General features: G+C 43.3%; 5 protein-coding genes, 1 long non-coding RNA gene and 1 other non-coding gene across 10 annotated transcripts; 4 read left to right on the forward strand and 3 right to left on the reverse strand.

Moving 5' to 3' along the window:
- Nucleotides 1–3717: 3717 nt before the first annotated feature.
- LOC113025462 (uncharacterized) lies at nt 3718–4772 on the forward strand. Its single transcript, XR_003272800.1, has 2 exons — nt 3718–3862; nt 4158–4772. It is a non-coding gene; the product is annotated as an uncharacterized LOC113025462 (long non-coding RNA).
- An 11186-nt stretch (nt 4773–15958) lies between these two features.
- hsd11b2 (hydroxysteroid (11-beta) dehydrogenase 2) lies at nt 15959–34047 on the forward strand. Its single transcript, XM_026176024.1, has 5 exons — nt 15959–16490; nt 25488–25700; nt 28627–28812; nt 29905–30042; nt 32512–34047. The coding sequence occupies exons 1-5, from the start codon at nt 16211–16213 to the stop codon at nt 32913–32915; spliced, it is 1221 nt and encodes a 406-aa protein (XP_026031809.1). The 5' UTR covers nt 15959–16210; the 3' UTR covers nt 32916–34047.
- Nucleotides 34048–39720: 5673 nt separating this feature from the next.
- Nucleotides 39721–39792, reverse strand: trnaq-cug (transfer RNA glutamine (anticodon CUG)). The gene has a single exon. It is a non-coding gene; the product is annotated as a tRNA-Gln (tRNA).
- Nucleotides 39793–42960: 3168 nt separating this feature from the next.
- Nucleotides 42961–48542, reverse strand: LOC113026849 (calcium and integrin-binding family member 2-like). Of its 2 annotated transcripts, XM_026176058.1 has the most exons (6): nt 48214–48542; nt 47911–47945; nt 46432–46543; nt 46160–46307; nt 45366–45561; nt 42961–43656 (listed from the first exon to the last, which is right to left on the reverse strand). In XM_026176058.1, exons 1-6 carry the CDS (start codon nt 48262–48264, stop codon nt 43635–43637), a joined length of 564 nt encoding a protein of 187 aa, XP_026031843.1. In that variant the 5' UTR covers nt 48265–48542; the 3' UTR covers nt 42961–43634. The 2 variants fall into 2 exon arrangements, with proteins under 2 accessions (XP_026031843.1, XP_026031832.1); XM_026176047.1 differs by lacking the exon at nt 42961–43656 and having other exon boundaries at nt 44012–45561.
- Nucleotides 48543–49482: 940 nt separating this feature from the next.
- On the forward strand, nt 49483–58191 carry LOC113026841 (isocitrate dehydrogenase [NAD] subunit alpha, mitochondrial-like). Its single transcript, XM_026176036.1, has 11 exons — nt 49483–49647; nt 50777–50842; nt 51022–51105; nt 51695–51809; nt 51904–52091; nt 54533–54666; nt 55337–55439; nt 55733–55797; nt 55882–55966; nt 56743–56895; nt 57741–58191. The coding sequence occupies exons 1-11, from the start codon at nt 49621–49623 to the stop codon at nt 57822–57824; spliced, it is 1104 nt and encodes a 367-aa protein (XP_026031821.1). The 5' UTR covers nt 49483–49620; the 3' UTR covers nt 57825–58191.
- A 2020-nt stretch (nt 58192–60211) lies between these two features.
- LOC113026857 (ras-related protein Rab-8B) lies at nt 60212–74793 on the forward strand. The gene is made up of 8 exons (XM_026176072.1): nt 60212–60542; nt 69898–69958; nt 70094–70154; nt 70701–70778; nt 72169–72258; nt 72535–72600; nt 72685–72735; nt 72956–74793. The coding sequence occupies exons 1-8, from the start codon at nt 60419–60421 to the stop codon at nt 73043–73045; spliced, it is 621 nt and encodes a 206-aa protein (XP_026031857.1). The 5' UTR covers nt 60212–60418; the 3' UTR covers nt 73046–74793.
- Nucleotides 74794–76894: 2101 nt separating this feature from the next.
- Nucleotides 76895–121224, reverse strand: plekhg4 (pleckstrin homology domain containing, family G (with RhoGef domain) member 4). Of its 3 annotated transcripts, none has more exons than XM_026176094.1 (24): nt 121090–121224; nt 100686–100883; nt 96168–99039; nt 93896–94063; nt 93589–93712; nt 93419–93512; nt 92148–92234; nt 91947–92063; nt 91297–91395; nt 90300–90587; nt 89263–89385; nt 88914–89105; nt 80783–81672; nt 80445–80694; nt 80221–80310; nt 79905–80129; nt 79010–79180; nt 78746–78926; nt 78556–78672; nt 78328–78469; nt 78156–78256; nt 77878–78032; nt 77671–77729; nt 76895–77164 (listed from the first exon to the last, which is right to left on the reverse strand). In XM_026176094.1, the coding sequence occupies exons 1-23, from the start codon at nt 121090–121092 to the stop codon at nt 77682–77684; spliced, it is 6735 nt and encodes a 2244-aa protein (XP_026031879.1). In that variant the 5' UTR covers nt 121093–121224; the 3' UTR covers nt 76895–77164; nt 77671–77681. The 3 variants fall into 3 exon arrangements, with proteins under 3 accessions (XP_026031879.1, XP_026031888.1, XP_026031870.1); XM_026176103.1 differs by having other exon boundaries at nt 77671–77733; XM_026176085.1 differs by having other exon boundaries at nt 76895–77729.
- Between the last annotated feature and the right edge of the window lie 5080 nt (nt 121225–126304).

Below are 126304 nucleotides of genomic sequence, written 5' to 3' on the forward strand. Positions count from 1 at the left end.
AATTCTTGGTCTTTAGATTCTTTGGGATGTGTTGTTATTTAAGATGCTGGTATCAGTAAAACAGTGTGTGGTGAAGAAATAAATATCATCTTCAATTTGAGCCAGTGAGTAAAATGCTTTATGATGTCCAGCATCTCTCTTTGGTCTCAGGGTCCCATTTCAGCATTAGATCGTTCCTCTAATCTCCCAAGCATTTGTTTTATCACCCTGTTTAATCAAGATCTAATCTTCTGGAAGAGTCTGGAGCTCTGAAACTCTCCGATCGACGTACACCATAACAGCCAGCCGCGCCTAGGCCTGTATTTAGGCAGTTGTCCAAAATTAAATTGGATTCTAGGAACTGCTGACCGGCTGAAGACCTGAAGTTTTTTGTTTTTGGCAGCCTGGTCTTGGCCAGAAAATGGCAGGCTGTACTGGGTTTCTTTTATTCACAGAGAGTTCGAGGCATGTTTGGCACAACAAGCTACAATCAGACCCAGCTCGACCAGGCGGAGGAAAGCCGTTTTTTCTGGAAGTCTACTGTGGAACAAGTGCACTGTGGGACAGACAGAACTTTATTGCATAAGAGAAGATTTTTATCTAATTACACTCCAAGAACAATTTTTGTAGCCCCATGCTGCTCAGGCGAACTTTAGGTTAACCTTCAACTGGGAATCTCAAAGGAAACAAAGAACCAAAACTGGATGGGAACCCTATGAATATGAAGCAACTGATCAGGAGATTATTTCCATTTGATGAATGTTTAAATGTCTGGACCCAGACCCAGCCTCACTCTGTGGGGCTGTGTATTCACATCATGCGGTACCTAAAGAGCTTCATGGCTTTGACATCATCGTCACCAAAGTGATGAAGGCAGGTGCCGGTCATTTCAACACACTTATCAAGTGCTAACAACACAAAACAGAAACACACAAGTGGTAGTTACAGGCCAACTAGTGGATGTAGTGCAGCTTTCAATAGTTAAACACTGAGATATATCTGTTTGATAGAGCACAAAGCTAAAAACACTCCAAATTACTTAAAAGTTCACATGAATTTGTCTCTCGTGCAGCAGCAACAAGCCCCATGGATGATCTTCCTACAATGATACAACAATAAGACACAGCAGGTACGTCTCAGGTGAAATTATGAATTGTACCATTATCCCTGAAACTAAAGCTGCAGAGGGGGATCTTAGCAGAACAGGGAGCAGCTCACTGACAGAATTATGGAATAAAACCACCCAATTCATCAGATTTTTTTCAAATGAATATGACTCCATGATTTGCTTTTTTGTTGTTGTTTTAAATTATTTGTTTGGGAGTGTGAACATATTGTACCAGCTGCTTCACTTTAGCTGTCTCTAGACTTCAGTCTCTCAGCTAGGTGTGCCTGACCAGCACTGAAGTTGGTCTAATGGGGGCGTGTGGTATTTCAAAGCAATGAAACGGTGCACAACAGCGCAGCTTTGACTCCTGCATAATCTACAAAGGAATCTGTGTGTGTTTAAAATAAAAACAAACCAAAGTGTCCTCAAACAAATAAAACTCAACTAAAATTAACTCAAAGATAATCAAACTTGTCATGCTTGACTGTCTCCAACTGTGTCAAAGGCAACAAGCAATAGGTGGCTGAAGGTGAGGCTTGCAACAAACTTGCACAAAGGCAAATAGAGAGATAGCCGAATATGTTTTGGGTTTTTAAAAATGTTAGCAGTTAGCTCGCAAGCTTTCTGACTTAACTTGATTGATTTTTGCAGGAAATTCGAGAGTTAAAAACAGAAATAAGGAGCTTTTTTAATATTGTAAAATATATGGATGAAAATAAGAAAGCAGAATAAAATAACAGGATAAAAACAAAGTTTAATTGTGGTCAGACGTTTACATTCATTCATCATGACCATGAATGTCAATATTTTTAAAGATTTTAATGTGTTCTTTGAACTGTTGTATTTCCATAAATATGTACAATAAATTTGTACATTTACTTAATCTTTTAGTTAATGGTGCTAAATATTCCACATTGTCTATTAACTTGACAAGTCCAGTGTTTATTAACTTCTCGTTAATAAGCAACTGAAAATACCAAGATTACCAGTTCCAACAATTACACATAAGTACAAATTATTTTGATGTGTCACTAGTTCGCCAAGGTCAAACTGTCACCATTAGATGTAAGACAATTTGTTAGCATGTTCGAGAACAACTCAGGAACCACCAAGGCTCAAGTCTGCTATGAACGTGAACCCGCTAGTTTTATATCTCCATGGACTGAGAAGGTGCCAGCCAAGGAAGAAACCCCCTGTTTAAAAGTCAACACTTTCAAGCATGACTGAAATTTGCAGCTGTCCACATGGACAAGTCAAATGCTTTCTTGAGACAAGTTTGATTGTCATGTGAGACAAAGACTGAGCTGTCTGGCCACAATGATAAGAGGTTTGTTTGGAGGAGTAAAGATACCGTATCAGTTGTCAAGCATGATGGTGGTAGAGTCATGCTCTGGGGTTGTTTTGCTGCCAGAGGTGCTGGTACATTGTACAAAGTGGATGGAATAATGAGATCACCTCCTAATTCTTCCATTTCACTTCAGATCAACAGCTAGGTGGTTGAAATTTGGACACAGTTGGGAGTTTCAGCAATAAATCCAAAAACGTTCCCAAAGCTCTGTCCTCAGTTTGTCTTCCCGTTCTTAAGGATGTTTTCTTGACAGCCACGTTTCCACTGAGACCCTTTATGATGGCACTTCAGTGGATGGATCGACTGAAGGGCTAGATATACAGTTGCAGTCAGAAGTTCACATACACTCATCATCAGCGTGAATGTTATGACAGTTTGGGGGTTTACGTGGTTTCTTTGAACTGGTTTTTGGTTTTTCTTGGTGGAGTGATTGTACAGATGTACAATATGATTTTACATCATACTGCATAATGACTTTAAAAAACAAACTTCACAGAAAAAGTATGAAAATATCAACTTTAAGGTGTATAAACACTCTCACCGTGGACACTGGTATATATTATACAATTGTGGGAAAAAGAAAGTACACCCTCGTTTTTATTGTAAGGTTTTATATACCAGGATGTAACTAAGGACCTGGCCACCTCAAAGTCACTGAGTCCACCTTGAACTTCAGCTGTCCGACAGCTAAAGCTGGGACCAAACTGGGTCATGCCATAGGGCAATGACCCCAGGCACAGCATAAAATCTCCAACGGAATGGCAGAAAAAGAAGAGAATCAATGTGCTGCAATTACTAGGGGTGCAACGATACACAAAATTCACGGTTCGGTTCGGTTCGATACTTTGGTGTCACGGTTCGATATTTTTTCGATACAATAAAAAGTTCATGCCTTTTTAATTTGTCATTTATTAAAATTATAAATATATATTTTAACTCAAAAGTACAGTTTTAAAATTTAATGTTGCTGAAACAACAAAGTAATAAAAAAATAAATCTATCTGATCGAGAAATCGCTCATCTTTGGAAAAGAGAGTTTATTACAGAGAAATGTCTCTTTCCAAAATAAAAGCTATTCTATACGCTTCTTCTGGGCTATATTCTCAGCAGCATATTAAACATATCAGGTCCCCATAAGGAGAATCATGTGCTAACGGCTGTCTAAATGACTCGGGTAAAGTTTGTAGCATGCGTGCTTGTTGTTTTTGTCTGCTTCCACTTGTCTTTGCACTAGGATGATGTTGGAGTAAATGTGCAGTCATATTCGTTGTGTTCCTGTAACCCAGTGTTAATTTGGTTATCTAGTGGGAGGGGCTATGAGCTCACGTGGCTTGTAGCTGTGCCAGAGAGCAAGCTGGGGTGAGCTAGCGGGGAATATCGCCTTCTGCAGTAGCCTTGAAAAGGACTATTGTTCGTTCTCCTGCCAGGTAAAAATCTGTTTCGTATGTATATTATACTATTCCATGTGTTATCATGTGTTTGCTATGATGTGATGTGTAGTAATGGTTATTAAGGTGCTAATCGCTAATCGAGGCTAAGCTAGCAAGCTCGACAATTAGCCGCCATGCTAAGCGGACGTTGGTAGCCAAGTTCGTATGTCACTAAGGGGCTATGAGCTCACGTGGCTTGTAGCTGTGCCAGAGAGCAAGCTGGGGTGAGCTAGCGGGGATTATCGCCTTCTGCAGTAGCCTTGAAAAGGACTATTGTTCGTTCTCCTGCCAGACGTTTCGCTGCTGTGCTGCCTCGCTGCTGTGCTGCCTTACTACTGTGCTGCCTTACTGGTGCCATTAAAGGACAAGCGGCCGCCATCCCTTCATCCATCCGGACCTTGATTATTTGGACCGAAGTACTCACACACACGCCCGCACTCAGTGCCATACACTCTCTTTATTTTGCTGGCCAGCTAATATCATTTGTTTTTTTTTGTTTTGTTTTCATTCACAAAGACTATCCAAAGACATTTTGGTTATTGTCGAATAGACACTCTTTGATTACGGACTGAGGAGGTTGTGGTGTTACAACCCCAGGACTGAGAAAAAGGACTCTTTACATAATATATTCACTTGTCTCCTGGTTAGGAAAAGTGACTATTGATGGAAATATTTTTCTTCTTCTTGTCTTTGTTTACATTGTATCCCAGAGAAGTTTTAAGTTGTTCAGGTTGAAACATTTGCACTTAAAGTCGGTTAAGTTTCCTTTGATATATCAGTGTCAAGCTGATGTTTAAGAGGGTATGTTAAGGACAGATGTGCTCCAGTCCATCAATCCTTTAAAGTGCTGGACACCGATGGTAAATTGCCATCAGACCCTAAATAAATTGTCCTCTGCTGTTATCCATATTGCTTCACTCATTCTGTGAGTATACGTATTGGTTACATTCCCACTAGTGCTGTCAGCGTTAATCTCATTAAAATGACTTTAACGCCATTAAACGGCAAATCTCCGTTAATGAGCTACTGCGGATCGTCCCGTGCGTGGGGCTGGACGGCGTCAACACGTTAACAAGCTAACGGCGCTAATGCACTAGTTCCCACCCATGTAATTGAGCATTGCGTGGCACATCCGACATACTGTTTTACTTTAGTCCATGACGCGCTTACCTTCAGGGTCATACGTCACATGAAGACCAAAATAGTTCCAAACGCCAGATCTGAATGAGGGTTGGGGAGGTTCAATTTGCCATGTTGCAACGAGCTTAGCTTCTGTCTCGCTAGCTTGCGTTGCGCTCAGTGGATCTGCGCTCGACAGTGCAGCCTAGGCGGAGTAGTCGAACGCAGATCCACTGAGCTCTCAACACAGACAGCATCGTCAGAAGAAAAGTTGATAAAATAAATTAAAAATGTTGTATTGTTCGATACATATGCGCACCGAACCGAAAGCACTGTATCGAACGGTTCAATATCGATACAAGTATTGTTGCACCCCTAGCAATTACCCAGTCAAAGTCCAGACTGCAACTTGATTGAAATGCTTTGCCAGGACCTTCAGAGAGTTGTGCATAAACAAAATAATAATAATAATAATAATGGATACTTTATTGATCCCCATGGGGAAATTACTTGTTTTTCTCTGCATTTGACCCATTCACTCAGTGAAGCAGTGGGCAGCCCACTAAGCAGGCGCCCGGGGAGCAGTGTGTAGGGACGGTACCTTGCTCAGGGGTACCTCAGGGTAGCCGTTAAGTGGATTCGAACCGCCGACCTTCCGATCATGGGGCGACCACTTTACCTACTGAGCTATCCCTGCAAACCTGCAAACCTCAATGAACCCAAGCCTGCTGTAAAGAAGAGTGGACTAAAATTCCTCCACAACAAGAGGAGACAGATAAAGTCACAGAGAAAAGCATTACTTGAGAGTTATTGCTACTGAAGTCGGTTACAGTGCAAAAATTTTGATCATGGGTTATCATTAGTTTCACAAACTCTAATAAGGACTAGATTATTTTCTAGTAATTGACAGAGGGTGAACTCTCTTTTCACTATGATGTTTGCCTCTTTCGGTTCTGTTTTGGACAGCTGGAAGCTCAGTGGTGCAGCGCTGAGAATTTAACATTACAGTTACTCAACTCCTCATTGCAGCGACAGGCTTTCATTATATTTGGGGTTTAAAACCTCGTGTGTGTTGAGTTTTACAGCACACCATATATGATTTAACATGACATGATCTATGGGTAGAGTTTGAGCTCAACATGAAGCATTTGAGAGGACGACTTAAAAAGATTTTGACTCAGTGTGAATTCAACCAACAAGCCTTGGTAATATTAGTGCCTTGCTTTGTGCACAGTAACCTTCCCCTGACCCAAAAGCCCTTTGAATCAGTGTTGATGTCTCAAGAAAGAGGTTGGTTCAGAATGTCCAGATTATACGAATACTTTTCAGGGAAAGATTATGATTTCCAGGATTCGTGGCTTGGAGGCGTTGTGTTTTTGTAGGAACAGCACAGTCAGTGGGGGTTTGGAGCCACTGCTGAAGAACAACATGCAGCGGAACTAAAGCTGAATGAATCTGATTCATTTGGGAACAATAAACAATTGAGAGTGCTCTGATGATGGAGAGGTTATCAGGACTCAGCTGAGCGAGAAGAGAACAGCACGTGAAGACAAAGTGTTCTGACAGAGAAAAAAAGAAAATGGGGCTTCCCTTTTGTCAAGCATGTCAGTCACACACAGGGAAACAACTGTTATTCTCATTAATCCCAAAGATATTTAGGTTTTTAAGAGAGTAATGACCAGCAAATATCAGCCCAGCTTTAAATATTATCTGTTTATAACAGTGAATGCTATAATTACAATATTAAAATAATAAAAACCAAACCAAACAATAAGAACTGGAGAATATTTCAGGAAAGAGTGAAAGTGGGGTTTTTTCTAATGTCACCTGGATGCTGACTCTTCGTTAAAGTGGAACATCATGGGAGTTCTGGCTGTTCCACCTTCAGTTACCAATTTACTTGCCGTCCCTGAACAGAGCTGACGGGCCCCTGAGGACATCAGATAAAAGTGACTTCAAGATCGCACGTGACATGATAGATGATAGTGGCCTCTGGAAGGAATGTTTTACTGGAGGTCGGTCATAAAAAATTACTCCTAGGAGAGATTTTGGATCTCAGTGACATCTGGGCCGAGTACACACTGAGGGCTGAGACTTTAGCTTAGATTATGTGCATCTGCGCATTTACCGACTATGTAACCTGTGACACTGATTGTAATTGCACTTTATATTTCCAAATTTGTAACGCACTGGGGTTTGCTACGGCTTGTGAAGGTTATATTGTCAGTTTGAATATAAAACCTTGTCTTGTCCTGATGTGTGATTCCAGACGTGAGCTGGACCTGAGGTGGGAAGTAACAAACACTTCTTTACTGTAGTTAAGTACAATTTTCAGGTATCTGTACTTTACTTGAGTAAGTTTTTTTCTGACTACTTTTTACTTTTACTCCCTACATGTTTAAACAAACATCTGTACTTTTCATCTGTACTTTTAAACTGATTTCATTCTAAACAGAAATACATGTCTGCCAGTGCTGTTCATTTATTAATTATGACGTGTGATTCTTTTCCCCACACTGAACTGTTATAACCAGGTTAGTTTTCCCCACCTGCTGAATCCACTTTAACCCCTGGATGTAATTTTTCTTCACATTCTAGCTGAGTATAATAAAAATGTAAAAAAGTTAGACTAACGTTTTTATTCCTGTCTACTGATAATATTTTATCATTGTGTTAACACAGCCCAAGGTTCAGTTAGCTTTGCACAAAAACAGAAACGTCCTCCAAACAGCTACTATTTACTTTCTTACTTTGAGTACATTTCAGGGCCTGTACTTTTTTACTTTTACTTGAGTAAAGACGTTGAATCAGTACTTCAACTTTTACTGGAGTAGTTTTGAACAGTAGAATTTGTACTTCTACTTGAGTATACAGGGAGTGCAGAATTATTAGGCAAATGAGTATTTTGTCCACATCATCCTCTTCATGCATGTTGTCTTACTCCAAGCTGTATAGGCTCGAAAGCCTACTACCAATTAAGCATATTAGGTGATGTGCATCTCTGTAATGAGAAGGGGTGTGGTCTGATGACATCAACACCCTATATCAGGTGTGCATAATTATTAGGCAACGTCCTTTCCTTTGGCAAAATGGGTCAAAAGAAGGACTTGACAGGCTCAGAAAAGTCAAAAACAGTGAGATATCTTGCAGAGGGATGCAGCAGTCTCAAAATTGCAAAGCTTCTGAAGCGTGATCATCAAACAATCAAGCGTTTCATTCAAAATAGTCAACAGGGTCGCAAGAAGCGTGTGGAAAAACCAAGGCACAAAATAACTGCCCATGAACTGAGAAAAGTCAAGCGTGCAGCTGCCAAGATGCCACTTGCCACCAGTTTGGCCATATTTCAGAGCTGCAACATCACTGGAGTGCCCAAAAGCACAAGGTGTGCAATACTCAGAGACATGGCCAAGGTAAGAAAGGCTGAAAGACGACCACCACTGAACAAGACACACAAGCTGAAACGTCAAGACTGGGCCAAGAAATATCTCAAGACTGGTTTTTCTAAGGTTTTATGGACTGATGAAATGAGAGTGAGTCTTGATGGGCCAGATGGATGGGCCCGTGGCTGGATTGGTAAAGGGCAGAGAGCTCCAGTCCGACTCAGACGCCAGCAAGGTGGAGGTGGAGTACTGGTTTGGGCTGGTATCATCAAAGATGAGCTTGTGGGGCCTTTTCGGGTTGAGGATGGAGTCAAGCTCAACTCCCAGTCCTACTGCCAGTTTCTGGAAGACACCTTCTTCAAGCAGTGGTACAGGAAGAAGTCTGCATCCTTCAAGAAAAACATGATTTTCATGCAGGACAATGCTCCATCACACGCGTCCAAGTACTCCACAGCGTGGCTGGCAAGAAAGGGTATAAAAGAAGAAAAACTAATGACATGGCCACCTTGTTCACCTGATCTGAACCCCATTGAGAACCTGTGGTCCATCATCAAATGTGAGATTTACAAGGAGGGAAAACAGTACACCTCCCTGAACAGTGTCTGGGAGGCTGTGGTTGCTGCTGCATGCAATGTTGATGGTGAACAGATCAAAACACTGACAGGATCCATGGATGGCAGGCTTTTGAGTGTCCTTGCAAAGAAAGGTGGCTATATTGGTCGCTGATTGGTTTTTGTTTTGTTTTTGAATGTCAGAAATGTATATTTGTGAATGTGGAGATGTTATATTGGTGTCACTGGTAAAAATAAATAATTGAAATGGGTATATATTTGTTTTTTGTTAAGTTGCCTAATAATCATGCACAGTAATAGTCACCTGCACACACAGATATCCCCCTAAAATAGCTAAAACTACAAACAAACTAAAAACTACTTCCACAAACATTCAGCTTTGATATTAATGAGTTTTTTGGGTTCATTGAGAACATGGTTGTTGTTCAATAATAAAATTATTCCTCAAAAATACAACTTGCCTAATAATTCTGCACTCCCTGTAGAATGTCTGTACTTTTTGCCAACTCTGCCAAAAAGGCAGTAAAAGAGCTGATGATCCTCTCAAATGTGCATCCTTAGCCAACATAAAGGACAAGTTAGCCACCTTAATGTGATAAAAGAAAGACTGTGCTGACCGGTCACTTGTGTGCTTCACTCTGATGCAGCTTCACTCCAGTACATCTGCCTACAGCAGGATACCTTCACTGTTTTCACTATTTATCTTGAAAACTGTTTAGATTCCTACTCACAACTGCTGCTCAGCAGATATCGACCCACATCATGGATCAATTCGCCAGATCAGGAACATGCAGCTGTGAATGCAGAGAAGAATCAGTACAAACGGGGGAGAGAAAAAGACACAAAGTTAAAAGTCACAGATTCTGCTAATTTTTTTCTTGGCCTCTACTAGAGTAACCTTGCTTGGTTCCCAGTTCAGGATAACCTTTATAATATATTTTATAGCCTCTCAGTTTATTCTGTCTTGTGGCCTCCTGCTTGGGACGTGCTCAGGATGCCTGTCTCACCTAAAACTTGGACTAAAATCTGTGACATGTCTGTTTCCATCTAATATATAAGTTAGTTGCAAGCATTAAGAAACATAATCACAGAGAAAATTGTTAAGTTTAGTTCTTTAATGCTCACCACTACCCACACAGTGGATATTCATCAGCAATAAGTCACTGTGGTGTCTGGGCAGCTGTCAGTGCTTTAGAGATTACATTTCTAATTCAGTAGATCGTCTTCTCTAGTAGAGCTCTGTTGCAGTGTGGTGGTAGATATACCACCACACTGTTGTTTTGAGCCTGAACATGAGGCTTCGTGGCCAGAAAGACACCAGACTGATCCTTTAAAGCTGCAGTGAGGTAGTGCGATCAGTTTAAGTAGTGGCTCGACCCCTGCAAGAACGTGTTATCCTCCAAACTGAAGTTTAGTCTGACTTAACTGATCACTGTCAAACATCCCGTGAGATTTTTCAAAGATCGTCAAGTTTTTTTGTTTGTTTGGTGTTTTCCTTTGGTAAAGTACAGTACATATCACTCTTTGGGTTTCAGTTCTGACATCAATTTAGCTTTTAATTTACATTTATAAACAGTGACCAGCACCTGGAAAATAAAGTCTTTTAATAGATAGCTTTAAAATGTTACTGGAAGCCCATAAAAAAGCGTCCATCAGCAGACCATCGGATTGGTTCCAGCACTGCCCCTAATTAGGAGCTGGGTCCTACCCAAGAGTTTGTGCTCGCCCTAGCATGTCCAGGCTCCAGTTTTTGCAAAGCTTCTTGTGACAATTTTAACTGTTGATGGTGCCTTACACAACACAAAGTAAATAGAACTAAACAGATAGGAGGAACAAACTGCAGCTTCACCAAGGTGACCCGACATCCTCTTATCTGTCGGTCAAGTTCCTGCAGTGCCTCTCCTGTCTTTAATCTTGCAGGTTGCAGGACATCCAGTTGAAACCGGCGGTCACGGTGTGAGTGGAAAAGCTGATCTGCAACACGTGGAGAAAGGCTCCTCGGCCCCTCCGGGGTGTGATACGTGTCAAACAGCACTGAGATTAAGGGAAGGGGGTTAGAGCTGCAGTGTGACCGTGCAGCTCAGCAGGCATGTTCGCAGCGGCGGGTAATCGTGTCAGACAGGTGACAAGACTTGCTGTGAACTGTTGACCTGAACCCGATGCTGCTCACGCCAAAGTCACAGAGGAGAAGGAGAAAAGAAGCAGGAACAGGGTTATTAGTGCTGAGACAATGGGCCTCGCTCTCAAACAGTGTGTACGACTGCTTTTCCTTACCTCAATCTGTTGCAGTACGCTGCAACCAAAGTTAGAGCTACCTTAGCAGCTTCCATATTTGTACCCAGAATGATTCATGTTTGGATATTTTACAAAATGGTAACATTTATGTTACAGTTTTTCAAAGCAACAATAAAAAATGCTTGTGAGTTTAAGTAAACAGCAATGAAGAAAGGTTTCATGCATTTACCACAGTGATCATAGCTCACATTTAAATGTTTGTCATATAAAATTAATATTCAGAGAACAATCAATTCTTGTTGGATTTTATCGCTTCCCCTCTGGTTTCAGAGAAACATCCCACATCTGGGTGTTTTTTTCTGTTCTCGTGGGGAGTTTCTCAACTCATGCTGACACATTAGGTGCTTTTTGTCCTCCAACCTCCTTCCTTCTTTTTCGTTGGTCTCTAATTCTCTTTTTGATGTCAAACCTTCTTTTGTTGATCTGAGCCACAGTCCCAGGGGGCAGGCAGCCTTCACCACCTTGATTATTCCAGCTTTAGCACTGGACTACTTCTGGCTTCAGCTTTTGTTTGACACTGATTTTTCAGACTTTTTCAGAACACATCAAATACATCACAGCTGTCACAGTGATGCACACACTAAGGTAAATGAATTTACTCAAACAGAGAAATGAGCTTGGACTGACTGCTAACGCTGGACACATACAACCAACAAATACATTTTCGATTAAAAATCATACTCAGTGTGTACCTTTAATTAATCTCGCTTAATCTACAGTTTTGTGTGTGAACAAGGTAAGAATATTTCACATCAGTGTCTCTGAACTAACCTTTTGTGCTTAAAGGTCCACAGGGACCTTTGCCCTATGTCCAGGGAAGACATAAGGAACACTGGAAAGATTTATTTACATTTTGGCTGAGGTGTAGTCATGTTTGAGAAGAATGCAGCTCATGAAGAGCAGTTTGCTCAATCCTCCTAATCCTGAATGTCCTCTCAGCCTGTCACAGTACTTTGTTTAGTCCCTGATTAATTTGGCCCACAGCAATTGAACTCTGAAGGTTTTAATACCAAAAGCAAACAAAAGCAACTCTCAAAACATTAGCTGTCCCCAATACAGAGTACAGCATGTTAATACTTGCTGAGATTTGAAAGCTCCAAAAAGTCCAAAGTGCAGCGTTCAGTGGAACAGCAACGGGTCTGCTTTGTGGTCTCAGTTCACCGTTACCCGCCTGTGCACAGATCAAAAGTCTACTGACTGCCTCTGAAGTCATCTGATACACCAGTCTTGAATGAAGTCTTGGTTTTCAAGTATATAAGCACTTAAAAAGAGAACAGCAGACTAATCCTGAGTCACCCTCTCTGCGCGCAGGACTTGATGAGATGCTGGAAAGCTTCCTCTGAGAGTCTGCTCAGGGTCCACATGATTCATCATCTCTTTCGTGCACATCGACGGTTTGCTCTGTTACTTCACAGTAAGGAGTTCCTGGGTTCAAAGCTGAGCTGTGTAAAGTTTTCATGACCTCCATCTGTGTAAGATGTTATCAAAAACATGCTAAATGCCCTTGACGTTTTGAGCTGCCCCCCTACAGATGCCAACCTACGCTTCCATCCATCTTTGTTCTTAACTGCTTGTTCCATTTGGGGGAGGATGGAGAGATCCCAGCATGTCCGACATTGAGTGGGACTATGATGGTTTGGCTTTGACCATAGGACAAATGTGTTTTATCTGAGTACCACTTCTCTTCTCTCAGGTGTTGTGTCAGTTAGCCGTCTTCAGGTTTTTTCTTTTTGAGCTGTTAACTTTTGTAAATTAGAGCCAAATGAAATGTGGGACATAGGATAGAATCCAATACAGTCCTGCATGAAGTGGAAAAGCTAACGATCCTAACTTAGAGTTGCAGGGGGGCTGAAAGCTAATCCAGCTGTAATAGGATGAGATGTGGGCTGCACCTGTCCACCATGGGGCCAACGCAAAGTCAGACACACTCACTCTGACATCACAGGCTCAGGGAGGAATACGAACTTCACACAGAGATGGAAATGCTGACCGAGGGGCTTCTAGCTGTCAGGCGACTGCACTGAAAAACTGAAACTCTTTAGAAACAGCCTGGATGTTATCAGAAGGTTTCTCGTAAACATGATGTGCAGATGCAGGTCTGTTCCCTGCAGCACTTTTATGGTGAGAAACATGAAAGACCACCTAAGGCCAGCAGCACCTGCTGTTTGTGGAGAAAGTAAATTTACTGTTGACTTTTCCATAAATTCTTGGAAGCAGCAGCTCACCTGAGATGACGCGTGCCATCGTGCTGTCTTTAAAACGTTTACAGGTCCAACAGGTTCTGGAAGAATACAATAATAAGCTTTATTTATAAAGATCACAAAGTGATTTACAGCATGTCCAGATAAAACAAATCAGCACAATAAAACCTGATAAAAATCAAACTTCTAAAGGCGTGGAAAACAAATAACCAAATTTCCCATCATCCTGTTCTCATATCAAATTCGTCTTCCTGAATTCTAGCTAATATTGTGATAAATAACCAAAACAAAACAAGTCTGATCGTAGAAATGTTACACAAGAATTTAAAAAGTGGCTACTCAGCATGTTAGATGTGAACACACGTGGGTTCAGAGAAGACCTAAACCGCTTTGATCAGATTAAAAGAAAAAACAAAAACAAACCTAGAGCTCCGAGACCAGCCCCGTCTCGTACAAATAACAAACCAAATTATTTGATGTCTTTCAGCAACACATTTATTCCTGTGTGTGCATGTTCAGTCCTTGAATGAGGTCCCTTGGCTGCAGCCCTGACACTGATGTGTAATTTACAGTTGTAGAAATAATGGATGAATTCATGTCAGCGTCCATCAGAGTACTTTCTTGGAAATGTATCACTTCTTTTTCAGAAATCATGAGCACAGTTGTCTGGAAATTAGTGTTACCCAATGCAATATACAAATGAAATCAATGACAGCATAAAAAGGGAAGCTTGATGGAAAAGAGAACAAAGTTAGTGTGAGCCGAAATAGTAAATTATGTAGAATTTGGCTCTTTGGAGCCAAAACAGAAGGAAATAAAAGAAAAGCTTCAGCATGCACTCTTTAGTGATGTTAGCTAAACAGCAAAAATTGCAACTTGTACTTTCCAGTTCTTATTCTATAAGTAATTTGGCCTCACTGGCCAGATTTAAACTGTGAGAATTTAGACTTTAGAGTAAACCCTGAAAAGACGTCATCAAATCCAGCTTGTCACTTCTTTTAATGTTCAAGCCTCTCGCCCCTGCAGTCAAAGCTCATCCCAGCTGTGTGTGGACTTGTTCTCCGAGTGTGCGATGGGATTTTCTGGCTTCTCCTGCTGTCAAAAACATACCAGGTTAACGCTCCTGTCAAAGTGGCGTCCTCACTCTGAGCCATCCTCAGATCAGCGGCTCTGAGTGCTTCTGCATTTTTTCAAATGATATAGGTTAAAGGCTTGGTTGGAGTTAGACAAAGGACAAAATACACTTTATTTTCTTTCAGCTCATCATTAAGAGCCAAACGTCAAACAAATGCAACGGCGCAAGAGTTAAGGGGTCGGCATTTGGCTGTTGCTCAACAGCTGTTAATCAGAGAACAGCCCAGCTCCTCTCTTTGTCCCTGGCTGGGAGTGTCAAGCACCAAATTGAAATGAGTCGAGAAAGTTGTTTCTGAGCCAAGTTTCAGTCAGAAGAAAGCCCAACAGTTCCAAGTCTCCTTTGTCTGGTCAATCTCAGCCGGCGCAACTGGAGCAGGTCGCGTTAACTGTTCGATGAGCAAACGTCGACCCATAAAAAGGAATATCCTGCATCCATTACTCAAAGGTATATAGGCATCATTACAGTGCAAATACAAATACAGCGATGCAAAGAACTTAAAGGAGACGAGAGAGGTGCAGGGGGGTGCTGGTGCTTGTTTGAAGGTTTTGATTTTTAAAAAAGAAAATGTGTTTTTTGCATGATGTGCGGCAGTGTGACAAAGTAACTCCAACTGGAGCTTTTGTGTTGACCTTTAAGAGTGCAGTGCAGTCGTTATTGATGTCACTAAATTCGATTCATCAATACACTAATCGGTAATCTGTCTCAGTCTTCTGATGAGCTCCATGTGGCGCTGTAATGACCTCATACAAATTTCAACATAAAGTTCAAGCACAAAAGTTCATTCTTAAACCACTGAGCCCAACATAAGGTCTGCTTACTGGTTTTTCCTGAACACCGGGCGCTCAGAGCTCTGGAATTGGGATTTTATTTGTTTGTCTTTTTTTTAAACAGTGAATGAGATTTTAATGCGAGCTGTCAGTCGAACAAAGGACTCAGTCTGTCCGCTGAGTGAAAACCTTGTATCTCCACTTCTGGCAGCTTTCCTGCTTTCAGATCAGCTGCTGCACAAGTCAAGGTCACATTCTGACCTGTGAAACTCATAAAAACATTATCAGTAGAAACAGAGAAGTCATATAAGACATGACGTTTCCCGCGCCGTGTGTGTGTGTGTCAGGTTTGTGCTTTGTTTTTATTTTTATTTTTTTATTGCATAAAAACTTTGATAAATGATCAGGTAATTCACACTCATGATTGTTCTTGAGCCAAACTTGCTCTCTCAGTGTGTGTGTGTGTGTGTGTGTGTGTGTGTGTGTGTGTGTGTGTGTGTGTGTGTGTGTGTGTGTGTGTGTGTGTGTGTGTGTGCACGCGCGTGTGTGGGCTGCAGATTAGATGCAGGGCTACAGCCTTTAGTCCCTCCTCCTTCCCCTGCAGATCTCTATATATACAGTGAGTGAGAGAAGCAGCCGAAGAGCTCTGTACCGGCTGCTCGTCAGAACACAGAGTGTGAGAGGGAGTGTGTACAGCAGAGAGGGAGAGCAACAAATAGACACACACTCAGACTGAGTTACTATCTGACAGAGGGGACAGCACGCTCTTGTTTCTTTAAACTTCAAACTTGCAGCTGCAGGAAAGAAGGACAGACAGGTAAAAATTAGGCAGACAGGTAGAACAGGTGAAAAAGCCACTCATACTCTCCTTCAGTGATGGAAGACTACACTCTCCCCTTCTGGATTTACCTGGCCATTGTGACTGTGTTCATCGGCGGAGCCATGAAGAAGATCTTGGCGTCCCACCTGAACACCACCTCCACCGTGGTGGCCTGGCTGGGGGCCACCGTGCTGGTGGAGAGGCTGTGGGCGTTCTGCCTACCGGCCATGCTGCTCCCGGTGCTATTTGGCATCACCTTCTGCATCTACTATGCAACCAAGACCAGCCAGCCACGAGCCATGCTGCCTGCCCACGGCAAAGCCGTAATCATCACAGGTAAGAGGAGGCACTGCCCACTCATTCGGGTGTTTTATCGACACTAGAAATCAGACGTTTGTGTATTTATTCTGGGTTGGGTCTTATTTTCACAACAGCGTGTGTATGCAGTCTTTTTAGTTGTTGTCAGTTGTGCACTTTAGGTGAAATCCTCCTAATTTCTCCTCAATGATAAGGGTTTCTGTCAGATTTAGGATCCTGGGTGTCGGGAAGATGGGGAACTGGTTGCTCCAAAAGCATGAAAACCAACAATCTTTGCTTGAAAACAAGCAAACTTTGTAAATTTCTGAAAAGTGCATCATCAGATTTTGCTCAAACTTGTTTTGAGTTTATCAACGTATCTATCAGCAGGAGCATGTAATTTAAGATATGCTTATTTTACCCCGAGAAAAATCTGTCCTGAAATTACAGTACATCGGTGTTCTCTGTCTAAAATAAACCTCAAGCTGGCAGGAATCCCAAAGCTTATAAAGATCCCTGATCCTGTAATTTGCAGTTAGAATTTCATGCAAGCATGCAAAAGCAGAGCAGAAAAATATTAAATGCAGCCTTAAAACTTAATATTATACTGTTTTCAACAGAGCCTCTGAGGGGAAGGGTAGAGGCGAGCAGGCTTTCAGAGGTGAAAAGGAGAAGTTTTGTAATCTTTAGTGTGACTGTAAATGATCACAGACGTGGTGAGGTCCCGGTGTACTGAGCCCTCTTTAAAAACCATTCGAATCACCGCTCGGATCAAGGAGGTGATCTGATCCCAAAGGAAAACAGTGTGTGTTGGCTCTCTGTTTGTGTGTGTGACAGGGAATAAACTTTATGCACAATGGGCGCCTGCAGGGAGGGGGGGGGGGAGTGTGGTGGTCAAATGGGATTTCCCTTCACAATAAAAGTCAGCGTATAAGGGAAACGTCAGCGGTGTGTTTGCTGATCACAGATGACTGTTTTTGCTGCGCTCTCTGTTATTTGAGCACTGTGGAGTGAGTCTAATAGAAGACTTATATTCATGGGTTTGTGTGTGTGTGTGTGTGTGTGTGTGTGTGTGTGTGTGTGTGTGTGTGTGTGTGTGTGTGTGTGTGTGTGTGTGTGTGTGTGTGTGTGTGTGTGTGGGCTGACCTCCGTCTCCATGCAGCCTTAATCACACTTTTGTTGCCTGACATCCAGCTGGCCCAGGCCTCTTTGTGTCATAGTTAACGAGATAATCAGATCTACAGATTAATGCGTCACTTTAATCACACCACGCTTTGCTTTTGTGTAACTGTACTCTCCTGTAATCTCCGTAGAAGCACACATATAGTGGAAACTTTCCCAAACTGCTCCTCAGGTAACCCTGAAAGGTAGGAAACAGCCATTACTGTGGAGACAGAAAGACGCTCAGCCGTTGTGTTAAATTACCTGTTGCTTCCCTGTAAATGTCAAACACAGATCACATTAAAAAATATAATGAAATCTGCCTTGATCTACTGAGAGGGTGTTCATTGTTATTCATTAGTCCTTACCTGTTGTTTTCTTAATTTATTACTTGTTTAGTTCTCCTAGCTTCACATTTGGAGAAGTTAAGCTCAGAAAATAGGCGCGAAGTTTCTTAATTTGGAGCCCAAGTTCTATCGACCAATCACATCCGAGCAGATAAAAAGTGCGTGTGGAGAAAAAACAAGAGGTCACATTTGCAATTTCATAACAGTGACAATGGTAAGTCTCGATAGCAGCCAGTGACATTCACTGCCATCCATCTAATTTCTTTCTAAATAATTATAGGGTGTGTTTATTTTTTATAGCTCACTTGATTAGATTCTATCAAGGCATAAAGTTAAAGGTGTGGTTCCGGCGATGTCTCTTCTAAGTGCCTGCTGAGCTTTCTTAATATTTGACTGACTGTGTTGGAGCCTATGGAGAATTTTAATGCAGTTATCCCCTGGCTTACATAATAACCTGACACTCCAGCCTCTGGCAGTCACTTTTGGCTGCAAACACTTAAGCTTCAAAACCAGACTTCACAGTGGCTACGGTCACTTTTTACAAACAGCTACTGTAATGATAATTTCCCATGACACACAGTTTCTGAGATTTTTTGACATATAAAAAACAGGCTATTACCAACGCACATATTTCCTGTAAGGCAGCACGGTGGTTAGCACTGTTGCCGCACAGCAAGAAGGTCCTGAGTTCAATTCCACCATCAGGCCGGGGTCTTTCTGTGTGGACTTTGCATGTGTTTGTGTGGGTTCCCTCCGGGTACTCCGGCTTCCTCCCACCGTCCAAAGACATGCAGCTTGTGGGGATAGGTTAATTGGATAATTGCCACTAGGTGTGAATGTCAGTGCGAATGGTTGTCTGTCCCTGTGTGTTGGCCCTGCGACAGACTGGCGACCTGTCCAGGGTGTACCCCGCCTCTCGCCCTATGACAGCTGGGATAGGCTCCAGCGCCCCCCGCGACCCTGAAAAGGATAAGCGGAAGCGAATGGATGGATGGATGTTTCCTGTAAGCTGCGCACGATCAAAAACCCAAATACTGGAGCAATTACATAAATACACACAGGTAAAATGCGTCTTGGGAGGTTTTCTGTGTATTTTTCAAACAAATAAAAGTTATGTTAATTATTATCATCCCAAACAAAGTGAAATGTCATTCAGCTGCACAGGATTGGCCCGTATTTCCTGTTATATTTTCTTGCTTTGTGGGGATGTCAGTTTGTTTGCAAACACCTTTACACTTTGAACAAAGGTGTGGTCCAGATCTCTGCCACTCACCTCCCACACAGGAAGGAGTGCTCCTTTGAACGGGAGGAAAAAAATCTAGGTTAAACAAATAAAGCCGTTCACGTTCACGCATTAAACTGCACCGGCACCAGTGAGTATAACACATCACACAGCATCCATCAAGCAGCAGACCTTTAGAAAAACAGATGTTAGCCATAAACTGGTCTCGGTGTCAGTCAGTCCACCTCTCTCGTTAAGAGTGAAATGTCTGGATGAACTGGCACAACGTTTGTGTCCAGTATTACTTACCCTACAGGCACAAATGATGGTAGGATACTGGAGGAGCAGAAGTCTGCATGAACAAACTCAAATGAGACGACACCTTTAGGGTGAAAGGATGATGGGGTATTAAACAGCAATAGCAGGAGCAATGAGATGAACTAAAACAATACTCTGACTACTCACCAAAAGACTACCTCTAATAGCAATGAAACAGCCAAAACTCTTAAACCAATTAGTTGGTCTGTGGATTTAATAGATCAATGAATAAAATATTACGTGTTCCTCTAACAGCTAAAAAGTCAGATTCTCACGTCTGTACTAGTCTGATTGTACACATCCGCCATGGCACAGATTCAAAGTAATCCCAAACCAGAACAAACATATCCTGCAGACTAAGCGGTCTGACACCGGAGCTGTAGGGCTTCAGGAGATGGTCTGTTGACATGGCAAGACATAAATCCCTAAGACACACACGAGCATGCATGAAGATCACCACAGCACACATGGCCTTTACAAGATACAGCCTCACATCTTTGCACACCAACCACGTTATCCTACTATCAAGTACTTCACGCAGATACGGTGCGGAGCTTTATTTGAGATCTGATTACAGCCTGAAAGCTCTCTCACTTACGTGGCCCTTTGAACATTGGCTTCAACCCAGTAGAAGGGGAAATATCTACGAGGAGATTTAAAGCTGGTCCAGATCCCAGATCTCAACCAACAGATCGTTCTTAATTGGCTCTGCCGAAAACTGTTAGGGTCAACGTTTGGTCATTTTGGAAATAAGAGCAGAGGGTGGAACAAAAGGCTGCAGTAAACCTCTTAGAAAGCAAGTTGATTTGTTCTAAACAGAGCCACATTCTTCAAAGGATGAGGGCTGAAGTCACAGGGCTCGGTGACTGGGCAGCGCTGCAGGTTGATGTCCTGCCAACGTGTTAAGGAAACCTCTCAGAGCCTTTAGACTCTTTCAGAGGGAGGGAAGGGAGTCATGGTCAGAACTGCTGATGACGGACACCTTAAGATGGTAAGTTGATGAGAATCTAAGGTTTTCTAAAACGCCTGCAGTAGTCTCCTGCAGGAGATGGCCTAGACCAGGGGTGGGCAATTCCAGGCGTCGAGGGCCGGTACCCGGCAGGTTTTAGATCTCACCTTGGGTCAACACACCTGAATCACATGATTAATTCGTTACCAGGCCTCTAGAGAACTTCAGGACATGTTGAGGAGCTAATTTAGCCATTTAAATCAGCTGTGTTGGTTCAAGGACACATCTAAAATCTGCAGGGACAGCGGCCCTCGTGGCCTGGAGTTGCCCACCCCTGGCCTAGACAAATCCCAGTCCTCTACTAAGTCCAAAGCACCATCTTGCCAGAAGCCCACCAAAATGTAATGGTTTCTTTCATTGCTCGGGCTTCGTCTCTCCAAGTCTGATGAAATTTGATCCTGTTGACAGACAAACACAGCTAAAAACAAACTTGGTTCTGTTAGACACATTTGTATCAGAAGCATGAATGTCTAAACTACACATTTCATCAAACCACTTTCTCCACGTTGAAACAGCTGCGTTCAGTAACTAACAATCAAAATATTTCTGTAGCAAAACCTACATTACATCTATAATCCCTTAACTGTGAGTAATCAGATTTTCTTCCTTCTACTTATTCGATCTTTGCTCTTTTGTATGCCCGTCTTCTTTCATCATTTTATTCATGTTTTTCTCTCTCGTTCTCTGTATTTACTCAATTGTGCTCCATTTTCCTTCATTGTTTTCCATTTCTACATTTTACTTCCTTGTTTCATAGTGCTGTTTCCCTTTTTTGGAATATTTTTCACTTTCCTTTCCCATTTGACTCGTGCACTTTCTTATGCTTCCACCCCTCGTTTCTCCTCCCTCATCTCAGTCACTCGGTTCAACAGAAAGTTCATCAGAGTTCACCTTTTCATAAACGCAGACTTAGAGTTCACCTCATGTCGTAGTCAAGAGTTTTAAAAGTTTTAAAAACTGTTTGCAGCTGCATCCGGGGTGAAGTCTTGTGTAATACGCCTCTGCTTATTAACAGTCTAGAAACCGAGGCTTTGTTATTCAAAGGTTTGATTCTGCAAGCTTTGCAGTCTTGACCTCTGCTTAAAGTTGGACAATTGCATTGATGAAGCAATGGCAACCTTCATCATGTCCTCACGTCGAGTTCACGCACAGAAAATTTTTCTTTCACGCAGTCAGGCAAATAATAGCAGGATATTAGAAAACATTGCTCAATGTTTGCACCAAAAGCATTTTGTTCATAAAAACACCACAGAAGGCAAGGAGTGAAAAAACCGTGTTCACTGATTCCACATCAACAGGAACAGTAAGTGAAACGTGGAGTCTCATTGTCAGCTTGGTCAGCAGAAACCTGTGATCCAACCAAAATGTCTTCAAACCCAGAAAGCTAAATCATAGATTTAAACTGTAGTGCAGTTTCCAGACAAATTCAATTTCTCAAGCTGAATCTTGATAAGATGACATGGAATATTTTCATTTGTAAACATGCAACCCTAGAATTTCATCTTGGATCCTTAAAACCTCTCTGTGAATCATAACAGAAGTATGCTTTAGACCTTTTAGTCCAAAAAGTCTAAAAGAAGATTGGAAACCACTGCATTCTCCCAAATGGTCCATAGAACTTCATAAAATACCCTTAAACATCTCTACAACCTCTGCGGAGACACCAATCATATTTCTCGTTTGCTCGTCCTAGAAGCTCCTGTGAGTTTCTTGAACTCTCGTGGTTACATTCCTGGGTTATTCCCTGTGTTAACGATGAAGTTCTCTGAACACAGATATTAGGTGTGAATGTGATATTACGACAGTTCTGATCACTTCCAGGTGTATCTCACAGCTGATTTATAGACCCCCATGACCTTCCAAGTCCAGCAAAAGGGAGAAATAGAAATCCTCAGACACATTTCTTTCACACCTCTTTAAACTTTTTCATGAAGCTCTAAACACTAAGCGATGGCTCACATTTCGTAGTTCAGCACAAACATTGGCTGTCACCCTTTTTCACTAACAGTGTTGTAACATCACAATCCTGACTTTTTCATCCCACATCTGTAACTTTTTGGGGTCATTTTTTAACCTCGTTTGATTGATGGCAGTCTTTGTATCCTATAACGTTTTCTGTCTGCAGGGTGTTATATTAACCAAAGGAGATTCCCCAGTACAGGAAAAATTGCCTTGGTAATCAAAGAAAAACGTTTTTCTTTCCCTTTTCCCCTTGATTAAAAGGGGAAAACAGTTGGAGGGTTTTTGGGGGGGTTTGTTTCTTTTTACAAAGACATATTATTACTTCTCTCCAAACCACAGGGTTAAGTTTAGGATTGCGAGCTGGTGTTGGGGTCTTCACTGATGATCACTTAGACCTCAGACTTCATGAGTGATTCGTGGTATTTTTGTCTTTTTCTTGGGAAGAACATTTGCCACACACTGTGCAAGTTTAATATCAACAAATTAAAATTTTAGTGGTTTTATGTGAGTTAGCTCTCCTGTCGGTGGCAGTTTCTGCATGTGCGGATGGAGCTGATGAATGCAGTTATTTAGGTCTCTACAAAGTGTCTTTTCGACCTTATTCATATTTGTTCTTCTCTGTCTCTGCACACATTGTTTTCTTAACCTCAGGAGCCTCTCAGAGCCTCAGCCATAAATTGCAGCGCTGCTCCCCTTTAGACCTGGAGCCTCTTTTCTGCAATACCGCAGTCACATATTCACCTCAAAACCTCTGACCACAAACACAAACATTTTTTTATTCCTACGTATTCGTTTTTGCCCTGATCATATCTCAAACGGTGTCACTACCTTGACGTACGAATCATGACAAAGCAAACCAAACAAACCATCTCAAATACGTTTTCCACCACAGCATGGTGCAACAAACAACAGGACTTACTGTTTCTGTAAATGTGGTTTCTCCTGTCGCTGTCCTTTAGCCATCAACCAAGAATCTGCAGCTCCCGGGGAACCTGAAGATGAATAGGATCATACGACGATTTGAGCGGACATATCAAATTAATTGTGTTATGTAAGGGGAAGGGGATCAGGGTCAGACAAACTTGTTTGTTCTTTGACGTGGCTAACACAGAAAGTGTTAAGCTGGGCTCAGCTTTTTCAGCACTGTGATGACGTGGTGAATTTTTCATTAGTCAGGCTTCCGCGTCTGCAGTCACACACTCGGTATACCGAGGATAGACCAGCGCATTAACAGGCGTGCTTTTCTTCTCTGCTCTTTGAGATGAAAATGCTCTTTAGGGGGGAAAACAAATTGGATGAATTCAGAATTTCACCAAAAAACAACAAAGATGAAGTACTTTAAATCTGCACACAGTATAGTTCCTTTTGAGACCCTCGGCTGTGTGTGGTGGCCCTTTGACTCAAGACTCAAGAGCTGGTCTCCTGGCCTTATGTCAATTTTGTTTGAGTCTGAGAGCTAAAAGACATCACAGCATGAAACCGGCTCCCCCTCCCCACATTCCCCTCTGTTATCAGATATCAAGCTGCTCACAATAACAAAGCACAGCTCAAAATATCCTGGCAGTTGAACAGCAAGTGGAACTCAGCAGAAAGCGTTTGCAGCTATGAATCAGGTGTTTCTGCAGCGTGGAGCAGAGCTGAGGTATTTATTTCACTCTCACTCAGCGGCTTTTTTCTCAGGACGTGACTCTGGAAATCCTCCAAGGACACGGATAGAAACAACTTGCCAACGCCTCGACACTCTCGCCAGCAGAGCTCTTTCAGACACCCGCTGCACAAAAGAACAAACAGAACAGCGAGTACCGCTGTGGATCAGGTTGTAGGACCAGGACTTCTGGGAAACTGGGCGAGCTGCGGGGTACGTGACACATCCCCACGGTGGCTGTTTCTGAGGGACACTGCAGTCCTGCTGGAGGAACATATGTGGGTGTGTGAACACAACGGCTCTGCGGTTGGTTCCTCATAAAGTTTGAGGAAAAATAACAGCTCGCTCCACTGATCAGGGAATGAAGGAATTCAGGAATCTGTTAATTATTATTGACTAATTACTTAGTTTAAAAATGCAGTGAAACAGTTCCAAGAGCGTCTGAGATCGCATGCCTCTGCCAAGGCTGAAAACTCCTTTCACACCATGCATGTGTTAATGCCTAATCTTAGCCCAGATAACAGTAAGATTATTGTGTAATGATTAAAACTTTCCAGTTGTGCTGTAAAACATGTCCATATTATTTTCAGAAACAAACAAAAAACAAAACAAGCATTGGTGAAGGTAAAGAAAAAGGTTCACGCATTAACAAAGAACTTTGTGTTTGAGTCGATCTTTTGTCAGATTCTGTTCGAAATGAAAACTCTGCATTTGTGAGCTACACCTGAAGGACTGGATGGAGGAAGTGCAGGGTGCAATGCTCAATGCTGTGACACCAGAAACCAGGTTCACACCCAGACTCTTGCCTGTGGCTGAGCCAACAAAAGCTCTTTTGTGCAGGTTTAGGGACTTTTCAGGACCTGAACCAGGATCTGAGCAGAACCAGGAAGCCGTCATAATGCTGCAGGTGTACAGGTGGAGCCTGGAGTCAGGAACAGACTGTCAGACACAAGATATGAAAACTTATCCCTAACCTGGCGGCGGTGTCTCACACGTGTTTCTCTGTAAGCGTCTGAGTGGTCATTTTGCCTGTTTTGTAATGTTTTGTGTTTCCAACAAGAACAGTTAACAGATGAAGGTTCTGGTTCGGGGGCCATGAGCTGCGTGACTAGAGTCCCAGATTTGATATTGTGCTAGAACACTGTGTGATATTTTGCTGAAAGTATCATGTATTTATAACATAGGTATATATGATTTATATAAAGCAACTTTTTGGAGTCAAAGTCACATAAACCAAAACCAGTGTTTGCTTTCTTTTTTTCTTCAGAGGCAAAGACAAGTGCATCTCGTTTTCTTTTTCGTTGGCTCTGCAGCTTGACGTTAACAGTAAAGAGACATGAACTTGAAAAAAATGCTCGCTCTGTCCCTGCAGGCTGCGACTCTGGCTTTGGGAATGCAACGGCTAAACATCTGGACTCCCTGGGCTTTGAAGTGTTCGCCACAGTGTTGGATCTGAATGGAGACGGAGCCAAGGAGCTGCAGAGGACCTGCTCACACCGCCTCACCCTCCTCCAGGTGGACATCACCCAGCCACAACAAGTGCAACAGGCCTTGCTGGACACCAAAGCCAAACTGGGGCTCAAAGGTAAAGACGAACTGCTTTTTCTGAGTCTGTTCATACCAGACAAACCAGCTAGGATTAGGCTTAATGGATTTAATGGAGCTACCGCCACATTTATCAAGTGTTTCAGGGTCACAAGTTAGGATGATCGCGTGTTCTTATGACTGCGGTTTGAGATGTAACATTTAAATCTCAGCACGAGTTTGACATCTGAAATGGCTCGTGTAGTCTTCTCCAAACTGTACTCTGTTTTAGAAGTAGATCCAAAGAAAACAGGAATGATGCCAAGTTTTACTTTTAATATATTTTATATGGTTCAAAGTATGTTTGACAAAGGACAGATTATTTATTGAACTTAAAAGCTGAAATAAAACTTTTGAACCCCATAAAAAGAACAAATCTCTGCAGTCCAGATGTCGATAGAGCATAAAAAATAATCTCTGAATATCTTTCTGGATTTCGTTTGAAATGTTCTGACGAAATCGTCAGCAGCTTCAAGTACATCTTCACCTGTTGACCTGTTATCATCAAAAGTCTTGGGTATTAAAAAAATACAAAGAACTAAACTTCAAAGCGGCTCCATCAACATTAGCAACACTAAATTAGTGACATCTTGACTGCAGGGAGCTGAGTGATTATGAATGAAGTCACCGGGCAGTTAAGGGTTAAACAAAACTGGAACAGGAAGGAGTTCAGAAAAACAACAGCAATCTGCAGGGAACAGGTGTATGTGGGGTTTACCGCAGCGAGGTGGCCTGTCAGTTAACTTGTGACTTGACACGCCGGTGTGATAAAGTTTAATCACCTGCTGAGCTTCTGGTGAACTTCACAAGATCAAGGTTCGAAGGGAGAGAGATTTATGAGCACCGGTAAATGCTGGACTGCTCCTTTAAATGGTCGGCTGATTCTGCACAGCGTGCTGGTTCAGAGCGTGCAGCGATGCACAGGAATGTGTGGTGGAGTTTGTCCAACAGCCTTCTAGGAAATCACAGTGGCAGAGGAGGCGCTCAGGCAGCAAAACCACTGCAAATGGCTCGGACTGCTTTGCGAGTGGAGGACTGTTCGAGAGGTGTAGTGCAGGTGTCTCATATTTCACACACAGATATCAGAGTGTTGATTCAGTCTGTGATTGGCTCAGCCCTGCAGCACCCACTGGCTTTGTAATTAGACATCTTAGACCGCTGGCTTCATGTCCCAGTCATTTAAGGATACACACAGTGTGTGTGCGTGTGTGGATGTAATAAAATATCTGGAAGGAAAGGTCACTTAAACACACGCTGGAACTGCGCGTGTGGTTTATGTCCTTGCATGAGTGTGCACTTTTTTACTCGTGTTGTTGGGACATGGATTTGGCCACAGTCACACTGTAAGGATTCGCCTCCCTGCGAGACATAAATCATGAAACTGTTGTGTGGTTTGCTTGGAGATTTCTAAGAGCGGATTCAGAAAAAGATTCAGAAAGAATCCCCTCTTGCTTTATTTTAATTGAAGATCAATCGAGTTGTAGTTTTTCCATAAAATTTCCCAGCTATGAGAAAATAAAAACATACTTTTAGAAAATCCTGCAAATCTATTAAATGTCTCATTTAGAAACGAATTCTTTGTTCTGGCACCAAACGCCCATCTGCTGCATTCTGTTTGCTTGAATTGCCATTAAGATGTCCTGAAGCTCATTGGACAAAGTTTAGAAGGCTACACACCTGATTATGCAATAAAACATTGATAAGCAGAGATTATGGTGAGGATAAAACACTCTATTTAAAGCCTCAAGTGTTCCCAGAAGCCAAAGAAAAGAAAGCTGGAGTGCCTCTTCATAGATCTGGCTATCAGACAAAACTAGTGATTGAGCAAGATAGTCCTTGACCAGGGAGGGAACCCAAAGATCACTCCAAGAGAGGGCTCTGTGGGGATGTCTGCCTTACATAAGGACTCTTAGAGTGGTAATAAGTGTTCATTAATAACCACAAAGACACATTAAGGTTGCCTTTCACAATAAAATTCTTTACTGCAGCTTATTTCAAGCAGCTTCGGTTTTACAATTTTAGTTTTATCCGAAGGTCACCTCCAGTTCCAGTTCACAGAACATGAACTGCTGCCTTCTGGTTTGGAAACTTTATGTTTGACCTTTTTACCGCTGACCCAGAGTCAAAGTTTGGCCTGTTGTTTGCCTGCTTATCATTCATCAGCTCAGACCTAAACAAAGTTCCCACAGCGGCCCCCGAAACAAACACTGTGATTCTGGGACAGCCGCTTCAGATGAGGACGAGTGAGGCTTATTTACACCAGCAGAGCGAGAGAGAGAGTTGTTGGTGTACTACAGCTGAATGTGTTGGCAGTCTGAGGGTCTGCGGAACAAATGTTACATAAAAGTTCTGAGAAAACACACCAGGCCTCCACATGTTCGCTGTGAATCCAAGAGATCAATCAAAAGTACTCAGACTCTCACCACAGAGGAAACATGGTCCATCATTAGAAAAGTAATGACTTATTTATTCAAATATACCCAAATTCTTCAAAAGTAAGGTACAGAAGATGATTTAAATTTTAAAGTTCTGTCAGTCAGCTCGATAATTAAAACTAAAACAATTAGAATGGTTCACATTATTTCACAGTATTTGTGCGCAAATATGTGTGTAAAATACAAAATAGCATCAAATACTTGGAGTGCAATTACCTTAAGTTTCACTTAAGTAGCAAGAAATAATACTAAAGTCAAACTCTTTATTCATTTGAATACCAAAGGTCAGCATCTACTAAAAAAGATTTTTCACAATCAAATCCGAAACGCTGAAATTAATTAAATGTATCCTGTCATGTCAGTAACTATTAAATTCGCCTTTTTGTTGTCCTCTGGCACACAAGCCATCTGTTTTACCATTAGTGCTTTCATGTGTCTGTGTCAACACACCACATTTCCTAACCTCTGCCGTGCGTTGGTTTGTCTTTGCAGGTCTGTGGGCTTTGGTGAATAACGCCGGCGTGTGTGTGAACTTCGGAGAAGTCGAGCTGTCGCTGATGTCCAACTACCGTGGGTGCATGGAGGTCAATTTCTTCGGCACGCTGAGCATCACCAAGGCCTTCTTGCCGCTGCTGCGACAGACCAAGGGACGCATTGTGACCATCTCCAGTCCCGCCGGTGTGTGTCTGAGACGTTCACACACACACACATACAAAGATGCTGTGATAAATCTTACGTGAGTGCTCCAAAGTGAGTGAGCCACACTTAAACTGTTGCCTTCAAACAGCCAAAGCAAACAAACAGCGCTGCTGCCGGCCGTTTGTCCAACTCGACTCTGTCATCATGCCAAAACACCACAGTGCAACCAAATCAATCAGAAAGGTTCATCCCCAGGTGCAGTTAATGAGCTCAGCAGCTTCCACTGACATCTGCTGTTGGTTAGACTGTAAGACAGAGTTTAACATTTTCTCTGTATGTGGTGAGGTGGAAAGGGAACAGTTCATGCTCTGGGCCCTAAAAACACTAAACACATCTGCAGAAGATATATATCGTCCTCTTTCTTAGACTCACATTGTTACATCTAACACAGAAATGAATAACCAGGATATCCAAGAGTGGACTTAATGAGACTAATATATGCTGTTATAACAAAGCTAATTTGGCTACTGTGCATACGGAAGAAATGTTATAGTTAATTTTGACCATAATGTACAAATTTATTTAAGAATTTCTTCCCTGATCAGCTTTTTGCATTTTGTTGATTCAGTTTAATAAAAATTCCACTAGTTACATTTTCTTAGTTTAGTTTTTTATGTCAAATTTTTAGTCCAGTTGGATCCAGCAAAGTGAACTGATGTGGTTCTTTGACCACAACTCAGAAGCAAGACCCACTTTTTTCATTTTTTCATCTGGTAGATCTGTAACTTGAATCACAAGTTACTTTGATGGTTTGTTTATTATGTCTTATGATCACTGTTGTGAGAAAGGCTGGAGGGTTTTCTGAATTAGTACCTGAGTAAGTGCAGGCGTTGCGCACCAGTGGATGAATACTCTGACAAATTAACCTGCGTAAGTTAGTTCAAGTGAAGGTTTAAAAAACAGGAAGGAAAGAAAGCACTTTAGGGCTCATTTGGTCTGGTTCTGTGGGTGAAGGCAGCTGCACAGCAGCAGAACAAACAAAGAAGAAAATGACCAATTCTTTTGTAGAGTATTTAGCCTTAATCTTACTACATGAAAGAGGTCATGCTGACGCTTTACCCGTGCTTCTAGGTGACCAGCCATTTCCCTGCCTGGCAGCATATGGAGCATCTAAAGCAGCTCTGAACCTCATCACTGAGACTCTGAGACATGAGCTGGAGCCCTGGGGAGTCCAAGTGTCCACCATCCTGCCATCCTCATACAGGACAGGTACCAGTACCAAACAGTACCCTGGACACCTCAACTCACCACAGTTTACAGAGGAATGAGCAGAGATTTGAGGTCAAACAGAGTAGTTGGGTCATTGGCTGCATTCAGTCAATTAAAAACCTGCATGAATGATTTATGTCATGCTGGTATTCGGACCTACTAAGGCACAATAGTCAACGGAAACAAATTGTTATTTTTATATGAAATGTGATAAGATGTAGGAGTTCCACAAGGCTCAATCAACGGTCATCCAATATTTTCATTTTCCAGTTAGAAGCTTTAATCAAACGAAATAAATCTGTTGTTACTGCATTATAAAACTAGACACGGGAAACTAAAAGAAACTTTATTTGACACTTTTTTAAGTTAAACTGTAGTATTTTTAATAGCTTCGTTTAATGGTACCAACCAGAGAATTAGATTTATTCACTGTTTTCAAAACCAACTCGTACTATTCACATCACTTCATATTCTTATCAAATAATTTTCTGTAATATTGACAGACCAAGAAATCTGTAAAAAACTAAAGTAAAAAATTTTTAAAAACTGTTCCACATTCTGGTTCAAAAAGTAGAAGTGATGAGTGGAATATGAAAACATTTGTTTGGCTGCCAAACCTTCCAGAGAAGATGACAAGTTGTGACGAAGGGCTCGCTAAGCGCTGAGGTGAGATGTAGAAATAAGCTTAAGATTTTTATTAATTCGGATCCATCGGGAATAAACTGCACTCCTCATCCTGCAGGAGTTGTACACTGTGGTTTGGCCTCATGTCAAACACAATGACAGCCCTCCTGCTGAGGAAAGTACGCTCGTGATGAGAAACACATGTGTGATGGACCATCTGTTTTCACACACGCACACACTCAGCGCTGACTTGGGATTTCGAAACTCTTCGGGGATGGATGGATATGATTAGAGGGAGGGAGGGAGCATGCCTCAGTAATTCACTTTGTCCTGCAGTTGCTGTGCTCAGGAGACAGATCAACATAACAACTCAACAACCTGATTATGTTGAAATGTAGAGACAATATCTAACTCACAATCACGGGCCAGTGATGGAGTAAGTACTTGCATAATTTACTTTAGGAAAATTAGCAGTAACGCATTAAAGTACTGACAATAAAAAGTCCCTGAAGTATTAAAAGTTCTGACTGTGCAATAGAGTATATTATACTATCAGTGCATTATTCTCTTCTGACTCAGAGTCTGTTGTAACCTGAGATGCAAAATTGCAGAAACTGGGAGAAAATAAACACCTGAGCATCAACCAATAGACGCATTGCTCCATGCAATTAAATTACGCTTTCTAATCTTTAGCAGTCTTAATGACTTTGTAAAGGGATCTAATTCAATGTTATGTCAAAGCTATTTATCATTTTTTCATAAACATTTAAAAAGCATGAAATATCTAATTTTCTTCCTATGCTTCTATAAGAAATTGACAAATCTTAAATAAATTGTTTGGCAGTAACAAAAAGCAAGTTGCAACTTGTGCATAATCATCAGCATAGAAAGTGCATTTTGGAAAATAAAAATTAAATACTTAAATGCTGCTAGTAGGACTGTTAATATTGATCTAAACCACACAAACGCTGATTATTTTTTTCATTATTTATATGATTTGAAAAACAGTGTGATTATCTGTCTCAAAGGCCTTTACAAACCAGTGAAGACTGCAGTAAAAGAAAGTTAGTCTCCTCCAGGAAAACCCCTCGTTAATAGCTTACCAGTGTTTGCCAGGCAGTGATGGGATCAGCTTTAACCCTAAACTCTAAATTACTTTTGTACACTTTATTATCACACATTAGAGTGAAATGTGTTTCTTATTGGTCTGAAGGTAAAAGAAAATCTTTAAACAGTGAAAAAAGCTTTTAAAAGTCCACTTGCACTCAGCTGTAATAAAAACAGGTTGTAATGTTTACCACTGCAGTGTGACCAAAACTATTCTAGTCCTCCTGGGTCCTCACAAAAACAATAAAAGCAAACAGCAGCTTCAAACAGGAAAACGTAGGACAGCAAAAGAACCACAGAGAGGAGTTCCCGTCACGCCGGCTGTGGTGATGACAGGGATGTAAACCCCGAGCTGGCTCACTTTCCATCTGTTTACTCTTTAATCCTGAAGAAACAGGTTTGCATTTAAGCTTCTTATCCCACTCTTCAACTTGAACTTTCCAAGACCTGCTGACACCATGTTCAACAGTTAAACAGCCAGTCCGCAGCTGAGTCAAGGCTCACACTGAGGCAGTGAAGTGTCAAAAGCTGCTGATTCTGTGCAGGCAGCTACAGCCGTCCCTTTTGTTGAAATTAAACCTGCATGTGAAGCAGAGATGCTGATTCTAAACCTAAAAAACTACACACCGAAGGCCTAAAATGGATTTTCACTTTAAATGTCGAAGTTAAAAAGCAAGCAATATTGGGGTTTGGTGTCATTGATGTTGCTATGGTAACACTGCCCTCTTCTGTCTGCAGCTCAGTCCAGTAACTCCGCCTACTGGGAGAAACAGCACAAGCATCTGCTGCAGAATCTGTCCCCGGCGTTGCTTGAGGACTACGGTGAGGAGTACGTGACCGAGACCAAGGATCTGTTCCAGACCTTTGCCAAACACACCACCACCAACCTCCAGCCTGTTGTTGACACCATCGTGCAGGCGCTGCTGGCTCCGCAGCCTCAGCCGCGTTACTTTGCAGGCTCTGGCTTGAGCCTCATGTACTTCCTCCACACCTACTTTCCTTACAGCATGAGCAACAACTTTCTGAAGAAAAGGTTTTTGAAGAAGAATGTGATCCCGCGCGCTCTGAGGAAGCAGTCAGCCTTTGATCTGAACCTCAGCCTTCATAACAACAACAATGAGGAGAAGCTACAGCAGATGTGAGACAGTCAACACAGAGGGTATTATCCTGCAGATAGAGGACCACTTCTGTAACACACTCATAGAGCTGTCGTTTTATGTTTTTTAAAAATGTTGAAGGGAACATTGAGATGCACCAAAATGGTTTCTGTTTGTCTCTGTAATGTCTGGCCTGCATGGGGAGGTCAGGGGGTGGGGTTCGGCAGATGCAACCACAGGCCGATCACGGGACACCTTCACCTCTGCCAGCTGTACTGTATAAACACCGGAAGGATCACACTGATGTCATGTGCCTTTATCACATAGAAAGCAGCTTTGCAGGTGGAAGCAAACACTACAGCAGCTCATTAAACCAACACCAGCACAGCCATACAAAAATATCGTTTGCAGAAAGATATCAATTTTTATCACCTACATCATATTAAATTATTTAGCTTCATAATCATAATAAAAAGTTAATTTTCTATCAACCCATCAACAGTCAGTGTGATTCTTAGATTGAGACTAAGCTAGATGACATAAAATCTACTGACTCAGCACGACTCGTCCCGTGTTGAATCAAATTATATGCCTGATTCAAAGACTGCAGATTATTATAAATTCTCTAAAACCCCAGCAACAACAGTTTTCTTGCTGTCTAAAGGAGCTTTTACTGACTATCGCTCTGGAGTTTAACAAATCAAACACTGGTCTGGTCCATCTCCGGATGTCAGGTCTGGCCCCACACTGATTCGACTGATGCTGCTACCTGAACCTGATGTTCAGCCAAAATTAACGCACAAAAAAAGAGCCAAATCTGACATTTGTGTCCGGGCCAGAGCAACATCACAGCTGAGTCAAGCCACCTGTGAGCATCTTAAAGCAGCAAGTTACAAAGTCAAAGTTAAAAATCTAAGGGAAGCCTCAGATCTGTAACTCAAATCTCGTCCGGCCAGCTCCACGTTTATATTCAGTACAGAAACTGGTAGAATGAGAACACACCTGCTGAATACTGTGTCTTTGCTCAACAGAGTCAACTGACAACAAGTCAGAGGCCCTTATTAGAAGCAGATTTCATTATTTGCAGGCCCTCATTTATGGTTCCTGATGTTCCATCGTCTCTAAGTCGCCTCTGTCAGTGCGCCCCAGGGTGGCTGTGGTTATAATGTAGCTTGCCATCACCAGTGTGCGAATGTGTGTGTGAATGGGTGGATGACTGGATATGTAAAGCGCTTTGGGGTCCTTAGGGACTAGTAAGGCGCTATATAAATACAGGCCATTTACCATTTACCATCTAAGTCATAAACACTTTTTAGTGAGGCACAAAGAACTGCGTCACAGTAAATTCATTACATACATGAATCGTTAGTCATGGCACAGTCAGGAATCATTTGGGATTTTTGCATTAAATAACAGCGTGTAGAAATACTGAATGAAACTTTTGTCTAATTTTTGCTAAAATCTTTGGCCTTCTGTGAAAAAACAAAAGAAAAAAGGAGTAAAAAGGGAACAAACAGTGAAATGAGCTGCTGCAGTGCTGCGTCCATCCACCTGCATCAGAGAGAAACATATTCTTCTTCAGGTATTTAAAGACTTTACTTACACTTGTGATCTCTGGGGTCCGGGTATTTTCTGCAGGAAGCAAATTGAGGCAAAATAATTTCAAAACAAAATCACGCTTTCAGTTTGACGTATTTTGGTTTCATTTTATATGCAAAACCAAAACACAGTGACTTTATTATCTGATTTTGGCTTGAGAAGTTTGCTCATCAACGCCAAACATGGTTATCAGACTTCCTGTTTGCATTTCGCCTTCGAAATAAAACCACAACTAACTCTGGTGATGAATGTAGATAGTTGAGCTTAAACTTAATTTTGATCTTTTTAGCCTCTGAAATCCAGATGATCCAGCTACATTTTGGTTCTTGACAGTGAGCCACAGACACGTTTCTGTTATTCTCATGGAAACTAGAAAGAAACATGCTGTTTTCTCGCAGGACAGCCTGCTGGTTTCTCTCACTAAATGCTGACTTCATCTTCAGGATCTTTGTTTCTTCACCCTGTGTCGTCATTGTCTCTTTGATTAAATGTATAAACATGGATCAATAAATCATGTAGCAGTTTTTTTCTGCTGTTGTAAATGCAACAATTCAAACCTCAAAACTTTATACAACACATGTACAGAGCAGATATGGTATTATATGCTGGGGTGTTGCTATGAGTCATGCAGACACTACATAGCTAAAAAACAAACTTTTGTGCACATGTTCAGGGTGTTGTGTTTCTGTGGTTGGAAACAGCCTGTCTCTCATCAGACTCACCTCCAAAAACATCCCCGAGTTTTTTCATTTTGTGTTTTTTGTTCTGTCTATTTGTGTGTTTGTTTTGTTTCTCAGCCCGTTTCGAATCAAACTATTTATGGCATCTTTTCTTTTATCACCATTCAAATTGTGACTTTGTTTCTTTTTATAAAAAAAATTTAAGAAAACTAAAAAAAAAAAAAAACATGATGTAAAACGTTCACTTGGTTGATTCTGTAATAGAAATAAAGTTGGCTTTTCAGACTTCTACCTTTGCGGCGATTTGTGAATTTGTGTAGAAATATGAAGATATCCCCTCTAGAACAGTACACAGTGGTCCCTCCCTATATCACGACGGTGCAATTTTCTCTGTTTTTTTGGTTAGGTTTGGGAGTTGTTGTTTTTTTTACAGCGCATTGTGCTCTGCGTCCTGACTGGCTGTAGACCATTTTCAATCAATCTCGTGGCGTGTCTCCTATACAGTACAGAATGCGTTCAGCTTGTCAAATTTACATAAATCTTTGCTAGCAGAAGACAACAAACACAACGGTGTCGACGTCAAAGGATTATAAGGCACATTAAGCGAAACAAAACTGTCAGATAATTCAAACTTAATTTCCTCTACTTCCATACCATTAATAATAATGGATTGGATTTATATAGCGCGTTTCAAGGCACCCAAAGTGCTTTACAATGCCACTATTCATTCACTCTCACATTCACACACTGGTGGAGGCAGCTACAGTTGTAGCCACAGCTGCCCTGGGGCAGACTGACAGAAGCGAGGCTGCCATATCGCACCATCGGCCAACACCAGTAGGCGGTAGGGTGAAGTGTCTTGCCCAAGGACACAACGACCAGGACAGAGAGCTCGGGGATCGAACCGGCGATCTTCCAGGTACAGATACGCTTCCCAACCCCCTGAGCCACGGTCGCCCCATTGATTCATTAATGTTGAATTCTCTTGCAGCTGATCTATTCCCATGTTCTGGACCTGAAAACAGGGTTTTTCTACGAAGGTTTGATCTTTGAGAGTTTAAACAAGAAAGAAAAGTGTGGAAATGTCGATGCCTGTCTAAGAAAAGTGTATAAAGTGTGTAGAGAGGGGTTTTACAGCCTTAAAACATCTATAATAATTGTAAAAAAAATAAAGTTCCCTACTTCACCTATCGCGGGTTATTTTTAGAACGTAACACTCGCGATAAACGAGGGACCGCTGTATATAAAAAGTGCAACTTAGAGTGACTTGTTGTGGTTTTCACTCTGTACACTACCACAGTAGACCTGACTGAAGTGCAGACTTATAGCTTCAACTCAAGAGTTTGACAAAAGTATTGCATGAACTGTTGTCTCTCATTTTAAAGCCTCAAAATTAATTGGACAACTGGCTGACAGGCAGGTTCATGGCCAGGTGAGGTCTGTTCACTCATTATTTCATGACAAATTAAGGAGATAAATTTCTAGAGTTTATTTCAAGTTGAACTTCATATCAGTGATGCACGTGTAGGAGGCCATCATTAGGCTGACAAACCTAAATAAAGCTATCAGAGAGATAGCAAAAAAATGTAGGAGTGTTCAAATCAACAGTCTGATACATTCCTAAAAAGAAGGAGTGCAGGAAACTCAACAACACCAAAAGTCCTCAGATGTACATGGGGATGTACAATAGCTGATAATGGGCCCAAGACATTTCTTATGAGACTAACAGTCTTAGTCGCTAAAAATGATAATGTCAAGTTTGTCATGGTTTAGTTTGAGAAAGTTCAAAGACATCCAGCAATTAATATTGTTAAGAAAATCTGAACCTTTCTGCAATGTGCTATCAGCACATGGTTTTAGACAGAGGTAGAACTGTGTATCATCTGCATAAGAGTGATAGGAAATTTGGTGTTTCTGAAAAATAGAGCCTAATGGGAGCATGTATAAGGAGAATAAGACGGGGCCCAGAATAGAGCCCTGAGGTATTCCACAAGTAAGTGTAGCAGGGGAAGAGTTTTGTTGCCCTGCATCAAGGAGTTCTGCTCTCTAAGTAAGAGGCAAACCATTTTAGAGCAGAACCTTGGATGCCGACGCACGTCTTCAAACGGTTTCATAGGATTGTGTGATCAACAGTGCTGCACTCAGGTCTAAAAGAATTAAAACAGTACTTTTCCAGAGTCAGCAGGGTAAAGGTCCTTTCGCACATAAAAATTAGATGTAAAGGATTTGTAAACAGCTGAATTCTGTCATTATTAACATTTTACACAACCTCCTAATTTTTTTTCATCCATGGTGAAAGATCTACCGTGACATCAAACGAACCCTGGTACGTGTTTGACGGCGCTGACAGTAATATTTGTCTAACTTTTCTGCGCCGTGTTAACACCTCAGCCCAGTCCAACACATCGGTGATGATCCAAATCCAGGTTTTTTGCAAAGAATCACTGCTGCAGATTTATGATCTGCTGGAAGCACCGAAGCCAGCAGAGCCCAGACTGTAAGAGCAGCACACATGTTCAAACACGTGAAGTGAGAATGAGCAATGTCTAGATTTTTGGTTTCTTGTAAACGACAGAAGAAGAAGGAGTCGGGCTCAGGTTTGTGAGTCTCAAAGCTTTGTCCCTCGAAGCTGTAGCCACATTTCACTTTGTACTTCTGATATTCATCCCTTACGTTACATTTTTTTTAGCTTTTACACTGCACACATTAAACCGTCTCCTTTTGCATACCAGGGAAACCATATGCTCTGCACTGTGCACTCTTTTTATTTATTTTTGCCAAACGGCTCTTTTGTAAGCTCATTATGACCTCCTCAGTCTGACCTGCAGCTCTATTAAATAGGCCTTTCTCTCCTCTAGGCTGATAAGGTGATTTCGCTTCAGCTCTTAGACTGCTGACAGACTGCTGAGAGCGGACGGTTTGTCCAGTTAGAACTGATTTCCTGCTGATAAATCCAGAGCATGAACTCCTGCATAAATCACCGATGAGGTAACATCAAGGTCGTGTTCAGGTCAGGTTGACCTTGTCCATCCATTCTGCCAGGACTGCAACCCTCTGTGTCATTCCTGCTTTGTTTCCACTAATGAAGGCGATTTAATGAGGACATTAGGCGTTTTAATGAGGAACTAAGACTTTAAATCTATGATCTGATAAACAGAGAGGATCACCCACAGTCTGGCTCAATCTGGACCTCCAAACGTCTGACTGGTGGCCCGAATCCTCACCACTATACAAAGTGAGGGGTCATGTTCAGTTTAAGGGGCAAATAAGGAGACAGCAGCTTGAGACATCACTGCTTCTCATTTACAATGTTTAAAATAATGAGCCGTTAACCATGAGAGACATGTGGAACATCAAACATCCCTGCTTTGTTTCTGTGCACATTCTCTTACATTTGTCTTTGTGCATGACTATGAAATGTATGTGATTACTCAAGCTAATCACCTGATCTTAAAAGTTAAAGAAGTGAAGTACTGTGTAAAACTCTTGAGCCACACTTCACTTCTTTATCTTTTGCTTCCAAGGAGCCAGACCCGTCAACAGTTTGGACACACCTTCTCATTTTGTTTATTTTTGTGTTTATTTTTATTGCTTTCTACATTGTAGATACATACTGATGATATCAAATATATGAAGCAAGAATTATGTAGCAAAGAAAAAACTGATAAATAACTCTAAATAAGTCTTTTAGATTCCTGAACCACCCTTAGCTTTGTTGACAGCGCTGCAAACCCTTGGCCTTTTCTCAATGAGCTCCATGATGTAGTCACCTGAAATGGTTCTCACTTCACAGACGCCTTATCACCCACTCACATCCTGGGCCTTTTGACCTCAGTAAATCACACGGCAGGGTGGGACTAGGTTTCACAATGGGTTCACCCGAAACCTTGTCTGATTGTGACCGACACCCATTTTCACACCTTGGCTTGGGTGATTAGGCAGAGGAACAGTGGGGGTCCATGATCCTCTTGGAGACACTCCCATAGGGCTTAAAATCTGGGACTCTCCACCAATTGCTTTTAGGACTGAAGGAGCTTCTCAGATGATCCACCATGCAACATCATCTGGAAAAACCTGACAGAAAACAACTTCTTTTTTTTTAACCATTTTTCAGTGTTTGGGACAAGGACTCCAAACACAGTGCCAGTGCAGTAAAAGCATTCTTGGATATAAAAACAGACAATGGAACATTATCAGTCATGGATTAGCCTCCCCAGAACCTGAAGCTCAACATTATCAAAGCAGTGCGGGATTCAACAAGCCTGTAAATCTATTCCTGAATAAGATTTTTTTTAAATGCTTAACAGAGTTAAGGTTGTGTTGAAGAATAAAGATGGTCATAGAAACCGGACTGCTGCATTTACATTTATATTTGCTCTTTTCAATAAACCACTGCATGTATTTCTTGTATTTCATATCAAAAAGTAAAGATATGAGGTATGAATGTCACCTGGTCCTATGACACTTGCGCACAGGGCTGCGCTTCTACTAACTGCTGTGACTTTATTCAGTCAATTTTATTTTTTATACTTGATGGATTTATTCCTGTGTATCAGGAGAAAAATGAGGGCAGGTTCCACCGAGATTTGAACTCGGATCGCTGGATTCAGAGTCCAGAGTGCTAACCATTACACCATGGAACCACGTGCTTACATCGTCGGAAATTTCATTATTTAAAAGTCGAACAGACATGACCTCCCCGATATGATTTATGTAAGCTGTTGGGAGGATTTTTTTCGCTGTACAACGATCCGTTTATTTACATACGAATCGTCTATAGATTTCATGTTAAAACCTCAAATCTAGCATCGCCTCTGACGTCACATCCCCCGGATTTTGGACGTAAAGGTTGTATATACAACTGTGAAACGTATTAGTTCCCGGGTCCATCAGCACGGTGGATAAAATCTGACAAAACAAACGAACGAACATGGTTTTGCGACCACACCGGTCACTAATAGTTCGGTCAGTGCTTATTTAATCGTTTTACTGTTTCAGTACAGAAACGTTTGTCAGTAAATCCACCACTCGCCACCAGGTGTCAGTGTAACACAGCAGAACAACTACCTGCAAACAATAAACGGCACAACACAGCCAGCACGGTGTGGAAGGTATCTGTTAGTCATCATTTTTCTTCTTCTTTATATTATTATGTTGTTGATCCGTGGAGTATTTTATTTTATTGCAAATTATTTTTGTCACTTTCTGAGGATGAATTCAACTCCATGTGTTCACTGCTGATTGCACACACGTGATTGCTAAAAACTAGAAGCACTGCTGGATGAATTGTTCTGTGGATGAATTGTGAGTTGGATGTGAAGCGCAGCTCCTGCTAAAATTCTACTGACCTCAGATCAACACTGGTCTCATGTTTCTGTCAGTGAAAACAGGTCGATGTTGTTGCTATCTGCTGATCATCAGCTGCTGTTTCATCCTGCCAACACGTCGATGCTCCTCAGCTTCAGTTACACAACAATCTAATATCACACACTCTCCTCTGTGGTTATTTAAAGTCTGGCAGCGTGTAGTCTGCAGACTTTACCTGCTTCACCTCCAGCATAGACACCACATGGACAACAAAAGCACCTTACTGGTGATAATCCATGTGTATGCGTCCTGTTAGTTTTGAGGTATACTTACAGACTCGGTTTGATTTCAGATGAGTACAGTGATTAGAACTGCGACCTCAGAGCAAGATGGTTCTTTGCTCTCAGGTCCTGGTACCTGCTCTCCGTCTGTTCTCCCACAGTCCTGGCACACCTTCACGGGTTTTTCAAAAGGGAAAAAAAAAATCACACTGATAACAAAGAAGTCTTAAGTTGTCTGACCTTGGTGTGAATTTGCTGAGACGTCCACTCCTTTGTGATTGTGTTAATGCACAACGGCAAAATGTCAAAACCTCTGCTTTTATAGAGTTGCTCTAATTTATAGATGATCAGCTAAGTGCATTTGATTAGCAGCATCTTAATTCCAATGGAAGCAGTATGTTTGCTTAGTTTTACACATGACTGCATAGAGTCCTGTTAAAACGTGCCTTTTCACAGGACTGTACTATAAAATAGAAATAAATTCATGTTGTCTCAGCAGGTTGTATTGAAAAACATGATGACAATTTACCCACAAAAATGTTCCTTTGATTTTTTAATGTTTTGTTTTTTAAGTGTTTGAGTTCAAATTAGTTGTTAGTCTGAGGGCATCGGTCAACGATTCAAATTAGAGTGCTACTAAAGTGCTACTACTGCAGCTCCACCTGCTGACACACTAACATTACTGACTTCCTGTTTATTGTTGTTGTGACTCTTCTGACTCAGTATGCTAACCTCATGTTTCTCCACCATCACTGCAGAGAGAGAAACCTCGTTTGGCAAAAATCGACATTTAATCTTTTTGTTATTCTGGTTGAGATTAGCATATGCTGCATAGATCATTACAGACTGGTGGCCTTGCGGGGTGCTCATCCTGCCCTGCGTGCAGTGTGCTGTACCTGTAAATGTCAGGTGTGTCCTGGTGGAGGTTGTGTAATCCAGCAGATGAAGGCTGCTGTGCTGCAGCAGCAGGAACGCCGTGTCTTCACCACAGTTGGCTGCTCATGATAATCAGGACGGATGTGCCTCTGCAGCCTGAACTGAACAGCAGCTGCAGGAGGAGGCGCTTCAGCTTATTCACACCACCCAGAGTTCAAACTCACAGCCAGCTGACTGTACTGTGAAGGAGAGGTGAACTCATCTTGTACCTTCTAGTTTCCCAGTAATTCCAGGCCTCTTAGTACAGACGGATGTCTGAAGCTCCGTCTTTACACATCTATTTCTTATTCCTTGAATCACTACAGCCGACTCTGACCCCACAGTTTACAGGAGACCACTAGCAGCTACGCTAACTGATCTGTAGACTGGATCACGTCTCTAGAGGTTAGAACAGGAGTAGTCATTCCTCTATTGTTAGACATGACTGGGTACAGATAATGCAAATGATTCCAGCCAGTAATTCCTCTTGGCTGCTTTTCTGCAGTCCTCGTTCAGAATTTTAGGGGAAAAATCTTTTGAAGACATTTGAGCTGGGTGAACTAGAAGGAAAGTTATAAATAGATTTGTGATAAAATGATTTTTGTGGGGATTGAATCTTTCGGTGGATTAGCAGAGTATTTAAATCAAAAGTGATAAGTTTGAGATAACGTGTTATCTGCAGGCTCTAAAAGTGTAACGACTGAACGGCCCATCCAAACTGCAGCTCCTCCACCTCCTCCCCCAGCATGACAGTGCTCCCTGTAACCAACAGCCCAGTGAGAGTCCTACTAGGTGAAACTATGCAGTATTGTAAATCATTTCTCATATAAATTGTGCATTAAGAGAAAGGCTTACAGTGAAAGGTGCTTTGAAGTGTCTTCCTGTAGCAGAGCAAACCTTCAGACCTTCAAAGCTGCAGACCAACAGCATTCCTGGACCTCCTCCTGTTCTTCCTCTAGACCAGGGGTGCCCAATCCCGGTCCTCGAGAGCTACTATCCTGCAGCTTTTAGATGCATCCCTACTCCAACACAGCTGAATCAAATGGTTTGATCTCTTCAGCATGCCATCATGTTTGGCAAAGGCCTGATAACAAGCCATTCATTTGATTCAGGTGTGTGGGAACAAGGATGCATCTAAAAGCTGCAGGACGGTAGCTCTCGAGGACCGGGATTGGGCACCCCTGCTCTAGACACTTGATGGTACAAACCAATGTTAAGACCTGATGTGTTTAGCTGCAGGATGAGGAACAGCTCGCGCCCTCGCCTGAACCTGGATCGGTTTTCTCAGACAAGAAGCCTCGTGAAGCATCGAGTGACAGAACAACCTTTTATTTGATTCTAGCCATAAAATATTTTGTCTTGAAAGAGTGAAAGCTGTCATATCAAGTTAGTAGGAGGCAGGAAAAAGTTTTATCAAAGCCAGGAGTACAGGTGAGATGACAGAGAGAGCCCTTCCATCAACTGAGCTACAGTTTACTATGATTGTCGTTATGCACCAGAATGCTTCACTAAACCAGATGTACAAATTCACCAGCTAGAAGCAATTTACAACATGCACTTTATGGAGAAAGATTGCATAGCTCCTCACTGTTTTGCCCTTTAAAGATGTGCTTTTAAAAAGAATCCAGTTTTGGATGAGGCCTTTCTGAAAAGCACTAAATTCAGAAAAGCCCTGTTCTGTATCCACTGCGGCGCCGTCCTCACAGATGTTTCTCAGAAAATCGGAAACGTCCACAGGGGAGAAGAAAGTCAGCCCTGTCTAAGCTGAGTTCAAACTCCATCCCAGAGAGAGGCTTCATGCAGTAACCGTATCCCCTCTGGAATGACTGCGTGATCGAGACAGTCCAGGTCTCAGGATCTTTCAGGAAAGAAGACTCCCCGCCGGCAGTAGAAAGGACAGGCACTGAGTCGAGCTGGGTCCGAGGTTCAGGTGGAATCGGGGTCGAAGAGAGACGTCTTTCCTCTGCAGGATCTCAGCTGCCTCATATTCGTATGTGGAAATTGCTGAAGACACAAAGCAAGCAGATGTGGGTGACTTCTAGGACTGACTGAATCATCATTAACTGTTTGAACCTCTCAGGCTGTAACTGGATGAAACTGTGAAATTTAGCCTCGTTGTATCAACTGCAGGATGGTAATGGTGCATCTCAGTTGCTGTCAGGAGTCTGTTTTTACTCTTTAAATTAAAACTCTGACAATTATCTTTGCATGTAATGTTTCATAGGATTCACCTCCAGGGCAGAGCGACTGGAAAACATGCTCACTTTGAGCTGCCTCAAACTACTTTACAATGTCGGGTAAATACCCCACAGTGCTACAGAGAAAACTTCCACAATTAGACGACCCCCTATGAGCAAGTACTTGGTGACAATGGGAAGGAAAAAGTCCCTTTTAACAAGAAGAAAACTCTAGCAGAACCGGGCTCAGGGAGGGCCGGCCGGTTGGGGGTCCGCAGCAGGTGCTGCAGAGTCTGTTGTAAGCAGACATAAATGACTGGACGAGCGTAAATGCTGCGATCTGTGCGCCGCACCTTGCAGACGCGCGTTCACGCCGACGTTTATGACAGTCGAGCTGCTCGGCTTTGTGACGTCAGATTAACTGGCCGACCGTAACCAGGGTGACGCGGGAGGTGATGTACCTGCTAGTAAAAACATAATGGCTTTCCAGCTTTCTCTTTTTACAGTTTAACTGCTTCTGTTGCCATAGTAACACCAACCCTTGAGCCCAGTTTCCAGCTATTATCTCTGAGCGGCGGTCCAGTGTGATAGACAAATTAATGACTGAACTCAATGACTTGATAAATGCACCCTCCTCCTCCTCACTCTACTCTTCTTCCCCTTGTCTCTCCCTTCACCCCTCCTCTGTGCTCACTGTGGGACACTGTGATGGATTGCCAGCAGTAAAACTCGTGGGTTTTATCTCTGCAGCTTTATGCAGAGCAGCAGAAGACTCAGCAGCCTGAGTGAGAAACACTCACAGCCAGGATCAGGACCTGGATCAGGACCTGGATCAGGACCTGGATCACAACCATCCTCTGTCCTTTCAGGAGACATCCCGCCGGCAGCTTCACGGTGAAGCTTCTCATTGATTTGATGCTGTCCCTTCATGCAGCCCCTCAGTTCAGCCTCAATCGTGAAACAACTGATGTGTGTTGAGCAGCAGATCAAACAAGAACTACAAATATCTTCCAGCGCACAGTAAGACTCATTTAGTAAGTTTGACACCGCTGCATTAGTGGGAGGATCATACTGAGCCGCAGCACAGTCTGTACGGCTGACTGTGAATTAAAAGGCTAAAATAGTGTGTGCCTTTGTGGTGGATGGATGAAAACTGTTGATAACCCTGCAGATCATCGTGTTTTAGTGATACTGCCAGCAGAACAGAAGAAAACTGACCCTAAAGCATATTTTCCTCCAAAAAATGCTGCTTCAAGAGCAGAGAGCACAGAGCTGATGTGTTATGTGACATTATTGTGATGAGCTGGCAACAGCACCCCATGACAGCCTGGAGGGGAAATATAAGAAACAGTCAGACAACAGTCTGAGCAGCAAAAAACACTTTGGACCGATTCCAAACACAGAAATTAAGGATTAAAAAACCAATCACATACTTTTCTAACTTCGCGCTGTCACTGTGGAGGTTTGTGGGAGAGGAGCAGCCACGTCTCTGCCTTACTTTAAAAAATGAACACATAACAGAAGAGATGACGGTACCTCAGAAAGTCAGGAGCCTTGGAGATCATGTTCTCAAAGTCGGCGAATGAGAGCTTGTTGTCTCCGTCGAGGTCGGCCTCCTCGATGGCTTTGTCACACACCAGCGTGACCTCCTCGGGCGTCAGCTCCCCTTTGGTCAGCTTGTTCAGGGTCTTCTCCAGGTCCTCCTTACAGATGAAGTTGTCCCTGTTAAAGTCTGGACCAGATCCCCAACGAGACGACTCAGTACTGGGCTGCCACAAAAACCTGAACTTATTCTACGAATAATCTCCATGTAATCAACAGTAATAACTGCAAATAATGAAATCATTTTGTAAACTATACATTTTCTTAGACTTTATTTAGATTTCTCATATATTATTTTGAGACCATTTAAATCTATTTAGACATTTAATGTTAATTTAGTGACATTTAATATTTAGAAGAATAATTTTTAGACTAATAATAATTATTTAAATTTTTTGATTATTTTGAATGATAATTCTTTTATTCACATATTTTTGGCCATTTTATTTACATTTAGGAGAGATTTGTGTATATTAACATTTTACTTTCTTTTAATATTTTCAGAAATTATAATAATCATTTTCCAGGAATTAATAATTTTCTCTTAATTATATACTTACGAAGTTGAAATAATTAATTAAAATAATCTTTTATATAGTCATGCTATTTTTGTTTAAATCAGGAAAACAGCACTTATTCTGAAGCGAGTACTCGCCGAGGCACATTGCTGCCACAGGTGTGTCATCTCAGACCCAACCCGAGCTTCTCCACCTGAAGGCGCACGTTACCGTATATCTTGAAGGCGTAAATGGTCTTGAGCTCTCTGGGTGAAGCTTCACAGAGGGCAGAAAACATATCGATGAAGTCGCTGAAGCTCAGGTTCCCCTGTCCGTCCTCGGAGAACGTCTCCACGATTCTCTCTCTAAACGGGTTTTCCTGTCAGCACAGACGCAAAACATCACACAGTTGAACATAACGGCCAACAAAAACCGGGATGTGAGACACATTTGTTTTAAAGTCTTGCATCAGCCAGCAGAATTTTGACCTGTACAAACTGTACCTTCAGTTCAGGCATGGTGACGATGAGCGTCATCGGGACTTTGATGTCGGGGTTGTTGGTGTAGTCCAGCGGCACTAAATGTGGCGCCAGCTCACGATATCGAGCGTGTAACCTGCAGCACATTAGAGCAAAGTCAGCAGTTTACACAGGAGTCTAATACATTCACTTTAATAACACTTTACATTCAGGATCCCAAATTTCAGACTGATGAGAGAAAAGCAACAAGTTTCCATCAGTCAGTCAGTGATCAAAGCCTTCCTAACAAAATGATGCAACCTTAAGATAAAAGCTGCTGGAACAAGGAAGGAGAATCTGAAACACGCCGACGCTGTCCGTCTGTAGCTGTAAAGTGTTTGTCTGAGCGACTCCAATCTGCTCATTTCCACCTCTAGAGTTTCAGTCTTGACCTTTATTTATCCCACCCAGGGACTGTTTCTTGAAGGTCACCCCCTCTCATGCCATTTTCTTCTGATTGGTCAACTCGCAGAAGCCTGCTGAAGGGCAGCATCCAGACTTTTTGAGCTTTACTGGCACCAAATGATGGAATCAAAGCATTCAGAGCAATCTGAAGTTTGAGTGTTTGGCTCACAGGGATTTCCTTTAGATACGTTTACTCATTATTTTTCTAAACTGTGCAGGTTTAATATGAAGGTCTAACTCTGGGTCATGTGACAGGAAATACAGGAACGGTGAATCAGCCTACGTTACAAGTCATCTTAAAATAAGTTAAAAAATCCAGTTTTGATGTTTGAAATCAGCTCAGTTAATCTCACTTCAGTCTACTGAACAGTTTCACCTCATACTATGAAAACAGGTGGAGCTGCAGGTCCTGGAGGTGCATAGGTGTGGGTGGAAATTTTGCACAAATTTTTTTCCCAGCATTTTTGTTTCTTCACAACGTCATGACTACACGAGATCTTTCCAGTGCTGAAAAACTCATTTAAGCTCTGTTTAAAGCATGCAACCCAAATCCACTTTAAGCCCACTCAAGTGTCACAATCTGAAGCTAAAATGTGTTTTTTGTTTGGTACAATTCTTCCTGTAACCTTTTCTGAGCATTAGTAACATCCACTTTGATGTAGAGGAACAGAAATACCATCTGTACCATGGATGTTTGATCTGTTTCTAATTACTTATTGGAGAAAACTTCAAAAAGTGCATTTTGAGTAAACTTTGAAGGGTCGTATCACCATGCAGGACAGGTGTGTGAAGCATATAAAGTGTTTCCTTTTGTGCTTCGTTAAAATGAGTCAATCAGCTATTAAAATATACTCCAAGCGCGCTGCGTTCAGTGTGAGTTTAGTAGATCCCAGTACAGTAAAGCCAATCATCAAAACCATTGTGTAAACACATCGCGCCTACAATACACAGCAGGAAAAATAGCCGAGCTGCAGTCGTTCCTCTCCCTCAGTGAGTGATGAAGGTGTAGATTCAAAAAGAAAAGAAGACCAGCAGACTTTCGCCGTGCGCCACACTCACCGCAGGATTTCCTTCCGGGTGAAGAAGGTGCAGTCCTGGGAACAAACAGAGAGACGAAGAAAGTGAGTCAGAGCGGCCAGTCCTCAGGGAGGATCTGCTTTCACCATCAGTCAGCATCTTCACCACTACCACCACCACCATCATCATCATCATCCAGTGCAGCAGGATGCAGAGCCAATCAGCAGCAGGAGGCAGATCTGATGTGGTCTGCGTTCTGCTGAGCCATGAAGGCAGACACCTCTCCACCTTTCACGCCTCTCTGAAGGACATCCAGCTGTCCGCCTCCATCCTGCCCCCCCTCACCTGATACGCCTCCAGCTGTTCCTCGGTGAAGGTTGTCTGCTTGTTGCCCATCTTGGCCGGCGGATCCTCCCATCACACAGCTGCATCACACTCTGAGCTGGCTTTGCATCCGGCAGCAGGTCTGCGCACAGCCGGGACATCCACTCTTCTGATCCGGGTCTCAGTCTGCGAGCCTGATGCTGCTGCTGCTGCTGCTGCTGGTCCCAACGCGGAGGAAAACAGGATTGTGACGCCTCAGAGGACAGGAGGAGGAGGTGCAGGCATCACAGTGCTGCTTTCAGCTGCTGCTTGGAAAACCATGAACTGTAAATGCAGGAAGAAATTCTGGAATTACATCATTAGATTAGTCTGTACGATGACTTTATCAGAATGTTTGTTTATTTTTTGTTTTGTTTATTTTTATGTTAAATAAATTACTTTTTATAACTTTACACCCATCTTTCTTTATTTCAACCACACATTTCTTCGATCTGCTTTCCAGCTTGGGTACAATCAGCGTAAAAGTTGTAAAACCCATTTTCTTTTTCAACTGATTTTTCATGTATTGTTTGTTTCTTTTCCTTTTATAATAATAAAGTTATGCTAAAATAAATACAGAAATGTATGTTTGCAGATTTTCTTTCTCGAGATGAATGTTAGACTGGCTGTTCTGTGCCATCAGATCTCAGACATCATTTGAACACTAAGCCACAGCTCTGAGCTTAGAGCCACAGGTTCTAAGCTCACAGTAAACAAAGTAAAGTCAATAACAAAAGTGCACGCACACGAGTCTGAGTGTTTTTTTTTGCATGCAGGTCTAGAAATTAAAGCTCTGACAGTGGACATCAAGTGTTGGGTAGAGCAGGAGCAGTGGCTCTTTCTCAAAATATAAACCTCAGAATCAAAAAACTACTCAGACACCAGGGGGTAAGTGATGTACACAGGTGTATTTTTCAAATGACATAAATCAAATTCTCTTGTTTCACACAAACATACATTTTGTCCAATAAATAAGTAAAGAAATAAAACTAAGTGAGCAACAAAAAAAAGATATAATAAATAGACATGGCAACCACTAAAAAAAACCCAGCCTAATTACAGCAAATAAAAAAACAAAAAAGAAGTGAACAAACTTTTAATATGTTCTAATCACGGTGATGACTGGAGAGTAGCGCCCTTTTGCCTTGTTTGTGTAGATTCGGATCTTCCTAATTGCTCCTGAAGGCAGCACTAATTCTGATGGTGGTGCAGCGTCCAGCAGGTGGCGCCAAAAACAGCCTGTGGCGCCAATGACTCGTACAGCCACAAAACTCTCTCGGAGTGAGTCATCTTGCTCGCACAGGATCTTTATCCCGGCTGGTTTTCGGCAGCAGCTCGGAGTGAGTCATCTCTTCCACAGACGATCTCGGAGAGCTCTTCCTGAGCAGAATGGCAGGCAACGCGTGGAGGTCACTGGTAAGAAGCACCGTGTTTATTCCCGGTTTTAGACCACCAAAGCTCTGTGTGTTACAGATGAACGGGGCTGTGTGTGTGTCCTGAAGCCTGTGTTTGTGACTTTGTCTGTCTTTACGCGCTCTCCGCGTGTTTTTTCGGGCTGATGTACCTTGGTTAGCTCTTAGCCAGGAACCCACGTCCTTCACGTGAACGGAAGCTTCTGGAGCTGACGGAGACGTTTACCCTCGTCTCACCTGTCTAATACAACTTTGACTTTACATATTCCCCTCCGCCAACCTCAATCTGGTTACCTTGACAATACGTCGACCTGTCCCGCTCTTTCTGCTCTTTAGTTCTCTGTGATCCCCAAATCCATACTAGAGTGACGGAGAAACCAACGTCAGCCTCCGTTTAAATTTGCACGAATTTAAGCTCAGTTTAGAGTTTAGATGGAATCATTAGATCGTAGAAGTTAGTTGAAAACATTTCACGAAAAGTGGATATCCTCTGATAACTTCTGCATACATGAAATTCAACATGTAGCTAGTTCATGGTAGACTCAAACTAGGTGTGGCTGCTGAGAAATGTTTGCTTTAACTAATGTGGAGACGAACACCAGACTCCCTTTTTAAATAAAGCAATTTACCTTAAACTCGTACTATGATTAAATTCCAGGTCCCGTTTTAACTGACGGAAAAGATGTCAAATAATGTGAGGCTCCTGAGATAAACTCGGCATTGAAAAAAGTCACCGTAATGTAATAGGCAGTAAAAAATGTGAGAGATATACTACATTATCCAAAAATAATCAACATCAGCATACAAAGGATCTACAAAACAGAACAGCGGAAGTGGTGGTAATAATTTTCTCCCTTCTTGTAATTTGTTACTGATGCTTGAATTTAGCCCTAGAACTTAAAGTTTGTACATATAAGCTCCTCAAGTCATTTTTAAATGTTATAATATGAATTATTAGGAGTGTTTCAAGCCTCAGCAGCAAATAATCAAGGTGATTCTTTGCAGTTTTGTTTTACACATCAACAGCAAGTGTTTTCAAACAGCTGAACACAGACTAACCATCATGATCAGGTTGTTTTTGAGCTGCTTTGGTGTGTTTTGTGTTGAGTTGACCTTTACGTCGTCTCTTCCAGCTGACCCAGGCAGTGGGGGTGGCGGTCAGAAAACCGGCTCTGGCTTCAGCCTCCTTTTCAAGAGGGGTGAGTAGATCCACCTCTGCCTTCCTGGGATGCAATCAAAGAGATGGTTTTCGCTTCACAACTCCCAGAAAATCCATTTATAAATAACAGGAAATGTTTTACATGAAAGCAGACACCTTGATCTCGGCTGGACTGTGATCTGCTCCAGCTGTCTGAGTTGTGTCTCTCTGTCTCTGCAGGTGAAGACAGTCACCATGATTCCCGGTGATGGAATCGGTCCAGAGATCTCCGCTGCTGTCATGAAGATCTTTGAAGCAGCAAAGGCAAGTTTGATCAGACTTTAGAGGCCAAATCTGGAAAATGATCTCACCTGAGTCCTCTCAGAGTCAGTGGATTTTTGGAACAGTAACTTTAACATATTTAATAAAGCCATGAAAAAATGTACTTTAATGCTGTGGGTATTTTCTGAGTTATAAGCACCTCGAAGTACATAGCTGGTGCGTTCTAATTTGCCTTGTTTTTTCCACCATTTTTCATCTCTCGTAACTTCTTTAGTTCTTTGTACCCTTCAAGGGTTACCCAAAATACACTTTTTATTTAAGTTTTCTCGAGTAAATGATCAGAATATAGAGCAAACCTTCAGGGGATCCATGCACTTTTCTGTTCCTCTGTGTCGAAGTCCAGGTCTCGAGGCCTGGACTTTGACACCCCTGCGTTAGAGCATTTTGATAAATCTTTAGTGTGTTTTCAGCCCTGAAAATTTCATGTGATATCACCTTTTCTTATAAAGTTATGTGAGCTCAACGTGCTGGAAATAAATAAATACAAAGCACTGCTGGCTATTCTAAGAGGGTCAGGTGGGAGGCACTGATTGGTTTTGGATCAGTTTCTAAATAGAATTTTCCTCTGAAGGCTCCAATCACGTGGGAGGAGAGGAACGTGACGGCGATAAAGGGACCTGGCGGCAGATGGATGATCCCTCCTGACGCCAAAGAGTCCATGGACCGGAGCAAGATCGGTCTGAAAGGTCTGCACGTGTCCGTTACCTTTAGACAGATTTCCTGGAAGATTCCTGCTCGTCAGTGTTTTTTGTTTTTTACATTTTTTTTTTTCTCCATCAGGACCCCTGAAGACACCCATCGCTGCAGGTCACCCCTCCATGAACCTGCTGCTCAGGAAGACCTTTGACCTGTACGCAAACGTGAGGCCCTGCGTCTCCATCGAGGGCTACAAGACTCCGTACACCGATGTCAACCTGGTCACCATCCGGGAGAACACGGAGGGCGAGTACAGCGGCATCGAACACATGGTGAGTGAACGGAGGCCGAGTGTGCGACAGCTCCAAGCTGAGAGGGTTACAGCGGGCTGTCCTGAGTAATCCTGACAGCTGTGTGAAAGCAGCCGTCACAGGTGATGCACAAACTGCAGACAGAGAGGAGTTCGGCTTAATTTTCTGACACAGTATGTGAAACGTTTGGTAGTGCATTTGTTTAAAGTGCTTCATTTTGTTCTGTTTTTATTTGTGGACTGTGCCAGAGCAGCTTTGCATGATTCACATTTCAAAATAAGCCTCACTTATTCTACACAGTGGGCCTTGCTGCTGCTGTGGTTCATGGAAACAAGCTGTTTTAGCTCCTCCCCTTGTAAGTCAGCTTCCTTCCGATTGGTTGCCCCTCAAAAACAGTGTTTGAACAACAGGTGGGTGGGGCTTCTTTGCCTCAGATAACCATATTAGGGATTTCCTCTGTTGCTGACATCATTCAGAGCCAGGAGTAGAAAAAACTGTGTGAGGTCTTTTGGATCACGGGGGTTACTGTAGGTACACTGAGCTCATTATTAGAAGCTTTGGCCGTTTTTAAGGTGAACATCCACCACTGTTCATCAACAGCTAGCAAGTTTACACTTATTAAGGCTGTGCACCCTGCCAGGATTATCCACACCTGTTCATTTAGGAGCTGCATGGCATCCTTTTGTCCTTCAGCCTGTCAGGGTTTTTTTTCTGTATTCAAACAAAAATAATCACCAATGAGCAAATGTGTGCAGGAATCTGTCACAGTGACTGTTGTCCAGTTCTTTAGCGTGTGAGTCAGGATGCTGCTGGAAGCTGTTAGCAGGTGTTGTTATCTGTGTTAACTGGTTGGTCTACCTGCCTCCTCACCTGTTCCCTGCAGGTCAGCTAGCAGCTGCAGGCAGGACGCTCTGCTCCTGTTCGTCTCTCCTGGTAAGAAGGAGGAAGCGGCGCCAGAGTCGTATTCACAGAGCACCTCGTTCCACCTCTGATAGATTCACTTTCATCCCAAAGACACAAACTAAGGACCTGAGACTGTTTCACATTCTGCTCACTGTGCTGCAGACATGATGAGCATGCTAACTATCATCCTGCACTGAGCAGCTCCCTTATTCAGACTGTGGATCCAGGTCTTTAATTCTCTGGACTCCTGATTGGACAGTTAGTTTCTTATGCTGATTAGATCCTTTGATATTTGTTATCAACTCAAGTTTAAAGCACAATCCTCTGAACCTTCAAATATTTCTGCTTCGTTTCAGCCTGTTCTGCTCTCCTTCACCTTTGTAAACATTTGGGCATAGACACACCATAGACAGGTGAATGGAAAGCACAGCAGGCTGAAATAAAGCGGAATGGTCCTTTAAATCTTCTTGGTGCTTCTGGATGTTTTGTGAATACGGCAGAACCACTGCCAGCTTCCTGAAGCTCACCTGTTCACCCACACATTCCCGACGTGGATCCGTCTGCATTCACACTGTCAGCTCAGATCTGGAGACGGTGTTAGCACGAAGCCCAGCAGCAGGGAGAACCTGTTAGCATGAACGCTGGTGTCCGTGTTCAAAGAACGAGGCATCCGAGCAGATCTTCCAGCTGGCAGTGAACGTGTGTGTGTGTGTGTAAAGTCTCACATCCATCCCCTGGGAACCTCCACCTGTTCTCCGTCTGGTGATTCGTGTCGCCCCTCCTCCTTGTCTCAACTTTTACCCACAGCTGACCTCAGGATGGACTAATAACTGCAGCAGCTGAAACTCTGTAAGGTCAAACCTTATTTGAGAACAAGTTTAACTTGGTAAAGACCTCGAATCTCATGGAAAAGATGTTTGCTAGTGTCCTAGAGGTCTGAAACCTCCCCTTGTATATATCTGATTAATTATGTCCCCAAAACGATGCTTTTATATCTTTGAAAGATTAGGCCTCCCCTCCCTGTGTGCGTCACATACCTCTTGTTTCCTAATCTGGAAACTGTTCCATGTATTTCCACAGAAAAGCTGTGGAGAAGCTTTTTCTGCACCGGCACGGCACCGAAACCTTGACTGAGCACAAAGGTTGAAGCAGCACAGGCTGCAGTTACAGGCTGCAGGAGGGTCTGTTACACTAATTTTCCTCTGCCTGAATTGCAGGGTCTCCTCGACTTCCTGTTTTAAAACGCAGCGTTTAAATCGATCGAACCAGCTGTAACCTTCTATTTTTTGCTCCGTTACCTATTGGCTAACGCAGCAGACACGCTTCCTGTTGCGTGCATGTGTGTGGAGGCAGGAGGATCCACTACTAGAATTACCCCGTTTTCCACTGATTTCCACTAGTTTGCCAGATGTGTATTCAGCCGCATCCATCTTTTCCTTCTGTGTTTCTGGTAATAGGTGCAGTCTCTTGCGTCCCTCCACAGTTTGATTGTTGATTCGATTGTGTTCTGTCCAGCTGTGAGTAACTTCAGTGCGTTTCTTATCTTTTTGTTGCCGTAGATCGTCGACGGTGTTGTTCAGAGCATCAAACTGATCACCGAGAACGCTAGCAGACGCATCGCTGAGTACGCCTTCGAGTACGCCAGGAACAACAAAAGAACGAGCGTGACCGCCGTCCACAAAGCCAACATCATGTGAGTGCAGCCCATCGCCCTGTGTGTCAGTCAGTGAGACCGGAATGTTTAGTCCTCGTGTGCCGAGGAAGAACAAATTCAGAAAACTGATCAGGCAACTCATTTATTCACCAGTGTAAGGTTTGACTTCCTAATCATCAGTAACTGCCAACAAAAGCACTTTATTAGCAGGAAAGAAATGGAGGTGAGGTAGATTCATCCAGTCGGAGGCCCATGGGAGATGGACCAAACCCAAAGTCCATCTCACATGGACAGTGGGCAGCCTGCCTCCAGCGAGGGTTACCACCTGTTGATAGTCAGTCCACAGGTTACTGAGTTTCAGCTTTTAGGACGGGGCACAAGTGCACCTCTGTAAAGGAAAGGGGTCGATTAGAGATAACATACAGAAAGAAGGAGAGTGGAAATAAATGAACAAAGAATAGTTGTTGAAAGCCAAAATCCAAGTAATCACTCCACCTTAGCTTGCACGTCTGAGGGAGAGGAGTGATTAGAGGACTTATTTAATCGAATTACTTCAAACAGTTTGGGGGTTATTATTTATGTTTCCTTTAAATAAAATGTCACCCATGTTTTGTCACTCACACACTCAGACTCTGTCCCTGTCAGGCGTCGTGTTCCCCCGCAGTGCAGATGTTGTGTTGCTGTTGTGTAACTCCGACTCTGTTTGCAGGCGGATGTCAGACGGTCTCTTTCTGAGAAAGTGCCGCGAGGTGGCTGAAAACTACAAAGACATCAAGTTTACCGAGATGTACCTCGACACAGTGTGCCTCAATGTGAGTCCGCCAAACAGTTCAGCAGCCAGATGTTCTGCAGCTGTTTCACAGTCTGCATTTAATGTGTTTACCTCATTAATCCAGACAGTGAAATAATTATGTTTAATGAGTGTGTTCAGAGCTGGATGGACGTGGGGGTTAATTTCAGTATTCAGTAGTATTGCTTTTCCAGAATTCTGACTTTTTTCTCAGAAAGAAAGAAAGATGTGCCCACTTTTTGTTTAGTTTTGTTTCCAGTGGCCCTTATCCTCTTCCGTACTTTCCTGACATGTCCCGATGCTTGTGTTTTCCAGATGGTCCAGGATCCAACCCAGTTTGACGTCCTGGTGATGCCCAACCTGTACGGAGACATCCTGAGGTCAGTGAATTATTCGCTCTGAAACCTGTGTTGCCAATCAGAAGCTGTGATTGGAAGTGCTGAGGTCATGTGACTGTGTTTCAGCGATCTGTGCGCTGGTCTGATCGGAGGCCTCGGCGTCACTCCCAGCGGGAACATCGGCGCCAACGGAGTCGCCATATTCGAATCGGTTTGTATGGCGTTGTCTTTTTTAGTGCCGTGCAGCTTCATCTGAATTTTGATACTTCATCTGTTTTTATTGTGCTTCATACACTGAGTACTTTACTCTTCATGCTGTAGTTTTACTGCACTTGCTTGTTGTTCTGCACAAAAAGCATGTACAATCTTTAAAAGCAGATGCTTTAAAAAGATTAAATATTCTTTTCTGATCTTCTGTAATTTGTTATATGATGTCAGGTGTTCTTAGTCTTTCAACCAATGAGGCAAATGACTCCCTGGGAACAAAAGCTCCATTCCCAGGGATTCATTTACTGCTGGTAGAAGTAGAAATTTAGGGAGGGGGCTCTCACCCCAGAGATGTCACTGTGGTCATTTGGGAATGAGTTTGAGAGTCTGTGCAGTTGCCTGAGTTGTAACCTTACTGTGGACACACACAGTCGTGTCCTTAAAGAGACAGGAGCTACTGAAAATGTCAGTAAAGGGATGAATAAGGATTTAATCTGAACTGTGAATTATGCAGAGCTGCTCCGGTCGAGCCCTGGGGTGAAGTAATGTTGAGCTCCACCTCGACCTGGTACACAGAAAAATCCCATCAGTAAAACTCTTTAAAAGATATTTTTCCCACAAAACTGAATGCTTGGATTGAACTTGTAACAGGCAGTTTTACAGTGTAATTATCTGAGTGTTAACCAGTCCTGTAATCCTGTGACCAAACGTCTGTAATCAGGAGACCTGCAGATTTATTGTTGTTTTGCTGACAAACTAAAATGAATGTTTGTGCTGCAGGTCCATGGCACCGCCCCTGACATCGCCGGCATGGACCTGGCGAACCCCACTGCCCTGTTACTGAGTGCTGTCATGATGCTGCGTCACATGGGTCTGCATGACCATGCCGACAAGATCCAGACGGCCTGTTTTGACACCATCAGAGACAAGAAGGTGAGGCTGAAGTCTCTCCTTGGAGGGCTCCAGTATTTTTGTTCCTTTAAGTCGAAGTTTCAAACAATGAAAGCAGCGTGTCTGTAACTCATTGTGCCAAAAGCTCCGACTGATCCAAACACTGAATTTTTACTCTTGGTTTTGGATGATGACAAAGAAAGGGGAGTGTCTTAGCAGCCCCACCCACCTACCTTCTATTTATGACGGGCAGCCAATCACGAGCAAGGTGGCCTGAAAAGCTCGAGAGAAAGCAGAGAAGCTTAAACGGCATGTATCAGGCGATCTGGTTGGTTTCATCGACGCCCAGAATAAATAGGATTATTTTCAGTTGTGAATCGTCCAAAGCCACTCTAGTGGAGTCTGAGAACCTCTGCTAATGTCATTAATAACAGCTGGAATGATATTGAGGACACCTGAAATGCTCTCAGAGAGAAGCTGCAGTTACTCCAGGACCGCCAGGAAAAAATCTTACACTTACTTTCAGTTGTGCATTCTGGAGGACGACCTCCTTAAAATCACACTTTGTATGATCTTTTTTCTAATGGTTTGTCACACTCCTGTATCTTGGAGCGAAGCAGACGGGAAACATGACACTCTGCTGACAGGGCTGCTTTTAATCTGAGTGGAGGCTGCTGGATACTTCCTGTTGAGCTCTTCTGAGATGACAGTTGATACATTGTTACGCCTTAGGAGGCTTATTCAACAGAAGTCAGTTTGAGCACCACCCAGTGGCTGTGGATGGGTCTGCACTTTAGTCCAGGCTGGCTGTCAGCAGCACCACCTGCTGGTTGGAGCAGATTCCTGTGAAATAAGAGCTGCTGCTCACTGATGTGTTTGTGTTTCAGGTTCTGACGAAGGACCTGGGAGGAAGTGCAAAGTGCTCTGAGTTCACAGCTGAGATCTGCCGTCGTGTCCAGGATCTGGGCTGAAGCTGCAGGGGAGAGGCCGCTGTTGGAGGCTCCCCCCGCCCGCCCACCTATCCTGCTGACTCGTCATATCTCTCTGGAGCTGCTGGCTGTGGAGGGGTGGGGCTTCTGCAGCAAGATCTTGAGTCCTTAACATTCACAGCAAGCGTAACGCACAAGTTTCACCAAGAAGCATGAGATGAGCGTTTCTTACTGTAATATCAGATGAATGACGGTATCAGTGCTTCGTTCCATTCGCATATTCTTTATCGTATTTTTGTAACAGTAGTACTGCGGGTAAAAGGTCCTCTTATTTATTGTTTCCACTTCCTGTTACTGCTTTATTCACTCCTACTCACCCGGATATATAAAAATTCTACAAAGAAAGGTCTCTCCTCTGTTTTGTTTTTCTTTTGCACCTCAGACACTTGGACTCAAACATGCAGCTTTAATGCTTCAAGTTTAGCATCTGCTCTTAACACTCGTTTTTATTTGAAATTATTCAGAAACAGTTTAGCGTATCCTGTTAAAGTCAGAGTGGAACACTGAGCAAACCATCAGGAAACATGGCAGCACCAGAGAGAGGTTCTACTTAACTTCAATAAAGGTGCTTTTTGTAATTACTCTCAATTGGGCTAAATTTCCTAAAGAGGCTTTCTCCCAAGGCCATCACTGCAAACAAGAATGTCCTCATTATGACCTTGTTAAATCAATGCTATGTTGAGTCATTACGACATCTTGTCGTTCAAACTGGGATTATACATTTTAGCATTATTGTTACCCAGAGTTGAGATCATTTAATAACCTTGCCCAATTAACCTAAATGAATTGTAAGAGAAATGGCTATAACTCTATGTATTGACCTTTTAAACAATACCAGTTTAGGGGGGGGGGGGGCAGGATCAGCAGCAGCATCAAGAAACTGTTTATTTAAAAACAGAAACCTGTCTTCACTCTTTTCCATACTCTGACCACTTTGTTAGGTACACGTTCTACAGTCTTAATATCCCAGTCCCTGGATTTCTACCAAAAATACTGCTGTCATCGCTCTAAACCAAAGTTGCTGGGCCCCAAATAAGGACAGAAGGGTTACTGCTAAAAATCCAGCTGTGATGAATCGCCATCGCTCCACTGAGACTGTTTCTGATGAGACTTTATCAGAAACAGTATGTGGATCAACTGGAGGGCCAGATGGCTCAAGACTTTTGCAGAGTGGGTGGAGCAGCTTTAATCCAACAACAGGAAGAAACTGAAACTGAACAGAAATAAGTCATGAACATGAAAATGAAACAAGACCTAACCTTGTGATGGAGTCAGTCTGAAAGTCCAGAGACATTAGAATCATGATCCATTAGCAAGCACATAATTCATGTTTATAATAATAAACTAAACAAACCAATATAAATAATAATATTTATAATTATCACCCTTTCCCTCCCTGCAAATTACGTCATGTGACCCCGCCCCTATTTCCTGGCTGCGTCAAATTGCGGCATACAAACGGGAAAAAGAGCAGTTTTACTTTCAAAATACTATTTGTTTTTACCTGCAGAGCGCAGTGATCGAAATGAAAACTAAACTTTTGAAAACAAAATATAAAAATGTAGATAATTGTGAGTTATTTAATTTAAAACACGAATAACAGAAACATGTTGGAGATTATGTTAAAAAAGGAGCTCAAAACCACTGTATAAAGTCACGGTAAATAATGAATAAAATTAATTAAATAATAAATATCAAACTGAAAAAGAAACAATTTACACATATAATATTTTTATATTTTTCATAAATATTCATAATTTGTTTTTAGAAATCCATAAATATAGAGATCAAAATAAACTTTTATATTCGCTGAATTTCAAGGGTAGTCTTTCACATGGAGCTGTTACACGCATCGTAAATGTTTTTGTGTTAGTACAATGCACACTGCAGATTTGCTTTATTATTATACTCGTTTAATTATGTCACAGTCAACACTTAAAAACATTTTTATTACTTAGTTGTAAAGCACATACAAATTGTTTAGAGGCAGAGGGATACAAACGAAAAAAAATTTAAATAGCAAAAATACTTACTATATTATTACTATATAATATTCGGATGAGAGGTGAAACGTCTTCAAGCAACTTAAAGAAGTCCAGACGCTTTTCTTTGCAAGCTCCTTTGATTACTATATTAATTCATTACATTTAGAATAAAGAAATAAATAACCATTACTCTATTTTACTATCATAAACCCCTGCACACACCTATTTGCAAACTACTACTACTACTAAATAATAATAATAATAATAATAATAATAATTACCTATGATGTTGTTTCTGTTCCAGACTTTATACGTGTGAAATGTTATAATTACTAACGATCATCAATAACGGAGCACGCTGGGAGAGGTTTGCCTTATTGTGAAAAAAAGGGACCGGATGTGGGCGGGGTAGATTCAGGCTAGCTTGCAGCCGGAGCGCTTCCTGCTGCTTGTCGCTGCTCTCAGAGTGGAACCAACACGAAACCAGCGCTCCCAGTGAAGCCAGTCCGCCCAGCAGAAAGGGAGCAGGCCGCAGGTTCCCCGTGAACTCACCGGGACACACGGACGGACCGACGGACGAACGGCGGGAAAATGGCGAAGACGTACGACTACCTGTTCAAGCTGCTGCTCATCGGGGACAGCGGCGTCGGCAAGACCTGCCTGCTGTTCCGGTTCAGCGAGGACGCCTTCAACACCACCTTCATCTCCACCATCGGTGAGTCTTCTCCTCATCACCCTCTTCCCGGTGTACCGGCCGAACGGAGGGCTAGCTCCAGGCCACAAGCTAACTGACCGGAAAAGTGAAAGTGTTCGGGTGGGGTGGTGTGGAGCATGTGACCTCTGACCCCTCAGAAACATACAGTAGTTGTGAAGTGATGTATCTGTTAACTAATTAGTGATCGAGTATCACTTAATGGAGCATTCCCACGGTTTTTCCCATCCAGTTACTAATACTTATTATCATCAATATCATAAGCAATACTGTCATCAATAATATCAGCGCACGTGTCTAACAAACTCACAATCAGTGTGGTTAAAAACAACTTTATTTAACTTTAGAAAAGAAAAGAAACTCAGATGTTACGAAACGTGTTCTAAATCAAAGGGATTTTTAAGAAGATCCACTAGAATTTTTGTTTGTTTGTTTGTTTTTAAAATGTGGACAAACTTCTAATAGAGTCCGCCTCAGTTTGCTTTGGTTAATCATTTTGTATGACCTTACTGAACAATTTTAAAGGAAAAATAATAATAATAATAACACAAATAGAGAGAACATTTTACCAAACAAAATGAAACTAGTAAACTGACTGAGACCAAACCAAGTGGAGAAATAAAGTAAATACAATTTGAAAATATGAAACTACAAAATTATAATAACTCTGGTTGGACCTATTTTTCATTTACTTTTTTAACATATTGTAAAAAGTAATCATCGCCTACGAAACCAAACTGAAGCTGATGAAAATGTATTTTTTTTGTGATGAGCCCAGAGAAGTACGTCTTTTGTCCACTTATACAAAGTTTTTGATTTCTTTCAATAAACCCTAACTTTACTTTGAGGGGAAAAAATGTTTTGTTTCACTGACAGAAATCACAGCTCATACTTCATGAATCTGATTATTAATTAGACAAAATTTTGCTTTCATAAATCTTCATTTTTAAACAGACATTTTTAGATGAAGTCTAACAGTACTATTTTTTTTTTTTTTTTTTTTAATAATGCCAAAATCAGAGAGTAAAAGAATAAACGATTCAAAATATTTTTACAGAGTGTAGTTATCCTAAGAATTGTACTTTTAGTTTCCTTTTTGTATACACTATGTGCAGATACCACTGCATTGGGCTCTACGTTTTAGAGCTGATGATGTACATCTGAATGTACAATCATAAAAAAAGTCAAAAATGTACAAAATAGTCATGATTTATTTACGTTTTTTGTAATTATTGTCATTATTTTAATAATTGTCTGTTCTGTCTCCAAAAAATAATAAAAGTAGAATATGTGCCTTTGGGCTCTACATCCTGGGATGAACAGCTGGATAAAATAACAGCTGGACAAAGCAGATCCATGCGATGCTCTCAGATATCTCGGCTTCGGTTTGAAACTTGATGCCACTGGCAGAAAGGCTGCTTCACAGAGAAGAGCGTGCAGTTTGAAACATTAGAAAGATGGCACTGAGTTGCATCATGGGAAATGTAGGCTCCCCTTTTTGTGGTCTAACAGTGAGGATGTGTCCAGCTGTGTTGCTCAGATATAAACCTTCCTGTAGTTAATCTCACAGCAGAGAGTCGGAAACGACAGCAGGAATTGTGACGATCAAATGTGGATGAAAACACGACGGAAACGTCTGTTAATTTATTAGTTTTGTCGATTTTTTTTTTTTAATGGAACTTTTATGAGAAAGATTACTAACTTGTAATTCCCTGTTGTTGTGTTTGATTTATTTATATTACTTTTTAGATTTCTTCTTCATATAATGGCAGTAATAAAGCTCCTTTTTTAAATTTGGAGATGGTCGTGAAAAGCAGGTGGATGGAAACAGATCAGCTGCAGCTTTACTGATTTCCTGATCTTTAGTGAAGCAGTGGAGCTAATTAACATCAAAAAGTCCATCGATAAATTGCAGTAAGCAGCTGCATCAGGAAGCAGCTGTGCTGACGTTTATCTGGAGGAAGATGTTCTTACATGAGGCAGGTCAAAGGTCATATGAGGTGACGTCTCACATTGAGCAGGATGCAGTTTAGGCCTTCTGTCTTTGTGTGGACCCTCGGTGGTCCCTGACCGGGACCCTGAATCCTAGAGGTCCTCACAGAGATAGAGAAGCAAGACTGTGTGTGTGTGTGTGTGTGTGTGTGTGTGTGTGTTTGTTTCCGGTGCGTCAGCGGAGTGTGTCGCTCTGCTGTCTTCCTGGTGGAAACAGGAAGTGGGAGCTGTCTTCTTCTATCTGTCGGCGAGTGTTTAAGTAGTAGGGGGTGTGTTTGTGTCTTTGGTATCACAGTGAGGACATTTTTGGTGGTTCTTCAGGCTCTCCCCACAAGGTCTGAGGATTCAGAGTAAAATCAAATATAAGTGAGTGGTTATACAGAGGCTTAAGAACGTGTGTGCGTGCGCGCGCGTGTGTGTGGGATGGGAGACTGAACTGATAGAAGCTTTTATTTTGGGGAAAAAAGAAACAAAAGATTGAGGTCATCAAACTGGCTAAAGAGTTAGGTTATTGCTACTCCTATTTATTACTGATTATTTCCTTAACTTGTTTGGTTATTAAACTGCCAGAAAAAGTCTATGTGACGACTTTACATCCCTCAAAACCTCAAAGATTTTCAGCGGACACTCAAAGAGAGCAGCAAAAATGTGTCACGACAGAAGCAGGAAGTTCCTGAGGCCAGAAATATGACGCAGGATTTGGCGAGGTGACGTCGGGTTTAAGTGTGTTGGAGATGGTTCATTAGTGGGTGATGATGTCACATTTTTACTTTGTCCTGGTGGATCTGCACTGACCTGACTTCACCTGTTCGTCTTTAACTTGGAAGTAATAAACATTAAACGGCAGGTAATTTGCTTCATAGCTGACTGAGTGGATGCACAGCTCCGGATCTCTACAATTAAAGTATTTTTACATTATGTCAAAGTATTTGCTGCATTAGCAAAATGAGATACAATTACAGCCGAATCTGATTACCGCATTTATCAGGGTGTCAAATACATGGCTGGGGGCCAGAGCTGGATCGTCAAAAGCTCCGATTGGACCCCTTGGATGGCTGTGGAAAGTGTGAAACTGGAAGGAGGGCATAAATTTGGCCACAGCTGATGAGGTGTGAGCCTCTGCAGGTCACTGTGTTTAAAGCTGTAGGATGAGTCAGGTGTTACTGGTTTGAATTCTGGTTTTATTTTTGTTCTTTTATTTTTTTGCTCCCTGACAGTTTAACATCAGTCACATTTTAACACAGCTTTCCTTCAAGGCTTTAAATAAACTTTATTTATACAGCCTGTTTCCTGTCACGCTGAGCACTGAAAGATATTTGCTCTGCAGGCCAGCTTCTCAGATTCATAAAGCAGTTTATCTCTCACGCTCTTTGTTATGTGTTTCATTACAGTTTTGTCATCGGCCGCTCTGCTGCCAGTAGACCTGTCCATGTTTCTGATTGGTCAGAATTAGGGCTGCCACAAACGATTATTTTGATAGTCAACTAGTCAGCGATTACTTTTGCGATTAGTCGACTAATCAGATCATCATCCATTGAACATAAAACGTACAGCTTATTGCACCAGCAGCATCTGCTCTTATATAACTATCATTAGCTTTCAGCTTTAAGTGTTTAAGGTCTGTGCTAACTAAAAATAAAGACAAGATGATAGTTTATTACATTTTAATGACATTTACAGATTGTTTCGGTGAAGTTTAATAAACTCCTTGCTATCTAAAATATAACAGGACACCGGAGTATATTCTCCAGCATCTCACACTTCTGATGATCAGCTGTCTGCTTGACATTTATTCAGCTGTGTAAAAACTATAACTTTCATCTCAGCCAAACTGATTTACTCAGGAACAAATAAAACACTGAAAAAAGCCAAACAACATTTTGAAGTTATCTAAGTGACTCATATATCATGTTTAACCTGAGTAGTGAAAGACGGCGGTGGGTTTGAAAACGATTTGCCGGGAGTCCGGTGTTCTCACGGCTCTAGTTAGCCTTGCCCCCGGCTAGCTAACGAGCTAGTGGGTAACAGACGTCTCCGAAAACGTCGGAGCGCTTTTGAAAATATGTGGTGTCCTGATAAACTGAGCAGATATTTGAGGTTTACACAGCTACATTCTCGCCTGAAAATATGTTAAACGTTTATTTTGTGACCCAGAAAGAATAATAAGAGTAATATTAAAACTAAATAGCTGCCGCCATTGTTGGAAACTGAGCAGGGCCGGGGATGGGCCGCGCTATGAATTCTGGGACACAGTTTCTTCTTCTTCGAGGTTTAACGGCAGCTGGCATCCTTGTACATGAAGTGCTGCCATCTTCTGTTTCAGTCCGTTATTACACGCTTAAATCCTACTACTGATTCCTGCGTCTTTTGTGATCTTACAAAGCTTCAAACGATGCGTCGACTATTAAATTAGTCGTCGACGATTTTGATAGTCGACGTAATCGTGACTAGTCGACTAATCGTGGCAGCCCTAGTCAGAATTGGTTAGAATTATTTGTTAGATTGTTGAAGTCTAGGCTGATTCATCGAGCTGGTAACATCTTTAGCCTGATTGCTGATCTCAGGTTGCTTCATAGTGCGGGCATTCGATTGGTTAGCTATTATCTGAACAGCTGATTGGTGGGTGGACTCTCCTCACAGCTGAGCGTGAGCTGCTGAGCTCTCTGCCGTCTCATTATCTCGGTGTCGCCCTGATTTATTTATTTGATTTGTAAACTGAGGGGTTATTGTCTGTAAATTTCAGGCTTTCCACACAGCGACAACCCTGGTTTTTACAGTGGCACCTGAAGGTGTCATCTTCCTCTCACGGCGCTCCACTCTCTGCTGGGTTGTTCCCAGTTCATTTGCCGGAGCTGCATGAATGTTACATGAGCTCCCACAATCCTCTGCTGCGGCGTTTGGACAGAGGACGCTCTGTGGCTGCTCTGTCAGAGGTCTCGTGAGAGTCAGCTGACCTCTGAGCATGTGTGAGTGTATCTGGCTCTGTGAGGGCCACTTTTGAGGAAGTTGCATTAAAGAGCTGTTTTGAGGGGTCCAGACCTGGTACTAGAGCTCATAGGTCAAAGGTCACCTGCTGCTGCATACAGCAGCTACTCTTTGTGGGATTGCCAGTTACAGTCTTGGATCAATATATAGTTACTGCCTGTATCACAAATTTGACATCACATCCTTTTTCAGGCTGCATGGAGGTGAATTTTAATTGGCTGGAAACGTCATGTGACCACGCTGTAAACTGGTTAAACACAGAAAGTTTTTTATTAATGCATCTGAAGACTGAACAATAAAAAGTGCACAGAGTGATTGATGATCAGCACTGCCAAAATAACAAAGAAGAAGAAATGAAAACTGTTATTATAGTGATGGAGTCTGGTACAGCCAGTGTGCTTGTCTGTGATGTAAATATGAAGTAGGAGCAGTAAAAACAGGTACGAGCAGAAGCACAAAGGGGGGTTTATGGTGATATTTAGAAGTATTGCTCACTATGATGTGGAGGATTGTCATGTGTGTGTACATACGTTTTTCATCATGCACACAGGAAGGCAGGAAGAAGGTATTAAATGTTATAAAAGGCAGTGATGTTGTGTTTAAGTGCTGCTTTGTGCTGAGTATTTAAACACTGACACTGAGTTACTGGTTTCCTCAGCTCTGATGCAGGCTGTGTGTGTTTGTGCGTGTGCATTCTTTGTGTTGTGTGGACATAAGACTTTACATGTTCTCACCGTGAGGACTTACTTTCCTACTGAGGACACAAAATAAAACCACCACGATGTAAATGTGAGCGCAAATGCTTAGAGTAGGAGCAGGAAATGAACGTGAGTCAACGTGGTGTGTGTGTGTGTGTGTGTGTGTGTGTGTGTGTGTGTGTGTGTGTGTGTGTGTGTGTGTGTGTGTGTGTGTGTGTGTGTGTGTGTGTGGTATTCATCTTCCTGTTTTTATTTCAGTGAGTGAGCGGTCGCAGACTTCTATAAAGCTCAAACAATGAGCTGATTGTCAGGTTGGTTAGTTAATTGACAAAAACACTCTGAGTTTGTTCTGTAGTTGTTGTGTTTGAGGCAGAAACTTTGCTTCTCATTGTTTTAAAAGGTAATTTTTAACCTCTCTGTCAGAATCGAAGGCATGTGGGCCAAATCCAGACATTCACAAGTTTGAGTCACTTTAGGTTTCTTAAACCCGGCTGTAGGTGCGACTGGCACAGGGATGCAACCGAACTGAGCGAGCTGGCTAACAGCAGGCAGGCTGAAGCTGTGACGGCAGCCTACATGTTTTAGTCAGCAGACAGAAAAGTTTTAAAGTCACAGACGAGAAACTGAAGCTTCAGAAAGCAGCTGAACTGAAAAGAGTCACAACAGAATTGTACCTTCGCTTAAGCTAAAGCTCCACTTTGCAGAGCGTTAAAGGCAAGTTTCAGGGCGGAAGGCCCGGCTGTTTGAAAAACTACGGGGTCAAAGGTCTTTCACTTTTCTTAATTAAATGTTACAAAGGCTAAGGAGCTATTTTGGACTAGTTGAGAGTTTCATGTGTTTCTAAAGCAGCACACAGAGCTTTTCGATTAAATTTAAGCATGTCTGTAAAATATATTTGTCTGAATGTTTTTGCTGGTCGTCTTCTGCTCTTTGGCGAGTCTGTATATTTCAGTGTTTGTCTCTTTTCTGGAGTTTTTGTCCTTTTCTTTGATCATTTTGTGTCTTTTGTAACTTTGGCCATTTTGCATCTTTTTTTCTGGTTTTGTTTCACTCTTAGACAGTTTTGTCTTTTTGCAGTTTCCTTTTTTATTTGGCAGTTCTTCATTATTTTGGGGGTTTTGTTAAAGCTTTAAATACATGTTAATTCTTACTTCCAAAGAAATAAACAGTCTGTAATTCTTCTGGTAGTTTCATTTTAATGGACAGACTTGAAAGATATAAATTGATTTGCATGTCATATTGAGTGAAATAAGTAGTTGATCCCCTACACACCAGCCAGAACTCTGGCTCCTACAACCAATCAATCAGTCACTCAATCACAGACACTCCTGATCTCGTTATGGATATAAACTACACCACCGCTCTACCACCGCGGGCGAGAGCTGTCAAAGGACGTCAGGTACAGGATTGTAGATCTAAACAAGGCTGTAATGCGCTCGGGGAGAAGATGACAGCTGTTGGTGCAATTATTTGTAAATGGTAGAAATATAAAATGACCGTCAGTTGTCCTCAGGAGCTCTATGTGAGGTCTTGCCTCATTGGGTCAGGATGATTATGAGAAAAGTGGTGGATCAGCCCAAAACTACAGGAGCAGCTTGTTAATGCTCTGAAAGCAGTTTGGACCACAGACACCAAGAGCACCATTGATAACACTCTCTGCCATAATGGAGTGAAATGGATGTTTGTCAGAGAACGTAAATGATTCAGAGAAGGGTTGGAGAAAGTGCTGTGGTCGGGTGAAACCAAGGTTGAGCTCTTTGGAATCGGCTGCATCCGCCGTGTTGGAGGAAGAGAAATGCTGAGTACGACCTTTCCCTCTCCTTCCCTCAGCCACAACACTGAGGATGGGTTGTTGGTGGGTCTTCCAGCATGACAACGATTCAAAACACACCACCAAGGCAACACAGGAGTTAACAGCATGGAGTGGGCTAACACGAGCCCACTCTAAAGTCTCATCTGACAATGATCAGCTGATGCCTGGGGGACTGTGACATTACTGTTTTGCTTCTTAAAGCAGAATGCTCGATTTATCAGCAGCAGACGAAACTGTTAGCTGCAGCATTATGTTGTGGGTGGAGATGGCGGAGGTCAGTGACCTCGTCCGCTGCATGTTTCCGTAACAGGCAGCAGAAAATGTTTCACTTCCTGGTGAGAGAATAGAAAGAGCTGCTGAAGAATGGAGGGAAGAGGAGAGGTTTAGTCTGAGCCGAAGAAGAGAAGCAAAGAGGAAATCAGCTGACTCATTTTCTGCCTTTGCTCACATTAAATTCAGTTCTCTACTTCCTACATCAGTGGATTCATAAGAGGAGAGATTGAGAAAGACGGCACATGGAGGCATCACTTTGATGGTTGATCATGTTGTAAGCACAGCCACAGCTCCAGCGCTAACATCCCAAAATAAGAAAAGTTGACACCTTTATAAACAGTTAATGTGCCGATGTGTTGCCTTTACGACGCATGGCAACGAAACAAAACACAGCATACACCAAAACCACAACAGGAAGAACTGATGAGTTACAACCTAATAACAGACTCTTCTAGTGTGCCACGATAAAAGAATGTAACACTCTAATAATCAGGCCCGTTGTGACCAGCGATGATACTCAGCGCAGAGAATAAACGTGAGCCGTGTGAGTCTTTACAAAGTGTTGAAACCTGCCCGTGTTCTTCTTCTCTAAAAGGAAACAGAGTAGCGTTTCATTTTTCTGTTTTTGGGGGGAGGGTGGGAGCTTTATTTTGGCGGGTCTGTGCTGCTCTCTTGAATGTTTGGCTCCTCGGTCGTGCGCCTCCTGTTGGTGGCTTTGTGCCACTCTTTGCTGGATTTCTTTGTATTTTATTGGTGGGGTTTTTTTGTTGCTCTTTGGTTGTCTTTTGAGACAATGAAGTCATTAATTGAGAATGTGATGAAAGTTCACTTCTAGCAGGGCTCAGTCCTATCAGTCCAAGACAAAGTTAGTAATTTAACAGTGGGGGAAATAAAAATATTACCTGCTCTCTGCTTAAATCAGCACATCCTTCAAACATGAGACACTTAACCATAGAACGGGTCCATAAGAGCCAGGATGGTTTCATCAGTCATTCACTTCTTGTGTCATTAGTTGTAAGATCAATGAATGAATGAATGAAATCAGTTGCAGCTGATGGTGAAGTGGCGTGAGGAGGGAGGGGTTTGGTTAGAGCTGTAGCCCAGGGATTTGAACCAGCAGCCCAAACAGCTGTGAGCAGGAGGAACCCGAGCTGTCAGGGCTTCACATCCGCAGCTTCTTGGAAGCATTTCTTCTGCTCAGGCAGGAAGAAGTGTTTTTAAAAATATCTTCGACTTCCTCTTTGACCAGGCAGGCACAAACCCAGTCAGCTGACAGATTTAAGACGCAGAAGAGAAACAAACACGCCTCAGCGTTTGTTTTAACCACATGGCCCTGCTAGCAGGGCTTCCTCTGCATCAGACCGCAGTTTTTAAAAGCATAAAACTCCTGCACTCACTGACAGCCGCTTTTATCTTAACTGTTCATTATTCCATCAGTCCTGCTTTTCTGAGTCTGTCGTTGGGCAGAGAATAAGACGGAGTGAGCCCGAGCGCTCTCTGCGTCTGCTCGTGATCGTTGCTATGACGCTTTGGCGTCTCTGGAGCTGTAAATATGTTTGTGTCCGGAGCTTGAAGCTGACCGTTGTTTCTCTTTCAGGAATCGACTTCAAAATCCGAACAATCGAGTTGGATGGAAAGAAAATCAAACTGCAGATCTGGTGAGTGCCACTCTCTGCTCCAACGTCCGTGTGTGAGCTTTGAGAGGAGATGAACCTGAAATCAGGTGTTTTGTTGTGTGGATATTTTTAATGAGCCTCTCAGTGCGGGTGTGTAACAGTGGCTTCTTCCTGCAGGGACACAGCAGGTCAGGAGAGGTTCAGGACCATCACAACGGCCTATTATAGAGGAGCCATGGTAAGACACACCCCCTTCCTGTTACCCCTCTGCTGATGCACAGGTAACGTGTCGGTCACCAGTGAAACAAGCAAGAAAACCTTTATTTATACAGCAAATTTTATTCCAGCTGAAGCACAAACAAACAAAAGGCAATGATAACAGGAAAGACACATTCAAGCTAATCCATAAAGAAATAGAAACCAACAATAGATGAGTAAAACAATAAAAACATGACACCAATAGAAATAAAATGGAAAAACTTGTGAAGCTCAGCATTAGTCCAAATTAAAACCTAAAGTTTAAAACCATTAGAAAAGAAATAACATGATAACTGAGACCATGACTCAATTATCTACTTTAGTTGGATTTAAACTCTGATAATGTGGGAGCACACCTGTACACCTGATTTGCTTCAGTGCCAGGTGATTGGTTGAGACCAGCCACAACCAGGAGGCCTGAGCTGGTTCACATCATGCAGGGCCTTGTTAAAACAAGCTGGTCCTGACCTCAGCAATCAGCTTGCACTTCCTGTGCTGATGTCATTTCCTGTCTTGTGTTCATTAGGGCATCATGCTGGTGTATGACATCACCAACGAGAAGTCCTTCGACAACATCAAGAACTGGATTCGCAATATCGAGGAGGTAGGCCACGCCCCTTTGATGTCACGTGACTTTTGTTATTTTCAGAGCTCACATTGTTCAGTTGGATTTGAAGAGGTCTTCAGGTGAACTCCACACCTGCTCCCGAAGAAATGCTTGTATGACGTCATCACAGAGTCATGTGATCTGTTATATAATGAGACAGATGCTCTCCATCAGATCCGGCTGAGCTTGAGCTGTTTTTGCAACAAAGAATGGGGGAAAATTTCAGTCTCTAGATGCACACCCCAAAAGACTTGCAGCTGTGATTGCAGCGAAAGATGGCTCTACAAAGTAAGGACTCAGGGGAGCTGAATACAGATGCCACACTTTTCAGATTTTTATTTGCTTAAAATTTTGAAAACCATGTTATATTTGTACCACTTCACAATTATGTGCTGCTTTGTGTTGGTTTATCATAGAAAATCTCACCACGTTTGTGGATGTAAGATGACAAGAGTATGAATACTTTTTCAAGGCACTGCATAAAGGTTAGGGTGTAATTATATGGAAGCCCGTTTCCGCCACTAAATAAAAACAAAACAGCTAGTATCCATAACTTCAACTTATTAACTCGAAATTTTGAGTTAATAAGTCGAAGTTTAGTAAGTACGCCATCCTTTAAGATGGTTGGAAGATGTGACATCCTCATGACTCATTTCTGGACATCAGACCTGCTGAGCTCTCGTTCCTTATGATGTGTGACAGAAGATAAGATCGGTGTTAGTACCGTTACTCGCGCTCACTCTGCAGGGTGACGGAATACGACCGTGTGCGTTCACTTCCACATTACACATCAATTCCAGCTGTAATCAATACTCAGTAATCAGATATTGAGATCCGTGATGAACAGCTGCAGTTATCTCCTGTTTGAGAGGCTGTGGTGTAGGCCCTCCTCACAAACACAGCACACAGAAATGCTCTAAATCCATCAGTTTGCTTTGAGTGTATGTGGTAGAAATGTGCAAACCTGACACGTGTTCAATTTCCATCACTTATCGAGGTCTTTGTGGCAGAGATGCCAAGACCTCCGTCTCCCCGGTCGCCTCCTGCAGCTCTTCTGGGGGGACACCGAGGCGTCCCAACCAGCAGAGAGATGTGATCTGTTTTCTATCCAGTGAATTCTTCTCAGAAAAACAAGAATTCACATTTTTGAGATCACACTTTTTTTTTTGTTCAAGGATGCAACTAAATAACTTTAATTTATAAATAAAAATGTATTTTCTTGTAAAGCAGTACATTTGAAAATTGAAGGATAACAACAATAATAATTATACTTTAGCGTTAAAAACATGGTGGATTAATCCGTGTGTGTGTGTGTGTGTGTGTGTGTGTGTGTGTGTGTGTGTGTGTGTGTGTGTGTGTGTGTGTGTGTGTGTGTGTGTGTTTTCAGCATGCCTCTGCAGACGTGGAGAAAATGGTTCTGGGAAACAAGTGCGACATGAACGACAAGAGACAAGTGTCCAAGGAGAGAGGAGAGAAGGTCTGAGCCGATCCCTGCAGAGAGCAGGACTCATTCGATCAAACTGAGTGAAAGCAGGAAACCTCCAGGAGATGATATCATCTTATTATTATGCATTTAGGAGCAGACGAGATTTTTACTCTTTGCTTTGCTTCAGGGATTCATTTGCTGACAGTTAGAAACGCTTCACACTGATTTCAGCCTTAATGAGAGAAAACGCTTCTGAACTTATGCTTTAAATGTCACTTCAACCTTTTCTTCTACCTGGGTGTAATCCCTTTCTCTTTGGTTTTCCAGCTCGCCATCGACTACGGGATCAAGTTCCTGGAAACAAGCGCCAAGTCCAGTATCAACGTGGAGGAGGTGAGTCCTGATCCCGATCCGCCGTCTCCTCCGTCAGTCCCGCGCACACGAGGCGACTAATTTCTGTCCCGTTTCCCTTCACAGGGCTTCTACACGCTCGCCCGAGACATCATGGCCAGGCTCAACAGGAAAATGGTGAGTTGAGCAGATTGAGGTCTGCGGAGGCGGTGCTCCGACTCGAGCAGCTGGCTCCAGATATGTAAATGACTTTATCAGCTGAACATGCAGGGGATGAACGTGCCGCTAAAATTAAAGACGGAGTTGGTCACCGTGAGCAGGAGATTGTTAATCGCCATAATCAGCCCCGGTGTGTTCTTATAACTGATGTGACCTTTGACCTCCTTTCTTCCTGCAGAACGACAACAACCCGTCAGGTGGAGGTGGGCCCGTCAAGATCACGGAGCCCCGCTCCAAGAAGAGCCTGTTCAGGTGTTCGCTGCTGTAGGCGGAGCCTCAGCTCAGACCTCCTCCTCCTGCAGCAGGAGCTGAGGAACAACCTGTGGACAGTTTAGAAGCCTGCTGTGACTCCTCCTCCTTTTCTTCTTCTTCTTCTGTTTTCTTGTTGTCTGCTGTCAGCTCAGCAGTTGGAGGCTGAGCCAACGCAGCATCTCAGTGTTTGTTGCAGCGAGAACACGGAGGTGACGATGATGATGATGGCGATGAAGGACAAGGCCGATGACTGTTTGTACCAAAGTGGGTGGGGCTGTGGCTCCGCCCTCTCCTCTGATTTTACGCGTTGAGGATGAAGCATTTAAGAATAAGACATGTAGCAGACTCTTGCAGAGGCTTCAGTCCGACTCTTACAGCAACTGACCAATCACAGACCAGCGGCCTGGACTACGAAGCAGGTAACCAAGGATACGAGGTGCGATTAAAGAGTTCAGCCAGGCGGTAACATTCAGTCCTGAGTCAGTGGGAGTCTAAGAGGTCAGGCGTGGACATCAGCAGCTCCACAATCACCCGCGATGACGGCTGGATCTCGCTCGGGTCTCTGTTCTGTCGGCATCTACAAATCCATCCGTCAGGCTCTCACTTCCTGCCTCCCTCACTCATGAACACACTTCTCCGATGGGGCAGCAACTCATTCCCAAAGAGTCTTCGACCAAATTCAAATCAGAATCAATGTTTTCCATTTTTTAATTTTTATTTTTTTTAATAAACACCGTAACTGAACTTTCCGATCGCACCTCGTATGTCTCATCTTGATCTAATCGTGAAAAGTGGGAACACGGTGGTTGTGAAGCCAAACCAGGTTTTCTGAATCTCTGTGCACAGGTTTACAGCCTCGTGCACCGCCGTCACAAACCCCAAAACCTGGTTAAACCTGAGGTCTCTAAGCCCAGGTCCTGCTTCGTGGTTCAGGCCTGTGTCAGATCGCTTCAGCTAATCTCCTGCACGCCGCCTAAAAATAAGCTGAACTACAGGAACTTACCTGATGTTGGTTATCAGAGGCAAACTGTGCAGGACCTTTGAAAACGTCCTGAAATGTGCAGCTTTGTATTTTAGGAAACTTTGCAGGAAATCAGCTGAAAAAATTAAAATAAATATATATAAAAAATATAAATATATATAAAAATGTATAAAATCATTTTCATTTCAATCTTGAATTTCCAACTCAAACATAGGAAGTAAAAGCCCAGTAAGATCGGCGGGCCTCGAACAGACGAGTGGAAATCATAAAAATATTATCGAGTTTTAAATTTTGTGTTCACTAAAATGTCTTAACCTTCATGTGACCTCCAGCCTTCATTTCCTTTCAGAGTTTATTTTAACTAAACAGAACTAATAGTTTTATATTTTATCTTTTTTTTAATGCATCTTTAGTTAATTCTGTTCCTTTAAAACGTCTCTGTGATAAATATGTATGAAAGCAGAGAAAGTCCCTGCGAAGCAGCTTTTTCTTCTCTGTTCAAAGACGCGAAGAAGCTTCTGTTTTTACTTTTGATGCTTTTCTGTGTTTTTGTATTTAGTCGTTTAATAGCACACGTGCTACTTTTATTTTGTACGTTTTCAAAGGAACTGTACAACCTGCGCTTTTATTTTGAAGTGTTTTATTTTCATGTGCAGCTGCTGGTGTTAGATTTCCTCTTTCTGACTCCCGATCGGTTCATTGGCTGAAACTATATATTTATTATGATTGACAACAACGATTGATTAAATTCGATGAGCACGGCGTGGAAACGTAAAGTCAAACTTTTAGTTTCCTGCAGTTTTCTCTGAAAAGCTGTTTCCGCGGAAGGAGCTCGAGCTCTTAAATTTTTGCAGCCGATATTCTGCGATAACTTTGACCGTCACGACTATCCCAAAACACCCCAAACAACGGCGGGAAGCAAGATGGAAACACGGGATATAAACTGAAGCTACTTTCAGCTATTTGGAAAGTCCTCGAATTCATATAATCCCTCCTGACTGTTTCCGTGAAGGCAGAGTGAAAACGGAAAGATTTTGTGACGTCTGTCCTGAGCCCGCCAAAAACGAGTGAGGCGCGTTGCCGTTGGTCGTTTTTGTCTGGCTTTAGATGGGTTTCTAGTTTTACAAATATCGTGAAGTATATCAGAAGCAGTGTTTTTTATATATTCAAGTACTTCATAAAGACCCTACAATAACAGAAAGCGCCCGTGTGCAAGTGGTGACAGTGGGAAGGAAAAACATCTTTTTAACAGGAAGTACCCTCCAGCAGAACCAGGCTGAGAAAAGACAGCCGCCGGTTTAAGTGATTAAATATCCCATTTTTGTCTGAAATATGTCTGTACTCGTTTTTACTGGAGCCTGGTGAGATGCAAGGTGGTATCAGCAAACTTGGCTTACCCCCCTGAGCACTTCCTGCCCAGCTCAAAGCCTGCAGGATCTGTTCCTCCAGTTCCTTCGGAGGAAAAATACTTTCAGTGATTTAGCTTCTGGAAAATTCCTAAAAGTTGAATTTTGGCTTGATCCCGAGTTCAGCGGGAACAGACGCTCAGCAGCTGCAGATGAAGCCCGTGTGCAGAAATCAGTGTTACAGCACGTTTGTTTACAGCAGTGCTTTTATTTTACTCCGCTCGGCTTCCTGTCACAGCCACAGACTGTAAATAAAGATGGATGACATGCCGCCTCTTCCTCAGAGTATCCGCCATTCTGGTTTAATGCGGAATAATTCTGACCTCAATCAGAGAAGCTGCCAATCACGGCCACAGACATCAGTTTAAAGCACACAATCAAAAAACAGTAAGAATGTACTTGGAGGGGGCGGGGTTTGTGACCTGTGTACCATGTTTCCTCACTTCCTGTCATCCATCTTTATGTCCAGTCCGAACGTCTTAAAGATTAATGAAGAGCTGAAGGAGGCGTGCTCGACGTGTTTTTGTACTTTTCAGCACTTTGTAATTCGCTATGCAAAAACCACTTTTTCCTTTTATCAGGAGTTTGTGTTACTGTGCTCTGATTGGTCACACAGGTCGTCAGACGCATCGATGTGTTTGTCAGAGGTCATACTTTTAGTAGGAAACTAGAGTTTATTTTAAATGTGACTTTCAGATTAAAAGCCTTGTCACTTCAGCACATGGAAAGACGGATGGTTTTAATAAAGTTTTATATTTGGGACTTTGGTGTCGGCTGGGATTGAAAGTTACTGATGAGGGTGAAACAGATGAAGGCTCTGAGGAGGAGCTGGATGTTTTCTTTTTTTAATCTGAATCAAAGAAAAGGGCTGCAGACCAGAGGCTCTTAATGTGAAATTCACAAGACTGATTCAGTAGGTTTCGGTGACCTCTGACCCCATCAGTGTCTTCCGTTTGCTCTGAGATGATTGGAGCGTCGTCGCTGCTTCAGCTGATGAACAATAAACAACTTTCTACCATCTGGTTTGTTTTTCATCTTTAATCGCTCAGCTGCTGCAGCGAGGAGAGGATGCCTCGGGTTCACTGAGGTGATCCGGGCTGAGGCTGAAATGATTTCTCCTACAGCTGTTTGAAACACTCGCCTGACCTCAACGTGTGCAGGACATGTTGGGTTATGTGATGATGAAACTTTGGTGATGCTTATTTAAAATGAGTTTTTACACTACGTGTGTAACAGGTACAGTAATTTACTTTTACAGGTGGTAAATGAGATCCTATAGGTGTAACTCTGCATGTCACAGTACGATCAGAAGAGAGGTGCTGTATGATTCTTAAAGTTCACTGGAAAAACAAAAGTCGACATCATCATGACCTGCCTGATGAGGCTGTTGTCTCCGTATTATTCCGTAAAACCTAAAAAGAAATGAATGTGTTTGGCTCCAGGTCAGCTGATCTCCGAGAGAACACAGAACAGGAAGCATGTGAACAAACTCAGTTTATTATTCAAGTAAAAAGTGGCAGCAGACGCTCAGCTGAGGGTTTATTTACACACATGTACAGACACAAACCTGCCATCCTCACAGCACGCCGGCCCGCCCGCAGACTGACCCTGGGTCAGCATGACAAACGGACGCGGCGGCGAGGAGACGAACTCAAACTGTCCTTATTTACAACACAAATGAAAGCAGCTGTCCGACGTCCGGGTCAAACAGGAGGAAACGCAGAACTGCAGCAGGAAGCAGATGAACCTGCGCGCACACACAGACGGATTTAAGGTATGTATGGAGGTCTCGCGCATCACCTCAGAGACATGAGACTGGGGTCATCAGACCAAACAGAGACCAGTCGGTGACCTCCAGCAGACGCTGAAATCGTGTTGTACTCGTTTATATTTTTACCTGGTGATCAGTGTTTTCTTGGGGGCGGGGCTTAGATTAATGCAGATTACTTAAAGGCGACCATCCTGAGCTCACTTAGTCTCTGATCTGTTGCGAACTCATTGTTATAGCTTTTGCTTCATGTGTCAGCCTTTACGTCTGCCTGCCTGTCTTTAGAAAGACTCGCATGGTTAAAGTTATCATTAACAGTTTGCTCGGGTTGTATGCCTTTTTTTCTTTTGTTTCCCTTTTTGATTTTTATTCTCATACTTTGCTTTCCCGCTTATTTTCTGCAATAACCCAAAAAGCCGTCAGGGTTTGCCCATTTCCAGTTTTCCCCCCAAACACAATCCCTCTGTGAGGACCTGCAGACTTACAGGAACGTCATTCAGGCGAGCTGATCACACGATGGTTGCCGGGCTGATGACTGCAGCTGCTTTCTGAGGACAGACGGAGAACACCATCAACCAAACATTTATAAACTCAGAGAAATTCCCAGAGAATCACCGAGCCGCTCGGAGAGATGACAAACATATTTAAAAATGCTCTAACTCCGCCTCCTTCATGTCGCTGTCTGCACTCACAGCTGAAATGTACGGGCTGTTGAGGTGCTGTTTGCTGGGGGAAGAGGGGGAGGGCTCCTCGGGCAGCGCTTCCTGGAGGTGGGAGGACACGCAGCCGCTGTCGGAGCCAGTAGAGCCGGAGAGGCAGCGAGACGACGAACCTGAACTCTCAGTGGCTGAAGACAGAAAAAAGAAAAAGAAACTGCAGTCAGGCGTTAAAGTGAAGAGGCTGGAGGATTGGGACGAAGATTACTCAAACCTAATCTGAGACTCATGAGTTTAGGTGTGTGCTGACGTACTCATGGAGGGCTGGCTGCTGGTCTCGTGCTCCTGCTCGTCTTCCTCGATGCACGAAGCGCTGAAGGAGCTCTGAGTGGTGGGAGGAGGGGGGATGCTCTGACTGCAGGAGGGAGAGGAGGATGTTATAAAACCAGCACAAGAACCTTTGACAGCAGGACAGGTAAGTCTCACCTGTACATGTGCAGATTGAGCGGTCCCAGCAGGCTGGCTGAAGACGGGCCTAATGCTGCAGGGTCAGAGGTCACCGTTCCCCTTTTAAAAGGATTCGAATGGTCGAAGACGGAGACGGCGATGGACGCCCGCGTTCTGGCACCTGAAGGACCCAATCACCGTTTTACTTTTTGATCATCAGTAACTAACGAGCTAATTGGTGAATTCTAGTGAAAGTCTGAGCGGCACCTCTGCTCTTCATCATGTAGTGAACGGCTCGGTCGCTGATGGCCGCGTCGCTCGGCTGGATGTCCAAGAACGGTTTGTTGCCCACGCCCATCGACACCATCTCCTTCAAACGCATCTCTGCTGGCAGAAAGACAAACGGGTGAGTTGATCTCCGACACCGACGCTCTCCTGAACGCTCCGCCATCCGCACCTTTGTTCCTCGTGGCCTGGGTCCACAGGATTCGGGCGATGTCGTTTGTCCAGGCGTGTTTTGCGTCCGTCGTTGTCGCCTGAAGGATGAAGGTCTGATTCTTGGATGTCCTCCTCCTGAACCAGATCTCAAACTTCAGCCCGCTGTCCCCCGTCGACTCTGTCAGACCAACGTCCGCCGTCTGCAGCACAGGCACACGTTTTCTGCTCAGAAAATTCCTCGCCTCACGGTTGGCGTGGGCTCGCCTGCTCTTGGAGAGCTTACCTTGAAGGAGTGTTTGTAGATGAAGACGTCCAGCCCTCCCTCCATCTTCTTAGGTTTACTGAAGAGGACGAGCTCCTCGAACAGGAAGATGCGACGCTGACATTTCCTCCTCCCACTCCAGACAGTGAACTCGTCCTGCCGGATCAGCTGACCCTGCTCCTTCAGGTTCACCTGCAGGCAGAAGAAGAGCTGATTGGGTTTAATTCCTAAGAGTAGCCGATTTAATTATGTTCATAAGGTCCATCGAAACTTAATTTAAGACGTTGTAGACTTGGGCACGAACGATGACGCTAAAACAGGATTATAAGAAAGTAAAAGACCGTAAAAGCGGCTCTGCTGAGGCTCATGGGACACAGCCCTTAGTTTGGTAATCTGAACACAAAGGAATGGCTGGTCAGGCTTTTTGGAGGCTACCCCCAGCCTCACAGGGAGCTGCAGTCTGCTGGAGGAAGCCTCTGAACTGGCTTCTGGAGTATTTCACAGCATATATGGAAAATAGTTTCTGATACTGTTACGCTGTTTAACTTAAAAGAGCAGAAAACACAAAGAGGGAGCTTTTAACGACACGGTCCGATTTAAACGTCTCACCTTGAGCTCCGTCTTTATCATGAAACCCACAAACACAAACCTCCCATCTTACTGTGGTAATCATGTCCATCAAGGCGGTCGTGTGATTGGTTTTTAGTTGGACTACTAAAAAAGTTTTTCAGGATTTTGGATCCAGAAATTTTTAGGAGACCATCATCAAGGATTTTGAAACAAGTGATCAGTTCCAGAAGTTCTGCTCCTTGAATTTGATTCATGTGTGATGTGGAGGGGACTTTCACCTCAGATCAATATTTCTGGTGAGTCTAGAACACGAGTTTCACCTGAGCTCAGATCAGGCTACACTTACGTCACAGTCTCGAATGGCGTCCATGGCCAACAGGTCGTTTCCATGGCGAAGCTGGAACTTGACCATATTGGTGGCAGACTGCAGTGCCGTAAGCTCCGCCTCTTGTGCCACGCCCACCTCCTTCATGAGGTCAGTGAGGAGCAGCGCGTATTTGCTCATCCTCTGAACGGGCTTCAGCAGGTAGGAGGACAGGTCCATCTTATCGCCCAGTTCCAGCTGCTTCCTCTGCAGGAACGAGGGGGGCAGGGGTTAGTGCGAGTACAAATATGAGGTCACATGAAGGTCAAAGGTCAGAGGTGGTGGTTGTAGTTCTCACTCTGAAGAAGGAGTGTCCGTGATTCGCCAGAAGAGCGTCAGACTTGGGTTTGTTCTTGCTGTAAAGAGCGTACAGACCGAACTGCTCCTGCTGTTCAACACAAACAACAAACACATTCACACAGAGTACGTGTGTGTGTGTGTGTGTGTGTGTGTGTGTGTGTGTGTGTGTGTGTGTGTGTGTGTGTGTGTGTGTGTGTGTGTGTGTGTGTGTCCGTCCCCTACGTGTCTGAGGAAGCAGTGTGGCACTCTGAGCGGATGCTTCGAGCAGGCCTCCAGCTCCTTCAGGAAAAACTGGCTGTGGAAGTCGAGGAGTTTCTCCAGGTTGCCGAAGACGACAGTGCGTTTCCCCCTGAGATCCTGCGGGAGGTCTGCTCGGTCCATCTCAGGGAAGTAGTGATGTATGATGTAACGCAGTGAGCGGACGTACTCGCGCTCCGTGTTCACCATCTCCTCCACAATGTGACGCAGCTTGCTGCACACACACACACACACACACACACAGAGATGTCAGCAGAGAAGTGTCAGTCTACAAATTCAGTCTGAGAACCAGGATTACCCACCTGCTCCTGGGTCGGGGTTCTCCGGTGGGTGTGCTGGGTGTCCCGGGGCTATGTGGCCCCTGTCCTCCCCAGCTGTGAGAAGGCGTCCTGGGGCAGAGCGTGCGGTCTGCTGCCTCAGTGCTGCTGACCTCCAGACCACGGATGAACACACCCGTGTTTCCTCTGCGCACTGGCTCGCTGAGGGCGCGAGCAGACGGGCTGTAGCGCGACGTCTCCGGGGTGGCGGGGCAGTCGAAACTCTGAGTCTTCCTGAGCTGCTGTCGTCTGCAGGAGAAGGAAGAGGAGGAAGAGGAGAGGGAGAAGGAAGACGACGATGGAGTGAAGCAGGGAGAAGAATCCAGGCGGGGGAGTCTGGGACTGCAGGAAGTGATATCCACACGGTCTGAGGACTCGTCTGAGGAGGAGCTGCGAAAAAGTCGCCGGAGGAGCGGCGTGTGCTGCGGGGTGGGAGGGGAGGCGGAGCCAGCAGGGGTGGAGGTAATGGAAAGAACCGAGGAGGCATTTGTTTTCTCCTCTGGCAGGCGGGAGGAGAGCCAGAGTCCTGACAGAGACTTCCTGGAGGAGATGGAGCTCCTGCTGGTGGCAGAGTCAGAGCGGCGCCTGTGGGCGGAGTCACGCGTCTTGAGTGCTGCCTCCATCTTCCTGTCAAACATCTTCTTGGTCTCTTGACACTTTGACCAAGCGAAGCTCCACTGACGAAGGCCTCGCTCGCCCCGCAGTTCACCCGCAGCCACCTTCATTTCCTGAAAACAGGCGTCTGAGATTGGTGGGTGCAGACGCTGGTAGTCCTCCAGGCAGCCAATCACAGCTTGGCATTTGTCTGGCAGTGTGCAGTCCTCCATACTGATCCCAGCTAGGTGACGCATACCCTGCAGCGCCCAGCCATAAGCCTGCAGAGAGAGAGGGGAGAGTCATATGGAGAGCCGATGGAAAGGTGCCATTCCACTTCCTGTTAAAATGACTGCAGTTTAGCTGAAGTACAGCAGGGGGCGCTCAGGAGAAAGTCAGACAGCATCAAAAATCTGTCAGAAATTAAATAAGACGACTAACTAAAAACAAAAAAACCCAAACAATCAGCAGTCACGCTGTAGTGCGTGCTCATTGGTTGGTTAAGGACAATAGAAAACACTCTCAGTGGCACCCTGTTCAAAATGATAACTAAACATCAGAACCAGAGCTAAAGCCCAGCAGGAACTTTGTGTCCAGCTGGTTGTGATGGATGAAGGAAACGCTCTCTGAGGCTGCTGCTCGCCCGACGCTTCAAATCAACATTTACAGACGCTGTGACACCCCAGCGGTCAGAGGTGTTTTACTATAACATGAAAAACAATCTGAAACTCAAATATCATCGTTTAAAAAATTCAAAGAGCAGAAGATCTATTTTGTCCAGATGACATGACCTTTGACCCTAGACAGCAGCCCACTGAAGAAATGTTTTTTTTTTCTTCGTTTTAATAAATTCAAAAGCAAAAAGACTGAAAAAAGAAAAAGGCAGGAAGTGATGGGGTTACTTTAGCTGGTTATGATGGGAACATTTTAAGTTTCCCCAATCAAGTTGAACACCCACCTTTTCCCCGCCCACTTTTTTTTTTTTGCTAGGGTCACACACAAAGATGCCATGGTGCAGGTCCTCTTCTCACATGGAGGAGGTCCTAAAGGGCCCGCACTAAAACAGCTGATGTAACATGTAAACTTTTAAACCATCTCTCTGAGAAGACGTTTTCCTCGTTTGTTTTCAAAGTGATGTTTCCTGGTCCAAGCCGTTCCAGCTTTTCCTTTAAAGCGAGCAGAACTCGGACCCGACACTGAAACATTCAGGGCGTCTCCGTTTTTTCTGTCTGTTCGGACAAACAACAAGAACAGACCGACAATGACGTCACTCTGCAAGTGTGTAGTCAGAGAGCTTTGAAGTGTGAGCTCGTGTTTGTGTGCGCACCACGAAGGAGTCGACCGCCAATCTCCTTTTTGCTGAAGGCTGGAGGGGGAGGAGAGTGTGTGTGTGTGTGTGTGTGTGTGTGTGTGTGTGGTAAATTAAAGACCAGAGGCCTCCTGCTTCTCCACTGAAGAATGACTGAATGAGTCTTTACCTTCCTGACATGCAGCTAACATATTACTTCACCACTAAAACAGCAGGAGACACACACGCACACAAGGTCATGTGCAGGTTATTCCAAACTTTTCAAGGCCTGGAGAGGGAAAGTTCAGCAGCACTGACAGCGGGTTGGGTTTGGGCAGGGTGTGGCCAGCAGAGGGCGCTGGAAGCACAGCAGGGTGAGGGTTCACTGTGAGGGTGCAGACACCCTCTTCAGTGCCTGCTGAAAGAAAACAACCCACCAGCATCGCAGAACACTGAGGAGCAGCTCTGACACTTCAGTCTCGGCTGATTTGGTGACAGCGGCGATGGTTTGAGTCTAAACGTGCAAAGCACAGAGGTTTGTGGCACAACAATCATCTGCTGCACGCCTGCCTGAGAAGGTGGAGGTGTGCTCCAACATCTATCTCTACCTACACCAACTCTTCAATCAGTCTTCCCAGAAAGGCTCAAAGAGGAGAAAGTGGTCCAAAAACAGACGGATGTGTCAGTTAATATTTCATTAGATAAGGTCTAATAATAATCCATTCAGACGTCTTCATGAGGTCGACGTAAACAACCAAGGCGGTGACACAGATATGATCCGACAGGACGTGCTAACAATGAAACCATATGGACATCGATGTGGCAGGAGGCTACCGGGTCAGCGCTCTCCAGACCGATTAGCTGCTGATGTGTCCTGATCGCTGCAGCCGCTCACTTCCCACATGCACAAAGGTGTGTGTGTGTGTGTGTGTGTGTGTGTGTGTGTGTGTGTGTGTGTGTGTGTGTGTGTGTGTGTGTGTGTGTGTGTGTGTGAGAGAGAGAGAGAGGATCGTCACAGCAGTCCTTTATTGTAACTGTACTCTTTATCTTCGATTCTACAACACAACAACTGTGGGTACATTTTAGTTGTCAGCCAGGTTTAATCATTTTATTAAGATCTGATTGGACCACTTTAAATGAAGATGACTTGGGGTGTTTTCAGAGGACCTTTTTATAATGAATAGTTTACCTGCAGAGACCGTGGCAGACAGTGGTTGGACTGTGGAAATGACCAATGTAGATCTCAATATTCTGACTGTATAAAAAGCTTTTCATGAACCCAGATGCTGTGTGTCTTTGGACTATTTCAGCAGCAACAGGCTGGAATGTCTTCCACATGTAGCACACAGCAGGCGCTACTCTGTGGTTTAGGTAGAGAAACACCTGGTCGAGCGTGCAGGAGGCAGCACACATGATGGCCGGCCGTTAGCAGTGATTGTCTGGGACGGTTAGCATTAGCTGCCAGGTTAAAGACTGGAGAATTAACGGTTGGAAACTTGAACACGCGCAGCTTCTTTGGACCAAGTTGTGGGCTGCTGTGCATGTACCATTATTACCAAAGGCTGACCCTCCCTCTACTGGAGGTCTCTTCCTGTTAAAAGAGTGTTCTTCCTCCCTATCATCACCAAGTACTGCTCACAGAGCCCAGTGATCACATGAGCCTCTCTAATATTTAGGATCTTTACACTTCAATATGAAGGTCCTTCAGATAAGTGTTGTAAACTGTTCATATAATAATATGAGGAACAGATTGTTCCTTTGTTTTCGTCTACTTTCATTATTTTAGCATCGTTCACATCGATTTATAAAGTAAGGCTGAAGAAATGTACTGCTTTCCAAGTAAGGAAGCTTTGGATCCAGCGTTACTGGACCATTTCCACTTCACAAACCTGACAACATTTGCTTTTAATCTATTTTCAGGCCTCCGACAATCAATGATCAGAACAGATGCCGATTACGTTTCCGTCGATCAATAAATTGATTATTCGGCCGATTGTTTCAGCTCGCCTCTGGATGTTTCCAAACAAGAGAGGGAGTGAAAACGTGGGGCAGAGAAGAGGAGGACTCTAATTAAAATAACATGTGGTTGTTATGGTGCTGCAGAGGGGGGAGGCAGGAGGGGGAGGAGGGATAAACAGGAGCACACGGGCTGTGGTTTTGGGGACAGTGGCCCTGCAGGACTCCAGGCCTGGAGCCAGTCAACCAAAGAGGAGGAGGGGAAACAGAGGGAGGGCGGAGGAGGCCAAAACCCTCCAAACCATATAAAAGGAGGGGGTAGGGCTCCTTTCCTCCTCCTTCAGAGGAGTAGTGGTGAACCTACTTCAAACGGTTCTGCGGTTCCTGGAGGAGAGCGTTTTGTCTTCAAACTCTTGTTGATGTGAAAGAAGTCTTTTGTTTCACTTTGTTTCTTCACTCTTTGCTCCGTTTCTATATTCTGTGCTTTTATTCTGAAGTCTTCATATAAAAGGAAGAAATGTCAAACAAGGCAGAATCCTCCAATACCAGTGTTTTTATGCCCCGACGTCAGAAACAGCTGTGCCCAGAGCTGTCGTGTTTTCAGGTGTCCATTTGTCCCATTCTTGAGATACTTAAACATGGCAAAAAAAATTACTTGAACTCGAAGATGGAGGGTAAGATTTTCATGGTCAAAGGTCACTGTGAGCTCACAATATTCAAGAACTCAGACACTACCTGACAAACTGTCACACATCGTTTTCGGTGCAAAACGGAAAACTTAAAAACATAAAACTGACAGATGCTGTATCCTGTCCAGATCAGAGGAAACTGATCTCCTTCCTTTCAATATAAAATCACTTATTATAAAAACACATCTACATGCTAGCATGTCATAGCTGACAGAAGGGAACTGCTGCCAGAACGCAGTCGGAGGAACTGATCCGAGGAGGTGTCGACGGTTTGGATCACAGCAGGTACCGACGAGGTTCAGAATGAACCCAATACTGTGTTCGAGTGGTGCGTATTAAATAAATGAGCTGACACATGACCAGATCTGGTGTATCGCCATCCAAGAAGAAACTAGGCAACGTGGTGAAACTATTCTGAAAACGAGCCCACGTGGAGCTGCTAGCGCCTGGCCAAACCTCACTGCTGTGCTAAAAGCTGTTATTTTTAAAGATTCTTAAAGAGGTAACGGGTGAACTGGAAATGGATCAAAATTATAGAATTCATCATTTTCCCCCAATATCTAATCACGATTAAGTGATTTTACCAAAAATATTTAAAAATAAGTAAATACAAGAAAAAACAAATGTTTTCTCCGAATGCTGCTCATCCCCTCTGAAGAGAAAACTTGGTATGAATCAAACTGATTTTGGAGACTGAGCTCTGATAGCTGTGGTGGAGCAGCTGGTTTACTGACTGGAAGGTTAAAGTTTCTTTACTGGCTCCTTGAAATGAAATGACAGTGTGTGTAGGTACAGCAGAATAAACCCGTAGCCTGAGATTGCTCCCTTTATCGTCCACCTATGAGCACAGAGCGCTCTGCCAGCTGTTGGAGTTTTTTCCTGCCACTCAGCTGTGAACAATGTGGACACGACAAAGCGGAAAAGGGAATGATGCTGCCGCTGTGACTGCTGTGAAATGGAGCAGACAGCCAGTTTTGTATTTGCTAATACCCATTTCCTTTCCTTTCCTGCAGACTCTAGCTGGAGTCTCCGTCCCCAAAACGCATGACAAGCAAAATTACCTCCGACACACCATCATCGAAACAGACAGCAACCCTGTGTTGCTTTATATGCAAAAAACACGAGTCAGGGTGGGAATGTCACTGAGCCGCAGCAACATGACAACATGCGTGATCTGGAAACGACACGATAACATCTGCAGCAGGTAAACTGGTAACACACACACACGCGCGCGCAGAAAGAGAGCGAGCAACAAGCAGCGAGAGCAGCTTCAAAGATCTCTCTGCAGTCAAAGTGACGCCAAGTTAACATCAAACGGCTGAAAAACTGCCACACACACACACACACGTGCTGATAAAACTTCTCCAAAGCAAACCTCAGCTGTGTGTGTTTTTAAAAAAACAACAACAAAAAACAGTAAGAAGTGTGTATCGTACCTGTGTGTTCAGCTGAAGCTCTGAAGCCTGAGTGATTCGCGCAGAGAGCAGCATCCTGACCACACACACACACACACACACAGTGACCCCCCCAAACTTCATCAATGGGCTGAATGGCAGATGGGCGGTCCCAGGAGGAGAGGAGGGGGGGCATCACCACGGCGACAAAGACTTTGTGGTGAAAGGAATGAAAGGGGGATGGAAAGAAAACTTGGCACCGGAGTGATACCTGGACCGACCACACACACACGCACACACACACGCACGCACGCACACGCACACACACACATAGACACACGCACACACACACGCACGCACACACACGCTTCATTCCTGTCTGTGTGTGTCAGGTCAGTACTGCCTGCTTAGTGTATCAGAGAGGAAACTTCAGCACACTCTGTGGTTGGTGTTGTGCAGAATTTGGTGGCGTGACTAAAGCATCCGAACAAACTTCACTGGTGAAAGTTTAAACATCGGTCTGAAACACGTGCCTGCCGACCGGCCGAGCCCACCACTGAGTGAGGCGGCTCGGATCCCCACAGGCTGATGTTTTCACCCACAGAGCAGACATGTCAGGACAGGACAGGAAGTGAGGCTTGAAAAGACTTCCACACAATGAAAAATAATCTTCTTGTCATCGCAATTTCAATTTTTGTTTTCCCCAAATAGAAATCTTCTATGTCTATGTTGCATTTCAACAGAGAGGCTGTTTCTCTCCTTTGGTTTAGTTCAACTTTGCAGCAAACCGAGCGAGTAAAAATGTGTCGGTCCGTCATGTTCATTCGCACGAGCTTATGAGCTATAGCAAAAACCATAATTACTTTGTTGGTAATTGTACGCTTGATTTCTGTACCAACTTATCATGAAGTGTCTTTTTACAGGGAATTTGGGATCATCCTTTCGAAAAACAAATGAAACAAATGAAATGAAAGACAAAGGTCTACGGACGCGCGAGGTCGTCAGAAGGGACTTTGGATGAGCGGCTGTTTTTTTTGAAGAGGCAGCAGGAGGCCCAGCAGCTGCTGCACCTCGGGAGATGATATAGAAAATATAGTTTGTTGCAGGAATGTGGACCATGTAACTTCTTCGGGCTAAGTGTGGCTGGGACCCAATGTGTGTGTGTGTGTGTGTGTGTGTGTGTGTGTGTGTGTGTGTGTGTGTGTGTGTGTGTGTGTGTGTGTTGGGATCTGGACAGATCAACTGGATTCTTGATTTTTCAGTTGTCACAGGACTTGTTGCCGCCCCACGTGGAGGAGTTTAAGTATCTCAGGGTCTTGTTCACGAGTGAGAGACTGACAGACTAGATTGGGGTGGTGTCTGTAGTGATGTGGACGCTGTACCGATCTGTTGTGGAGAAGAGGGTAAAAGCAAAGCTGTCGATTTACCGGTCGATCTACGGCCCTGTCCTCATCCTACGCTGTGTACGTCCTAATATGACACGAGTCTGAATCTTTTCTGAAAGAAAACCGAAAGTGCGCCGGAGTTCACACCGTGTCGCTCTTGGTTATGATGTGAACAACGATCGAAGAAACTTTTGTGGTCGGTGCGTTTGTTTTTATAGGATGTCTGAGGGACAACTTCAACTATTTCATGACTGAATTTCAAGAATCTGCACATTATAAAAATATCAGCATGACATAAAAACACACAAACAAACCTACAAGACAGAGTCATGTGGACAAAGACCATCACCCCCCTCACACCCCTTTACAAAGAGTCCAGTACACAAAGCAATATTGACACTCTCTCCCCCCTCTTCATCCTCCTGGCCTCAATACAAGCTGTCAGTTTCACTGCAGGGAGACGATATGAGGAGGAGGAGGAGAGACACGACAAACCAGCTGCTCCGATCCACATTCAGCTGTTTTACATGCAGCTAAAATTAGATTTCTGAAGATGGATTCGAAGCTGCTCAGACAGAGCTGACAGGCTTCTCAGATGGTTTAAACCGAGAGACAGTAAAACATGAAAAATCAGAGCACAGCTGGAGCTATAATCAGAAAGAGCAGCAAGTACTGTTCACAACACTGAAATTCACTTTAGCTAATCTCAGAAAGCACCAGATTAAATATAGATTTACACATTTAGATGACTGTGAGGCTCAAACTGCCATTAAAAACCGATCCGATGAGCCACAGCCTCAGTGACTGTACCTGATCTAAGAAGCCGTAGAGTCGGACGGCCCGCTCGATGTTCTGCCCGGTACTGCTGACCCGCTGAGTGAAATCCTGCAGCTGAGCCCAGAAGGAGTGAACTTTGTCCTCGTAAATGTGGAGGTCAGCGGACGGCACGTCGTCCCGGCGCTCCAGCCGAGACAGCAGCTCCTTCCCTCGTTTACACTGGTCCTGCACACAGAGGAAACAGACCTCATCCTCTGTGGGGACCAGTCCTCAGTATGGGCTAAAAGAAATGTTTGAACGAGTGAGAGAGAGAGTGTGTGTGTGTGTGTGTGTGTGTGTGTGTGTGTGTGTGTGTGTGTGTGTGTGTGTGTGTGTGTCGTACGTATGCCGTTGTGCAGAAGTCCTTGTAGTCCTGCTGTTTTTCATTCAGAAGCACCAGAGAGTCTGCCGGCTCTTCCAGACTCTTCAGACGAACTTCACCAACCTCCTGTAGCCACGTCTTCACCTGACACACACACACACACACACACACACACACACACACACACACACACACACACACACACTTCTTAAAAAACCAAACAGAACTCCAGTCGACACTTTTTTTTATGGTTACGAAGTCAAAGAATGACAGAAAAACAAAAAATAAGGCTAAGAAAGGAAAAAGAGAACCAATCAATGCTGCAGCTCTGTCAGCTCGTCTATGCCTGAGGGCCAAATGTCTGACAGTTCATCCACACCCACAAGCAGCAAATCACTCACATATGGATCTACTTTAACCTGAATTACCCATTTATGAAATCCATATATCATCTAATGTTTATTCATTTTCCTAATCATTCATTTGTGAGTGTGCTCAGGGAGGGAAGTGTTTCATCCTGTCAAAGCTTCAGAAGACGAACTCGTTCCAGTTTAACTCCAAACACATAATTGGTGTTTTTCTGTTGATGGTTATTGATCTGATATTAATCTGATGTTATCAGGTAATAATTCGATTGCTTACAGCTTAGAGCGCATATTTCCAAACATGCCTCCATTTCACAAAAAAGATGTAGTAAGTTAAAACCTCCCTACATCTGACAACCACAACTCCACTTTAGTTTTTTCCTCCTACTGACAAGATACAAGACACCAGAGTTCAGGTTAAAAAAAAGAAAAACATCTGAAAATTATATTTTTTTAATGTATTTATTGTGCATTACTTCTTTTGGCCTACTTGCAGTACCTTCACAGCACACCAGGGGGCTGCTGTCCACACTTTGATCACTGGCTAAGAGCGTAACCAAGGAAACAAAGGAGGTGGGAGTGTCTCAGTGTCACTTAGAGTCACGGTTCATCATGAAGTCAACTCCTCACATTAAGACGACACTGATGTAAATGTCAGTATGAACGATGCATACTGAGCGTGCTCAGACTGACCTCGCTGAAACCTTGCTCCAGGTTCCTGAAGTCTGCGATGAAGTTCAGCTCCTGCGTTTTGGAGTTGGACAGCATCACCAGGCGGTGGAGCAGCTCGTCCACCTGCTCGTACAGAGCCGACACTGACTCCACCGCCGCCCGCTGGTCCACCGCCACGCCGACGCTGCTCTCCTCCCTGCGCAGCCACGCCAGCGAGGCGCCGCCTTCCTGCTGGAGCTGCACCAATCGGCTGTCTGCGAGGATGCTGCACATCACTGCCCTGTAGCGGGACAGCAGCAGCTCGGCATCCTGGCAAAGACAGAGAGGTTTGAGCTGGTGTCTGAACCTTTATGTGAGAACAGAGCAAAACCACAAACTGTTCAAGTGAATAAAAACACGCAGAGTGGATTTTAATACTTGTGAAGGGATCAACAGCCTCCTGTTGAAACTGTTCATGTTTTCAATGAGCCCAACTTTTAGACCTCATTTCCAGTTTTATATTAAACCCAATTTGTATAACATAAGAACAGGAAATGATAAACTTTACAAAAGTTTTGAAAAAGTTCTGGAATAGCACCGTGAATTTGGTCAGAGTGCCATTTGCCCAGAAAGGATTAGGAGCACGAGACAGTCTTTCAGTCATCCAATCAGATATCTTAAAAAGACGACTGTATCTCAAACTCCAAGCAGGGAAGATGGTTCAGAGTTCAACTGACTGAGTTGTAGTCCTTAGCTCTCCTAAAGACTACAACCTCCCCCCGATTGTTCTTATATAACTAACAAATTTGTTGTTAATTGGACAGATTTAGGTTCCTAAAGTAAAAATACTGGCTACCCCTCAGCAGACACACCAATGGTATCAATTTGAAGCTCCTCTGCTGCCTCACTCTCGCATGTACAAACTAAGGTGTCCACGCGCACCCGGCTGGCGGGGTAATCACAGTACCCCGTCGGCCTTTTACAGGTGAGGAGTAGACACAGATCTAGCACTCTCTTTCCATGCCGTGTGTGTTTTTACCTCAGCGGTGTTCGGTAAAGGTGTGGATTGCAGCGCGTTGATGCTCTTCTGCAGCAGGCTGATGACGTCCTCACACTGACGGGTCAGCTGCTCCAGTCTCTGAGGGACAAACACACATTTTCATTGTGTGAATCGTTTCCAAAGCCGCACACTTAAACTCACTTATGAAAGAAGAAAAGAAGCTTTAAATAGTCAACTGGAAGGTGAATAAAACCTTCCACTCTACGATACAAACCTCATGTCATTAGCACCCCAGGAATGTGGGACAACCTGTCCAATTATTTTTTAATGAAGCATGCAACGTTTCAGCTGCAGAAAAGCAAAGAGGAGCTGTGAAAGTCCAGAATCAGACATGCCTCACCTGCACCAGCGAGCAGGGATTAACCTGTGCTGACTGATTTGGGTTTGTCGTGACACTGAGACGTCTGTCCAACACGCATCAGTACAAACATGGAATAATAGTCTGAGTCTTATACTCATGTAGGTGAAACAGTTTTCTGATGACTACAAATCATCGAAACACTTAAGAAAGGTTTGACATTGTTCTAACAAACAGACTTCACCGCGTTCGTGTGTTTCACTGTTACACGTCTGCCTTGTTGTTTCTTTTTGACTGTTCATTTTAATCTGTGTGCGAGTTTTACACTGACCAATCTGAAGCTGACCCAGCTGCTCTGACTGAAGATGAAGGATCCTCCAAACTCCACGGGAAGCTGTCGGAGCTCCACGTGTTTCTGGACAGACTTTGGAGAGCTCAGCACCTCCACCTGCACAACAGAAACATCAACGCACACTTTAAAACATACATTCACACAAAGGTGTTTGTGAGCAGCTGCGGTGTAAAGTGTTACCTGTGTAGCTGCAGGTTTGTCCACACGCAGAGATGAGTCCTTGTTAGCAAGGATCAAAACACCGTGGATGGAGACTGGTGTGTCCTCCTGCGCACACGCACGCACACGCACACACACACACACACACACACACACACACACACACACACACACAAGTTGTTCATGTATTTAGAACAAGAACCAATTGACCACATTTTCAGAGAAAACCACTAAAAACAGAATTAAACTAATAAAATACATCAGGAAACAAAACCGTTCTTAAAACGGGGCTAAAAACTGGAGTCTGGTTGATTTTCAGGTTGTTAGTCTGCTGGGGGTCGAGCTTTTCAGATGTTCTGCTTTCAGGATTTAAAGTTTGATTAATGCTAATAAATTCAGATAGAAATAGCCTGTGAGTCACTGAACCCATATATTAAAGAAAAGCACTGGTAGACAAAGAGTGCTGTTGTTGATGCGTTATACTCACGACCTCTGACCTCTCTGGGTTCAGTCTGTCAGTGAAACCAGCTGACTGGAACTATACAAAGCTGTGTGTGGACTTGTTTCTAATCCATAAACGATAAATTTCAAAAGCAGCAGCAGAGCAGTCCTCCAACCACCGCAGTTTGTAACTAACGCCCCCTGTTGGTCACTGACCAATCAGAGCACATCATTAAGGAGCTCAGTTGGCCTCTGTAACCATACTTCTCTCTTCCTAAGTTTTCCAGTGAGGTGGAGATAAAGTTTACGGGAAAAAAAACTTCTTTTTTTTTTAAACTAACTGACTGTCCCCTCGTTCCTGAAGGTCACTGACGATGTTCAGACCTGGATGCCAGAGGGGAGGACAGAGTAAGGATCCATAATCCATTTCCTGTTTGACCAGAAACTAAAAAAACTGTGGCTGCACAGAAACCTACAGCTTCAACTTTGATACTTTAAACAGAAACAAGAAATCATGATTGAAAATGTAAAAAACATTCTCAGATTCATGGTCGATCAGAGATAAGAAGGACGACATATTCTGCTCTCTACAAATGTTTCTCCACTATTCACGTTCTGCATGTATTCCTCATCAGGAGCAGCTGCATCATTGTTTTAATAGGAGCTGAGATGCTGTCTCTCACGAGTGCATGTTTCTCTAAATGACTCCTGGAGAATAAAACGACTCTGAGGGGCTGAAACATGAGAGAGACTCCAGAATTAGTAAAGCCACCTTTTCTCGCACGCGCTCAGTCTGCAGCTCCACAGCACAGAGCTCCTGTCTCCAGGTAGCTCAATCATAACCAACTCACCTGCAGCGACCTGAGGGCGGAGTACAGGGCGGGAGAGGGAGCAGCTCCACGGGCATCCACCAACACCGTCAGCCCCGAAGCTAGCACCTCCTTCCTGTTCCATGAAAGAAGTGATATCAGAGGGTGGACAGCACAGAGACCTGGGTAACAACAGTAACAGAGGAGTGTACCTGAGGGTGGAGGTGTAGTAAAGGAGGAGGCGGGGCAGCTCAGTGCTGTCACAGTCCAGGTGGGACCACACGGGGCTCGTGGTGGAGACGGTAAGCAGCGCTCGCCCACCTTTGTCTCTGGTTCCTGCAGGAAGACGCAGCAACTTCATTTACACACAGAAACAATGACTCCAACTCTGAAGTTCAGTCTCTGCTCCACCTGCCCAACTTTATAAACCTCAGGCTGGAGCTTCTGACTGCCCTGATCTTAGTCTAGTCGGGTCTGAGGCCTGAAACTGGTTGGTACATGACGTTTGTGTTTTCTCACCAGGCAGACAAACAGCTCCAGACCTCAGCAGCATACTGTACAGTCTGGACTGGGAGGACTGGGTGACAGGCTGGACTACCCTTGGAACAGCTGCTGGTTGTTCTGTCGGATTCGAACCAGCAGCCAGAGCAACCTCTGACTGGGCAGGACGCAGCTCACTGCAGAGGCCTGTGAAGAGATGCCGAAATGAACCTGTGTTACTTACAGTGTACTGACACAGCAGGCCTGTGAGGCCCAGTTTTCATGTATGACACAGATAATGGACATGTTCTCACAACTAGAAATACTGTGCTGCTGGGGTTCTCTCACAGATGCAAAAAAAAGAAAGAAAGACCATTTATAGTCCAATCTGGCCATCAAGGACATTTTCATTCTGAGATTCAGCTCCGCCGGGTCATGCCTGCTAAATTTCAGGGCTGCGGTTAATGTAGTTAATGAAGAACTTTAACCGTTAACCTCAAAATGGCAAAACAGCTAAGAACCAGACAAAAGTGTCCTCACTGTCAAGGTCTCCACGTCTGAGGACACAAATACAACAGTGCACGCACGCACGCACGCACGCACGCGCACACACACACACACACACACACACACACACACACACACACACACACACACACTGCCTGAAGACTTTAAACCACGAGTGTCAAACTCCTTCACCGTCCACAAAGAGCTGAATTTGATCTCAAGCACAACCAAAATCGTTCCCTTCTTCAGTTTTCAGTTTTTTGTTCACTTAAGTCAAGATGTTGTAAATAAGCTGAAACTGAAGTGACGTACGCCCCTCACCTCACTCCTTTAACATTTAACAGAAGGTATCATCTCTTTTTTTTTCTCATTTTTCTCATTTAGTGAACTCGAAGAAAAGCAGATGATAAACAGTCTGTAACATCTTAAGATAAACAACAAACTCCAGCAGCAGATCTCAGTTTTTCCACACTACTGGACAGGCATGGAGGCTTCACCTGTAGAGTTTCTAAATCCACAAAACTAGAAATGCCTTCATCTTTCATAGACTATCGCTGGCGTCACTGCAACAGGAACAGCAGGGGATTTTATTGACCAATAAAGTAATTCATAATTTTACACTTTTTTTTAAAGCCATCTATTAGGTCCCACTGGATGATATAATTTTGATTTTAAATAAAGAGAGAATGTTTTCAGTTAATTCTCAGAGTCCAAGGCTTCATCAGGGTTTCACAAAGTGCAAGTCAGTCGCAGGTGGGAAACAACCCCTGTGCTGTGGGGTATAACCCACAGGGGGTGCTATAATGAAAAGCAGAAAAGTGTACAAATATTAAAAGTGTGGAAAAACTTAAGTACAATAATATAAATATAAATAAATCATGCAGCTACTAAACAAAACAAAACAAAGTTTTCATGACGTTCATGTCTGAACTAACCAAATTGACCAAACTCAAATTACAAAACAAAATAAATCTATAGAGCAAAAAAGTTACGTGCTGATACACACAGACAACGTAGACTCCCTGACACGCACTCTCACCAAACCTAACATGAAGACAGAGGATCTCAGCAGTTCCTGTGGTTATGCTTCCTCTGCATGAGATCTATCCAGGCTTCCGTGATTTTGTTCAGTAAACAAATATATCACCTGTGCATCCTTACTCAGTATGTTACTGTCAAGTGTTGGAGCCTATAAGGCAGCGCTCAGGGCAGCAGAAACTGACCTCTTACTGTTTTAGGTATTCTGGGTGATTTGTTTACATTACGATGCACAGAGTCGTTTTTTAGTTCAAAAGCTTGAGGTCATCAAGACTCTGCTGCATCTGAACACATCGTGATAAATCTGCATATTTTACTATTTGTTAAACAACCGGAAGGATGAGACATTCAGCTTTCTCTGAACTGAAAGACACTGCAGAGAATTCCCCTTAATGGAGCCTGGAGCGAGAGCACAAGGCACACAACTTCCTGTCTGCTCTTGGGTAACAGAGGCAGAGCAGGCCGAAAAAAAAAAGTGAATGGTCCTTTAAATGATCAACGCAGTCGTGTGAAATTGAGATTTTATAGAAAAAACTGAAAACCTGACACAGACTCGTTCACAAGCTGCTCCTGCAGCCACACAGGTGAGTTAAAACAGGAGGTGAAGTCGAGGGTAGTTTTAGTGAAAGAGATGCAAAGGAAGAACCACTCAGCCAATGAGGAGGAGGAGGATGTGATAAAGGAGGAGAAAGAGTGAGTCTGATGGTCTGTGGGAGGAAAACCAGGAGAGGAAAATGTACTGAGGAGGAGAAACGGGTTCATGTACCTTCAGTGTGACACTCTGAAGCTCCAGCAGCCTCCTCACAGCTCCACCGCTCCTCTTCTTTTTGGACTTCCTGTCCACTGTTGGACTCCTCAGCTTTTGTCGGAAGCAAGTTTTGATGTGCTGCTGGTGTGGAGACGCAGTGCAGTGTTTTACACTCCTCCGCATTATTCTCACCAGTACTGGATTGATCAGATTCTTCTGTGGGTCCCTGAAGTGCACTGCTTTCAGAATAAAAGTCATCGCAATGTGCTTTGTTTTTAGAATAAGAGTCCCCAGGGTCAGGTGTACTTTCAGAATATGTGCTTGCTAAGTGAGAGTCTTCTGTATTATTTTCAGAAGAGCTCTGAGGTTGTGTTTCTTTTTCAGAATTAAAAGTTCCTTGATGTGTTTGCAGTGTGTTGCTTTCACAATAAGAGTCCCTGTGTTGTGTTAGATGTGTGCTGTTTTCAGAAAACAAATCCTTGATCTGCTTGTATCCTGTGCTGGGCCCTTCAGAGCATGTGTGCTGTGTCTGTTTTTCAGAATAAGAGTCCTTGTAATATGGTTCTGTTGCTGTTTTTTCAAAATAACAGCACTCAGTGTGACGCTGTTTATTTTTTTCTGAGTCAGCGTGTCGTTCTCTCGCTGTACTTTCAGAATAATAGTCCGCAAAGTGCGTTTCTGGTGCTGTGTTTTCAGAATACGAGCCCTCAGTGTCTGTTTCTTTTATGTTGCTTTCAGAATAAGAGTCTCTTGCCATCTCTTGCTTGTTATTTTCAGAATTAAAGTCACTGGAGTCTGTCTGTTTAGTGTCACTTTCAGAATAAGAGTCTTTGTAATGTGCTTCTCGTACTGTGTTTTCAGAATGAGAGTCCACCGAGTATGTTTCTAGTACTGTGTTTTCAGAATAAGAGTCCTGAATGTGTGGTTGTTTGTTATTTTCAGGATAACAGTCCTCGCAACGTGACTCTGTAGCTATGTTTTCAAAATAAGACTGCTCAGATTTACTTTGTGGTTTGTTGCTTTCAAAATAAGAGTCAACAGCGTGTGCACGCTGTGTGGCATTTTCAGGATATAAGGTTTCTGAGTCTACGTTTTTTATGTTTTCCGAATAGTCCACAGAGTGCGTTTCTGGTGCTGTGTTTTCAGAATAAGAGTGCTCAGTGTGTAGTGGTTGTTTGTTATTTTCAGGATAACAGTCCTTGCAATATGATTCTGTAGCTATTCTTTCAGAATAAGATTCCTCAGAATGTATTTGTGTTTTGCAATTTTCAAAGCAAGAGTTACTGGAGTGCGATTGCTGTGCATCACTTTCAGAATTTGAGGTTTTTACTGGTTTTATGTTTTCAGAATAAGACTCCTCGTAGTATGGTTCTGTAGTTTTGCTTTCAGAATAAGAGCCCTGCCAGTGTTTCTGTTTTGTGTTATTTTCAGAATAAGAGTCTTTATAATCTGTTTCTGTTACCGAGTCGATGGAGTGTGCTTGTTGTGTGTTATTTTTTAAATAAAAGTTTTCAGATTGCTTTTGTTGTGCGTTACTTTCAAAATAAGAGTCTTTATCTGTGTGAACCTCTCCACATCCCTTTTCTTCTTCTGTCTCTCCTCCTCTTGCATCTTCTGTCACCATTTCCTCATCCTCATTTCTTTCTTTACTTTGTTGCACAATCACAACCTGTATCTCCTCCTCGACCTCTACTTCCTCTGGGCCTTCTTCTACCTCATCTTCTCCATCTTCATTCAACTCGTCTTCTCCATCTCCCTCTGTATCTTCACTTTCAGCTTCCTCCTCATCACTTGGGAACTCTTCCTCCTTTGGCACCTCCTCTTCTTCCTCAGCAGCTGAAATTACAGCTTCCTCCTTGTTACTTTGCTCCTCCTCCACGCTCATTTCTGTGCAGGTTTCAGGTTTAGTGTTCAGATTTGTGCCTGTGTCAGTACCTTTTGTTTCTTCCGATTCACAGATGGATGTTCCTGTGACTTCAGGAGGGGCAGAGGAGGAGAAAGGGGTCGGGACCACAGCTTCACGGTGGTCCTGGTGGATGCTCTCTTCCATGAGCCTGCAGGTTGCATCCTCACAGGGCTGCGGGAAGTTGCTGTGTGCGTGAGCAGTGAGTGTGGAAGCAGCAGAGTGTATGTTGGTGGTTTGAGGAGTGTGTGCGGTAGCAGCAGACAGTGTGTGTGTGGTGGTATGTGTACTTGTCCTGGCTCGGTGCTGCAGGCTGATGGACTGGGTTAAAGAGCCTTTCTGTGGGGAGAAGCGAGGAAGCGGGAGCTCCGTCAGCTCCACGTACTCCCCCTCCGAGTCCTCGCCCCCGCTATTTGCTGGTGATTGGTCGGTTTTAGGCGAAGATGGGAGGTGCTTCACATCACTTGAAGAGGTTGCTTCTCTGTTGTTGTCAGATGATGTCTTGATTGCCACATCTTTGCCCTTAATGGAGGGGTCCTGGTCCTCCTTCGGAGCAGCACAGGGCCGACTGATGAATTGTGGGTAGACCAGATCCTCCCAGGGGACCCTAAAGACGTCTCCGTGGGCGGAGAGGAGGCAGCGCTCCAACCTGGATGCTCCGCGCTGCTCCCTCTCCCTGTTGACGGAGTCTAACCAGGCCATGCTAAAGAGCGACTGCAGAGCTACGCCAGACACCTCCTGCTGCTCCACATGATGGCTGCCGGCCGACTTGCTGCACAGGAGCAGGCGCGGTTTTAACGGGATGTCGCCCCTCCAGGAGGCCCTGTGTGCTCGAGGAGGGGGTGGGGCTGCAGAAGGAGAAACCAGCAGGTAGAAGTCTCCTGGACGGAGGAGGCGTGGGTCCAGATGACTGAGCTGAACGACTACCTTCTCGTGGATGCACAAAGGCCAGCCTTCATGACGAAACAGGAAACCACAGTACTGCAGCTGAGGAGAGAAGAGAGCATCCCAGTCAAGACAGAGCGTCATTAAAATCCTGGTTCTGAAGAATATCATCTGTATGGGTGCAAACTAACACCTTCTCCAAATATTGGAACAGAGCAACCACAGAGATTCAATTAAATCTGAGTAAAGTTCCCACCTGATCCCCTCAGAATCAGCTGATTTATCTCTTACAATAACTTTAATCTCTTTAAAGAAATCATGCAAAAGTTTACCTTCATTGTCAAATAACTTGCCCTAAAAGCACACGGGTATAAGTTGCCACTACATCTCTCCATGTGTAACAATGCAAAGCTAAAATCTTACTAACTTTCAGCATCAGTATCACAGGATACATCATAGTTTTAATAGCAAAACCTGCACTAATTTAACATCTATGGCATAGAGCAGGGGTGTCCAACATGAGGAGCACAGACTCCAACCTGTCCCACTGGAGCATGTTGGAAAAGGTGAAGAAGAGGATAAATTTTGGAATTTCTTTCTTTAATGAAGCGAAATTCCTTTAACAGGTAGAAAAACACATAATTCTGAAATTGCAATGTGTAGTCAAACGTCTTTTCACTGCCACACACAAGAGATTCACTGATCCGACCCACTTAAGATGAAAGTGGGCTCCATGTGGCCCAGGTTGTAAAATCAACTGGACATCCCTGGCACGGAGGAACAGAAACGAGCACTGGAGCACGGAGGGCAGGTGGCTGGTCAAAACACTCCAACAGCTCCATTTTAAAACTTGTGAATTTCACTGTGAAATGAAGAAACCACACTGTTGTATATAACAGTCTCAACATGATGATCAAACAACTTTAGGCCCTGAAGATTTTCAAAGTTCGTGAAGGACACAGAGGATCCACGGATGATCTGTCTGCAGGTTGTTGCACCATCTCCTGTTCAGCTTGTGACAATTTTCTCTGGCGTAAGATGCCACGTCCCTTTTATTTGGTTTACTAAACTTTAGAGGGGAAACTAAAAGTTCTGCATCTTCATCCGCTATTCAGATCATGCAGTGATCCTGAGACTTCCTTTAAACCCACTCCTCTGTATTCTGAGGGCCTGTGACTTGGAACATTTTGCATAGCCTCATTAACAAAAGTGAAAAAATACAAAAAGTGAAAAAACACAAAAGCTTATTTTGAAGGGCAGGTACTGGTTGATCTGTCATTAATATTTTTTAACAAGAGAACAGTGCTTAAAAGTCCATGTTTGGCAGCTGTGGCACATCTGTATCCACTTAGGCTGCTGTAGCTGCTCAGTTAATGAGTCCCTCAAACAGTCTGACATCTTTCTGTTCATTTACAGTCAAAAGTTGCATCACGAAGAAAAACACGCAAACTAGAGAGCAGCAGAGCCTCCCCAAACCTGACGGGACGTGAACGCCCAGCAGTGAGCACGTGAGCTTTGGAGTCGAACACGTACGACAGGCAGGAACAGACACGAATATTCTGTGAGTCGTTTGATTCAGAAACAGTGATAATCTGTGCAGAGATTCCTGTCTGTTCTTGTGTTCACCATCCAACCTGATGTAACAACAGACTACAGCAGAGGGAATCCACAACAAACAGACACTGAGCGTAAGTTAAGGACGCTTAAAGGTGTGACGAGATTACTCGGGGAAATGCAGAGATACTCACACAGGCATCCTGCTGGAGGTTTTGTAAGAACTGCTTTGCCGGCAGCAGGAAGTGGAGGAGGTAGCGGAGGCCGTCTCCTCGGTAACAGCGCTCCACAACGCTGAGGACCTGACAGAGGACAGTTGGGGATGTGGCTTGGAAGGGTGGGTAGAGGGCTGCCAGAGCCGACTGGATGCACCGGTCCAAAGATTCAGAGTCCTGCAAAGAGTATGAGACGTTTTACTTCAAAGGTAATTTATTTCAGCTGGCAAATCTAAGAGCTCTGCTACACTTTAACAGATGCCACAAATGAGAGTTTCACATTTTCAGATCCCAAAAAAAATCAGACACACTACAGAAGAACCTTTAAACACACAAGGTTTCAATCTTCTTTAATCTGAGCTTCAGACGACACGATAACATCTCAACTGTGGATTGAAATTGAGAGCTGGTAACAAATTGTCATCACCATCTGAATTTTATGCCTCTGTGCTTATCAAACAATCAATGCTGGCATGTTTTCCTGAAAGGTGGAGATTGCAAAACAGCAATGTCAAACTCACTTGTCAAACTCACTACCCTGCGTTAAGAGACGGATAATAAAACAGTTGCGCTGACGCTGAAAACAATGTGCAGGCCTAATTCTTTCCAAGTTTACTTTTACTGTGCGCTGTACAGTACAGTATCTGATGCAGACTGACTGTTTTGTTTATTTGTTAGTTTAAGGAAGTCCTCTCTGGCTCCTCTGTCCTGATTTTATCATACTGCTGATAAAAGACGTCTCTCAACCAAATCACTCTATAATGAGCCGCTCAGACCAACAAAAGGTGCTTTCATGGTATTAAAGAATAATCAGTTTCAGCTCATGTGGCCTTAATGCTGGGCTGTGTGTCACAATCAGCAGTAGAACAGCCCAAACTGCAGAGGATACAGGAGAGAACATGTGAGTGTGTGTCTGCAGAACATCCAGCTGTTGTCTTTAAAAACGCCACACCTCTGCATCACATTCCAGAACAGACAACAGCTCCTCTGTTCCCATCTGTTCAGACCGATCAAAGGGACTGATCGGATCGCCTCGGAGACCACAGCAGCTTCCTCTCCCGCTATGACCACACGTCATGCGAGTGTGCTGCACCTCCACAGTCAGCTGTCGTGTGTCCGTAAAGCTGCTCTCACACTCATGTGCTTCCAATTGACACATTTGATTAATGTTTAAGGCCAAGCACAGAAGGCAGGCCCTGGAGGTGTGGCTGGGAGGCCCCGTCTGCAGCGGTAACTGGATCCACTGGTCTGGAAGTAGCGGCGACTGGTCAGGTAAAAATATCCGCACCCCGTCTGGCTCCAGACAGCCCTCTGAGGTGCGTGCGTCCATGCCTCCTCTTTAATTCAACATGTCTAACATTCCAGGCAGAAGCACACTGACTGGCAGCTCCACCCTCAGCGTCGGCTTCACTCACACAGACAAATAAGCTCAGTTTTCCTCCTTTTCCTGTCGTTAACGATCCAGGAGCAGCAGGTCGCCGCTGTGCAGCACCTGAGAAGCACCTGCAGCTACAAACCAGCAAGGAAGCGATAAGAAAATCTAATTTTCAACCAACTCTTCACCGTGAAGAGGAAGTAACACAACAGAGACCATTAAAGATCTGCAGTGGACAGTTATCGGCATTCAGTTTTAAATATTAAAAAAGAAAACCCTTTTCATATTTTCCTGTGTTTTTAGCACCGCCAGGAAGGACGTTTCTATGGAAATAAAGGTGACGCTAACACAGCTCAACACACCAACACACCAGGGTAAAGTGTGGTGGGATGGAGTGCCAAGTGTCAGAAAAATAAAGGAAAAAGAGGTTTTGGCATGAGTTGAATGAAACCTGCCACGGCCTCTCTTTTTTTTCTTCTTTTAATTGTTTCATGTCAAATGTCTTGCTTTCATAGTCGCTGGAAACCAGGATTGTAACCAAGATTACATTTTGATGAATTGCACAACTATACAGAACTATGCACAGCGTCACTGGAGAGTGGTTTGGGGTGGAGCGCGTTCTTGAATGAACAGTGTAATAGTTCCAGATAGCTGAAATGCCCATCCCTGATAATTAACTGTATTTATAATGAAGTTAAAAACAGGTTTACCAAGTGCTTTACAGCTATACATCCAAGCAAAGTTAAACAAACGCAGCACATTATAAAACAGAAAATACAGAAACTCAGTAATCAAGACTGATACATAACTTGTCGTAAAATACATAAAAAGCTGTTTTATAAGCTTTAAAAGTGGATACGAGGGCAGCTCATGTGATTATCAGCTGAAGCTTGAAGTGGAGTCTGTCTGTCGCCTGGCCTTCGGGACCAAAGGCAACAGCTGGTCCGAGTCTACAAGGAGGCATGCGAGTTTAATATAAGACTGGGGTTGGGCAACTAATTTTAATGTCATGAGCGATTTTGGCATCCGATGGTTATGAAAACAAGATAATTGCTACAAAAGCTCTCCCTCTCCGGTTTATTTTTGGCATTTTAAGTCTTTATTTGACAGCATTGTGTAGCGAGAGGAAGATACAGAGAGAGGGGGAGGGGCAGCCCGGTGCTGCCCAAGTCCAGTCCAAACCCACGTCCAAAACCATCCTCACCTCCATCCATCCTTATCCTGTCTGAGCAGGACGTTCCAGATATCTCCTCCCAATAATGTTTTCCAGTTCTTCCCAGGGCATCCAAGTTGCTCCCAGACTAGACAAGATATGTAATCTCTCATGAATTGAAGGTCAATCCCGTTGTTTACTCCCAGTTGGGGTTGTTTGGAAAATTTAAGGCTGAGCTCAGTTTGGCTGCTTTTGTCCACCACAGCTCACGAGCACAGTTGAAGGCCGGAACAAAGATCAACTGGCTCCACTTTCTCTTCCCCACAACAGTCTGGTACAATGCCTCATGCTACCTCTACTTACCCATGTCATGCTCCACCATCTCTAGAGATACCTGCACTCCCTTGGTTGGTGCAGCAACGTTCCTCGATTCCCAGAAGGAGCAATCCACCATTTTCCAAGAGAGAAATGTGGCCTCTGACTGAGAGGTGCTGACCCTTATAGCAGTCACTTCTCACTTTGCTACAAACCGCCACATTGCAAGATCAAAGTCACATCCTGATGAACACGTCTTTCATTCACATTTCACTTAAAGTTCTAAATGCTTCGTGTAAAACACGTTCTTAAGTGAAAGCTGCTTCTTGTTTAAGTTTGTGAATACTCAGATTCAAGTACTGACCCAAATAAGCGCATGACTCCTGCTGTAATCAAGCAGTTTTAACATAAATCAGTTGAGATAGTCTCTGGTAGCAGTGCAGGGAGGGGGAAAATGGGAGACATGCTCGCCGTTCTCAGCTGCACACTTCGGCACATTCTGTTGATGATTTCTGGGACCGTTACAGAAATCCAGATCACTGCAGATAACAGCATGACAGAGTTTGTGCATCATCCATGGTCTCTGTGATAAAGGACGCCTTCAGTGTGTCTTCATACTAAACTGATACCATCAGTCACACCGAGTTGCGAAAGAAAATCTACCTTCATCTGTCCTCCAGAGGGCAGAACTCACGAGGCAGGTGCCTTCAGGCGCCAGCATTAAACGACTGGAGACTTACAGGTGACAGTTGTTTAAGTCACAAAAGCTTATGTCATGATTTTTAATGCACCAGCATCTTTTTCTATTGAATGTAAGCACAACATCGGCAGTGAACTCAAGTCCAAGTTCAGTTTAAAGACAACCAGTGTTGACTAAATCATGGATATAGTCCTGACAACATAGGTTATTCCTAATTTGCTAATAAATTCATAATAGTTTAATCAGAAAGATGTAAAAACTACAAATATGACAGAATGTGTAACTGAGTGTTTGTGTTTTCTTTTTCACAGCGCAGACAGATGGTGATGTAAGACAGCACCACGATCAACATCAGAGTCTTATTTATCTGCTGTATGAGTCTCAGATGCAGAGATTACGTCACTGCATCACAGCAAAAAAATAAATAAATAAAATAAATTGAACATTATTTTCTGTTTTTCTAAGCAGCTTCTTTAGCGTTTAAATTCTCCTTATTTGACTTTGTCCTGACTGTAAAGTTTGACGCTTCTGTTTATCGCTGTATTTGCGCCGTATTCAAAGCGCCCACAGACCTGTTGAACTGACCCTGCGGTGATGTCACTAACAGTTTCCAGTTGTGTCGTCCTGCTCAGCCAGCGTTCCCCTTCAGCCTCGGCTGAATATTCTGGATGTGAATCAGGCGACAACTGGCAGCCAAATGCAACACTGAGGCCAATATTAGCAGCAGGATATCAGATGACAGCTGGTGCAGGGGGACAGGGGACCGGGGGGGGGATTTTTGTGCTGCTGAAAAGCACCGCGGCAGGTTGTGGACGATCATGAGTTTAAAGTGCTGATGCAAACAGAGACCGATCGTAAACACAGCAGCGCTCCAAAAGTTACAACCGGAGTGAAAATAAATGGGCACTGATGGACGTCTCTGCTGACGTGACACTGACACAAAGCTGGCAGCTTCATCAACGACAGAAATTTACAGATTCATCGCTGCACCGCCAAACTTCAGATCGTTTTGTAAACCGTGGACAGTTCGTATTTACGACATTCATATCTTATACTGTCTATGGCCTACAAGTAAGAAAGCACTGTGAAAATACAGCATGCATATGTAAGAGCTATTTGAAAATGTGAAATATAGACATTCTTAACTCATCATAATAAGGCCAGTATGTTAACGTATGTTTAGATCATCTTCTCTGAGGTGCGATGAGCTAATGGTCTCTCCTTTTCTGCATTAGGACTCTTAATATGCATTAATACGTGTTTCAAGAACCAGAAAACCTCAGTGACACAGTCCAGGAGGAGTAAACCCATTAAACATACTTCACATCTTTTATGTTGCGGATATAAACTGTAAACCTACTCTGTTGTGTAACGGCATGAAAAGACTGTAGGAATCACGATGTATATAAAAGCGAGGATTACAGTATTAAGACTGCAGCTCAGGCTTGCTTTGAGAGGGTGAGGAGGATGATGGGAGGGGGCCGCATCAAAGCAGGCTGAGAGAGGTTCCCATGGGAGAAAGAGAGAGGCCACCCACTCTGAATAATAACTTCATTATCCTCAACACACCAGAGTCCTGTGATAAAAACACTGCTTTTACTTTCATTCAGATTTACAGAGTTTCAGTCAGTTCGGCCTCTAATCCGGAGTGCAGCAACAGAAGAGTCTCACTCCTGAGATCACTTCACAACGTAAACACACCAATTAGGAGGAGGTCAGAGGTCAAACCAGTGGGTTTAAGCTCCTTCCTGTGTTGCACCTCAGGCTGAGCAGTGATATGGATTCAGTGTCAGTGTGAAGAAACAGAAAAACAAGCAGAAATATTGGAGGTCAAAGCCTAAAATAATTGGGCCGACGTGGGACTGAAAGTGAAATTCTGGAGTTTAAGACAAGATTTAAACAAATCGTTTGCCGTCTGACTCACGAGCTCCAGGTGTGTAGGAACAGTGGAGAGATCAAACAGGCAAAGTAAACAGAGATAACTCTGTTACTGAGCTTACTGTACTGAGATTATTTTGGTATTGTGAACCGGAACGGGAGGGACCAGACAAACCTGATCAGCATACCTCATGCGTTTCACCACCCCTTTGGATAACACCACGCTACCAAGACAGAGGACAGTGTGCCTGTACAACAGAGACCACGACCAGCTGGAACTGGAGTCCAAAGCTGGTCGCATGAAGAAAAACCACAGGAGCTCTATTACTGCAGATATAGGAACTGAAGGAAAGACATCAACTACCAGGCGTCATTTTACTGACAACCAGCCAATCGCTGGGCTTCACATTCTTTATAGAGCACACTATAAGTCACTATAAATAACTCACTGTCAATGGCAACAGCATGTAAGCAAGCCAGTAAACATAAACCTGCAGGCAATATGTGGACCAATAAGGAATATTTACACTTAACCAATCATGTGATGCCCCCTCAAGTTTAACAGCTTGTTAGTGACCAAACAGAGTAAGGGAAAAACGATGAGTGGATAGTCTGGTGACCTGTTCAGAGCATGCCCTGCCTCTCACAGTGTGACAGCCCTGAACATATGGCAACAATGGCTGGATGGATAAATATTACACCTACATTATTGTATGCTTAATGTTAAGCAGCTATCTGCAACCAGATGGTCCATGGTTGTTGGGAAATGCCAAAAATCTGTTATTCTCGGTCTGATCTCTTGTTAACAGTATTAGAGTGATATCTCTGATACAAGTAGTGGAAATTAGCTTTCTCCGAAAGGTGGATGGGCTCTGCCTTAGCGATCGGGTGAGCAGTTCAGTCATTCGGGAGGCATTCAGGGAAGGGCCACCACTCCTCCACATCAAAAGGAGAGGACTAAGCCCGTCACCTCCTGGGTAAGGTGTTCCGGCCAGGCATGTGCTGCCAGTAGGAAGCCCCGGAGTGAAACCAAGGCAATTTGGAGAGCTAACATTTATAGGCTGGCCTCGGAAAGGCTCAACGTTATCGTTAGAAGGAGATGGTGAGATGGAAGTCTGGGCTTCCCTACTGCCCCCACGACCTGACTTTAGATAAGAGGAAGAAAATGGCGGGATGATTTATTGTTTTAGATTTGAACTTTTATTGAAATGGTTGGCATGAACTTTTGAACAGCCTGCATCATTCTCAGTGCACAGCACAAAGCACCATACTTTTCCGTCGCAATGTTTTAGTTTTTCAGATGTTAATTTAACACATTTTAATAATACGTCAACATCTTTTGTTGTAACATGTTTTCAAATCATTTTTAACATTTACGACTGCTCGTCATCTGTCTGGACTATAATGTTGATAATGCACAATGTGAGGTGCCGCACAGTTAAGCAGCATGATTCATTATTGAAAAATGTGTTAAATATAGGGCTGCCACAAACGATTATTTTGATAGTCGACTAGTCACCGATTATTTTTGCGATTAGTTGACTAATCAGATCATCATCCATTGAACGTAAAACTGGCTTATTGCACCAGCAGCATCTGCTCTTATATAACTATCATTAGCTTACAGCTTTAAGTGTTTAAGGTATGTTTCTAATTACTGGTTGCTAGAGCTGGGCGATATGAGATTTTTTCATATCACGATATGTTTTTTTTTCATTTCAGGCGATAACGATATCTATCACGATATAAGCCAAATAACTATATTTGTAAGATTTAAATGTGCCGTTGCTCACAAGTAAAATGTGAAATAATCAGCAGCTTGTTTTTATTTAAATATTTATTTCCCATAATAAGTTCAACAGGGTAGATGTACTTAAGGAACATGAGACTTTTTCAGATAAATAAAGGCAAATATTGCAAACTACACAAAAGGCAGCCGCTAAAGCGTTTAAGTTTCAAAACAGAACAAACGAAACAAACTAAATTGTCAATTCCACTTAGAAACAAAATATTAATTCTAAAAATAAATCTTAGTTTGTTTTACAGAAGAACAGACAAAACTGACTAACTTTTGTCAATATCAAATAAACTGAGAACTAAAAGGAAATTCTCAATCTCTCCTTGTTGTATAGCTGAGCTTTTCAAACAGTTTTAACAGTTACTTTAGTCTGACAAAAGCCGAATGATGAATTAGCGCTTCCAGTCAGAGACTGAGGCTACGTCCACACGTACACGGGTATTTTTGAAAACGCAGATTTTCCGTTTTCGTTTTAAAAAATAATCCCGTCCACACATAAAGGCAGAAATGAAGGAAAACGCTGCTATGAACATGCCAAAGCAGCAGGTGGCGCTAGATTCCTAACCGTGCAGAAATGTTGGCCAATCAGAAGTCTAGAAGCCTCGGTGGGAAAAAGTAAACAAAGCTGGGGCATAGAAGCAGAACCGAGTCGTATGTGTGGAGGGACAGTAACTGTGTGTATATGTAAGCATTTAAACACTGCAGAGAGTAGAATTAACAGTAACAGTATTGTAGAAATTCATTTCACAGAAACAATAACGTGGCGCACAGTGTGACGCATGCACCAGTTTATTGTATTTCCAGACTTGCTTTCGGCACAATTTACAGTGCAGCTACTCTGTTTTTTGTCAGACTTGAAATAGCCGAAATACCTTCACACTACGGAACTTCTATGGCTCTTCCGTTCGACAATCTCTCCGGCGTTGGAACCATCATCTGTTTTCTCTTCGGTCACGCTCGGTTGATTTTTCTAGTCGGCACACTCATTTCCTCCATTACCCGCTGGCTCCATTACCCGCTGGCTGCTTCCCAAACAAACACACGTGCGGCTTGGCACTTGTGCTGTACGTAACAAGTCACGCGACGTGACGCTGCGGCTGTGATTGGTTCGGCTCTGCGCTACTTAATTTGGATTGGCTGATCTTTTGGTTTTTTTTTGTTTTGTTTTTTTTGTTTTTTAAAGAGGACAAGAGCGGCGAGGTCTATCGCGATAGCTTAATTTCTCTATCGAGTAAAAGTTATATCGCGATACATATCGTTATCGTTCTATCGCCCAGCTCTACTGGTTGCTGTGAGACTTTTTTCTGTAGCTACTTCATACTATATTTGAAATGTCCATTCAACCATCACGTTATGCTTTGCTCTCATTCTTCAGATGTTACTCTTTCAGTTTCACTGTTGCTGTCAGTACTTGGTGCCATTTTTAAATGAGCATGTGGATGGAAGAGAAAAGGGCTCCTGTTTAATAATCAGGATGGAGCCTCTGAGATAAACTAATGTAATATCTCAGGTTCAGCTGGTTTTATGAATAGTTAGTGGCAGCCCGTGTCTCCCCTGAGGGTCATGATTCATCCTTCCAACTGTTCGGCTGACTGCTCAGCGGCAAACCAGTTCCTGTTGGGTGTGGAGGAGGAGGAGTCAGCGGCGTGCTGAAACTGTTCACATGTTTAAACAGCCCAGCCACAAAAGGGGGTCACGGTTCCACAAAGCAGAGGTCATGACTGTTTTAGTTACCAATCATGGTAACATGGCATGGGGAGGGAGGAGCTATATAGGCGAGGGACCCACAGGACATATGACCTTTTAACCCCCCCGTTCCAGAGACGTGAACAGTGACAGGCCAGCTGTCAGCTAAAGGAAAAGTAGAGATTTCTGACGGCACAGACCAATTCAACCAGCGACGGAGACGCGCTCAATCCAGATACTGAAAAAGCTGTACCTCATACCAGGCTCAGTCTGTCCAATCAAGGCAGTGATTGAGTAAAACACCCGATTAAGAAAACTGACCTCAAAGGTATCTTTAATGCTAGAGATTTTTCCCTTTCTCCTACATTTCCTTGCAGGGAAAAGCCTGATATGCACTTCTATTGGTCAAAGTCAGCCACATGTGAGGGGCGCAGAAAGGGAACATTGTGATGTTGATATATAAGAAAGCACGAGGTCTCTTAAGTCCTGCTTGCATCAAACAATGTTTTGTGCCACAATAATAAAGTCTATGAAATGATAATAAAAGGATGAAGTGATGTGCGCAGAGGGAAGTAATTATTTAATCCCTGTTGAATTTGTGAGTTTGTTCACTTACAAACTGAGTGAAGGTAACAACTGTTGCTCTCATTTTTTGGACATGGAACAAATAAAATGACCGTCAGTTGCCCTTAGTCTGGAGTATGGCTGGGCTATATCATACCGTTCACGGTAATACCGTTATAACGTTAGGCAACGATAAGAAAATGAAATATCGCGATAGAATATGGGTAAAACACACATGCGCGGTGCCTTTGTTTTCATACGCACATGGCGGAAAAAGCATGGCGGTGACGCAGAATGAGAAGGGCGAAAGTGGACGGTTGTATGAAACGGATGAACCAGAACTGGTTTGTAAAAATGCTGCAACTTCAGTGGTGTGAAACTGGTTTGGCGTTCGTCCGTCAGATATGCACCAAAGCACTATTTTTGGTAGCGCATGCTAGCGGGCCGTCGTTATTACCGTGTTTTTCGGAAAATAAGGCACACTTAAAATCAATCCTTTGATTTTCTGAAAAAAATCGACAGTGCCCCTTCCCGTGTGCCTTATGTATGAATTCTGGTTGTGCTTACTGACCTCGAATCTTACGTGGTACACAGCGCTCAGAAATCTGTCAAAACTGTACGTGTTGGCCTCCTTCACTGCATGCAAACAACACTCTGCACATAAAATAAAAAGATCCATATTCTCATATCTGCAGCTGTATTTGCACAAGACCACAGTTCAACAACAGCCTCATGCCACTCACATATTTATATCCATTTGATGTGGCTCCCTTACTCCGGACGAACACTATGAAACCTTCAGTGCAGATGGTTTCTGCAGAAACACACAGCCAACAGTTGATCACAACAAAAACACCCACACCACAGACACACACACAGTTCATGTTGCCGATTGTGGCTGGGAGATAAAAATCAGATGCTATTTTCCTTCTCCTCTGTTGCGCTGCTGCGATGCGGCTAACCACAGACGGCCCACCCTGATACAAAACACGCTGCTTTTGAAATCAGTGACGATCCTTAACAGAAAAACACCTCGACACGGTAAACTAGACAGATGTTTGATTGTCCCACAGGGATGTGCAGCCTCTGTCACTGTGGCTCCACATCCCTCATCACAGCACAGCGTCAGAGGTCTGTGAAGCCTTTTCAACAGCTTCATGTTATCTGATGACCTCTGGTGAAATGTGGAAATTACAAATGCAGACAACCTCTGTTTCCTTAACGATTACAAATCTAACAGGGCCTGCGGGTCACACAAGTCCCGTGTGAAAATAATAAAGCATGTCTGCATCGGGAAGCTCCACGGTGTCGTTTTTCATCTCCTGCTCCATTCATCAATATTTCCTTTAACCACAAACTGCCTTTTTCTCATTCAGAGACTTGTTTCTGTTTGCTGTGACCTGTTGCAGCTTGTTTAAAGTAGAAGACAATTAAAGTCTCATCTGTCTGATTGTATCAGGCAGAGGAGACTTTAATTGTCTAATCTGCAAATGATGAGCAAGAATGAACAGAATGAGCATGCCTTTATTCTGAAAATCCCAGCTGTAAACTCATCATGAGAGGAAAACATGACAGATGAGACGACGTACCAGGCAGCGATCCACAGATAATAGGAAAGGAATGCTACAGATGCACATCCACAATCACACAGAGGAAATCAAAGCCCTCAGCCTCAGGCTCGGAGTCTGCTCAGGTATTCAAAGTCACCATCTAATTGGTAAAATGCCACTTGGTTACCACAGGTGAATATTTTAATCAACAGTGACTATTTGAATTATTTGATGGGATTTTCTGACCGATATAATAAGGCTTGCTGTGTGGTGCAGACAGTCCAAGAAGTCAGGTTCAATTCTTCAGAGGAAGTTCCAAAAGCCAATCGAGGCCTACTGCTGCTGCCGGAGTCCGACATGACTCAAAGTGGGAAGGCATCAGGAAGTTAACAGGAGGCAACAAGGGCCAAGAAAGCTGGTAATCAGCTACTGAAAAAGCAAATGCAGATCTGCCAGGTCGTCCACAGCACTCCAATCAAACTGGCATCAAAACAAAGCTTACTCCTAAGCACCGACAGCCAATGAGAGTCCCTCACGCCGACATCACAAGCTGAAACTTCTCTCAACACCTGTTAGCACTGCAAACAGATCTCACACCTGGGAAGAAGTTTTCCAGTTGGTCTGTTTCCAGTGACCTGGAACTCTGTTTTTACCTTCCATGCACTCAAAAAGCACGAAAGGTAAAAACACAAACGGAAATGCTGTTATGCAAGTGGATATGGGACCACCAGCCTAGAGTTTAACTCACACGCTCTGGACACCATTCAGGAAGGCTCCGTTTCAACATTTTGATCTCAATGGAGGAAAAAATAAAACTAGAGAACCGATACCAAGTCATGGAACCAAGCTGATTCTACTGCATGCCTTAGATTATCAGCTCTGTCAGCACTGGCAAGTTTTGTTTACTTTCCTCCACAGTTGTGCATTGCAAAATAATGATGTCATGAGCATATGCATTCATAGTTAAGCCTACCTGGTAATCCGTTTCCTCGCTGCCTTCAGACAGAGAATAATACACCTGCACTGACACTTTAAACCTGCACAGGGCTACTTTTTACCCATAGAAAATTCATTAGAGAAATCAATTACGGGATTGTGGTATCAATAAAATCTCATCAATATTCTTTCTTGTGATTGTAGCACAAAGGAAGAGAAAAGAAGAAGAGGAAGACCTCAGGTTGTTCTGATGAAGCTGCAACTTAAAACTGACAGTCACAATCTGCCACAATAATAATAGCATAAAATGTCACAACAAAGTGACCGTGATGATCCCTCAGGTCAGACGCTGTCAGATTCATGGGAGGCAAACATGTCTGAAAGAGCCTTATAATGAAATGCAGATTATCAGGAAATGTCTTCAGTTTGACTCTTCAGAACTAAAAGTGTGTTTGTATTGTAGTATACATTATTGAACTAGAGAAGAAGAAACAAAACTCAGACTAACAAAGCCTGAGCAACAAAACTAAACTGGAAGCAGCAAAGACGTGATATAAAATCAGCTAAAGTCAGCGAGGTCCTCGGCTTCAAAGCAAACACTCCTTTCACTTTGCTTTCACACTGCCTGTGGTCTTTGTTTCTGCCTCCTGTGGAGTGTTTTCACAGGAGTTCACACCTTCATGAGGCCAGGCAGCAGCTGAGCCACCATCCATCCCACATGAACACAAACCTTTCTCAAACCTGAAGGGGAACAAAAACGTCTCGGCGTCCGGCGCCACAGCGCTCAGACCGATAGCGTAGAGCCGTGACCTTGACACACAGAGTTTCTAAAACATGAGATTAGATTTGCAAGTTTCTCACAGCGAAGAGCTGACAGGCAGCTCAATAAGCTGAGCTCAGCTGGCTGAGTGGGGAGGACAAAAAGCCCAACTTCAAGGCCCTTTATAGGGGAAAGAGGTAATGGCCGGTCCCTGTGGGACACGATTTGATTTAAGGGCCGAGCTAAACTCAGACCATTGAGAGGATCAGAGGGGCTGCAGGGGTACTCGACGGGGGAAAGTCTAAAGCAAGAAACATCTTCTCCTCAAGAGGAGAAAATCAAAAAGCCAGAAAAACAGTGAGCTGTCCCAAGTACCTGCACACAGTCAGAGCGAAATATTTCAGTTCATCTTCAAACTCAGCCTGAGGTGACTTTTAACAACAGAAGCTGGTCTAGGATCTGGTGTGGACAACCGCATGAAACCTCATGGTTCATCTGTGTATCACATTACAAAACCCCAGTATCCCACATCAAAGGTGTTCCTCATGTTTGCTTCACATGCTAATTATTACTGCAGCAAACTGAGCCAAAACTGAAGCTCAACCTGCAGCATGATGAACACTGCTGCACCCTTAAACCCCAAACTACAGACAGGACATGAAGGAAGTCTGTCTGCAGGATGGGGCGGCTTACGTTCAAGTGGCAGCAGGTAGGACTGTAAACAGAAACAATGCAGATTAATTGAAAGCCTCTCTCTGATGCGCCGACAATATGTTTTCCCTCAAACGACCTTCAGTGAATTCTGAATGTGTTTCAACTCCAGTGCAGAGAAGCAGCAGATTTCTGAACTCCATTAATCTGCTACTGCAGATTTCTGCAGGTGCTTCCACCATCTTTGACTTTGTTAACTCAAAGATGCCTGCAACAAGCTGCCAACAGTTCTTCATAACACACTGACCCAAAACGGTTTCAGCCACATCTGTCCATCTTAAAGACAAATTATCACCTAGTCATAATTCTGTCACCTCAAAGGTAAAAAGTCACCAAACAAGTCCACAGATACATAATCTGAGTGGATTTAACCTGATATAACAGAGAAGAAACATATTAACAAAAAAAAAAAACAACACAAAGGGGGTTTTTTTCTTTTGTAAATAACTTCACTGAACACAAGAATCCTCGACAAACCAGCTGGTTTAAATAAAGTCATGTAAGGAGTGGGTCTAGGACAGCCGTGAGACGTTTGCGCTCAGCATTAAAGCTGCAGCTACTGTAAATACCACCATAAACGCCTTCATGTGGGCTGTTTAAAGTTGCCCAGTTACAGACCAGAAAAGCAGTCATGCTCACTTTATCGCCTTCTGTTTACATTAAATTGGCGGAGGACTCAACTGATGCACCGATTGTAACTCCAACTCCTACGTTTACCTCTGTGCATGCTGCAGACTCATCTCTGCCTCAGCACTGTTATTCATCATTATACATACATAACATTATTATGACTGATTACATCTGTAATGCAGTTGAAGTCTGATTACACCAGTCTGACATTTATAAAAACAGGTTGTAAAAAGTCATTAAAAAGAAGTTTAAAAAGTTTGATACTTGATATACATTATCAAGTATCAAACATACATTCAATTTACCATTTAATTTTTTCTTAAAAGAAATTCCAACACATAGGATCCATATGAAAAAAAACAAAAAAACAAAACAAAAAACACCTACGATCATTCATAAGTGATAGCGAATATGAGAGCAGACACAGGCCTAGAATCACCAGCTGCAGTCCAAAGTGGTGGAGTTGGAGTCTGTCAGGATGATCAGCATCCTCTCTGGGCAGCTGAATGATATCATGAACTGCCACGACAGCAACCTGCCACAGAGCCTTTAGAGAAAATGCACGACAAGAAAAAGCTGGGACCGGCTGCTCAGCTGTGACTGAACTTTTTAATCAAGTGTTGTTTGGATCCTGCATGATGAATGAAGATAATAAGATGAAGACAAAAATGCTAAAACGAGTAGGGAATTATAGTGCAGTGGACCACCCATGTAAAGTTTGTAAGTGGAAAACAATGAAATGGATCTAATATCCCACATGAGGGACCCTGAAGCTCTCTGCATGTGTGGCAGGATTCACCTCACACTGAAGTAGGTCAGAGAATTTATTGGCCTGGGGGGGAATCTTATTTTACGGGTGTTATATTCAGGTAGCGTGTTCTTCGGTGGAGGGGTGTTTTCCCAGACGGAGTTGAGGGTGAAGGGAGGGGGAAGAGGCTTCATGTTTCAGGCAGGCTGGGGCAGGAAGATGACAGGGTGCTGAGGTACGGTGAGGACCTGCAGGAACACTGGCTCTTTGTGCTGCCTCCTCCGAAGCGCATCGCCGCGGGTCCATCCCAACAACGCAGCACTCAACACCGCGGACGACGACCACTTCCTATCGCTGACGAGTCCCAAGAGATAAAAACATTTCCGGCTGAGCTGCAGCCTGCAGGTTCAAAGGCTGAGCTTTTTTCCTCTGACATCTGACCCGAGAGGCAGCGTGAAAAACAGCTTCCATCAGGCGGTGAAGTGAAGCCCACTGGGTCAGTGTGTTAAACCCGATACGCAAGATGAGCAGCCCGCTCATGGAAACCTCTTCCATCAAATCCTGTTTACTGGAAGCGGATTTCTTTAACCGTTTTAAGAAGTATTACCAAATCTCATGTCATGAAATCTTTTTTTTTTTTTTTTAAATCACCCAAACTAATTATCTTGAATTACACTGAGGCTTATCTGTGACATGTTTGTTGTAAGAATGTCAACGATCCATGACCACACCTTGTTTTCTGTCTGTAACCTCCATCAGTGCGAGTCCATTATCTGAGTTCCTCAAACATTCCTGCAGAGCTTCAAGGCTCTGTAAATCAGAGGCGTTTGGGCTTGTCAAGGGTCTGCTGGGTAAAAAGACGGTGTCGCAGGAAGAGCCTGAACACATCCGCTGATCTTTATATCTCAATTTAACCCGTGTGAGGTCCAAGGCATCAATGACGAGGAGTAACCCTAACCCCACTGTTTGAGAAAAATAAAAAGGCTTTTGGGGAAAAACTGAAATAATTTTTAGTGTGTGCGTTAACTAGGGCTGCCACGATTAGTCGACTAGTCACGATTATGTCGACTATTAAAATCGTCGACGACTAATTTAATAGTCGACGCATCGTTTGAAGCTTTGTAAGATCACAAAGGACGCAGGAATGAGTAGAAGGATTTAAGAGTGTAATAACGGACTGAAACAGAAGATGGCAGCACTGCATGTACAAGGATGCCAGCTGCCGTTAAACCCCGAAGAAGAAGAAGCTGTGTCCCAGAATTCATAGTGCAGTTGTCAACAATGGCGGCAGCTAGTTAGTTTTAACTTTACTCTTATTATTCTTTCTTGGTCACAATATAAACGTTTAACATATGTTCAGGCAAGAATGTAGCTGTGTAAACCTCAAATATCTGCTCAGTTTATCAGGACACCACATATTTTCAAAAGCGCTCCGACGTTTTCGGAGACGTCTGTTACCCACTAGCTCGTTAGCTAGCCGGGGGCTAGGTCACTAGAGCCGGTGAGAACACCGGACTCCCGGCAAATCGTTTTCAAACCCACCGCCGTCTTTCGCTAGTCAGGTTAAACATATATGAGTCACTTAGATAACTTCAAAATGTTATTGTTTGGCTTTCTTTAGTATTTTATTTGTTCCTGAGTAAATCGGTTTGGCTGAGATTAAAGTTATAGTTTTTGCACAGCTAAAACTGTCAAGCAGACAGCTGATTATCAGAAGTGTGAGACGCTGGAGAATATACTCCGGTGTCCTGTTATATTTTAGAAAGCAAGGAGTTTATTAAACTTCACCGAAACAATCTGCAAATTTCATTAAAAATTAATAAACTACCATCTTGTCTTTATTTTTAGTTAGCACATACCTTGAACACTTAAAGCTGTAAGCTAATGATAGTCATATAAGAGCAGATGCTGCTGGTGCAATAAGCTGTACGCTGTACGTCCAATGGATGATGATCTGATTAGTAGACTAATCGCAAAAATAATCGGTGACTAGTCGACTATCAAAATAATCGTTTGTGGCAGCCCTAGTGTTAACGGGAACTTTTTCTTTTTTTGCCCCAAATGCTGGGTTGGTTTTCGGGGTTTGGATCAGGGGGTACTGAGCCCTCACCTTAAATCCAGTTAAATAAACACAGCTTATTCCACAGTTGCTCTGAGGAAAAGAGTACATTTATCTCTATCCTAACATCACGTGCAGACCGGCAGAGGTTATGTCAGGCTGTGTGTTGCTTCTGGCACTGTCAGAGCGGCAGTTTGTCAGATGAAAGCTGTGATGTGCTGAGATTAAATGTTTTTATCTTACAGAATAAAAATAATCAATGCAGGAATGTGTTGAATAATGTTAGGCGTTTCTGCTTATTTAATAGGCTGTTTATGGAGATGATGATAAGTGCGCATCACCAAAATCTCAAACACTGATTCGCATCACAGCATAGTGCCATTTGGGTCATCCCAGCAGGGGGTTGATCTGCTAATCACAGAGAGAGGACTGCAGGCCAGGGAGAAAGCAAACTGCTATAAACCCGGTTAGAAACGTGTCATTCATGAGGGACATTACAGACCAGTATGATGAAACATGATGGCATAACATCACAGTCTGAGTCAGCTGCTGGGGTGAGGACAACTTCAGTTCAGAGACAGGAACACGGAGCAAAACATCTGGAAAACTGACCAAAGATGGCTGTGCTGCGACTGTAGTGTAATTGAAGTGTTTTCTGAGTGATTTTCTGCTTTAAAAACAGTTGAGCAGGACAACCTCCTGTCTGGTGGACTCCTGGTTCTAACTCCTGCAGAACCTTTATGGTTCCCCAACATGCCTGAGCACGTGTTCTTCAGCCTCGCAATATTTCACCTTTGTGTCAAACACACCCAATCACACTCCTCCATGGCAACAACATTTCATCTCTGCTCAGGTGTGTGTGTGATTCAGCCTCCAAAATGTGACTCACTGAAACAACAGCCACACACTTATTTATCTCCATTGTTACCAAGTTGCACTGTGGCAATCGGAGCAGACTGGACATGAGATCCAGGGCCTTATTTTCAAGCCTTCTGGTCATGAAGAGTGACCAATCAGGGCTTTTACTGGATTAAAATGGACCTTTGAAGGGTGACTTATTACGACTGGTCCACATACAGCCAAGGCTGTGTCACATTACCTCACAGAAATCTGTGTATTTTTAGATATTTCATTTAAAATAAATAAAAATCATTATATATATATATATATATATATATATATATATATATATATATATATATATATATATATATATATATATATATATATATATATATATATATATATATAAATAATTTTATTATTTTTATTTAATCCTCAGGTAAAATAGTAGGAAAAGGGGCAAGACCTCCAGCGGGAGCCAACATTTCTGAAGTCTAACAATGAAGCACTGAAAGCCCACAAAGCATTTCAGTCCATAATAAATCACGATCATTAATTTTGAGTTAATCCAAGCTTCGACAGATGACATTTTACTCAGCAGCTTCTCCTCTAAGACTTACAAACCACAAACAAATCCCAGTGAACCTGATATAAAGCCACTGAATTATAATGTGATTGGAGGAGGAACCCTGCGTTCATGCAGACAAGCTTTTAACACCTTTTTTAACACCACTTCATTTACTTCACTGCTGCAGGAAAGCAGGAAGCTCTTAACTCCCTGAAAGAAAGGACTTCTTTAACGTGAAAGTCTTCAGGTTTTGATAAACTAAACTTTTTTACCCTCTGACTTTTGTTCCAGGCATTTTGTTCAGGCAAAGCGATCTGTTTATTACACTTTAATAAAACTGGAAAAACAGGAATGTTGTACAATTTTCTGGCCAGCAGTGAGAAACCTCACAGTGTACAGTGTAATAAGAGCTCACGGGAAAGACAGAGATATCTGTGGCAAACCGTTTTGTGTTGTTACACTTCTTTTCTTTTTACACTTCCCAGGCACTGGGATGTACTGCAGGGAGGGACGCTGCTGTGGCTCTTTGGGAACAAACTGAAGGTCAAACCAACACTGTGAACTTTCACTAAAACTTTGTCTCGCCTTCTTCTGAGTGTGATAAAATGTGCTCCTCGGGTCTGATGTTAGTTAATGAGCCCAGAGTGAACTAAACTACAAAAACACTACAGGTACAAATTTAAGTGTTCTACCATAAAATAAATGATAACCACTCTTCTGTTCACCCCCATATTAAAGCCATCTTTACACACAGACTACAACGTTTCTATAGCATGACACAAACAGGCAGTCAGTTAAATCCATTACGAGGCAGAGATGTTTTTGTGCCATTGCCATCCTGATGTTAGGTGTGACACTAGCTGTGACAAATGAGGGGTAGACAGTGAAGCCGCATGCTTACTGGCTAACGTGTGACTTTAAGTCATTAACCAATGAGCACCACCTGGATAATCCTCCTTCCTAACTGTGAAGGGGCTTCCACACAGGAAGTGAGTCACTCGTAGTGAGTCACTTTGCAGCTCACTCTTTGTTGCTAGCAAGATATTCCTGCAATTTATCTAATCACTTTGTGTTGTGTGGATTGATGGATCGATAGAGCTTGATATAATCTTCATAGCAATGATGAAAATGTATTTTATTTCAAATAATATAATATAATGCATGCATAATGCAAATAAAATTGGTCCTAGTATAGAACCCTGTGGAACTCCATAATTATTCTTGTGTGTGAGGAGGACTCCCATTTACAGTAAGTTTAAGACGTTGTGGCCTTAATGATCTTACTTTGGTAAAAGTCCATCTGATGCTAAATAGTCATAACTGACAGCAATAATAAAACTACAAATCTACTAACAGCTCAGTAAGAAAACCAAACTAGGTTTAAAGCCTATAAGGAAATCCTGAGAGGTGACGCACTGACCACAGGACCAAAACAAACAACCGATTTCAGGAGGAGCTGAGGGACAAAACAGGAGTACAATCCAAACCAGCATCATGACAGCCCACAACATCTAAATGCATTAAACATCACCACATTTTACATTTAACCCCAGGTTTCTCTGAAGGCTAGAGAAAAGCCCTCACGTTGTTGCAGCTCTTCATTAAAGACACACAAAGGTCCTGGTATACATAATTTTGGGGGGGGTTGTTTGTTTTTTGGTTTTTTATGGAAACCTTCAACCACAAACTGACACTTAAAAACTTTAAAATAAAGATCTGAGAGTTTGGAAAAACACAAGAGGGTGAAGACAGGGACTCCAACTAAATGTGTATCCAAAAAAGCCATTACTGCTGCTTTTATTTACTGCACTTTAGCTGTCTTTGTGAACTGTTACATACTCGTTTTATTGCATTTGTTTTGCTTTTTCAATCATGGACATTTTAAACTGCTGAACCAACAGATGATTCTGCTTTTCTCTGTTTTGCTGCGAGTCTGAACTCAGAACTCAAGAGGTTTGAATTTAGAGGTTTATTTGAGCTGAACACAGACTCTGCTCCAAACCACACAAACACACTCACACACACACACACACACTCACACACACACACACACACACACACACACAATGTGCTGCAGACTGCTGTTGGAGACTGAGTGTGTGATCTTACCATGTTTGCAGTGTGCTGTCAGTCGCTGTGTATTCCAGTTTAAGACCATTTTAGCTCCTCTCTTCCCGTCTGTCTGTCTGTGTGCCGTGTGTCTCGCCTCCGGTGAGGTCTGATTCACTGCAACTCTCAGTCTAGCCTCTCACATGTTAAGCCCCGCCCACCAGCTGCCAATCATGCATCTCTGGATCCTCCCCCTGCCCTCCTCACCTCACCTCTCTGTCACTCTCTGCTGGCAGAACTTAAGGTACATCAACAAGATTCAAGTTACAAATACTGAAAATAAATAATTTAAATACCAAACAAAGTTAATCCAGTTTCATCACAACCTGCAGAATAAAACCCAGGAAAACCCAACAAGGAGCAGGTGAGGACAGATCCTCTGTCAGGGGAAATCTTGATAGCTCCGAGCAGGTTTATTTTTCTGTATTGTGTTCCTGAGACTTAAAACAGTTTGATTCAAAGAAGCCGTTCTAAACCAATTCCAGCTCATTTTAACTTCCCACACAGTAAAACATGATTTTTAGTGCTGTGTCAATGTGACTTGGACCTTCCTCAGAATGTGACAGGCCTGTTTTCCAGTATTACCAGCTATAAACACAGCACACCGATCCGATAAGACAGTGATAACTGTAACACAATATACCAAGCTAACTTTATCTCTTTTAATTTCTTTAGAGTGGACGTGTGTCGTTTTTTTCCCCACTTTAAAACTCTGATAATACAAACAGACGCAGTTTGTTCTAAAGTCTTCTCTTTGTTCTGTATCAGGAAAAAGCTGGTGTCGTTTATCAGCCCCAACTCCATTATGATCAGTTCGGTTTTACTGATAATGGCAGAAACCAACCTTCAGCCTTCATGTATCATTTTACTTCGCACTGAAGAATGATACTGACATTCCTAAGCTGGGCTCTGTATTTGTATTCAGTTACTTGTTTGTCCTGATTTGTCCTTATTTTTGTCTCGTGTCTCTTCATGTTCTGTCCTTGAGGCAAAAAAAAATAAAAATTAAAGGACCTCTTTGTTAAATAAAAGTTTAAAAAAGGTCAATTTTGTTGTGAACAGACATGAAGCAAAGCCCCTGTGAAAAGACTTTCCACTTGTAGCCTTTTGAGCAAAGCCTTTCCCCAGCAAAGAATAGTCACCCAAATCTTATTAAAAAGACTCAGTTTGGTTAATTACTGCATTACTCTAATCACATTACATTTTCCACTCGTGCACTAAAGTAACAAAAGTTACCTATTCAGACACACATTAAGGATGCACTGGGATAACCAGGAGTTCAGCATCTTGCGGCACAGACCGGAGGAAGTGTGGATCAAACTTTCCGACTAACAGACGTCCAACAGCCGCCCCTAAGCTTACAGCACAGTTCCCAGGTGGTCTATGAGCGAGTGCTAAACAGGCAACATCCCACTTTGGTTCCAAGATCAGATAAGATCGAGTGTGCTCAGGATGCCCAAAATTATATTCATATGTTGAATACAGTAAGCCAAGACGGACAATATGCACACTCATTTTCTCAGACGTTGTAGAACGTTTGAGTAACAATGCAAAGAATTTCAGTTACACACACACACACACACACACACACACACACACACACACACACACACACACACACACACGAAAAGATTTGTTTTAGTTCCACCAGCAGGTCAAAGTGTCCACAATGAAAACAACAGACATGCTATTTGTTTTCATGTAAACCCAGAGAAAATGTGTCCAAGAACACGGACGATCAATAAATGCTCTGAAATATTTGGCTTGTTTATCAGTCCTGTGATTAATCCTTTTGCTCTCCAGTCTCCTCAAATTTTGGGATGTCTAGTGTTTCTGACAAGTATTCACTGAAATCAGGTATAAAACAGCTGCAGATGAGTCCATCGGCTGACTCCAAGCAGTAACCGAGGGACGCTTGCATCAAAAGTCCTGAAGGATCGTTTTTGGCTCCTGCTGCCACCGAGGCTGAATGTGGTCACTGTTAAAAACATCTGCCTTGTGAATGCACAGTAATGGCTGAACTGAAGGGCACTAGAGGCCTCTGCTGAATCCATTACTGCCCTAACAAGTCCCACATGTGACGCCGCACTGCTAACATTTTGCCGGCTGGGAACAAAGACCCATACAGAACTGTACTGACTCCCACAGCCTCCAGTCTGAAACAAGTTGATGGTCACAGCTGGAGACAAACAGCTGCTGCTATCATCACAGCAGAGAGACCTCTGAGTTTGGGGTCGGGGGTCAGAGATAATGTATGGCAGTGGGCTAGTGAGATGCTGAAATGGGCCAATGCCTGAAGCAGAGTTCCTGCTGATATAGGTCACCTGATGACAGCTCAGACTGGACCAGAAACCAGCTGATGGTGACAGCGATGAAGGGTTTTCCCAAAGTTCTCAAAGCTCGAGAAGATTAATGCGAGTCATTTTTGCAGTTTCTAAGATGTTAAAGTGACTAAGCCGGTCATGAATGTCACACGATTCAGATTGATAGTCAGAGAAAATGGAAACACAAAGCCTAAAGCCTGTTTTTAGTGCCTGATATTAGACTCCTGCACAGTGCTCAAACTGTTCACTGAAGCTGGACTCCACAGAGAAGCTGATGCACCACTGAGACCAGCATAGGGTCGAGGGGTTTGTGCTGGTTTCCAGGGTGCTGCTGGGAGTCTGTCTGTGGTTTCCAGGAGCTGCAGAGAAAAACTGCTTTCAGAGCGTCCGTGTGTAGAAAACAGAGACAAACTGGCAAGGTCACAATGGCTGAGGCTCTGAAAGGATGACATGGAGTCCCCCCACCACCAACACTACTACCCGGACGTTTATGATGGGAACACTGGGGACTCTGCCAGGGTCTCCTCGAATTCCCAGCTCTCCCTTCAAATTAGAATTGTGGCGATTGAAGATCTGCTTGTGTCATTCATCATGTATAATCGCAGGCAAATGAAAAACAAAAGACAGAGATGCCAGAGCAGAACCAGCAACGGGCTTTATTTTTAACCTTTCAGTAAAAGAAAAAGTCATCCTTTACTTTGAGGTAACTTTTAAATAATTTGATCCAATCAGAGAACGGTACCCACCTGTTTGTTCTGAGCAGCATTTCCCTACATACAGACTTTACTTGCTCACTCTTATTTTGAAAGTTGGTAACCAGCCAGCCCTACCCTTTCCAGTGTTTCCCACCAGCAGGCTGATCAGGTTGCTGTTGTGACAGTCTGATATCATTCAGCTGCTCTCCAGAAGATTTTTCTTTACTCGTAGATTAAAAGAGTGCAGCTGGAGACCATAGTTCAGGTTCGGTCTACTCCTACTTAACCTCCAGAGAACAGGTTCGCCTGCTGAGCAGAATACAGTCTACCATCACTACCTGGATCTGGAGTCCATCCATGAACTGACTGAAGAAGCAGTTGAATATTGATCCTCTAGTTATTGTGTGCATATGATTTATTTACACATAAATACACTACAAAAGTTTCCTGTTGACTAATATACTACTCATTTAAACTGGAGAGAAAAGGAAGAAAGAGAAAACAGTTAAAACTGAAGAAAAGGACAAGGTTTACCACCACAAACTATTTCTGCAGGAAACACAAGATCATAACATATCCGAAAGGTGCGCAGGTGGAGGATACAAGCATCTATGCTCTATTAGCCCCACCTTTTTTATAAATGATGAGGGATTTAGGCAGGTCTCACACATATCCCGTTTCCCTGTGTCTTGGAGGAGTATTGCTCAGTTATCTGCTAACAACACAGATCAGGAGACGTGTCAGGATCTGGGGGGCTCCTCTTCTAAACAAATGCCTGAGGGGGGAACAAAACCCCCTCTCAGCCCCTGTTACATAAATGTTCCTGCAGCTTCACTTGTTCTCTCATGTCTGAATAAATGCAGGAACTTCTTTTATGTGAAAGTCCTGGCGGCGATGTGACCTGTAATGTTTCTGCTGCAGCACACAGAGACAGTCAGCGTGAGTCATTCACAGCACAGCAGGCCCCTGTTTAGCAGCTCTGACAGCCCCTCTTATGACCAGAGGCCAAATATCACCAAGTGCCGTGTCTCTACCTAAAATGAACATGAATGTAATCGACACCTGGGTTTTACCAGCAAGTGAGAACAAACGGTTAGGAAACTATAAGGAGGAAAATCTGTGAAAGATTTAAATTTGGGAGGGACCACTTTTAAAAACCGACACACGGTCCACAGTAGGGCTGCGACGATTAGTCGGCTAGTCACGATTACGTCGACTATCAAAATCGTCGACGACTGATTTAATAGTCGACGCGTCGTTTGAAGCTTTGTAAGATCCCAAAAGACGCAGGAATAAGTAGCAGGATTTAAGAGTGTAATAACGGACTTAAACAGAAGATGGCAGCACTGCGTGTACAAGGATGCCAGCTGCCGTTAAACCCCGAAGAAGAAGAAGCAGCTCTGTCCCAGAATTCATAGCGCAGCCCAGCTCAGTTTCCAACAATGGCGGCAGCTACTTAGTTTTAATATTACTCTTATTATTCTTTCTGGGTCACAAAATAAACGTTTAACATATTTTCAAGCGAGAATGTAGCTGTGTAAACCTCAAATATCTGCTCAGTTTATCAAGACACCACATATTTTCAAAAGCGCTCCGACGTTTTCGGAGACGTCTGTTACCCACTAGCTCGATAGCTAGCCGGGGGCTAGGCTCACTAGAGCCGGTGAGAACACCGGACTCCCGGCAAATCGTTTTCAAACCCACTGCCGTCTTTCGCTACTCAGGTTAAACATGATATATAAGTCACTTAGATAACTTAAACATGTTATTGTTTGGCTTTTTTAGTATTTTATTTGTTCCTGAGTAAATCGGTTTGGCTGAGATGAAAGTTATAGTTTTTACACAGCTGAATAAACGTCAAGCAGACAGCTGATTATCAGAAGTGTGAGATGCTGGAGAATTTACTCCGGTGTCCTGTTATATTTTAGATAGCAAGGAGTTTATTAAACTTCACCGAGACAATCTGCAAATTTCATTAAAAATTAATAAACTACCATCTTGTCTTTATTTTTAGTTAGCACAGACCTTAAACACTTAAAGCTGTAAGCTAATGATAGTCATATAAGAGCAGATGCTGCTGGTGCAATAAGCTGTACGTTTTATGTTCAATGGATGATGATCTGATTAGTCGACTAATCGCAAAAATAATCTGTGACTAGTCGACTATCAAAATAATTGTTTGCGACAGCCCTAGTC

The sequence above is a fragment of the Astatotilapia calliptera genome, chromosome 1, assembly GCF_900246225.1.
Source record: "Astatotilapia calliptera chromosome 1, fAstCal1.2, whole genome shotgun sequence".
In the NCBI taxonomy this organism is placed as follows: Eukaryota; Metazoa; Chordata; class Actinopteri; order Cichliformes; family Cichlidae; genus Astatotilapia; species Astatotilapia calliptera.

Coding starts and splice junctions, on each gene's coding strand:
- LOC113026857 (XM_026176072.1), top strand. CDS start 60,419: ATGGCGAAGACGTACGACTACCTGTTCAAGCTGCTGCTCATCGGGGAC. Junction 60,543..69,897: donor CACCTTCATCTCCACCATCG/GTGAGTCTTCTC, acceptor TTTCTCTTTCAG/GAATCGACTTCAAAATCCGA. Junction 72,259..72,534: donor CCAAGGAGAGAGGAGAGAAG/GTCTGAGCCGAT, acceptor TTGGTTTTCCAG/CTCGCCATCGACTACGGGAT.
- LOC113026841 (XM_026176036.1), top strand. CDS start 49,621: ATGGCAGGCAACGCGTGGAGGTCACTG. Junction 52,092..54,532: donor ACAGCGGCATCGAACACATG/GTGAGTGAACGG, acceptor TTGTTGCCGTAG/ATCGTCGACGGTGTTGTTCA. Junction 54,667..55,336: donor GTCCACAAAGCCAACATCAT/GTGAGTGCAGCC, acceptor CTCTGTTTGCAG/GCGGATGTCAGACGGTCTCT.
- LOC113026849 (XM_026176047.1), bottom strand. CDS start 48,264: ATGGGCAACAAGCAGACAACCTTCACCGAGGAACAGCTGGAGGCGTAT. Junction 46,308..46,431: donor TCACCATGCCTGAACTGAAG/GTACAGTTTGTA, acceptor CTGTGCTGACAG/GAAAACCCGTTTAGAGAGAG. Junction 45,562..46,159: donor TTACGCCTTCAAGATATACG/GTAACGTGCGCC, acceptor GATCTGGTCCAG/ACTTTAACAGGGACAACTTC.
- plekhg4 (XM_026176094.1), bottom strand. Junction 92,064..92,147: donor ACAAACCTGCAGCTACACAG/GTAACACTTTAC, acceptor TCTGTTGTGCAG/GTGGAGGTGCTGAGCTCTCC. Junction 91,396..91,946: donor GCTGGGTCAGCTTCAGATTG/GTCAGTGTAAAA, acceptor TTTGTCCCTCAG/AGACTGGAGCAGCTGACCCG.
- hsd11b2 (XM_026176024.1), top strand. CDS start 16,211: ATGGAAGACTACACTCTCCCCTTCTGGATTTACCTGGCCATTGTGACT. Junction 16,491..25,487: donor CAAAGCCGTAATCATCACAG/GTAAGAGGAGGC, acceptor CTGTCCCTGCAG/GCTGCGACTCTGGCTTTGGG. Junction 28,813..29,904: donor GACCATCTCCAGTCCCGCCG/GTGTGTGTCTGA, acceptor CCGTGCTTCTAG/GTGACCAGCCATTTCCCTGC.